Source organism: Anomaloglossus baeobatrachus, chromosome 5, assembly GCF_048569485.1.
Source record: "Anomaloglossus baeobatrachus isolate aAnoBae1 chromosome 5, aAnoBae1.hap1, whole genome shotgun sequence".
NCBI classification, from domain to species: Eukaryota; Metazoa; Chordata; class Amphibia; order Anura; family Aromobatidae; genus Anomaloglossus; species Anomaloglossus baeobatrachus.
In genome coordinates this window covers 308,305,357-308,427,677 of record NC_134357.1, presented here as the reverse complement: position 1 = coordinate 308,427,677, position 122,321 = coordinate 308,305,357, and the positions used below count along the sequence as shown (strand labels likewise).

The window sequence follows — 122,321 nt, the reverse complement described above, 5'->3', positions numbered from 1 at the left end:
CTATTGATTGATCTTGTGTGGTATGGAAATATCCCTATTGTCAGTTTATTTCCTCCCTGTACGTTTTTTTCTTCCGGTGTATGTTTTGTCTCTTCCCTGGGTCTGATTGCAGTGTGTATGCATTTTGGTTCTACCCTATCTGCGTAATTTGTGGGGTTTGTCACGGCCCGCCCCAGGGGTGGGGGAGAGGGGGTGTTCGACCAGGGTTTGGACAGCAGTTAGGGTCACACTGGCATTCCAGACATAGATACCCTTGAGCATACTTCTGGGAAAAGAGACAGCACAGGGCCCCCAGTCTGAGGGCCAATCTAGGTGTCCCTGCTTCAGTTACCCATCTCTGCAGTAACATTTAGAAAATTTATGGACGGAACCAAACCTCGGCGTTCATATAAAGAGCCCATTAAACCTACAGGATTTTAAGAGTATTTCTGTGTAGAAATGTGATAAAAATCACACCTGAGCAGTGCATGAAACTAGTTTCTCCATACAGGAGGGGTCTTGAAGCAGTCATCATCAACAAGGGCTTATGTAAAGTATTAAATACACTTCTGTAAACATGTTCAGTACTTTTTGCCCTGTGCTATTTCTCATTATACACATCATTCAATCTATAGACATCGATGGTTTGATTCCTTTGCCGGTGTTGATTGGATGGGTTGTTACCAACATTTGGTGCGAAATTCATGTCAAGAACTCCTTAAAGAAATATATTTACTTAGAAAATTGTTGACACGTTCAATACTTATTTCACTTGCATCTCATTAATGCAAACCTTCTGGAAACTATGATAGTATGACATGTATATTCTGTACATGAACAAGACTGATAAATTGTTTGGATATCTCTTAATTTAGATGTTACAGGGTTATGTTTCTTTACATCTAAAATATTTTTTTTGTGGAAAAAAAAAAATAAACTTTATTTAAAAGTGACAAGCTCAAGTCTTTAAAAACAATTTTTCAATATGGCACATTTCTGTATTTACACAGTTGTCAGGCGGTATGTTCTTTGTGTTTTACAGAACAGTTCTGTAGAAAGTCATTGATGTATACATCTATTATTTCACAGCAGTCGGGGCTTTGTTCATTTCTTTCCCAACATGTCTTCATTACTTCAGCTCAACAGGATGGAAAGGAATTTTCAGATCCAAGTGAATTTAGATTGGATTAAGATCCTCCACTTTGGTCATGAGCGGTGAATCACGTGTTAGGACTTTCTCACCTCGGATGAAACTTTGGGAGCATTGCTAAGTAAGGGCTGTATGCTTCCATCATCATATAGATCATTTGCTGAGAATATAAGACAAATAAGCATCAACTGCAGAAAATGCATATAAAAGATGTAATTGTGAATTTATAATATGCACAGACAGGGTATATCAATAAGTTCAATAATCACGCAGAACAAATAATCCATTTATTTATGCTTTTAAAGGCAAAATAAAAGAAAAAAAACAAATCTTAACTGGCCAGGTGCTCCCAGATTCTGACCTAGAGCGCAGATACATTAGAACAATATATTGTCATATCTGTTGTATAATCAGTACTGAGAACATGAAATGGTAGCTGCACTGCTTAGATGTGCTATGGATCATTGTAATCAAAGCCCTTATATGAAGATCTACGACTGGAAGGGATACTGGTGGTCACTTAAAGGGGTTGGCCACCACTTTACATGCCCCTTTCATGTGAACTGCCATAGATCATTTCACCAAATACTTTGCTTTGTCAAATCCTTCTGTGGCCTGAGCCGTTCATCTGGTCACATGATTTCTGGACGAAAATCTCCTGGTTCCAGTGAGGTCACCTCAGATTCTCCCACACTTCCATGCTCAGGGAAGTGATGGGTGGGTGTCACTTGTGTGATCGTGCGTGGCTTGTCGCATGGCTGGGCGTTGCAGCATAGCTTACTTGATTTTTGTGCAGATCCAGCTCTCTCATATCTGAATACATACCATAACATGTATATACAGTACATGTACACACTGCTATATGCCCTGTGTAATGTATATACACCTTGCTGTATTACCTTTATAATATGGATACATTCAGATCTCTCCCCATCCATTGATTGATGGATGGATGGACTCTATGTCAGAGGGGGGAGTTGGAGATAGTAATCTTTGTCAGGGCAAGTTCAATACTATTTCTCCAATCACTAACTTGTACAGATTGTGCTGGGCTGTGTGACTCTGGAAGAGTGGGAGGAGTTACAGGACTGTGCTCACTGCTGGCTTGTAGCCCAGAACAAGGGATGATGGGAAATGTAGTAAGAAGGAAGCAGCGGATTCTGAAGGGGAAGGAACAACAAGAGTCTGGTACCAGGGCAGAGGTAGCAAAGGAGAAAGGCAACATGAAACTTTGCAGAAAAAGGTATATGGGGTTGTTTAAGGGCATTATCCTTAAGCATTTATGGCAAAACCGAGTCAGGGGAGTGTACAACTCCTTACAGAGTAACTTAACCTTTTTTTTTATCAATACTATTATTTATTTATTCTTAATTACCTTATTTTTTCTCCCAACCAGTTTGCTTTAGTGTCTAGCTCAAGCTGCTTAAGAAGATCCATTCAACTGCTGCTCAGCAAGAGTCATTCAAACAATCTGCTCTCAGAGAGCCAAATAGTCCTAGGCACAGGGAGGCGCAATCCTGTACACAGATTGTTTCAATACAGTGTACGGATTTTGCTGAGCAGAGGCTGAAAGAAGCATAAACTAGCCATATGAAACATTACTGCAGTATGGTGTTTGGGAGAGAAGGTTAAAAAGAATATTACGGAAATTCAAAACTGTGCAAATACTGATCAATAAACAAAGTTTAGTTACTCTAAAGGGTATTTTACACACTGCGATATCAGTACAGATATCGCTAGCGAGCGTACCCGCCCCCGTCGGTTATGCGTCACGGGCAAATTGATGCACGTAGCGCACAACATCTTTTACACCCAACACACGGACTTACCTTCCCTGCGACATCGCTCTGGCCGGCGAACCGCCTCCTTTCTAAGGGGACGGTTCGTGCGGCGTCATAGTGACGTCACACGGCAGCCGCCCAATAGCAGAGGAGGGGCTGAGATGAGCAACCGTAACATCCCGCCCACTTCCTTCCTTCCTCATTGCCGGTAGACGCAGGTAAGGAGATGTTCGTCGCTCCTGCGCTGTCACACACAGCGATGTGTGATGCTGCAGAAACGAGGAACAACCATCAGCAAGCCCCACCAACGATATTTGGTAAAGGAGCGACGTGTCAACAATCCACGATTTTTGACGTTTTTGCGATCGTTGAACGTCGCTCCTTGATGTCACACGCTGCGATGTCGCTAATGGCGCCGGATGTGAGTCACTAATAACGTGACCCCGACAATATAATTGTTAGCGATGTCGCAGCGTGTAAATGGCCCTTAAGTCTGAGAAACAGTTATCTACTGGAGAGATGTTTGTATATTTTTCCTCAAGAATATTCAGATATAAAGTGGATTTCATTATTGTCTCAATGATTGCATAGGTACTTTGGCAGTAAAACATTCATAAATCATTAGCCAGTAATCACCATGTTTCACAGTTGGAATGAAATGTTTGCAATAACTAATCTCCACTTTAGTCTCTTCAATGAAAAGGATATTGTCCCAAAGCGCTTGTGTTTATCTAAAAGGTGTAAACTTAAAATTAATGGTCTACTAATTTAAATATTAATAACTTCTCCTGGTGCTGCAAACGACTAATTTGTTTGAGGTCTAGGTGATTCACAACATGCCCCAAGGATAGACCTCCCACATTTAGGCTGTGTGCGCATGTTGCATTTTTGCCATGCGTTTCTGCAGCGTCTTGAGCTGCAGCGTTTTAATGCAAAATTGCATGCGTTTTGATTTCCAGGCAAAGTCTATGGGAAATACGGCTTTCTTGTGCACACGATGCTTTTACAAACGCAGCGTTTTAGTTGCTTAAAATTTGTCAAAAACTCTGCATTTGAAAAAGCAACAAGTCAATTGTTTTTGCCATTTTGGCAGCGTTTTAATAACATTGAAGTCAATGTGAAATGTCAAAACGCATATTTTTCTAGAAAGAGTGCATTTCACTTGCTTTTTACTAGCGATTTGCATGTGTTTTTGACATAATAAACGCAGGTCTTTCGTCTCTCTGTCAGTCGGTATGTCGGTCTCTCTATGTCTCTATCTCTCTCTCTGTTCATGTCAGTCTCTCCCTCCCACCCCCTCTCGCATACTCACCGATCCACGATCACCGGCACTGCGCTGCACGGTGTTCACACGGTGGCGGCTTCTCCTCTTTTGAAAATGCCAGCCGCTCATTAATCCATCTAGTATTCACTGCTTCCTCCGCCCACCGCGCCTATGATTGGTTGCAGTCAGACACGCCCCCACGCTGAGTGACAGCTTTCTCACTGCAGCCAGTCACAGCTGCCGGTGGGCGTGTCTATATCAAGCAGAAAAAAAAACCCACAACATGCGGGAAAATGACTAAACATCTCAAGTGGCTAATAAGAAGTAGGGGTATCAGGTAATAGACATTCTTTACAGCAAACATTACCTGTGGCCATGCTCTGCGGATGCTGAAAGTCCTTCAGACTTGCTGCCAATAAGATCTGAAGAATATCAGGCTACAAGGTAGAAAGGAGAGAGAAAAAAAAAAAAAAAAAAAAAAAAGGAAAATCTAAGAACAAGAATACAAGGTATAACGAAACTTTAAATGATGCAGTTACACTCCAAATACCTGCAGTCCTGCAAACAGCAGCGATCTCCCCTGAGAATGGAACTCCTGCTGCAGTTCACGTAGACCCATCACTACAGTGTAATCCAGTACGTTTACATGGGTAAAATCCAGGACTACTGACTGCGGCAGGGAATCTGTACAAGGGTGAAACAATATAAAGTATCATGTATCTAAACAAAGAGAACGTCAGACTCTAGTATCAAAAAGGAACAACGACATCTGTGATAAATCATCATTATAGTAATCCTGATGGATCACAATGACTTGTAATACCATAGTGAGTATTCCAGTACTCGAGAGCAAAAATAATAAAAATGATGAAATGGGAAGAAAAATCCCATCAAAAATAAAATGATTGTATAGTGCACATAGTACATAACTTCACATTGCCATATATGGTAATCTGTCAGCAGATTTTTGCTAAGCAATCTGAGAACAGTATGAGAAAGGGTTGAGACCCAGATTTAAATGATGTGTCACTTATTGGGCTGTGTGTGTGGGGGGGGGGTTGTGTTTTTTTTCCAATGCAATGAGTGTTTTAAACAGCATGTCATCAGAAACCTAGAACAGCAGCAGAGAGGCAGTGCTGGTTGTGCTGTGGTTTGTGAATAAATCTCTGTTTACACAACACTTTATAGCAAGATAACCTTTTGTTAAAAGGTCTATACGTCTTGTAGTCTGCAGTTAGTAAAGGCCCCTTTACACACTGAGACTTTCTAGCGATCCCACCAGCGATCCCAACCTGGCCGGGATCGCTACAAAGTCTCTGGTGAGCTGTCAAACAGGAAAACCTGGCCAACGACGCAACAGCGATCCGGACCTGCAGAACGACCTAGCTAGTCATTGGGGACGTTGTAAAGCAGCTTTTTGAAAGGGAAGTCGCTAACGAAGTCGCTGTAAAGTCCCCTTTACACACTAAAACTTTGCTGCACAGCGGGAAACAAAGGACCAAAGAATGGTCCTGAACGATTTGTAGCGATCACAACTTCACAGCAGGGGCCAGGTCGCTGATGTGTTTCACACACTGCAATGTCGCTGGGGAGGTCGCTATAACGTCACAAAACCGGTAACATTACAGCGATGTCGTTTGCGATGTTGCAGTGTGTAAAGCCACCTTAAGGTCAGCAGTGCCTCCTTGACTACTTCCTTCAATCACAGGGTGGCGCACTCATAAGTGCTGCATCGTTCACTCTCTCCATCTGTGTAATGAATGCTGAGAAGGGCAGATTGTGCTATTAGGTGGAGTAAGGCGGGCTTTTCACACTACGACATCGCAGGTGCGATGTCGGTGGGGTCAAATTGAAAATGACGCACTTCCGGCATCGCATGCGACATCGTAGTGTGTAAAGCCTAGATGATACGATTAACGAGCGCAAAAGCGTCGTAATCGTATCATCGGTGCAGCGTCGGCGTAATCCACGATTACGCTAACGCGATGGTCCGATGTTGTTCCTCGCTCCTGCGGCAGCACACATCGCTGTGTGTGAAGCCGCAGGAGCGAGGAACATCTCCTACCGGCGTCACTGCGGCTTCCGTTGGATATGCGGAAGGAAGGAGATGGGCGGGATGTTTACATCCCACTCATCTCCGCCCCTCCGCTCCGATTGGCCGCCTGGCGTGTGATGTCGCTATGACGCCGCACGACTCGCCCCCTTAACAAGGAGGCGGGTTGCCGGCCAGAGCGACGGTCGCAGGACAGGTGAGTCCATGTGAAGCTGCCGTACCGATAATGTTCGCTACGGCAGCTATCACAAGGAAATCGCTGCTGCGACGGGGGCGGGGACTATCGCGCTCGGCATCGCAGCATCGGCCTGCGATGTCGCAGCGTGCAAAGTACCCCTAAGGCTGTGTGCGCATGTTAACGTTTTTGGCCGCAAAAAAAAAAAAATAATAATGCACAAAAAACGCCCCCGTGGCAAAAACACATCTATAAAAACGCTGCGTTTTTGGCTGCATTTTTCTAATGCATTGTCTATGGTGAAAACGCAAGAATGAACATGTTCATTTTTTTTTTTTAGATGTCAAAAACGCAGCAAAAAAAAAAAAAAAAAAAAAGTGCGGACAGCAAAAATAAAAAAAAAGTATGCTGGGGAAGCAAAGTCATGCAGTTTTTAGCCCAAAAAGGAAGTAAAAAACGCAAAGTGCGCACATAGCCTAAAGGATAATAAAACAGTCACATGTACAGACGTTAATTTACACGTAGTAGGAGAGTCTCGGCCCTCCATACAAATGCTGATCTGCTACATTTCCACATGTTGCGCCATCTGTGCACCATATAAGTTACATATGCGGTGCAGTCCTTGTTTGTAGTCATGAAGTACACAGAAAATCAGAGTAGCACAGGACTACTTATATCTGTAATAGGCATCCTTTATAGTGCGGACATTTAAATATTGTCTACTAAATTGTGTATAAGGAGTTTAAGAGGCCTAAATGAAAGACATTACGCTCTTTTCCTCCCATGGCTCCATCCTTTTCTCCCCTTGATGTGTAACCGCCTGCATGCAGTCTCCACTCCCTGGTCCCAGCCCAGATGGATACGTATTTGGGTTCATCTTGATGTGGGGTGCTATCTTTTACTGATCAAATTTAAATACACGTTTTTCTTTATTGGGTTTATTCATGTATCACTGTGTTGTATAATATGTGCATGCTAGTTTATATTGTCATACATTTCGTATTAGGGGTTTGTTAATAGGTTATTACAAGGGATGATCAAATACCTCAAATATTCGGCTTTGCGAATATTTTCCGAATAGGTCGCCACTATTCGACTATTCGCCAATATTCGATGCGCAATGTAAGTCTACAGGAAACCTGACTAACTATTTGGGCTTCCCATAGACTTACATTGCGCATCGAATATTCGCATAGTAGCGACCGATTCGTACAATATTCACAAAGCCGAATATCTGAGGTATTCGATCAGCCCTAGTTATTACCTTAGCCCCATTATGGGCATACATGAGTAGGGTTTTGCATGTGTTTTTCTACACACATTAGCGGTGTGCTCATATTACAGTTTTTAATAGTGTGTCTTATCAGCGTAGTCACTTCTTAATAAATTTTAATTACACTTTCAGCAGCCTCGGTCCCTGCCTTATTATATTTATTATTTTTGGGTTACTTTGGTGACTTATACGTACCTGTCCCCCTTTTTTTCCAGCGGAGTGTATGGACGCACCCAATTCACAACAGATAGTTGGACAACCCTGGTGGGTTTAGTTGACTTCTGTGCAATATGTACATGGGTTTTAAGAGGTCAACATTACACATATTCTAACCAGGAGGAAGGTTCACCCAAGAAGAAGGGACATAGTGCAAGTAAAAGTGTCACCACTGATCCAGATGTGAAAACATGAACGTAAGGGCAATCATCAGACGTTTTAATGAGATAGTGAGAACTTAACATTTTTTATACTATGGTGTACAGTCATATAGAGCATCATTGGAAGTCTCATTAATGTCCACACTGTGCCCTAAAGTGACCAAATAACCCTTCCATAGAGTTGCCCAAATAAGAACGCAACATGAACTTAAATTTACCTGTACATGCTTTATCGTGAATTGTGTCTCTCAAATATTCCACAGCTGGAAAACTAAGACCACTCATGATCATCAGGGTAAGCCCATTTGGATCAATTACCTTGTAATGAAAAGAGCAAAGTGAGAAACAATTTTATCAGGGATATTCCAGTTTCAGCAAACTATTGCAATAAACTTTTTGTATTCACACTTGAGCTCTTCCAGATCTCCGCTTGCGGTCATTTAATAGAAACCTTCATGATTTACTTCCAGGTGATAGAAAACTGTGCAGGTTATGTGATGGGCATGCAGGACAGGCTGGATTCAAAGATTGCGTCTACGTGGTCCATATCATTCTCAGAAAACAATGAATGTTCTTACTTAATGACAGCAGGCAGAGATCTTTAAAGTACAGAAATGTACTCATGTCCCTTGTAATCCTATACTTTACCTTAATCTTAGGCCTTGCAACTGAAAAGCAAAGGATGATCAGTGAGACAAGGATCCCAAGAAGGATCCCATACTGGATTTCCCAGAATGAAAGAAGGAAGGTGACCAGGAATGGAACCAAGTCAATTTCTGGAAAGAAAGTAAATCACATTAGTAAATGTCATAATTAAGGCCAAGAGAGTGACAGAAACGCGTTGTCCCTACAGACCACCTAGTCCTACAAGGAAGTAGTCATGACTGTCCTGTACGTTTATTTGAAAAGTTTCTAAATAAATTTGGATATTTAATATGAACTACTTCAAGCTGGTTCCTTACAAGCGCCTGATCTATATTCTCAGTTGTCTTCATACAAAGACTCCTATGAGCCAAACTTTCCCTTCATTTGCCTCAAATTTCTCACATGAAAACAACAAAAAAAATACGGTGCCTTACGCACGTAAATGTTGCATTATGCAGTTATCCTGCCCTACACTATAAACCATACAATGCACTATATGATGGTACAAGATATTACAAAGCTGCAGGGACTTGCTGCTTTAGAGCCTCCTGCACACTGGTCAAGCATGTGCACACAGTCTTAAAAAGGGTTTTCGCAATCTGGGTAAATTAAGAAAACTGCTACCGTATTTCCCAAAAATAAGACAACAGCTTATATTCTTTTCTGCTTTAAAACTGTGTAAGGGCTTATGTTCAGGGGCTGTCATATATATATTTGAGCCCCGATGCCTGCTGTAATAGTGCCAGAGGATTACTCCCACAATCCTCGGTATCTCTCCTGAGCTGACAGTGACAGTTGCATAGAAATACAAGCGGTCACTCTCAAATCAGTAGTGCCGGTGAGGACTGCAGTGAGCAGCCGCCAGATAATTAGGCGAATACCCTCCGAGTCCTGCACGGGCATCCACACTCTACCTGCTGTATTACCGATACTGCCAACCCGAGGATCACATCGCAATCCTCAGCGACTCTCCTCAGCTGAGGGTTAGAGCGTGTACGACTATGCTGCTGTTACACTCAGCTGAGGAGAGTCGCTGAGGATTGTGAAGCGACGTGGGGGTATGAAGCTGAATATGCATTCAATTAAATTAGCTGGCACGGTCTCACTGCAAAACGTAGACGACTAATGGCACATCCTACCTTTCTAATGTGAACAGGTGCAAACTGAACATGAAATTAAGTAGCAAAAAGGAGATCGCTGCACTCTGAAGTACTACAGAGTGCAACTGTCTCCTTTTTGTTACTTTGTTTTAATGTTCAGTTTGCACCTGTTCACATTAGAATGGTAGGAGGTGCAATCAGTCTTTTTCTGACATTACAGGGTTATTATGCCTTCTGATTGAGCACTCCTGCACTTTAGCCTCAAGTAATTCTCCATTTGTAGGTTCCTGTCCACCCATAAATTGTAGAGTTTTATGACCCAAAGAGAGGCATTAGAGTAGGCAAGGACCCACCAAAAAGAGGTCGCCTTGCTGTTGGGCTAACATAAAACTGGCCATTTTTGTGTGCCAAGTATCTCACTGTACGGAACTTTGCTGTTCCGGCTGTGTCCAGTATACATCTGGCCACCACTGGAACTGATAACAGTTGATCAGTTGATCAGTTGATCAGTGGGGGTGCAGGGTATCAAACACTCACTGATCTGATATTAATGATCTATCCAAAGCATAAAATCATTAATAGTGTAGAAGTGGAAAACTCCTTTCAATAACTGCATTATAGTGTTAGTTAAGTAACAGTCCTGGATAAGATGACCCAGAAGATTATGTATACAATTCAAAACATGCAGCATTATACACAGATAAGTCATATGTCATCCACAACCAATTCATTTTAAGCTCTATTAATTCATTATACAGAAATGACTTGGGATAGCCACGTACGGTCTATATTTTATAATCATACACAATAAGTGGTTTTCTGGTTTTAGGTTTTCATGGCCATTTACTGTATACACGAAAAGTTGTACAACTTTCTACAAAAACTGTAGCTGTTGTCTTCCTCTGTCACAGACTGATCTACAGAAGGACAAAGGAGCTAAGGTACATGTCATGATATCCTGACATGTAGGTACTGTATGCATTTTAGTATTTTATTTATTTTTTAACCCCTTCAGCCCCCAGCCTGTTTTCACCTTAAAGACCCGGCCATTTTTTGCAATTTTGACCAGTGTCACTTTGACAGGTTATAACTCTGGAACACTTCAACGGATCCTGGCGATTCTGAGATTGTTTTTTCGTGACATATTGTACTTCATGTCAGTGGTAAATTTAGGCCGATATGTTTTGCGTTTATTTGTGAAAATTTCGGAAATTTGGCGAAAATTTTGCAATTTTCAAAATTTGAAATTTTATGCCCATAAATCTGAGAGATATGTCACACAAAAAAGTTACTAAATAACATTTCCCACATGTCTACTTTACACCAGCGCAATTTTTGAAAAAAAAAAAAAAAAATTTCCGTTAGGAAGTTAGAAGGGTTCAAAGTTCATCACCAATTTCTCATTTTTACAACAAAATTTACAAAAAAAATTTTAGGTACCACATCACATTTGGAGTGATTTGAGAAACCTAGGCGACAGAAAATACCCAAAAGTGACCCAATTCTAAAATCTGCACCCCTCACTCTGCTCAAAACCACATCCAAGAAGTTTATTAACCCTTTAGGAGCTTCACAGCAACCAAAGCAATGTAGACGAAAAAATGAAAATTTTACTTTTTTAAACACAAAAATGTTACTTTAGCCATAAAAATTAGTATTTTCACAAGGGCATCAGGAAAAATGCATCATAAAATGTATCGTGCATTTTCTCCTGAGTACGCAGATACCCCATATGTGGTGGTAAGCAAATGTTTGGGCACACGGCAGGACTCGGAAGGCAAGGAGCGCCATTTGAATTTTTGAGTGCAAAATTAGCTGCACTCATTAGCGGACGCCATGTCGGGTTTGAAGACTCCCCGAGGTGCCTAAACAATGGAGCTCCCCCATAAATGACCCCATTTTGGAAACTAGAGCCCTCAAATATTTTTTCTAGATGTTTGATGTGCACTTTGAACCCCTGGGGGCTTCACAGAAGTTTATAACGTTGAGCCGTGAAAAGAAAAAAAAATTTTACCACAAAACTGTTGCTTCAACCAGGTAGCTTTTTTTATCACAAGGGTATCAGGAAAAAATGCACCATAAAATGTATTGTGCATTTTCTCCTGAGTACGCAGATACCCCATATGTGGTGGAAATCAAATGTTTGGGCGCACGGCAGGACTCGGAAGGCAAGGAGCGCCATTTCACAGCAAAATTGGTTGTAATTATTAGCGGACGCCATGTTGCGTTTGGAGACCCCCCTGAAGTGCCTAAACAATGGAGCTCCCCCACAATTGACCCCATTTTGGAAACTAGACCCCTCATGGAATTTATCTAGCTGTTTAGTGAGCACTTTGAACCCCTGGAGGCTTCACAAACGTTTGTAATGTTCAGCCATGAAAATATTTTATTCTTTTTTTTACCACAAAATTGTTTTTTCAAACAGGTAGCTTTTTTTTCCCACAAGGGTATCAGGAAAAAATGCACCATAAAATGTATTGTGCAATTTCTCCTGAGTACAACGATACCTCATATGTGGTGGAAATCAATTGTTTGGGCGTACGGCGGGGCTCAGAAGAGAAGGAGCGCCATTTCACAGTAAAATTGATTGGAATTATTAGCAGACGCCATGTTTCATTTGGAGACCCCCTGAGGTGCCTAAACAATGGAGCTCCCCCACATGTGATCCCATTTTGGAAACTAGACCCCCCCCATACAAAAAAAATTAGTTTGGCGAAATAAAAAAAAAAAAAAAAAAAAAGAGCGCCTGCCACTAAGACCAGTGCCAAACGTGAGAGCAATGCACGAGTCTCGCATCGCATCATCCACTGCAGTCTGGAAGCGAGCAACTGCGCTGGATAATGCGATGCGAGAGGGCGGGGCAGCAGATGAGAAAGGGCGCAGCGGATGGAAGATGAGAAAGGGCGCAGCGGGTGGAGGAGCGGCAGAGGATGGGAAAGGGCGCAGCGGATGGATGATGGGAAATTGCGCAGCGGATGGATGGGAAATGGCGCAGCGGATGGAGGAGCGGCAGAGGATGGGGGGGGGGGGGAGGTGAGATGGGGATACCTACCTTACAGGATGGATCTAGGCAGCAGGATCACAGCAGACAGAAGAGGCAGCAGATGAAGGAGGCAACAGATCGAGGAGGGTGAGAGGGGGCAGTAGATGGAAAATGGGAGAAAGCAGGCAGCAGATCGGGGAGGGGGGGCAGAGTCTGATGGGAGAGAGAGAGATGGCACATGGAGGAGGGGGGGCCCCGGGGGGAGGGTGGCTTGCAGCACATGTGGGGGGGGAGGGTGGCTGGCTTGCAGCACATGTGGGGGGAGGGTGGCTGGCTTGCAGCACCTGTGCTGCAAGCCACCCTCCCCCCACATGTGCTGCAAGCCAGCCACCCTCCCCCCACATGTGCTGCAAGCCAGCCACCCTCCCCCCACATGTGCTGCAAGCCAGCCACCCTCCCCCCACATGTGCTGCAAGCCAGCCACCCTCCCCCCACATGTGCTGCAAGCCAGCCACCCTCCCCCCACATGTGCTGCAAGCCAGCCACCCTCCCCCCACATGGGGGGAGGGTGGCTTGCAGCACATGGAGGGATAGGAGGTGTGGCGATGGAGAAGGGGCAGCCGATGAAGGAGGCGGCGGCCGCCGATCGGGAACAGTGGGGGCCGATTCGGGGGCAGCAGCGGCTGAAAAAGGTGGGTGCGACAGCGGCGGGGACAGTGGCGAGCATGGCGGCGGGGACAGCGGTGGATCGGGAGCGGCGGCGGGGACAGTGGTGGAGCGGGAGCATGGCGCCGGGGACAGCGGTGGATCGGGAGCGGCGGCGGGGACAGCGGTGGAGCGGGAGCATGGCGCCGGGGACAGCGGTGGATCGGGAGCAGTGGCAGGGCGATCGGAGACAGCGGCGGGGACAGCGGTGCATCGGGAGCAGCGGCGGGGACAGCGGTGAAGCGGGGACAGCGGTGAAGCGGGAGCAGCGGCGGGGCGATCAGAGACAGCGGCGGGGACAGCGGTGCATCGGGAGCAGCAGCGGGGACAGCGGTGGAGCGGGAGCATGGCGCCGGGGACAGCGGTGGATCAGGAGCGTGGCGCCGGGGACAGCGGTGGATCGGGAGCAGCGGCGGGGCGATCGGACACAGCGGTGGGGACAGCGGTGGAGCGGGAGAAGCGGCGGGGCGATCGGAGACAGCGGCGGGGACAGCGGTGCATCGGGAGCAGCGGTGGAGCGGGAGCATGGCGGTGGATCAGGAGCGTGGCGCCGGGGACAGCGGTGGATCGGGAGCAGCGGCGGGGCGATCGGAGACAGCGGCGGGGACAGCGGTGGATCGGGAGCAGCGGCGGGGCGATCGGAGACAGCGGCGGGGACAGCGGTGGATCGGGAGCAGCGGCGGGGCGATCGGGGACAGGGGCGGGCGGCGGGGACAGCAACTTACCGCTCTCCTCGGCTTCCAGGGACGGTCACAAGCCGCAGATCCACATTGATTGGAGAGAGCGGTCACAAGACCGGTCTCTCCAATCAGAGCTGGGGGCGGGTGAAGCATCGATCACCCAGCTCCAGCCAATGGCCAGTGCTACAGCAGCACTGATCAGGGCTGGATTTCAATGTTCCAGCCATTTTCAATGGCTGGAACATTACAGTGGCTGTAATTGGCTGAGCGGCGTTCGTCAGCCAATCACAGCCTCTGTAGATTCGGGGAGGAGGCACCACCCCTCCTGAGGTCAGGCAGAGGTCCCCTCCTTCCCGAATCTACCGTTTAATTAAACAAATTTCACTACCCGGGGCTCCGGGACCGCGATTTCGCCATGACGTACTGAGTACGTCATGGGTCGTTTAGCACCATGTCACCATGACGTACTCAGTACGTCAAAGGTCGTTAAGGGGTTAAAGGGAGTTTGCAAGCCTCAATCGACAATATAAACAAAGTACATCACCATGAAGGGGATATAGCCCCTGCATATAATGGCATATTTAGTCATCTAATTGTGGACCTCCATACTACACAAACTGACGTTTAGACAGACAGACTAAATGTCAGTCTGACCTGCTGATATTGCCAAATTTGTCAGTCTAATGTGTATGGGAGCTTAATGGGGGGGGGGTGTATATCAATCGGACATGCTCGGTTTTGGACTGATTGTGTTGTGTCCTGAAGAAATGTCTGGCGATGTTTCCTTCACACAGAACATAGGAGCACTCAACTGAAAGAGCATTTTTATGTATGGGAAAACCACCCAAGCTGGCTGCATGCCGCACCATCATTTGGCCAAAAGCAATCTATTTTGTATGATGGGCCTAAGGGTGAGATATTTATGGGAATATCCCCTACAAGGCTATTTACGTTATTTGTTTGTCTTCCTTTAGTATTATTTTTTTTTAAACGCTCTTTTTCAACCTCTCTCTAGGTGCTGCAATATTGGCGTCCTTCCGGAAGTTGTACGTATGTATAGGCAGTCTAGCAGACGGTGTGTGCCTTATGATATCTACAATGAACAGAAGTAGGGTATGGCTATATGTAGAGACCTCTGGATGAGAGAAGGTAAAAAACACTGTGCAGATGTAAAAACTGATTGCTAATGGCTAGACTATTTTGCAAGTAAACAAATTTTACACGCAAAACCTTCCAAGCAGTAAAATGATGTGAAAACTGCATAGATTGTGGCTTCACTGCACACCACGGCTACTTTCACCCACATCACAGTTCCTTTTCTTAAAATAAGAGGTGTTATAGAGAAGATCTACACAGAGCATTATCCATGTGTAGTCTTCAAATCCTGCTGTAGCTAAGGCTAGGTTCACACACTGCGTTTTTTTGACGCTGCGTTGTTGTGCGTTTTTTGCGGCAAAAACCGCACAAAAACGCACCCGCGTCAAAAAAACGCAGCAAAAAACGCATGCGTTTTGCCGCGATTTGGTGCGTTTTTGCTCACTGTCTTTATGCGTTTTTTATCAGTGAACAAAAAAAAAAAAAGTCTGATGTCATTTCCTTCTTCAATGTGTTCTTCATTCTCCACTAGTGTATGCAGAAGAGCAGACAGCTGCAGAACTACAAGGCTCAGCATACTCCATCCAATAGTGTATGCAGGAGAGCAGACAGCAGCTGCAGAACTACAAGGCTCAGCATGCTCCATCCAGGACTGTATGCTTGAGGGAGAGTCAGGGGGAGCAGACCTACAAGGCTCAGCATCCTCCATCCAATAGTGTATGCAGGAGAGCAGACAGCAGCTGTCGAACTACAAGGCTCAGCATCCTCCATCCAATAGTGTATGCAGGAGAGCAGACAGCAGCTGTCGAACTACAAGGCTCAGCATCCTCCATCCAATAGTGTATGCAGGAGAGCAGACAGCAGCTGTCGAACTACAAGGCTCAGCATCCTCCTTCCAGGACTGTATGCAGGATTTCTTTGCCCCCCCCCAAACAAAAAAAAATGACGTGGGCTTCGCCATATTTTTGTATGCTAGCCGGGTACAGCAGGCAGGTACGGGCTGCCCTCAACCCCCAGCTGCCTATTTGTACCTGGCTGGGAACCAAAAATATAGGGAACCCCTTTTTTTTTTTTTTTTTTTTAATTATTTCATGAAATAATTTAAAAAAAAAAAAAAAAAAAAAAAAGACGTGAGCTTCGCCCAATTTGAGTCCAGCCGGGTACAACTAGGCAGCTGGGGATTGGAATCCACAATGCAGGGTGCCCATGCTTTCTGGGCACCCCCGCTGTGAATTGCAGTCCCGCAGCCACCCCAGAAAATGGCGCTTTCATAGAAGCGAGAATCCGACTCTTCCAGCTGCCCTGATGCCGGGTGGCTCGCTGGGTAATAATGGGGTTAGGGCTAGCTGTATAGCTGGCCCTAAGCCCGAAATTCATGGTGTCACGCCAATATTAGACATGGCCACCATGAATTTCTAGTAAAGATAAAAAAAAAAAAACACACAACACACAGAAAAATATTTTTATTAGAAATAAAACACAACACAATTAGTGACTCCATCTTTATTGAAATAAAGAACCCCCCTCCGCAGTAATCCTGGGTCACGGTCCCGCGCCGTCCAATCCGGATCCAATATCATCTGATCGGTTTGCTGGAAGGCAAAGCGATCAGATGATGTGTCAGGTTCTAGGGGCTGAAGCACATCACACATCAGCTGATTGTATAATCGGCTTTTATACAATCAGCTGATGCATCGGTGCAAAAAAAAAATACTCACTTATGTGCTGATTACCGGCAGCTCCTGCAGCGGAGTCTGATCCCGTCCGATCGCTGCAGCAGCTGCCGGTAATCAGGGATGAAATCTCCTGACGCATCCGCTTATAGGTGAAGCCGGCCGGCCGCTGGCGTCAGCCCGAGACTTACGATCACCTGATGCGTCAGGTGACTGCATCGCCAGGTCCTGCATCTATCGTACTGCCCGGGGAGACTGCACACACCCGGAGCGGCGATACCGTGAGAGGAGATGGGAGCGGGCATGGCACCGGGAGGCTGCAGACAGGCGAGTATAACTTTTTTTTTTTTTTTCTACTGTTCACTTTTGTTTTCGCAGCCGCTTCCACCTCCCGCCCAGACATGGCGTCGCACGGCAGCATACATGCACAGGACGGGAGGTGGACGCGGCGGTGACGGTACCGGGAGGATTCACGCTTCTGTGTTTACTGACAGAAGGAATCCTCTTCCTGTACACGTCACTTTACTACCCACCTCCTGCGTTTATAGCTGCGTTTTTGGTCTTAGAAACGCACCAAAACGCAGCTATTTGCGTTTCTCATTGCGTCTTTCAACATCCCATTGCACTCAATGGATGAAAAGCGCAGTGAAAAACGCGGGAATAATGGACATGCTGCGTTTTTGTGGCACCACAAAAACGCAGCTGAAAAAAAACGCTGTGTGCAGACAGCAAAAATGAAAACTCAGACTTTGCTGGGGAAGCAAAGTCATGCAGTTTTCTGAGCAAAAACGCACCCGAAAACTGCGCAAAAACGCCGCGAAAAACGCACTGTGTGAACTTACCCTAAGCCTCCAGCCTAATAAAACCTCCGAGCAGAGATATCCAATCCCTACTGAAGAAAATATCAGTGCAAAGAAAAAAAAGAGAACACGGTCTCTAGTGTCACTTCTATGCAGATCCCCTGTAAATCAATATCTGACCCATTTGCAATATATTACTTACTTTTAACTTTCCACAATGTTTTGCAGATTCTCAGGTCAAACATGGGAGCAACAGCACAGATGATAACTGCCGCAAGAGCAGCTTTGGGAATGTAGAAGAACAGAGGAGTGAGGTATCCAAGAGAAAATAACACCAACAGCCCTGTAAGGACATGGGACAGGTCAGAAAACACAGTGGAAGCAATCGTTATAAGTATACAGTGTGTCCACCAATACCCTGTCCACCGCCATTAACTTGAGAACGGCGGCAGCTATAGGTATAGAAGTGGTGTCTAGGTATAGTAAAGTAACCATGCGCTACGCAATGACACCACCTATAGCGCCACCTGGTGGAAAACAACGGAGTTAGCATTTTTATCTTGAAAACGGAACGAGATAGAGAAAAAAAAAGTGAATTACAAAGTTGTAGGGAGTCATCAATTCAATACGAATCGACACCTTGCATATAGAAATGCTATGATATAAAACCCATGACCCCCCCAAAACACTGAATGCTGGTCATGCATATGCTCAAAGTGGCCACCTTCAGCTGCAATGCACATCTGGACTCTGGACAGCATACTGTATCTTGCTGCACATTGTGCAATATGGTAGGTGACATGTTTGCATAAGTATCTGATACGTCGTCGTAGGTCCTGCAATGTTGGTGGAGGGGTTACATACACCTGCTGTTTGATGTGACCTCACAGAAAGAAGTCCAATGGGGTCAGGTCAGGTGAGCGTGGAGCCCACCCCACGCAGCCACCATACCCAATGACTTGTAGGAAGGTCTCCATGAGATATCGCTTCACGTCCGCAGCCTTGTGAGTTTTACATGTTCTAAATCATAGCATTTCTGTATGCAAGGTATCGATTCGTATTGAATGGATGATGCCCTACAATTTTTTTTAATTCACCTTTTTTACTATCTCGTTCCGTTTCCGAGATAAAAATGCTAACTGCGTTGTTTTCCACCAGGTGGCGCTATAGGTGGTTTCATTGTGTAGCGCATGGCTACTTTACTACACGTAGACACCACTTCTATTCCTATAGCTGCTGCCATTCTCAGGTTAATGGCGGTGCACAGGATATGGGGGGGGGGGCACACTGTATACCCGTCGGATGGCATACATTTTGGCAAATAACACTGGAATGAGTGAAATGCACACAGAGTACAAACATATCCTGAAGTAACATGGCTGAGCCTTTACACATTTGTGCGAATTCAACTTAAAAGGAACCGGTCAAGTTGTACATGCAGCCCGATCAGTGGATAGCAGGGTATAGAGAAGGAAAAGCTGAGCAGAATGATATATACAGTGACGTCCAGAAATATTTGGGCAGTAACTGAATCTGTATCCTGTAAAACATTTAGAAATTGCAGCCATTTTTCTACAAAGCTTACTCATTTCAGGGGCTCAGAAGTAACTGAAAATAAAATGGTCATTGTTTATACTTTAATCACTTTCATTTTTGATACTTTGTACAGAATCCTTTTCAGACAATGAGTGCCTGAAGTCTGAAAGCCATGGCCATCCCCAAACGCTGGGTTTCCTCCTTTGTGATGCTTTGCCGGTAGAGTTGAGCAAGTACATAACTATTCGTACTCACTATACTCATGCGAATAGTAGTATTTGTTGTATTTGTTCCAAATAGCACGTGCAGTGCAAGTCAGTGGGGAATACTCGCAATATAATGAGTAACCCAAATTCCTCACTATTTGCTACTCACATGAATAGTACGGCATTTGGGTTACTCGTTACTTTGCAACTTTTTTTCCCCCATTGACTTGCATTGCACATACTATTCGGGATGAATATGTGAGTATTAGACTGTACTTATGAGTATAGCGAGTAAGAAGTTAGGTTACTCACGCAACTTTGTTTGCAGGCCTTTACTGCAGCTGACATCACTTATTTCTACTTTGTGGGTTTTTCTACCTTAAGTTTTGTCTTAAACACATGAAATGCAGCTCGATGGGGTTGATATCTGGTGACTGAATTGGCCATTACAGAATATTCCACTTTTTTGCCTTAAACTCCTGGGTTGCTTTTGCAGTATGTTTTAAGTCATTGTCCGTCTGTACTGTGAAAGGCCGTGCAATCAACATTGCTGCATTTCGTTTAATCTTAGCAGAAAGTATAAGTACAGCCCTGTACACTTCAGAATTCATCCGGCTGCTTCTGTCTTCAGTCACATCAACAATCACTAGTGCCCAGGGCCATCAGAAGCCATGCCATCAATCTGCCTCCACCTTGTTTTACAGAGGATGTGGTTCATTTTGGATCAAGAGTCGTTCCAAGCCTTCTCCATACTTTCTTCTTCCCATCATTCTGGTACAAGTTGAGCTTAGTTTCATCTGTCTAAATAATGCTTTTGCCAAACTGGGCTGGTTTGTTTAGATATTTTTTTTTTGGCAAAGTCTAAAGTCAAAGCCACCCTGTGGTGAACTCCCTACATTTGCTTTCATTAAATCTTCTCTTTATGGTAGACTAAAGGGTGCTTTACACGCTGCGACATCGCTAACGATATATCGTTGGGGTCACTGTGTTTATGACGCACATCCGACGTCGTTAGCGACATCGCAGCGTGTGACACCTAGGAGCGACGATCAACGATCGCAAAAACGTCAAAATTGTTGACATGTTGCTCCTTTTCATAATATCATTGGTGGTGCATGCCGCTGGTTGTTCGTCGTTCCTGCGGCATCACATAGCGCTATGTGTGACACCGCAGTAACGACGAACATCTCCTTATCCGAGTCCACCGGCAATGAGGAAGGAAGCAGGTGGGTGGAATATTCCGCTTGCTCATCTCCACCCCTCCTCTGCTATTGGGCGGCCCCTTAGTGATGCCGCTGTGACGCCGAACACACCTCCCCCTTGAAGGAGGGATTGTTCGGTGTCTCCAGCGACGTCGCTAAGCAGGTATATGTGCGTGACGCTGCCGTAGCGATATTGTCCGCTATGGCGGCGAACGCCACATATCACAAGAACGACGGGGGCGGGTACTATCGCTCGTGACATCGCTAGCGATGTCGCAGCGTGTAAAGCACCCTTTAGATAATGAAACACCTACCGCCGGGAGAGTGTTCTTCACTTGGGTGGACGTTGTGAAGAGTTTTTTTAATTCGCTATGGAATGAATTCTGACACCATCCACCACTGTTGTCTTCCTTGGATATCCAGGACTATTTTCAGTTATCAAGCTCAGTGTGCTCTATTTTTGCAGAATTACCAAACTGTTGATTTGGATACTCCTAACATTTCTGCTCTCTGGTAACTTCTCTTTTTTCTTCACCCTAATTATGATCCGTTTCTCATCCAGCAAGAGCTCTTTTGACTACAGATTGTGGGTTCATAGCAAAAGTTTCCAAATGTAATTGACACACCTGTGAATCAGCTTCAGACTAGTGATGAGCGAGTACTACCATGCTTGGGTGGTCACTACACAGGCAGGTTAGATACTTGGACGGGCTCACCTCGAGTAACGAGCATAAAATGGTAAATGGGAACTCAAGCATTTTTCTGAGTTCCCAAACATGGTAGTGCTCGCTCATCACTACTTCAGACCTTTTACCTTCTTAATTGAAGATAGATTAACTAGAGAATAACCATTGCATCCCACCAAAGAGGTTTTGAGATTATTACCTTTCTTTTTTTCATGGGACACATATTAAAGAGAGTTGTAATTCCTCAACCCTGACTCCAATTAGGATGTGCACACCCTTACATTAACGCTGAGAGTCTGCACTTTACACTGATAATGATAAAAAAAAATGGAAAAAAAAAAAAAACAAAAAAAAAAAAAACCACACACACACACACACACACACACACACACACACACACACCACAAAACAACTATCTTTAACATGTTTTGGAAAACAGATAAATTGCCAAAATTTATGTTAGTTTAAATATTTCTGAACCTAACTGTAGGTTTGTTGGAAAAGATCCAATAGAAGTTGTAATTTAGTCACTGGATGCAAGAAAGACTGTCAATCACTGGTAGGGATGCCAATTTGACTAGTGTATGCAAACACCAGGGATTTAAATTATTCAATTACATGTTATTATTGAATCTTTTCCAACAAACGTACAGTTAGGTCCAGAAATATATGCATAGAAACAACAGGGATTTCAATGAAGAAAATACAAGCTTTACTTTATTATGCAAATCTAGCTAAAGTCGTAAAAACCTAAAACAATCTGGCACAGACACCTTTTTAGCAGCGCTTAGCCTTAAAGGACCCTCTAGTAGCATATGCAGCTAAAAAGTAAGATTCATGTGAAATGTGTATTTGTGTTGCGTGCACTCACCTGTGAGGATGCCACCCGCAGGAGTACACGCTCCAGTTTGTGAGTTAAGTGCTGTTCTAAATATAAGAACAAACATCAGGATAAATATCTGTTTAGGATGAAGTTATACCCATTTTATGAATTTCTCACCTCCCAAAGCTTCCTGTTACAGGATATGTGGAGAGGAAGGAGCCTAAAAAATTTGTAAGTCCTATAATGAGATAAAAATAATAAATCAAAATTTACAGCCATCTTAATGAAAGTAGTTATAATCCAAACATTTAGATTGATTCCTCCATATTTATTTTGTGAAGCTGTCTGATCTACGAACATTAACCTATAGAAGATAATATATAATAATTATTATTTTTTTTTTTTTACACTATAGTCATGGTAAAAACGGAGGATCACTTGAATAAGCTATCGATCTGGCACACTCCCTCATGGATATGGATGGCCGTCCGGCTCAGTTCACTAGTTAAGCCAGTCCATTCTCTGCATCTGCTATGATGGATCAGGAGGCTGGCTTGGCTTATGAACTGAAGCAGACATCCAGCTCTTTCTGCCTGTGTTGGAATACATACAGAAGTGGAGCTCCTGGCAACATGACAGGTATCCAATACATCAATACAGATTTATGAATTATAGTACATTAGTAAGTTCTATTATTTTACCTTTAAAAAATATACAAATAGCTTTTCATATTGCTAGACAACCCTCTTGATCCCATCTACCAATTATAACTGGAATTTAGTATACAATGGAACCTTGGTTTACGAGAACAATCCGTTCTGGGAGTGGCTTGTAAACAAAGTTACTCGTCTAGCAAAGCAAAATTTCCCATAGGAAATAATGCAAGCTCAGACAATTCGTTCCACAACTTGTTCAATGTCCCATCCTAGTCCCAGATTGTGCATGTATGGAATGGCACAAAACACACACATATTATACTCACCTTACCTTGCCGACCTCATGGTTCTTGTAGTTCACTGGTACAGGATGTGTATCGCGAGGATGGAGGAACTTCCGCTGCCAGAGCGCTGACGGCAAAGGCATTAGCCGCTTTCCTCTGATTGGCCAGCGCGCTGCCTTTGAGTAGTGGCTGACAGCGGAAGTTCCTCCATCGTCGCCATACACATCCTGTACCTGCGAACTACAAGAGCCATGAGGTCGGCGATGGAACGGGAGGTAAGGTGAGCATAATATGTGTGTGTGTGTACTGCAAAAGTGGGTCAGAGCGCAGTTAAAGTACAGAACCGGAAGTGTGTGTGGTGAGTATTTACTCTTATGGCGAAGATTGCTCGTAAACTGAGTTACAAATTTACAGCAAGCTTTGCTCGTATAGCGAAATACTGGCACACCAAGTTACTCGTAAACCGAGGTTCCACTGTACATATGCACCATGAATTATGGAGGTTACCTATTGCAAGTAGCTCCTGGTTGGTGTTGATTCTGTAGTTATTCTGAGATGCTGCACAAACAAAAGATAAATTTTAACACCATGCAATATATATATATAAAAAAAAAAAAAAAAAAGTGTATATACATAGCGTTGAAAAAATATGTAGACTTACTTTGGCTTTATTTATTTCAGAATAATAAATAAATAAATAAATAAAACTAACAAAGGGAAACTGAAGAGAGAAAGGAGGGAAGCAGCAGATAATTCTGCTAGCTGTCATGGTGCACCTTTAAAGAGGTGGGGGCTCCAAAATCAGTAGGGCAGAAACAAGGGATGGAGGTCCTCAGTATACATTTTCAAAATCCAGTGAAAGGTCCCCTTTATAAAAGATATCTGCAGTACAGCAATGAAGGGTGGGCACCAAAATGTAAATCATGTCAGACACATATTTGGAATGCAAGCCATCCATCAACTGACCCCAACTCCATAAACAAAAGCGAAGAAGATAAGGAATGTGTACAGGCACTTGTGGAATGCTGAACCAAATTTTAGCACCATCTTTCAAAATTCACTACCGTAGTAGGTTTAACCATGTATTTGAAGGGGATGCCCCAGATTATAAAATCCATTTTCCAATAACTAATTGGGGAATTTTGCATCAATATTGGGGGGTCCTGATTAGCTGAAGAGAACAGCCAAAGAGTGTGCCTCACTGCAGAGAACCGTTTCATATAGTTATAGTTCGGTATATTAAGTATTAGATACGGTTTGCAATATGTTAGGATATTAAACCAATTCCAATAAGCATTTTGCAGCTTCTCTTTTACAGTTAGGATTTGGTGCAGAAATCTTTGCATCTCTTGGTACAAAACAAAGTGACAAAAACGTGCGTTTTTTTCTGGTGCAGATTTTTCCTATTCATTTGAATGGGTGTAATCTGCAGCAAAACCGCTGAAAGAATTGACATGCTGCAGCTTTATTCGTGCATCAAATCTGCAAGGAGAAAATACTCAGTGTGCATGACAAAAGATTCTCATTGCCTTTGCTGGCATCAGGATTCCCTTCACATTTTGTGACAAATCTGCACTCAAAAAAGGCACAGACGAAATGCTGCAGAAACACAATGTGAGCACACCTCCTTAAAGGGAATCTGTCAGCAGTTTTTTGCTATGTAATCTACAAGGGTTAAAACTTAGAATTAAGGGATGTCTGTCTTGTCAGGCTCAGATTTTTTGATTATTTGCTATATTTATTTAAGCAGCAGGACTTCTCATTGCTTGGACTACAAGGTCACGCGCACAGCAGTCAGACATGCCCCCTTGTCTGATTGACACCTCACTGTCAATGTACAATCTCTATTGAGAGCCTGATGTGGGTGGGGACAGCTTCTTCAGCTCTGCTACATGGCTAAATCTAAAAATTCTGATTGTGTCAGAATGGCTGCACCCAATAATCTATGTAATACATTGTTTAAGTCAAGATCTCTTTGCCTACATCATGCTGCTCTCAGATGAAGTAGCAAAAAAACAGCTGGCAGATTCCCTTTAAGTGATTGAAAAATTCTATGACTTACCAAATGCTCGTGCAATGGCCACACTTTCCAATAATCCCATCAGTGGAATGATAAAAAGTCCAGGTCCAATATCCTGTTAGAGAAATTATGTATACATGTAAGAGGAGAACACACAACATACTCATTCATATTTTTGCTATATTAATATATTGTGGCTATATTGTCCTCAATGCAACAAGGTAGGCATTTTGTGCACCACTCTTGATCAAGTGCGCACAGGAGTCATTTGTACCCAATGTCTTAATGAGTTTGAAGATTCTTGTAGTTGTCCTATACCACTGCAAGAAATGTATCCCTGTCATAGACTGGAGTACATTTATACTGTAATTTATGCAACTTTTGGGGCATAAATAATGATGAACTTGTCAGCTGCACATCGCCACCGCAACTCCCAGCTAAGTACTGCTCACTAGTCAAAACGTTGAGTGCTAGCCAGGACTGGTATACAAACAACAAAATGTCACAAATATCTTGTGCAATCTAACATTCTCCCCCCCCCCCCAAAAAAAAAAAAAAAAAAAAAACACACAACAAACCAAAAAACAAACAAAAAAAGCAGTAAGTTTTACCAGAATGTTGTCAAAAACAGTGATGAATCAGCCACAAGGACATTTCTTCATGTAGAAAAAAAAAAATCACTGGTCACCTACCTGAACCATTTCATTGAATGAGACGGTGCGGTTGTCAGTCTTCTCTGAGAATGGAGGCAGCTGGAATTGCGGGAGGCCTTCTGCAGTCTTTCCAGTCAGGATGAAAGGCTGTAAACCCATAACATGGAAGGAGTAGGCCACCAGACCTGCAGCCACTACCACAATTGCATTTCGAGCTGTAACATACAAGAACTTAGTAATGTAGAGAGCCATGTTCAGACGTCTGGTCAGTGTTCTCCACTCATAATATACCTGTTGTAGTCACCCACACAATGATGTAGCAGACCCGATAACATCTTGGCATTCCTCTATACACCCTTGGAAAATGTTCCTTCATGAATTTCAATGCCAGGAGAAAACCAATGCAAAGAAAACCAAGAACAGCATCACCAAGTCTATATAGGAGAAACACAATATTTGTAGAAAAAAAACCACAAAGCAATGCAGAAACTGTGGTATAAAGTGATGGAGCTAACCTGACGGTGGGGAGCTTGTGAAAGGTTTCATACACTTGGAAGATGAACTGACGAGGAATATCCTTTAAACCTAGAAGATTCTGAAAGAAACCAGAATAATGCCACTAATCTCTTTGTAAGGCTATGAAACCTGGCAGTCACCTGACTCAAATTCGCCCTTCATGGGGTACTCTGGGGATGTAAAATAGTATCCTAATGGTCATGCCTCCATGATCTATAAAGATAGCATGAATAGTGCCATTTCTACTGCTGACATTACCTGCAATTCAGTGACGTTGGAGCTGCTCCTTTGTGCTCCCACTCCCTTCTGGGATGTCATGGCACAGATCATAGGGCATGGTCTGCTCCTGGCTGACCGTCACCACCTGATAATATTTCCTTCTCTGCAGTCTGAGATCAGGGGGCATGGTCAGTCCATACTAAGCAGCAGTTAGTGTATCTGTGCTTCCTCTCCCTTCTGGGACATTGTGTCATAGAAAAAAAAAAAAAAAAAAAAGGGTGTGGCCTCCTCCTCAGTGCAAGTGACAGCCAACCCCCTGATAACATCTCAGTTCATGCAGTCTAAAATCAAGGGGTGCGGTGAGGACGTGGACAGCTCCTGCTCCTCCTCTTCCCCCTTCCACTTTGGATCTGTGTGCAGATCTATATAAAATCACAATGCCAATCAGCACATCATCACGTGCAGCTTATGTGTGACAGATCAAGAGTGGAGGAGGCGAGCAGGCAAAGCACAGAGACTGACTGATGCTTGACAGGAGCAGGCCACGCCACCTGATCTGTGACGAATTGTTCCAGAAGGAAGGTGGAGCACTGAGGAGCAGCTCCAGCAACACATGGAATTGCAGGTACTGTTACCAGTAGAACCAGCCTATCTTTATAGTTCATGAAGGCATGCCCATTAGAATACTCTTATCTCCCCAGAGTACCCCCTTTAACCTGTAGACATTTTACAAATTTATACAGCCCCAAGTCAACTTGAATAGGTACCATAAAAGACCACATAAATAAATGATCACTCTGATGTCTATGGCTAGCTTATAACAGGCCCATGGTCCAGCTAGTATTTGAAGTAGCTCACTAAATTGAAAAAAGGCCCAAAAATGATGTCATATTGCTTAAATACAAGTGTGGGAATGAATGAGAGCAGATCTATCACTCCTCAGCACTAGAGGCAAATTCATGTTTAAAATATGGGGTAACAGAAAGCAATATACTTGATGTCATCATTGCAGGATTGATAAAGACCACAAGAGAAGAAACTCTGAAGCAGCAGTGGATTGTATTTGTAAACTTATTTTAACTAAATTGGCATCTCCTTTCCGAAAATCCCTTTGAGCAGTAGGGGTTCCTTCTCAGTTCTCATTCACAAGCTGATGAGATTGCCTCCTTAACCGTGGGCGGAACACTACTCAGACAACATAGGGTGAGGGAATCACAAGATTAAGACTTTATTGGATCCCCAAACAATTAATGGCACATAGCACATAACCAGGAAAATCAGAGAATGTAACTGGCAACAGTTTCTCACCCTTCCGCTGGCTCACCAGGGATTAGAATGTCCGTGCCTAAGAGCTTCCAGGGCTACTTACTCCTAACCAGCAGCACCCTGCTTTCGGTGGGCACCCACCGAGAATGGAATAACGCCGGATTTAGGAAGCTGGCTGAGGGCCGCAAAGCCTGTAGTCAGGCGACGGGATTGTCCCAAGCTGGATTCCTTCCTTAGATAGTCCTTGATATCTCAGCCAAATCCTTGCATTCAATGCTAAAGTCCATGTATTATAATCCAGGTTTGATTATAGCTTGTCAATCAGATCTGCAGATCCTAGATTGGTATGATGTATCAAGAGTCTACCAGGGCAATGGAGAGTCCTTCTTATACCCCTGAGCTCTCCATTCAGGCCATTGGGGTCTTCACAATTGGTGGATAAGACTGGGCTCTTAATGGCTAGATTTCAAGCCGTATAAAAAATATCCCTAGTAGTAATGGTCTCTGGCAGAGACAGCCAAGTTACATCGTATCTAGCAATACAATGGGAGGTTCACATAATTGATTTGTCTGGGTATCTGACCTTCACTGGCCAAGGCAATTACATGAGTCAACAAGAACTTTAACACTAGACTCCTAAGAGTCTTGTAGAAATGAACTATCATCATGTCTGACTGAATTTTAAGAAATTTAACCCATGCTAGGCACTGACAGAGTCCATGTCGTCACACAGAGTACTAGTGGTCAGACAGTAATATGTAATAATAATATGCCATAAGATTTTAAAATGAAAATACACAATTAAAATGCCATGTACAGTTATGTAAAGCTCATATGGACAGACATACATACATACACTATACATATATACACACACACAGTGCCTTGCGAAAGTATTCGGCCCCCTTGAATTTGTCAGCCTCTACCCACATTCAGGCTTCAAACATAAAAAGATACCAATTTTAATGTTATGGTGAAGAATCAACAACAAGTGGGACCCAATTGTGAAGTTGAACGAAATGTATTGCTTATTTTAAATTTTTGTAAAAATAAATAACTGAAAATTGGGGCGTGCAATATTATTCGGCTCCTTTACTTTCAGTGCAGCAAACTCACTCCAGAAGTTTGAGGATCTCTGAATGATCCAATGTTGTCCTAAATGACTGATGATGATAAATATAAGCCCCTGTGTGTAATGAAGTCTCCGTATAAATGCACCTGCTCTAGTCTCAGTGTTCTGTTTAAAGCACAGAGAGCAACATGAAGACCAAGGAACACAACAGGCAGGTCCATGATACTGTTGGAGAAGATTAAAACAGGATTTGGTTACAAAAAGATTTCCACAACTTTAAAAATATCCCAAGAAGCACTGTGCAAGCGATCATATTGAAAGGAAGGAGTATCATACCACTGAAAATCTACCATGACCCGGCCGTCCCTCAAAAGTTTCATGTCAAACAAGGAGAAGACTGATCAGAGATGCAGCCAAGAGGCCCATGATCACTCTGGATTAACTGCAGAGATCTACAGCTGAGATGGAAGAGTCGGTCCACAGGATAACAATCAGTTGTACACTGCATAAATCTGGCCTTTATGGAAGAGTGGCAAGAAGAAAGCCATTTCTCAAAGATATCCATAAAAAGTGTCATTTAATGTTTGCCACAAGCCACCTGGGAGACACACCAAACATGTAGAAGAAGGTGCTCTGGTCAGATGAAACAAAAAAAAAAACAAAAAAAAACCCACGAACTTTCTGGGCACAATGCCAAACAATATGTTTGGCATAAAAGCAACATCTCATCACCTTGAACACACCATCCCCACTGGAAAACATGGTGGTGGCAGCATCATGGTTTTAGCCTGCTTTGCTTCACCAGGGACAGGGAAGATGGTTAAAATTGATGGGAAGATGGATGGAGCCAAATACAGGACCATTCTTGAAGAAAACCTGTTGGAGTCTGCAAAAGACCTGAGACTGGGACGGAGATGGTGTTCCAACAAGACAATGATCCAAAACAAAAGCAAAATCTACAATGGAATGGTTCACAAATAAACATATCCAGGTGTTAGAATGGCCAAGTCAAAGTCCAGACCTGAATCCAATCGAGAATCTGTGGAAAGAGCTGAAAACTGCTGTTCACAAACGCTCTTCATCCAACCTCACTCAGCTCCAGCTGTTTGCAAAGGAAGAATGGGCAATAATTTCAGTCTCTCGATGTGCAAAACTGATAAAGACATAACACAAGCGATTTGTAATGTAATCGCAGCAAAAAGGTGGCGCTACAAAGTATTAACTTAAAAGGGGACTAATAATATTGCACGCCCCAATTTTCAGTTATTTATTTTTTACATAAATTTAAAAACAAATATTCACCTTCACAATTGTGTCCCACTTGTTGTTGATTCTTCACCATAAAATTTAAAAATTTTTATCTTTATGTTTGAAGCCTGAAATGTGGGAAAAAGGTTTAAAAATTTAAGGGGGACGAGTACTTTTGCAAGGCACTGTATGTAATAAAATTTGTATAATGTATAGCAGAAGATGGGGCAGATGACAGAAAGTAACACATGACTTCAGGTTTAGACTACACATAGGTTTTATTTGTGGTCGGTTACCATAGAGACGAGTGTGAATAAAGCTGTATAAAAAAAAAAAATATATATTAAAAAAAAAAAAAAAAAAAAAAAAAAAAAAAATAGTAGGATAGTCAGTCAGACTATTTGGCATGCAGATAAGAGCTTCTCCAGCTGATTGAAAATGTATTTCTTTGAAAATGTATTTCTTTGAAAATGTATTTCTAAGAGAGATTAGACTGGTTAAAAAAAAAATATATATATTATCTCCTCTTCCCACAATCGCGTACAAGATTTCTCCTGTGCATCCCCCATACTCTGGAACGCTCTACCTCAGCACATCAGACTCTCCCCTACCGTGGAAAGCTTCAAGAGGAACCTCAAGACCCACCTCTTCCAACAAGCCTACAACCTACAACAGCCCTCAGTCCAGTAGACCACTGCGCAACCAGCTCTGTCCTCACCTATTGTACCATCACCCATTCCCTGTAGACTGTAAGCCCTCGCGGGCAGGGTCCTCTCTCCTCCTGTACCAGTCTGTTATGTACTGTTAATGATTGTTGTACATATACCCTTTCACTTGTAAAGCGCCATGGAATAAATGGCGCTATAATAATAAATAATAATAATAAATAATAATAATAATAATATATATTATATGAAAAGATAGTCACCCTTACCCATCTCCAGCTTTTCTTTTGCCCACAAGGTCTCTGGTGATCTCCATTTACTGTTCCTTGAAATATCAGGAAATGCGGCTACTCAGCCAATCACTGACTGAGGTGGTCCAGGAAATGTATAGCAGTTGGCGGAGTGGACCTTTCCTGCCATTTCTAGTGTCTCAAGACAGGATCAAAAAAGACCAGGGAGCACTTACGAAGCAAAGTAACAGAGCCCAAAGCGGAACTAGGTGAAAAGTGTACAGTTTTTGCTTTTATTTTCACTCCTCCCTTGAGTATTTTGTGGTTTAAATCCACCATTCAGTTCCAAAGATTTTTTACGTCTTCTTTTTTTTTTTTTTTTTTTTTTTTTAAAAAAAAAAGACTGTCAGCAGGTTGCTGCAAAATAATCTGAAGACAGTATGCTGCAATAGTTAAAACAGAGACTTCAGCCCCCTGTCTGTTATCTCACAGTTTACCTGCAATGCTAGCTTAAGCCTGTTATCTTTATCATTAGCGGGTCTCAGCTGCTCATGAGCTCTAATCCAACTCCACCCCCTTCTGTGATTAGGAGCTTCTGTCTATGGAAATGTACACTGAAAGCCTGGTGTGGGTAGGGGCAGCCCCCAGAGCTCTGCTACATACAAAATCTAAAATCTAATCACTGTCAGAACGGCTGCAAACAGTAATACAAGTGATCCATCGTTGAATGCATGGCCTCTTTACCTACATGATGCTACTCTCAAACTAGGTAGCAAAAACCTGCTGGCAGATTTCTTTTAAGCCTTAGGCCCTGTGCGCACTTGCCGTTTTTTTGCCACGGATTTCCTGCATGTTATGTTCATAACATCTCTGCAGTGATTCACCAGCAAAACTTATGGGAAAATAAAAAATCCTGTGCGCACTATGTGGATTTTGACAGCTGCATGTTTTGCTGCGAGATTCCCGCAGCAAAAACAATTGCATGTCACTTCTTTTCCGCACGTCGCTACGGGATTTCACTCCATTGACTGCCATGTAATCGTGAAATCCCGTAAGGAATAACGCAGGCAGCAAATTCTGTGCTGTTCATTGCGTTTTCCTGCGTTATTCCCTTTCAGTTTGCAGGGAAGTGATGTCATTATGGACAGGAAGAGGAAGCGGAGCAGAGTGTAAAAAAGAGAATTTTGTTTACTTACCGTAAATTCTTTTTCTTATAGTTCCGTCATGGGAGACCCAGACCATGGGTGTATAGCTACTGCCCCCGGAGGACACACAAAGTTACTACACTCAAAACGTGTAGCTCCTCCCTCCTAGCATATACACCCCCTGCTAGCCAGTTCTAGCCAGTTTAGTGCAAAAGCTGAAGGAGGACATCCACCCACAAGAAGAGAGAGTAAAATCCGGAAGAGCCGGAACCTCTGTCTACAATAATAACAGCCGGTGAAGACACACGGAACAAGAAACCTGCCAACAGGCAATAGGGAGGGTGCTGGGTCTCCCATGACGGAACTATAAGAAAAAGAATTTACGGTAAGTAAACAAAATTCTCTTTTTCTTTATCGTTCCTATGGGAGACCCAGACCATGGGACGTTCAAAAGCAGTCCATGGGTGGGAATAAACAGACAACTGAGAAGCAGGCAAACCTAACTTCACAAATGGGCGACAGACGCCGGAAAGATGCGTCTGCCCAAGCCCGCGTCTGCCAAAGCATGAGCATGCCTTGGGTAGTGCTTCGAAAAAGTATGCAGACTAATTCGAGCTGCAGTCTGACAGACCTACTGAGCCGTAACCTGGTGCCTGAAAGCCCAAAAAGGCGCCGACAGGTCTGATCAAATGTGCTCTGATCCCCGGCGGGGAAGGCACTTGAGTACACTTGTAGGTCTCCGAAATGGCCGACCTAAGCCAACGAACCAGGGTCGGCTTAGATGCCGAGAGACCGCTACGCTGACTAGCAGTCAGCACCAGAGAGAGGTGCACCGCCTAATAACGGCGGTGCGAGACACATAGATCCGGAGCGCCCGCACCAGTACCAGGATATGCAACGCTTCCTCAAGCGATGAACAGGAGCCGGACAAAAGGAAGGCAGGAAAATTGCCCCGGATAAGGTGGAAGCAGTAACCACCTTAGGGAAAAAAGTCCGGAGTCGGACGGAGACCACCTTGTCTTGATGCAAAAGACCAAAAAAAGGGGGTGACTCCGAGAGAGTGCAGCCAGAACTCTCTGGCGGGAAAATATAGCCACTAGAAAGACTACTTTCTGTGAAAGATGAAACAAAGAAACCTCCCCAAGAGGCGCAAAGGGAGGTTTCCGGGAACCGGGAGGACCGGATTAAGGTCCCAGGGCTCCATAGGCCGCCGGAAAGGCGGAATGATGTGAGATGCGCCCTTAAAAGGAGCGCACCGGAGCCAGCCGGACGATACGCCGCTGGCACATACTGACAGAGCCGAGACCTGTCCCTTAATGAGGGATAGTCCTAGCTGTAGACCGGACTGTGGAAGGGACAGGAGGGTCGGCAAGGCCAAAAAGGTCAAAGGACACTTTGGAGCTCGAGTCATAGCGGAGATGACTTCAGGAAGGATACCAGAAGTCGCCAAGATCCGGGACTCAAGAGCTACGCCGTCAATCTGAGAATCCAGAATTCTGACGGAAAAAACGGACCTTTTGAGAAAAGGTCTGGACGGTCCGGAAGATGCCATGGCAACCCAACGGACAGAAGGAGCAGGTCAGAGTACCAAGCCTGCCTGGGTCAGTCTGGAGTATGAGAATGACCCGACGGCCCTCTTTACTGATCTTGCGCAGGACTCTGGACAAGAGGTAGAGGGTAAAATACGTAAAGAGACGAAGCTGGGGTCAAACATGAACCAGTGTGTCTACCGCAAAACCTGAGGATTGTGGACCACGGTTGGACAGCTGAAATAGTCTGCCTCGCAGTTTTCACATCTAGGATGTGGGCTGCGGATACGGTGGACTAGGAGTCCCTTGTCCACTGAAGAATGTTGAGCCGCCAAGATTGCCAGGCGGCTGAGTGTCCCGCCCTGGAAGCTGATCCGACTGGACTCGAATGTGCCTAGCCGCCAACAGATGGTGAAGGCTTAGAGAGCTAGAATACAGCTCTGATTTCCAGCACATTGATCCAGAGGGCTGATTCGGACAGAGTCCAAGCGCCCTGCGCTCCACGGTGGAGATATACTGCTCCCAAGGCGGATAGACTAGCATCCTGGTGAGGCTCACCCGGGACGGGGCCAGGAAGGAGCGCTCCTGAGACAGAGTGGCCGAAGCCACCACTGAAACGAGCCTCTGGTCAGTGGCGAAGCCACCACCCCGTGGGAGGAGGGAGTTCGCTTGTACAGCGGAAAACATCCAATCTCAGAGGACGCAGGAGAAACTGGGCAAGGAATCGCTTCCATTGATGCCACCGTCTGACCAGCACCTGTATATGGTGTCTGATAGAACGACGCCGACCGCCAGCGGAGGGACTACTGATCGACTAAGAGCAGCTTCACAAGTGCCGATAGAGTCTCGAATTGCGTCCCTGAGAACCTCTGGTTCGAAGTCAGAATGGACTTGGGCAGAAAGACAAGCCACCCGAATAGGTTAGAGTGGCGAGAGTGAGCGAAGCACTCTGCTAAGAGTCAGCACTGGATGAAGCCCCGACAAGAAGGCCGTCCAGGGCAAAAGATCACTGCCAATCCCTAGGGGTGCAGGACCCTAATCACAGCTGCCCCAATGAGAATACTCGAGGGGCCGTGGCTAACCCCAAAGGAAGAGCCACGAATTGGACCACTCCGATTGTCAAAACGTAGTCAACGCTGGTGTGAAACTGCGATTGACCCTTGCAGATAGACATCTCTGATGCCGATGGCTGCTAGGGAATCTCCTTGGGTTCTTGATTGATCCGGTGAAAAACACACGGAACAAGACCGAGACTCCATGTGAAAACGCCACACCTGACTATGCTTGAAAAGCTAAAGATCCAGGTCGGAAGGCACCGCCCTCTTCGGGGACTAGGAATAGATTTAAGCAAAAATCTCAGAACCGTTCCCAGTCGGGAACCGGTACAATTACTCCATTGGTCTGCAAGAAATGCCACGGCCTGTGAGAAGGCGGCGGCCTTGGAGCCGGGAGGAGTTGACAGAAAAAATCTGTTTGGCGGGTGGACAGAATTCCATCCTGTAGCCATGGGAGATATAATCCCGCCCCCACTGAACGGAGACGTGTTAGAACCATACGTCGCCAAGTGGAGAGAGCCTGCCACCGACCAAGGAGGTTGTTGGCGTGGCTAGATAGCTCGGAGGAAGCTGGCTCAGTGGCAGCATCTCCTGCGGTCTTCTGAAGACGCAGCTTCGAGCCATTTGGTTCTATGAACCTAGGCCGAGCTAGAGGACGATCAGATGGTCAACTGATTCCTGCCCTGGACAGGTTCCCTGGTTTAGGATTGTGGCGAGGAAGCACACTCCCCGCCAATAGCTTCCTTAATTTCACCCAGCTTGGTTCCGGGGAAACTGGGCCCACCAAGGGGGAGCCCAGCCAGGAACCTCCATAGAGGCATCTGCCTTCCAATTTCGAAGCCACAGGAGCCTGCGGATAGCGAGGAAGGTAGCCCAGACCACCGCCGTGCGGCGTCTAGCATGGCAGACCTGGCAGAGGATGAAAAGACTGAAGTCTGGAGTTCAGGCAACCGTTTTGGGCATAGAGTCCCTGTGAGAGAATGCATCTCCTCCAGAGAAGCAGAGAAGTTACAAAAAACCGCACTGCTGTAAGCTGAGGAGAACAAGCTCCTGCCGTTCCCATACCGACTTGGCCCAAAGGACAACCGGGCGGACCGCAGAACCTTAAGTGAGGAGCCCTCAGCCACTGACATAACGGTCCGGGCTGAGCCACCTGAAGTGAATGAGCCCACTTCTTGACCACCATGGGTGGACAGGGGAAACAGTCCTCAGAAACACGCTTCATCTCAGAGCGGAGTGAGGTCCAGTACAAAAATTAATGTACGGTAGAATCCTATAGAGGTGCCGTCAGCCACTGATACAACTAACCGGGCAGTCTAGACCGGAGTGGCTACCCTCTCTGAAGGGAGGGGGAGACAGGCAGCAGAACCCCGCTGTGGGGTCTGCAGGATAGGCTGTGGGCTTGGACGCAGCGGCCTGAAAACTGGAGTGGTTAAGTAACACACTCCTTGACCTGCTAAAGGTAAACTGTGCCTTTCTGCCAGCGGGGAATACTCCCCTGATCAGGCGGACACAAGAATAATGGACGCAAGCCAATCATTCGCATCTGCGTCACCTACGGACGGATCAATGTACATAAAGTAGCGTCCGTGTCCGCGGTAGAGACATCTTCCTCGTCCGGTGAATCAGCTCGTAATCGGAGCTGCGGGACGGGGAGGACAGGGGACCCTGCGTCTCCCTGTCAGGAGAACGGGGTCTGAGCCCAGAAGGAGAGTCCCTTGTGAGCTTGGCCGAGCGAGCAGAAAACGCCCTGAGAGGGGAACTGCATGCTCAGCAGATGCCGGGACAGCCGACCCCTGGAAATAGGAATCCTATGGGGGTCAGCCACCAAAACCGGAGCAGCTTGAGGGACCATTAATGAGCCCCCATGCTGAGGGGCCACAGTGGTTAGGAGCTCGGTATAGCCGTACGAGACTACCTGCAGTGGATAATAAAGAAACAGCCTGCAGCCTCGCTCTGTGAGACATGCTGCAGAGGTGGGGGCTCTGTCCAGCATGGGTAGAATACCCAAGACAGGGGTTCAGCCTGGGGGGACTCCCACCTAAGAACCATTACAGTGTGCCGGTTCAGGCAATATGAGGTTACATGCAGCACATGTAGAACCTTGTAGCTTAGCTGCTAGAGTGAGACATGCTGCTGAGGGGGAGATTCTATGATAAAGAATTAACTCCTTCAGCATGCCTGAGAGTGTCATGCTGCTGAGGAGGAGATTCTATGATAAAGAATTAACTCCTTCAGAATGCCTGAGAGTGTATAAAAAGTGCACAACCAGGGGTTGTGACTTATCAGGCCATATTATGAGTGCCCTCCGGATTCCAAGCCTGGACCCTCAGCCAGTATTCCCTCCCTGTGCTGCAGGGCAGCCAGCGCCGACCAGTGTACTAAGACGCTGGAAAATGGCGCCAGAGTGAGGGGGGGAGGCGGGGGTTAACCCAGGAGCGGGAATCGGAGGGCGAAGGAGATGTACAGGGGAGGGAATCATCACCTCAAAACGGAGCGTCCTCCCCTGTGCAGAGCGGCCGGCGGGCGGCTCTGCAGTGTCCCCCTGCATGCCTGACATGCAGGGGAATGAAACGAAACTAGGCCGCGGCTGAAGCCGGGGCCTAAAGTTATGCATGCGGCCGAAAATCAGGCCTCATCGGCGCGGTTCTCAGTAAAAACTGTGGAACCGGCCGGAAACACAGTAAACAAAGCAGCATTATTCAGCAATCACTGTCCCCCCCAATAAAAGTGCCCCACATGCAGAAAGACCCTCTGAATAAACGTCTCTATACTTAGCTTTGAGACGCAGGGTCCAGTCCTGTGGGGTGGGGGTCAGTGCTCCGTCCAGCAGGGTCCTGCACAAGGGCTGCGGATGGAGGCCGGTCTCCTGCAAGGCAGTGAGAACCGTGTTGGCTCCCACTTCAAATCAGAGCCCCTAAGGGATGTTGAAGGAGCGCGGCATGAAGGGCTCCTGCCCTGAAGTCAACCTTAACAGCACTGCCGCCAGGGGAGTGTGAAGGGACATGCCGGGGGTCCAGTGGACCCGCTTTTCTTCCAAATCTTTGTAAAAAATGAAAAATCAAAAAGGGATGCATGTGTGTGTGTGGATCCTCCTGACACAAAGCAAGAAACTGGCTAGAACTGGCTAGCAGGGGGTGTATATGCTAGGAGGGAGGAGCTACACGTTTTGAGTGTAGTAACTTTGTGTGTCCTCCGGGGGCAGTAGCTATACACCCATGGTCTGGGTCTCCCATAGGAACGATAAAGAAAACACACACACACACACACACATCACAGACACAGAATACACACACATTGCACTCAGACACAGACAGACAGACACACACACACACGCTTAGCATTTGCCCTTCCAACCTACCTTAACTTGGCTAAAGCCGATAGTGACCGCTGCAGCTGAAGTAAAGGCTTTTATTACAGGGTATGAAATAAATTCCAAAAGGAAACCTAAAGCAAAACATTGCACAGTTACTGCAAACATATGTACGTATGCATGCATATCGTTAGTATATTAATCAAGGCCAAAACTTTACCAAACTTCAACAGTCCCATTGCCAATTGTATGCAACCAGACAGGAAAGCCAAGAGGATGGCCAGCGACACATCTCCGGAGGTGTAGATAGACACGAGGAGGGACATAATGGCAGTGGGGCCTAATGTTACATCTTTGGATGTCCCAAACAGGCAATATATAAAGCAGCCGACATAAGAAGAATACAGTCCAAACTGCAAAGAGTAAGAAAAGAGGAGATTTATGCATTGTTCAATCACTCAGATTCCCTAAAATTATTCTGATTGCACCCATTACTGTTGCGTTAATATTGAATGGTTCATACCCCAACAAAACGTTTTTTCCTACGGTCTCAAAGTTAGAAAATATACAGCGGGTGAAATAGGTATTTAACACATTACCAATTTTATAAGTAAATATAATTGTAAGTGAGATATTGACATTACATTTCTCACCAGATGTTGGTAACAACCCATCCAATCCACGCAGTCAAAGAAATCAAACCACAGATGTCCATAAATTAAGTGAGATATATATATATATATATATATATATATATATATAGAAAAAAGTAACTATACCACCTAAAGAAAGTAATGCATAAGCTGAAGCAAAGACATGACACCAGCTGAAATAGATCAATATTTAGAAAGCAAACTTGCCTCTTAGTGAAAAATATGAGCTAGTTCAACTGATAGCCTATAAAAAGGTGTTTCATTACCAAGGTGCCACACAAGAAACATCTCATTATGGCTAAAACCAGTGAGCTGTCTCAAGACCTTTGCAACCTTATTGTTGCCAAACATACTGATGACATTGGTTACAGAAGAATTTATAAACTACTGAAGGTTCCAATGAGCAAGATTGGGGCCAAAATCTGGTATTGGCAAGAACATAATATCCCTATGATCAGTTGCGCTAAAAAATATTTAAGACAAAGTGAAAAGAAGAAAAGTTGTCGAAGAGCCAAGAAGCACCTGTGGAGAGCTACAGAAAGATCTGGGAATCATCAGGTACAATTGTTTAAAAGAATACAATAAGTAATGCACTCAACCTCGATGGCCTGTATGCTTACTCACCTCACAAGACTCCATTGCTGAACAAAAAGCATGTTCAAGCAACATTTAGACAAGTCCATGAAATACTGGGAGAATATAGTGTGGTCAGATGAGACCAAAATTGAACTCTTTGGATGCCATAATACACACCATGTTTGGAGGCCTTTAACTCAGCAACAACAGTGAAGTTTGGAGGTGGGAACATCATGGTGTGGGGCTGTTTTTCAGTACATGACACTGGCAAACCTCATATATTTGAAGGAAGGATGAAGGTACAAATGTACCGAGACATTTTTGATAAAATAACCTGCCGTCATCTATCAGGCTGATGAAGTGAAGCGAGGGTGGACAGAGTAAGAATGATCCCACACACAGCCAGGAAAACTCTCAATTTGTTTCAGAGAAAGAAGATAAAAGCTGCTAGAATGGACCAGCCAATCACCGGACCTGAATCCAATAGTAAATTTATGAAAGGAACTAAAGCTCAGAGTTCATAGAGGAAGCCCATGGAACTTTCAGGATTTGAAGAGTGTTTGTGTGGAAGAAGTGGACAAAATAACACCATCAGCAATGCATGCGACTATTTCCTCCACACAGGTGGCATCTTGAAACTGTCATCATCAACAAAAGGCACAAAGTTTTACGTTTGTTTCAGTAAAGTATGTTTAATACTTTTTCTCCTGTATAATTTCTCATCATTACACATCACTAAATTTATGGACAACTATGGTTTGCTTTCTTTGCCCGTGTAAATTGGATGGGTGGTTCCGGACATCTAGTATTCAATCATTAGCACCTTTAGAAATATATTAACTTAGAAAGTTGGTGTAATGTTCAATACTTGTTTCATCCACTGTATATAGGCAAATTAAAATATCCTTTCAGGAGCTGTTGTCAATGTGGTCCTTCTTCTCCTTCCAACGGTCATCCAGTCAATCATGGTCCACTGCAGTGATGGACCAGAGTCAGGTCATATCTATGGCCAGAGAGTAGCTGGTCATGTGTCACGGACACGCACTCTATAAACTATGGCAGGGACATGGTCATGTAATTCTACAACCACTAGTGAGACTGCCTTAATGTAAATGAGCATCTGAAATTCTCCCAGCAAAAAATCAGCTGGGATTGGAGGGAGGCGTTTTTCCATAAGATACCTTGCTCTGTAAGAATGCATTTCTGAATTACTTCAAACGTTAAAGAGGTATTCCGGTTAGAAGTTACCCGTCTACATGAAAGGCGATAAGTTTTAGATCGATGGGCGTGCAACCACCTCCAATGATCACCAGAGCTGGTCTCTATCCCCATCACGACAGGCCCGCAGTACATATACTCAACCACCGCTTCATTTATTCCTGCCGGACTGCTGTATTTCACCTTCTCAGACAGTCCATAGGCAATAAATAGAGCAGTGTGTGTGTGTGTGTGTGTGTGTGTGTGTGTGTGTGTGTGTGTGTGTGTGTGTGTGTGTGTGTGTGTGTGTGTGTGTGTGTGTGTGTACTGGAGATAAAAGTGCCTTGTCAGGCAACAGATTGGTATCTTGTAGATGGTTCTCTTACCCTGTGGGAAGGTGAGAACTTCTAGCTACCAGAAGTTCCACGTAACGGGGTAGTCTGGTCTCCTGACAAATGTCTACTATCACTATATGTAACTGGACATTGCCGAATCGTGACATTGTGCAGTGCTGTTAGTATCCCCCTGTATCGCCTGCGAGAGCAGGTGGTCATGTCACTGAAAGTATGCAATTTGATTGGGCGAGCTCGATTTCGCTCAATTCGCTTATATTGAGAGAAGCTGAGCACTTTTAATTGGAATGTGACTTGAACTATAAAAATCATACTTGCGGTCACAGTGAATCTTGACCGTGTGCACACTGAACACTGCCAGGAGTCATAAGTCTACAGTCACTCTATATTATTGATGGCTTTTATCAGATCGTACAACCGCTTTAACCAATTTTCACGCCAGGATGCCGAGAAAGAACTACTTCTTCAGAACATAGATTACTTACCTCTACAGGTAACCCAGCCACCTCCGCATAAGCGAGAGCCTGGGGAACCACCGTCAGTCCGACAGTAAATCCAGCAATCATGTCAAGCTGCATCCATTGTAGAGAATACTGTGGTAACCAGCACAGAAATGGGAAGGTCGTCTTTAATGCTGCCCAGGAGCAGCACCTGGATAATATTCTAGTGCCAGCGCTCCTCTCCTGCCGGTGACCCGGCCACTCCATGGCTGCGGATGCCAGTCACATCATCTACATCTTCCTACTGAGAAAAGAAGAGAATAGACATGGATGTGGCAGATAAAGGCAGATTTCTACTGCAGATTGTCATTTTCATGCACTTTTAAAACTACAGGGACACACCGACTGCCCTATGCCCAAGGGATGCAATACAATAAGAGAATAGGGGCTGTTCTGCAGTACCCAACAGTGGCCACTATACATTGAATGAATGCTGGTAACAGCTGACTGGTGGGGGTGCAGATCTGATATTGATGACCTAACCTAAGCAGAGGTTGTGAATATTTTCTGATCGGACTTCACCACCCTCATCACGTCACTAGTGGACAATACAAAACAACTCTTTGAAACCATCCACTCCCTAAAGTACAAGCCCCGGTCCCAACCTCAGAGCTGATAATCTGGCCACTTATTTCCTAAAAACAATCAACCATATCTGTCAGAACATTCTTTGCACAAGCCACTCAGAGCCTGGATCCCCTTACCACCCACAGCTCAAGTTCACTTTCCACCTTTGAGCCTGTCACAGAAGAAGTTACAAGGCTCCTTGATTCACTTCTCACCCTTGAAACTACAGAAAACCCTTATGACATCACTTCCCTGCAAACCGCAGGCAGCGATGTACATTACCGCAGGTAAACCGCGAAATACCGCAGGGAATAACGCAGGAAAACGCAATGAACCGGACAGAATTTGCTGCCTGCATTATTCCCTGTAGGATTTCACGATTACATGGCAGTCAATGGAGTGAAATCCCGCAGCGACGTGCGGAAAAGAAGTGACATGCAATTGTTTTTGCTTCGGGAATCCCACAGCAAAACAAGCAGCTGGTGAATCACTGCAGAGATGTTATGAACATTTTCTGCAGCGAAACATGCAGCAAAACCGCAGGAAATCCGTGGCAAAAAAACGGCAAGTGTGCACAGGGCCTTACTGTCGCTTTTACTCATTCTCATCTAGATTACTACAACTCTACTGATTCTTCTCCCACTAACCAAACTTTCACCTCTCCAATCCATCCTGAATGCGGAAGCCAGGGTCATATCTTTATCCAGTCCCTTCACCAATGCCTACACTGTTTGCTCATTCGCTACAGAACACAATACAAACCTATCACTCTCACCCACAAAGCCCTCCACAGTTCTGCACTACCCTACATCTCCTCCCTCATCTCTATCACCATACATATGCTCTCCCTTCTCAAACTGATCTAATAACACTAATATCCTCCATAATCCGAACCTCCAACTTACGTCTCCAAGACTTCACTCATGCTGCACCAGATTTTTGGAATGCACTACCCCAGACGATCGGACCAATATCTGGCGTCATGTTTTTTTAAGTGAACTTTAAAAACAAAACAAAAAAAAAAAAACCAAAAAAAAAACCCACACATCTTTTTAGACAAGTCTATCTCTCCCCTGTTACTTCTTTCTAAATCTGGTGCCACCTACCGTATCATGTCTCCACATCCTAGTCTATACACCCCATAGCAAGTGGCAATTGCACTTGGCCAGATACTGGCTCATGAAGCTTTATATAAAGCTATTATAGTGATGGCTGGACCCTATCTGACAAGCACATCTTACCTATTGTGCCCCCCATCCCAGCTTCCATTTCCTTATAGATTGTAATCTTGTGAGTGGGTTCCTCTCTCTTCCCGTAACAGTTGAGTTATATGTTACTTTGTAATGTCTTTGTCTTAACATGTTCCCGTCTAATTGTAAAGTGCTGCAGAATATGTTGGCGCTGTGTAAATAAAATTGTTATAAATAATAATAATAAAAACTAAAAACATAAAACACCAGAGGAGATTGGGACAGCGGTTTCATAGCACAGCATAGGGGTATATGATAGTGTATCAGTCACCAATGCAAAAAGGAACTAGGCGGCCATCTGACAGCAGTAAAGAGATAATATCTGTGGCTTCCCTCCTGTAGCACACAGCGGTAGTATCAGCGCTCATTGCCTTATGAATAGGACAGTACTGGAGATGGAGCAACAGCTACGGCTGATAACATCTGACCACAGGACGTAGAAAACCACTCCGTGCAACAGATTTTGAAAAACCTCACTTGGCACTTTATTGCTAGTCTCAATATCTCTGATGTACCTTCCTGTTACACTGGTCTGTATTGATTTCTTATTTCATCATTTCACAGCACTTGTAGTTGCCCCCATTCATCTTTGGTTTTTTTACGTCTGTGCATTTGTATGGTGTCTCTTCTCTTTTAATACAAGCAGTTTTAGGCCCTGTGCGCACACTGCGTTTTTACCCGGGTTTTGCTGCAGAAATTTCTTGAGAAATTCTTGTAACCTTTCTGCAGACATTTCCCAGCAAAACCTATGGGGGGAAAAAAAAAACAAAAAAAAAAAAAACTGTGCGCACACAGTGATTTTTCAGAGGTTATATGGACTGATGAAATGAGAGTGACTTGACTCTTGATGGGCCAGAGGCTGATCAGTAAAGGGCAGAGAGCTCCACTCAGACGCCAGCAAGGTGGAGGTGGGGTACTGGTATGGGCTGGTATCAGCAAAGATGAACTTGTGGGACCTTTTCGGGTTGAGGATGGAGTGAAGCTCAACTCCCAGACCTACTGCCAGTTTCTGGAAGAAAAGTTCTTCAAGCAGTGGTACAGGAAGAAGTCGGTATCGTTCAGGAAAAACATGATTTTCATGCAGGACAATGCTCCATCACATGCATCCAACTACTCCACAGCGTGGCTGGCCAGTAAAGGTCTAAAAGATGAAAAAATAATGACATGGCCCCCTTGTTCACCTGATCTGAACCCTATAGAGAACCTGTGGTCCCTCATAAAATGTAAGATCTACAGGGAAGGAAAACAGTACACCTCTCGGAACAGTGTCTGGGAGGCTGTGGTGGCTGCTGCACCCAATGTTGATTGTAAACAGATCAAGCAACTGACAGACTCTATGGATGGTAGGCTGGTGAGTGTCATCATAAAGAAAGGTGGCTATATTGGTCACAAATTTTTTGGGTTTTGTTTTTGCATGTCAGAAATGTTTATTTCTAAATTTTGTGCAGTTATATTGGTTTGCCTGGTGAAAATAAACAAGTGAGATGGGAAAATATTTGTTTTTTTATTAAGTTGCCTAATAACTCTGCACAGTAATAGTTACCTGCAGATAGAGAGATATATAAGTGTCGTATGCTCCACCAATATAAAGAAAGACAGCCGAGCAAGGTGTGAATGTGGTAACAATTTAAAATGTGACCTTTAATATACTGATTAAAAAAGTAACAAACCACACAACATAAATGGTTGTAAAACCAACCTATTAAAAAGGAGCAATTTTTTGCAGGCTCCAAATATTACCCATTCAGGACAAAACTCCACATTTAAGCGGGAAAGAACCACTGATTTCCTCCCTCTGTGGTGATGAAAAGTAAAGACAACACTAGAAGGGTTGTCATTCACAATAACCAGTGTTCAGCAGGGTCATATAGACAACACTTGCTAAGGCTAAGTTCACACATCCTGTGTTTTGCATCAGTCACAATCCGTAGCCTTGAGGAATTACGGAATCCTGCAAAATATTTTGCAGGAATCCTGTATTTCCCCATAGACTTCTATTAGTGACGGATTGCGACTGATGACCCTGCGTTGCATCCGCTGCGTCGCGGTCCGTCGTTTTTGACTGACCGCCGAGCGGGGAGCAACGCAGAATGTAACGTTTTTCGGGCCGTCAAAATTAACGCGCCGCGCAGGAATCCGTCGCCATCCGTCAAGCTTGTAATGCATGTCTATGGTGCTGGATTCCGTCGTAATCCGTCTTACAACGGAATCCAGCGCAGGATTCCGTCATGCTCTACTGAGCATGCCCAGCATGCTTGGCACGCCCACTGGGCTGTCCCAAACACAGACGGATCATGACTGATCCGTCAAAAAACGGACGCACAGCGGATGTAACGGACGCAACTGATCCGTTTTTTCACAGGATTCCTGTGAAAGGAATCCTGTGAAAAACACATCAGTTGCATCAGTTGACATCTTGAAAATGACTGATCCGTTGCTGACGGACCTGACGGATTGAAAACACAGGATGTGTGAACTTAGCCTTACTCTTAATATAACAAAGAAAAACAGGGTGGTCCAATGTAAAGAGGGGGGAGCCAATTTTTTGCCTCACATTACCCCACAATTGGCCACCATCTGACCCTTTATGCTCCAGGACCTCCCAAAGGTCTTTACTTTACTAGACTAAAGGTCTAGTGTTGTCTTTACTTTTCATCACCACAGAGGGAGGAAATCAGTGGTTCTTTCCCGCTTAAAATGTGGAGTTTTGTCCTGAATGGGTAATATTTGGAGCCTGAAAAAATTGCTCCTTTTTAATAGGTTGGTTTTACAACCATTTATGTTGTGTGGTTTGTTACTTTTTTAATCAGTATATTAAAGGTCACATTTTAAATTGTTACCACATTCACACCTTGCTCGGCTGTTTTTCTATCTAAAAAAAACCACTCCAACTTCCAAAAATATTAAGCTTTGATATTTATGAGTCTTTTGGGTAGATTGCTCAATAATAATAATCCTCTAAAATACAACTTTCCTAATAATTCTGCACATAGTGTAATATATACAGACACACACAGACACTTTTATTATATATTTTTATGTGGGCCATTCACTTGCAGTGGCCCGGGTGCTATATGGGCAGAAATAATGCGTGTCTGAACAGGCCCTTATATTGAGTCCCAATAAAGGGGCCTGAAATACTACCATAATCCCTAAAATAAAAAGACAGCAGGTACTTTCCTTCCCTGGGTCCAGCAACAGCTGTCCGTAGCTGCGCTTGATGTTTTGTTGCAGCGGTGACGTTACGTTGACAGCTGCAGCCAATCACTGAGCTCAGCAGCTGAGGCAAGGTTGACAGAATGAGCCAGTGAGCTCAGTGATCATCGCTAGCGATGTCGCAGCGTGTTAAGCACCCTTAAGACCTGAGGAGTGGTGGACACCTGTACCTGGACCTAGAGAGGGAGAGTACCTGCTGTGGTTGTTATTTTACAGAATTTGGGGTCTACTTTCCCGAAAATGAAGAACAATTTAATAGAAAACTGAGCGGCTGGCAGCAGTCAGAGATGCTAACGTCTTCAGTCGTCACTACAAGACTGACCGGTTTTCTCTACAAACAAGCAGTGACGTCACCTGCCTGTTTACGTCTTGGAAACACAGTGCCAGAGAGAAAATACCAAGAGGAGGCGCAGATCAGCTGGCACCAGAGGGCACTGCAGCAATAGAGCCTTGTATACCCCCCACCCTCCCCGATTCCTCATCATATATAGGGCGAGCAGTGTCTCCAGCCCAGCACACAATTGGTTTTTATTACTCCAAATCATCTCAAATAAAACCTAAAATAAATAATTTTCGTACATGCCCGGCTGGCGGGTAGAAATGAAGGGAGGCCTGCAAGATACCTGACACCTCAGCACAGACTCACCTCCCAATGCTGATGTGACTGATGCTGGGGAACAATGTTAGAACTTCATAAAAAGTGGGTGACCGGGTGAGATACTTACATGGTGACTCCTCTCCTCCAGAGAAGTTGCTCCTATGCATCCTGCTGATCTTTGTGGACTTAACACTAGCTACTGTATATGCCTTATACCTCTGTGGCTAAGCACAAGTCTTGTGCTGTTGAGACCAGTGATTGGCTGCAGCGGTCACATGTGGACACAACACCTCATCAGAGTATAGAAAAATTGGGAGGAGAGCACAGAAGTGACATCGCTGGAAGACAGGGAGGTTTCCTCATTACTCACTTCTCAGGCCTCGGTTCTGTGCCTATATCTATTCCACCCCTTCCCTTCCATCTTTATTACCTACCAAATGTAAGTTACTAAGAATCAGTGGTCAGATAGATGGATGTTTGCCGGATTAAAATAACTAAGTCTGCAACCATGGAAACACATAGGTATGCCCAAGAGCTGTAGACGTAAGAAATTAAAGGGATTGTCCAGACATTGATAAGTTATCCTTAGGAAAAATTATCAATATCAGACTAATGGGGGGGGGGGTGTTGACAGCCAGGCAGGTCCATCGCTCAGCTGTCAGGCTCGGCGGTGAATGGGGTTGGGCAGTCCCGAGTAGTAGCGGATCTGCAGTAACTGGCAGCGGATGCTACACTCACCGGTGTGATGAGGATGCCAAGAGGGTGTCAGACGCCCCCCAAACTGATACTGATAAGGAAAGGACCCTGATATTACATGGATCATGCTATAGGAGGGGTATTTGTCATTTCTTTTGAATGTGAAGACATCACTGGAGGAGAAGGATAAAGTGCTAGCAGTTTATTATTACTCACTATGGGGGACAGAAGACCACTATACCCCATCAGTAGGGAAAACATATAGTGTGAACTCCACCGTACAGCATTACAGCACCGTCCTAAGAAATAAGCCAGCATCCTTACAACATAGGGGGAATTAGAGCGGTGACACATTGTATGGCGGTATATATATAACATATTATATATGTAAATAGATATAATACAGGACATAATGCACTGATGGGTAGTGTGAGACCACTTCTGTAGAGCCCCGCAGAACAGGTTGGCGCTATAGAGATACATACAATAAGTAGGGGTAGTCTATACAGGGACAGGGTGAGAAGCACGGAAGGAGCTGAGGGGTCACCACTGGTGGAGGTGCAGGGACAACACCGGACTATTACCATATAATAACCGGGTCAGCACTGCTACATACAGGCAGGGAAGGAGCTGAGGGGTCACCACTGGTGGAGGTGCAGGGACAACACAGGACTATTACCATATAATAACCGGGTCAGCTCTGCTACATACAGGCAGGGAAGGAGCTGAGGGGTCACCACTGGTGGAGGTGCAGGGACAACACAGGACTATTACCATATAATAACCGGGTCAGCTCTGCTACATACAGGCACGGAAGGAGCTGAGGGGTCACCACTGGTGGAGGTGCAGGGACAACACAGGACTATTACCATATAATAACCGGGTCAGCTCTGCTACATACAGGCACGGAAGGAGCTGAGGGGTCACCACTGGTGGAGGTGCAGGGACAACACACAGGACTAATGCCATACAATAACCTGGTCAGCTCTGCTACATACAGACAGGGAAGGAGCTGAGGGGTCACCACTGGTGGAGGTGCAGGGACAACACAGGACTAATGCCATATAATAACCGGGTCAGCTCTGCTACATACAGGCACGGAAGGAGCTGAGGGGTCACCACTGGTGGAGGTGCAGGGACAACACAGGACTATTACCATATAATAACCGGGTCAGCACTGCTACATACAGGCACGGAAGGAGCTGAGGGGTCACCACTGGTGGAGGTGCAGGGACAACACAGGACTAATGCCATATAATAACCGGGTCAGCTCTGCTACATACAGGCACGGAAGGAGCTGAGGGGTCACCACTGGTGGAGGTGCAGGGACAACACAGGACTATTACCATATAATAACCGGGTCAGCTCTGCTACATACAGACAGGGAAGGAGCTGAGGGGTCACCACTGGTGGAGGTGCAGGGACAACACAGGACTATTACCATATAATAACCGGGTCAGCTCTGCTACATACAGGCAGGGAAGGAGCTGAGGGGTCACCACTGGTGGAGGTGCAGGGACAACACACAGGACTAATGCCATACAATAACCGGGTCAGCTCTGCTACATACAGGCAGGGAAGGAGCTGAGGGGTCACCACTGGTGGAGGTGCAGGGACAACACAGGACTAATGCCATATAATAACCGGGTCAGCTCTGCTACATACAGGCAGGGAAGGAGCTGAGGGGTCACCACTGGTGGAGGTGCAGGGACAACACAGGACTATTACCATATAATAACCGGGTCAGCTCTGCTACATACAGACAGGGAAGGAGCTGAGGGGTCACCACTGGTGGAGGTGCAGGGACAACACACAGGACTAATGCCATACAATAACCGGGTCAGCTCTGCTACATACAGGCAGGGAAGGAGCTGAGGGGTCACCACTGGTGGAGGTGCAGGGACAACACAGGACTAATGCCATATAATAACTGAGTCAGCTCTGCTACATACAGGCAGGGAAGGAGCTGAGGGGTCACCACACAGGACTAATGCCATATAATAACTGAGTCAGCTCTGCTACATACAGGCACACCGTATACATATAACGTACCAGGCACAGACGGGGCACCGCACAGACCCGGCACCTCTTCTCCCTCTGGCAGGGGGCGTGTCCTGTCTCCGGTCACATGACCGCTATCCGGGAGGGTTTCAGGACGAAGCAGCACAACATGGTGCGGTCCCGGGATCTCCCGGTGTGTCTGTGGCTGCTCTGCTCCGTGCTAGTGGCAGACAGCAAGAACGTGCTGCTGATCATCGGTGAGTGACGGCCGCCCCCGGCACAGCAGCCCACCGCACTATGTGCAGTACGGAGAGAGGGGGGATAACATAGGAGGAGAGCGCAGGACCTGTGATGACGTCATGAGCATGTGATCAGACTGCGGGCTGTGCTGGGGTTTATATGTGGGTCTGTGAAAGTGTCACCTATGACCAGGTGAGAGATGTATTGTGGGTATTAATAATGTCTGTGCTGCCCCCTGAGCTCTGCCTTGTATACTATACACTCACAGCTCTGCACTGTATACATTACACACACAGCTCTGCACTGTATACATTACACACACAGCTCTGCACTGTATACTATACACACACAGCTCTGCACTGTATACATTACACACACAACTCTGCACTGTATACATTACACACACAGCTCTGCACTGTATACATTACACACACAGCTCTGCACTGTATACATTACACACACAGCTCTGCACTGTATACTATACACACACAGCTCTGCACTGTATACTATACACACACAGCTCTGCACTGTATACATTACACACACAGCTCTGCACTGTATACATTACACACACAGCTCTGCACTGTATACATTACACACACAGCTCTGCACTGTATACATTACACACACAGCTCTGCACTGTATACATTACACACACAGCTCTGCACTGTATACATTACACACACAGCTCTGCACTGTATACATTACACACACAGCTCTGCACTGTATACATTACACACACAGCTCTGCACTGTATACATTACACACACCGCTCTGCACTGTATACATTACACACACCGCTCTGCACTGTATACATTACACACACAGCTCTGCACTGTATACATTACACACACAGCTCTGCACTGTATACATTACACACACAGCTCTGCACTGTATACATTACACACACAGCTCTGCACTGTATACATTACACACACAGCTCTGCACTGTATACATTACACACACCGCTCTGCACTGTATACATTACACACACAGCTCTGCACTGTATACATTACACACACAGCTCTGCACTGTATACATTACTCACACAGCTCTGCACTGTATACATTACACACACAGCTCTGCACTGTATACATTACACTCACAGCTCTGCACTGTATACATTACACACACAGCTCTGCACAGTATACATTACACACACAGCTCTGCACAGTATACATTACACACACAGCTCTGCACTGTATACATTACACACACAGCTCTGCACTGTATACATTACACACACAGCTCTGCACTGTATACATTACACACACAGCTCTGCACTGTATACATTACACACACAGCTCTGCACTGTATACATTACACACACAGCTCTGCACTGTATACATTACACACACAGCTCTGCACTGTATACATTACACACACAGCTCTGCACTGTATAGATTACACACAGCTGTGCACTGTATACATTACACACACAGCTCTGCACTGTATAGATTACACACAGCTGTGCACTGTATACATTACACACACAGCACTGCACTGTATACATTACACACACAGCTCTGCACTGTATACAATACACACACAGCTCTGCACTGTATACATTACACACACAGCTCTGCACTGTATACATTACACACACACAGCTCTGCCCTGTATACATTACACACACAGCTCTGCACTGTATACATTACACACACAGCTCTGCACTGTATACATTACACACACAGCTCTGCACTGTATACATTACACACGCAGCTCTGCACTGTATACATTACACACGCAGCTCTGCACTGTATACATTACACACGCAGCTCTGCACTGTATACATTACACACGCAGCTCTGCACTGTATACATTGCACACACAGCTCTGCACTGTATACATTGCACACACAGCTCTGGCCTGTATACATTGCACACACAGCTCTGCCCTGTATACATTACACACACAGCTCTGCACTGTATACATTACACACACAGCTCTGCACTGTATACATTACACACACAGCTCTGCACTGTATACATTGCACACACAGTGTGTGAGGAGGGCTGTCAGGACCATCGTACAATGTGTGAGGAGGGCTGTCAGGACCATCGTACAATGTGTGGGGAGGGCTGTCAGGACCATCGTACAATGTGTGGGGAGGGCTGTCAGGACCATCGTACAATGTGTGGGGAGGGCTGTCAGGACCATCGTACAATGTGTGGGGAGGGCTGTCAGGACCATCGTACAATGTGTGGGTGGCCTGTCAGGACCATCGTACAATGTGTGAGGAGGGCTGTCAGGACCATCGTACAATGTGTGAGGAGGGCTGTCAGGACCATCGTACAATGTGTGAGGAGGGCTGTCAGGACCATCGTACAGTGTGTGGGGTGGGCTGTCAGGACCATCGTACAATGTGTGGGGTGGGCTGTCAGGACCATCGTACAATGTGTGGGGTGGGCTGTCAGGACCATCGTACAATGTGTGGGGTGGGCTGTCAGGACCATCGTACAATGTGTGGGGAGGGCTGTCAGGACCATCGTACAATGTGTGAGGAGGGCTGTCAGGACCATCGTACAATGTGTGGGGAGGGCTGTCAGGACCATCGTACAATGTGTGGGGAGGGCTGTCAGGACCATCGTACAATGTGTGGGGAGGGCTGTCAGGACCATCGTACAATGTGTGGGGAGGGCTGTCAGGACCATCGTACAATGTGTGGGGAGGGCTGTCAGGACCATCGTACAATGTGTGGGGAGGGCTGTCAGGACCATCGTACAATGTGTGGGGAGGGCTGTCAGGACCATCGTACAATGTGTGGGGAGGGCTGTCAGGACCATCGTACAATGTGTGGGGAGGGCTGTCAGAACCATCGTACAATGTGTGAGGAGGGCTGTCAGGACCATCGTACAATGTGTGGGGAGGGCTGTCAGGACCATCGTACAATGTGTGGGGAGGGCTGTCAGGACCATCGTACAATGTGTGGGGAGGGCTGTCAGGACCATCGTACAATGTGTGGGGAGGGCTGTCAGGACCATCGTACAATGTGTGAGGAGGGCTGTCAGGACCATCGTACAATGTGTGGGGAGGGCTGTCAGGACCATCGTACAATGTGTGGGGAGGGCTGTCAGGACCATCGTACAATGTGTGGGGAGGGCTGTCAGGACCATCGTACAATGTGTGGGGAGGGCTGTCAGGACCATCGTACAATGTGTGGGGAGGGCTGTCAGAACCATCGTACAATGTGTGAGGAGGGCTGTCAGGACCATCGTACAATGTGTGGGGAGGGCTGTCAGGACCATCGTACAATGTGTGGGGTGGGCTGTCAGGACCATCGTACAATGTGTGGGGAGGGCTGTCAGGACCATCGTACAATGTGTGGGGAGGGCTGTCAGGACCACCGTACAATGTGTGGGGTGGGCTGTCAGGACCATCGTACAATGTGTGGGGAGGGCTGTCAGGACCATCGTACAATGTGTGAGGAGGGCTGTCAGGACCATCGTACAATGTGTGGGGTGGGCTGTCAGGACCATCGTACAATGTGTGAGGTGGGCTGTCAGGACCATCGTACAATGTGTGGGGTGGGCTGTCAGGACCATCGTACAATTTTTCCCTATTAAACTAAAAGTATCCCCTTCTGCAGCTCCTGGGCTGCATTCTATAAAGGTGCACCTTGGCCCTGACTCCCCTTCCAGACCCCAAAAATAACTTTATAAAACCTGGCCGTTGGGTATGCTAATTACCTGTGTTGGCCATATGGGCGGGCTCATTTCCTCCTGCCGCTGATCGCTGTCCTCCTTTCTCGATTGACGTGATGACGCTGCCGTCATCATCCTCGTCGCATTTTCAAATCTTGCGCCTGTGCAGTTCTGTCGGCTCGCGCAGGCGCAGTTGGCCCCCCTGCCATATCACGGGCAGAGCAGAAAACATAGCTGCCTTCGCGCGCCGGTGAGCTAAATGCGCAGGCGCGAGATTATGGTAGGGTACAAGGATAACACTGGTGAGGTCATGCACAGCGCTGACCATAATCTCGTGCCTGCAGGTCACTGACGAGTGAGGGCAGCTGTTTTCTGCTCTGCCCGCGATATGGCAGAGCGAACTGCGCCTGCGCGAGCAGACATTACTGCACAGGCGCGAGATTTGAAAATGCGACGAGGATGATGACGGCAGCGTCATCACGTCAATCAAGAAAGGAGGACGGCGAACAGCGGCAGGAGGAAATGAGCCCGCCCATCTGGCCAACACCGGTAATTAGCATACCTAACGGCCAGGTTTTATAAAGTTATTTTTGGGGTCTGGAAGGGGAGTCAGGGCCAAGGTGCACCTTCATAGAATGCAGCCCAGGAGCTGCAGAAGGGGATTCTTTTAGTTTAATAGGGAAAAATCTGGTGACAGGTTCCCTTTAAAAGTGACAAACGTGCCCCTCTACTGCCCTCTAGAGGACCAGCACTAATGGAATTCCTTTGGTCGTCTGTGACTTCTAAGAACACTCCTTTTTAAAGGGGTGGTTCACCCATTTTTTTTATTTTCTGTAGGAGTTCTACTTACCATTCTAGGTGTTTTCTCCATTGGCTTGTATTTCCATTTCTGACACTGAGCGGCGCTATCCTTCACGCTCGGTGCCTGTCACATGACCCCCTGGAGCTGTGGCCGCCAGCATCCTCTTACGTCCCGGCAATTCCGGGCTCTCAAACTTGTCAGGTACGTCAGAGGAGGCTGGCACCACTCAGATTGAGTGACAGGGCTGTGGGTGGTGACTACTGCACATCACAGCCCAGCATCGAGGGGAGGAGACGGAGGACGTCAGTGTGGAGCCGGCTGGGCGTCCTGCAGATGGTGAGGCACGGGGCACCAGGGTGGAATACAGGGGGGTTCTTCAGCTGAAATCCCCCCCTGCACGTAAGTATCTGATCACACTCTTCACCCGCCCGCTGTGCTGCGATGTCAGGAGAGCGGCCGGTGTCGGGCAGTGTGATCATGTGCTCCTCCCAGCAGCACTGCAGGACGGAGCAACCAGCAAGACACTGACAGGCATGTCACCGCTGTGCTCTGCCACCTGTCCTACTGCATGGGACCAACTGTTTCCACTCTGTCACTGTTACGGGGGGCTGTCTGATAACCTAAAGGAGTATCAGACAGTCAGGGTCCACCGTGCAAAGACTCTGCTGCAGACTATGGCAGAGTGCAATACCTCTGTTAACTCACAGAAGGATATAATAAGTAAGTAAAGCAATTCCTCCCTTACTTGGAGGGTGTGTGGAATGATCTCTGTTAATAATCACAGAGACAAAGGCAATGTGTGCGAAATGGCACCTACCTAGGTCCGCTCTTCTAGTGGTGCAAAAGAGACGAACAGCAGCGTAAGCCGCACAAAGCTCCTACCTGCGTTCGCTCCACTAGTGTGCGAGGACACGAACCACTAGATATGGCACCTGCCTAGGTCCGCTCTTCTAGTGGTGCAAAAGAGACGAACAGCAGCGTAAGCCGCACAAAGCTCCTACCTCTGTTCGCTCCCCTAGTGTGCGAGGATACGAACAACTGCCAGACGCAGTATAAGGAACGTTACCCTAGCGGCAACGTCCACCTACGAGTCGAACCACAAGGCCCAGCCAGACCATGTGCCTCAGGCACCTGCCTATGTCCGCTCCCCTAAGAGGTAAGGATACGGACAGCAGCCGAAGCTGTAAGGTATAAGAACGCTACCCTGCCGGTAGCGCTCACCTAGCATAGACAGAGGAATGCCTAGAGGAACGCGCACAGAGCGTCTACTCTTATGCATGAACCAAGAGGACTGAGCGCCATGCGGCGTGTGTCAGGGTCTTATATAGACTCTGTGCCTCATCCAAGATGGAGGACACCAGAGCCAATCCGCTGCCAGAACGACAGGAGTGACGTCATGCTGGCCTATCACCGAGCAAGGCATCACAAGCACATGACCAGCGACCAATCAGCATAGAAGGTGTCAGAGACATGTGACCTCGTGTCAGCGATGATGTCACCCGCACATGTGCAATGGCTCCAAGATAGGACTTAGTCTCCAGCGCTCGCACAGGTGCAGTAGCAAGAAATCTGGACTTAGTCTCCAGCGCTCGCACATGTGCAGTAGCAAGAAATCTGGACTTAGTCTCCAGTGCTCGCAGCAACCATAACAGTCACCTGCACCACAAGTCACAGAGTGGAGACAGTTGGTGACAGAGCACCTCTGCCCCCCCTTTCTTCTTCCCCCCCTTGCTCTCTTCCCCCCCTTGCTCTCTTCCCCCCCCTCGCTCTCTTCCCCCCCTCGCTCTCTCCCCCCCCTCGCTCTCTTCCCCCCCTCGCTCTCTTCCCCCCCTCGCTCTCTTCCCCCCCTCGCTCTCTTTCCCCCCCTCGCTCTCTTTCCCCCCCTCGCTCTCTTCCCCCCCTCGCTCTCTTCCCCCCCTCGCTCTCTTCCCCCCCTCGCTCTCTTCCCCCCCCTCGCTCTCTCCCCCCTCGCTCTCTCCCCCCCTCGCTCTCTTCCCCCCCCGCTCTCTTTCCCCCCCTCGCTCTCTTTCCCCCCCTCGCTCTCTTTCCCCCCCCGCTCTCTTCCCCCCCCTCGCTCTCTTTCCCCCCCTCGCTCTCTTCCCCCCCCTCGCTCTCTTTCCCCCCCCTCGCTCTCTTTCCCCCCCCTCGCTCTCTTCCCCCCCCCCTCGCTCTCTTTCCCCCCCCCTCGCTCTCTTTCCCCCCCCCTCGCTCTCTTTTCCTCCCCCCCTCGCTCTCTTTTCCTCCCCCCCTCGCTCTCTTTTCCTCCCCCCCTCGCTCTCTTTTCCTCCCCCCCCTCGCTCTCTTATCCCCCCCCTCGCTCTCTCTCTTTTCCCTCGCTCTCTCCTGGCATGGTCAGTACAGAAATCTCTCCATCGTGGAGGGGTGAGAGGGAGTAATAAACATGGAGTCCCTACTGTGTCTGTGTATTTATTTCTAATAAAGTATTTTTCTTTGTGTGATGTCTTTTTTTTTTTTTTTTAAACCCTTTGTTGGAGATTCTTAATGGCCAGGTCAAATTTGTCCTGACATTAAGAATCTCGGGCTTTATACCAGCTGGTAAAACATAGCTGGTATTAACCCCTTATTACGCAGCGTGCAACCTGCCACCAGGGCCACTGGAAGAGTTGGATACAGCGCCTGAAGATGGCACTTCTATGAAAGCGCCATTTTCTGGGGCAGCTGTGGACTGCAATTCGCAGTGGGGGCCCAGAAAGTTTGGGCACCCTGCACTGTGGATTCCAATCCCCAGCTGCCTAGTTGTACCTGGCTGGACTCAAAAATTCGGTGAAGCCCACATCATTTTTTTTTTTTTAAATTATTTCATGAAATTCATGAAAAAAAAGGACTTCTCTATATTTTTGGTTCCCAGTCGGGTACAACTAGGCAGCTGGGGGTTGGGGGCAGCCCGTAGCTGCCTGCTGTACCTGGCTAGCATACAAAAAGATGGCGAAGCCCACGTCATTTTCTTAAAAAAGTTTTCAGGAAAAAACCTTTATAAAAAAAAAAAAAAAATGCTTCCCTGGATTTCTATTGCCAGTGAAAGTAACACCAAGCAGCGGGGGTTAGCAGCCAGTAGCTGCTTTGGTTACCCTTAGCAATAGAAAATGCAGCGGGAGCCCACAAACAATGTAATTTTTTGTGTTTTTTTTTATTTTTAATGAATTTTTTTTTAAAAAAAAAATTGGCATGGGCTTCGCCCATCGAGCACCAGAGCATTTTACTGCTCATTCATCCCAAGTAATCAGATGACTCCAGTGTCTGCCGATTACTTGTTCTGTGTCCCCCTGCATCCATCGCAGCGTGTACGGGCTGTGAGGTCACCTGAGTTCAGTCCAGCACTGGAGTCAGATGATCTGAACTCAGCTGAACTCCAGCCTGCACACGCTGCGATGGAGGCAGGGGGACACAGAACAAGTAAGGTCTAAGCCACACGGCGAGAAAAACAGTGCGAGTGGAGTGCGATAAAACATCGCATTCCACTCGGACCAATATTAGCCTGTGTGTCAGCGCACATGAGTGATTATTTTCTCAGCCCTAATTGGCCTGAGAAAACAATAGCAGCATGCTGCGACTGTAATGCAAGACTCTCTCTTTTAGGGTGGAAACACATCTATGCGAGTAAAATCGGTCCGACTGGGCTGAAAAAAACTCGGCTGATTTTAGTTCACGTTAGGTCCGAGTGCAACGCAAGTGCGATGCTTTTTCTGAATAAATTAATAATTTTACTAGCGTGTGTAATGCGTGTGTAATGCGTATTTTTTACTATGTCATCTGCCATTCAGCGCTGCTACATGGCCGCTGACAGCAGACACAGACAGCCATGTAGCAGAGCTGAATGGCAGATGACAGCAGACACAGACAGAGCCGCACAATCAGAATGAACTCGGGTGAACTTCACCCGACTTCATTGTCATGCTGCGGCTCTGTCTGTGCCGCGTCCTGATTAGCGGTCACCTGTGAAGGACTCACCGGTGACCGCTAATCTCCTGAGTGACTGAAGTTAGCAGCCCTCTGTCATACTCACCGATCCCCGGCGCGGCGCTGCACGGCGTTCACACTGCTCCGGCGGCTTTTACTATTTTGAAAAAGCCGGCCGCTCATTAAACAATCTCGTATTCCCTGCTTTACCCGCCCACAGGCACCTATGATTGGTTGCAGTGAGACACGCCCCCACGCTGAGTGACAGGTGTCTCACTGCAACCAATCACAGCAGCCGGTGGGCGTGTCTATACTGTGCAGTGAAATAAATAAATAAATAATTTAAAAAAATGGCGTGCGGTTCCCCCCAATTTTAATACCAGCCAGATAAAGCCATACGGCTGAAGGCTGGTATTCTCAGGATGGGGAGCTCCACGTTATGGGGAGCCCCCCAGCCTAACAATATCAGTCAGCAGCCGCCCAGAATTGCCGCATACATTAGATGCGACAGTTCTGGGACTGTACCCGGCTCTTCCCGATTTACCCTGGTGCGTTGGCAAATCGGGGTAATAAGGAGTTAATGGCAGCCCATAGCTGCCACTAAATCCTAGATTAATCATGTCAGGCGTCTATGAGACACCCTCCATGATTAATCTGTAAGTTACAGTAAATAAACACACACACACACATGAAAAAATCATTTATTAGAAATAAAAAACAAACAAATTCCCTCATTACCAATTTAATAAACCCCAAAAAGCCCTCCATGTCCGGCGTAATCCACGGACCTCCAGCGTCGCTTCCAGCATGAAGGTGACAGGAGCTGCAGCAGACACCGCCGCTCCGGTCACCTTCACGCAGCAACTGAGGTGAGTATCGCGATCAGCTGAGCTGTCACTGAGGTTACCCGCTGTCACTGGATCCACCGGTGGCCGCGATTAACCTCAGTGACACCTCAGCAGATCGCGCTACTCACCTCAGTTGCTGCGTGGAGGTGACCGGAGCGGCGGTGTCTGCTGCAGCTCCTGTCACCTTCATGCTGGAAGCGACGCTGGAGGTCCGTGGATTACGCCGGACATGGAGTGCTTTTTGGGGCTTATTAAATTGGTAATGAGGGAATTTGTTTGTTTTTTATTTCTAATAAATGATTTTTTCATGTGTGTGTGTGTGTGTTTATTTACTATAACTTACAGATTAATCATGGAGGGTGTCTCATAGACGCCTGACATGATTAATCTAGGATTTAGTGGCAGCTATGGGCTGCCATTAACTCCTTATTACCCCGATTTGCCAACGCACCAGGGTAAATCGGGAAGAGCCGGGTACAGTCCCAGAACTGTCGCATCTAATGTATGCGGCAATTCTGGGCGGCTGCTGGCTGATATTGTTAGGCTGGGGGGCTCCCCATAATGTGGAGCTCCCCATCCTGAGAATACCAGCCTTCAGCCGTATGGCTTTATCTGGCTGGTATTAAAATTGGGGGGGGACCGCACGCCATTTTTTCAAATTATTTATTTATTTCACTGCACAGTATAGACCCGCCCACCGGCTGCTGTGATTGGGTGCAGTGAGACACCTGTCACTCAGCGTGGGGGCGTGTCTCACTGCAACCAATCATAGGCGCCTGTGGGCGGGAAAAGCAGGGAATACGAGATTGTTTAATGAGCGGCCGGCTTTTTCAAAATAGTAAAAGCCGCCGCAGCAGTGTGAATGCCGTGCAGCGCCGCGCCGGTGATCGGGGAACGGTGAGTATGAAAGAGGAGGGGAAAATGACCGACAGACTGTGAGAGAGGGACAGAGATAGTGACGGACCGACAGAGAGAGAATAGAGACCGAGAGGGAGAGACCGACTGACAGAGAATAGTGATTGACAGACATTGGGAGACATCACTCGTTTCCAGTGTTTTAGGACACATGCGAGAAATGTATTTAGAAAATCAAATGTCACTAGGATGGTGTGAGTGCCGTCCCGTGACATCCGATTTTTTACACGCTCCCATAGACTTGCATTGGAGAGACTCGCAGTAGAAACTAGCAAAAAAGCAGCATGCTGCGATTTTTTTCTCAGTCCGATTTGGAGTGAGAAAAAAATCGCAGATGAGAGCTGAATCATTCACTAACATGTGTCCGATTCCAATGCGAGATTTTCTCGCATTGCTCTACTGCGAGAAACTCGCAAGTGAGAAGCAGCCCTTACCCATTCAAGTGTATGAGGTGAGAGAAAAATCGCACTGCACTTGCGGTACATCGGTGGACTACGGAGGAGAGAGGGAGAGAAATCCCTCCCACCCCTCAGTGCTGGCCCACCCCTCGAGTGCTAGACCGCCCACCGCAGCTGAGGTCTGCTCGCACAGTCGGACATCAGTCGCAGGGACACACGCATAACACTCAGCTCTCCTGTACTGAGCGTGAGCCGAGTGTAATGCGAGGGGATCGCAGTAATCCCCGTGTGGCCCCAGCCTAGAGAGATGAATGAATGAATAGAGGGCTGGATAGATAGATAGATGAGAAAGACATATATAATGTCCCACCCCCCTGCATATTCTAAGCTGGCACCCTTTTGTGACTTTCATGTGGCACTAAGGTGCTTAGTCTTGTATTTAGCCAAAAATAAATAATTAAAAAAAATGACATGCGGTCCCCCTATCTTTTGTAGCCAGCTAGGGTAAAGCAAACTGCTGCAGCCTGCAAACCACAGCTGGCAGCTTCACCTTGGCTGGTAATCCAAAACAGAGGACACCCCACGCTGTTATTTTAAATTAAATAAATAATTTAAAACAAAAAACACGGGGTCCCTCGAAATTGGATCACCAGCCAAGGTAAAGCGGACAGCTGTGGTCTGGTATTCTCAGACTAGGGAGGTTCACCGTTATTGGACACTCCCCAGCCTAAAAATAGCAGGCTGCAGCCGCCCCAGAAGTAGCGCATCCATTAGATGCACCAGTCCTGGTGCTTTTCCCAGCTCATCCCGTTGCCCTGGTGCAGTGGCAAACGGGGTAATATATGGGGTTACTACCAGATGTGTAATGTCACCTGGCATCAAGCCCTAGAGTTAGTGATGTCAGGCGTGTATCAGATAGCCGACATCACCAACCCAGGCAGTAATAAAAAAAAAAAAAAAAAATAGACAACAAACACATTTTTATTTGAAAAAACACTCCCCAACACATTCCCTCTTTCACCAATTTATTAGAAAGAAAAACGAATCCAGGTCTGGTGTAATACAAGGGAGTCCCACGACGATCCATACCATAGTCAATGTCCCACTCAATGAAGGAGAGAATGTTTCCTATTTGCTGGGAGAGCTGTGCAGTGACCTGAGCTAACATCAATAGGTCAGCCCAGGTCACTGTAGGGCATGACGAGTGCTGCTATCAGGAGGTTAGCGAGGTATATTACCTGCGATGATCGCTGAACTCCTGACAGCAGCGCTGTCACCGAGTTCAATGACCGCCGCCTTCACAAAGCAAGTATTGCGAGCGGCCCGTGACGTCACCACTAGTCACAGTCTCGGGTCGACAGCGAGAGGTGATGTGACAAGCGGCGGGCATAGAAGGCAGTGACAACCGCTGATGTCAGGAGGGCAGGACTTCATCACCGTAGGTAATGAACTTACTAACCTCCTGACGGTAGCGCTTGTCATCCCCGTGGCTGCTGACACTGCTGAGCGGGCAGCCGCGGGGCTGGAGCGGGACACTGACTGCACGGGCACCCGACGGAAGTCACACGGAAGTGTTTCCGCGTTGCTTCCGGGAATTTTGTGGACCCATTGACTTGTATTGAGTCACGGTTCGTTATTACGGAATAGAATAGGACATGTTCCATAATAACGGAGCGGACATACGGCATCCGATGTTTTTTTTTTGTAGGATCGGATGCACATGGAAGTGCTACCGCGTGCCATCCGATCCTACACAAAAGACATTGAAAAGATGGTCCTGTCTGTGTGTCCGCAAAAAAACAGGAACTGACCAGGACAAACGGAACGGTCATGTGAATGAGCCCACCTGCAGCCATTGCAGCGTGTGCGGGCTGTGAGATCAGGAGTCAGCGGACTCCAGCGCCGGCCGATAAATTCTGTGTCCCGCTGCAGAAGGATCCGGTAAAATAACGGTTGCATGCGCTGCACATTTAATCCACAGGATCCGGTCATATGGATGATACTGACAACACACAGACTAGGCAAGAGGGAAAAAAAGCAATCTCATGACCCCTTCACTTTTTTTTCCCCAATTATTTTTTTCACATGTAGCGCAGGCTAATAATCATAATTTCTGTACACACACACACACACACACACACACTCACGCACAAACACTCACAAAAACACACACACACACACACACTCACACACACTTTCTTCCCCTGGTTGTGCAGAGCTTGGAGCTGCTGCTGTCTCTGTGTGATTGCTCTCAGTGCATCCACACAGGGAAGAGGCAGGGAGGAGGCTTTGGGTGGAGAGCTGAGGGTGCTGTTACACACAGTGGGTGTGTTAGATAAGCTAGACACCGCCCTAGAGCCACAAAGAATTCTGGGACTTGTAGGAACTGAACACAGGAAGTCAGAGGAGAGATTAACCCCATCAGAGCTGGAGCCAGCAATGAGCATGTGCTGCTAGTGCACAATAAAAGGTAATTTTGCTGAAAAAACATAATATCAGATTTATCAGAAAACAAAAATCAGTTTTGGTAACTGGACAACTTCTTTAATCCTCCATGCATTAGTAGAGATTTTTGCCTTTTAATGAAGTGCAAATTTATGTGGACTTTACCAAGGGGGTGGGTCTCACAGGTTGATACAGAACAGCCTAAAGTCACTCCCTGTGAGCCCCACCCCCTTGTAAAGTACATATAAATTTGCACCTATCAGAAAGGGCAATATTTCTGGAGCTATATGGTGGATTTACAATAACAACTGCTCATTAAAGGGAGTAGTGGAATAAGGTCATGCAATAACTGGCCACTTCTGAAGTGGTGATAGGTCTTCTTTAAATTATCATCTTAAAATAAAAGGTTGCTTTAATACAGACTAGACATATACTTTATGTATTATGGGCTGTAGTATTTTTCATATTTTTATTTATTTTTTTTTATTATTATTATTAGTTGTATTTTCTCAGATTTCGGCAGCTATTGATACAAACATTGGTCACAAGTACAATTATCACATAGATGTGATATACTGATGTATATTATGGAACCATTTTTTTTTAGGGTCCATCAACTTTTGCTGGGAATGCAAAGCTTCTATATGGCATTCAATGGAGCTGGTATTGAGTTGTATTAGATTTTTTTTCTTTAAAAAAGTTACATTGATGGCCTCTCCTTAGGACAGGTCATCAATGTCAGATCGGCCAGGGTCTGACACCCAGCACCCCATCGATTAGCTGTTCTCTGTGCCACCAGCGGCACCAGGTATCTGCAAGTGCCCCATCAACTAATAATGGCACATCCGCCTCCTATTCAAATCAATAGGAAACGGATGTGCAGTACCGACATTGGCCGCTATCGGAAGACGGGGCAGCTCCGGAACTGAACACTTCTGGCCACCTGCTGCTGCCACCACCAGCATCGAGAACAACTGTTCGGTGGGGGTGTCTGACCCCGGCCAATCAGACATTGATGACTTATCCTAAGGACAGGCCATCAATGTTCAAGTAATGGACAACCCCTTTAAGGCATACCAGAATAAAAGCATGGTCATACTGCCCCCATTAAGAAGACAAAACTGCAGTCTAATACAGTCATATGGAAAAGTTTGGGCACCCCTATTAATGTTAACCTTTTTTGTTTATAACAATTTTGGTTTTTGCAACAGCTATTTCAGTTTCATATATCTAATAACTGATGGACTGAGTAATATTTCTAGATTGAAATGAGGTTTATTGTACTAACAGAAAATGTGCAATCCATATTTAAACTAAATTTGACTGATGCAAAAGTATGGGCACCTCAACATAAAAGTGACATTAATATTTTGTAGATGCTCCTTTTGCAAAAATAATAGCCTCTAGTCGCTTCTTGTAGCTTTTAATGAGTTCCTGGATCCTGGATGAAGGTATATTTGACCATTCCTGTTTACAAAACAATTCCAGTTCAGTTAAGTTTGATGGTCGCCGAGCATGGACAGCACGCTTCAAATCATCCCACAGATGTTCAATGATATTCAGGTCTGGGGACTGGGATGGCCATTCCAGAACATTGTAATTGTTCCTCTGCATGAATGCCTGAGTAGATTTGGAGCGGTGTTTTGGATCATTGTCTTGCTGAAATATCCATCCCCTGCGTAACTTCAACTTCGTCACTGATTCTTGCACATTATTGTCAAGAATCTGCTGATACTGAGTTGAATCCATGCGACCCTCAACTTTAACAAGATTCCCGGTGCCGGCATTGGCCACACAGCCCCAAAGCATGATGGAACCTCCACCAAATTTTACTGTGGGTAGCAAGTGCTTTTCTTGGAATGCCGTGTTTTTTTGCCTCAATTCATACCGCCTTTTTGTATGACCAAACAACTCAATCTTTGTTTCATCAGTCCACAGGACCTTCTTCCAAAATGTAATTGGCTTGTCCAAATGTGCTTTTGCATACATCAGGCGACTCTGTTTGTGGCGTGTTGCAGAAACGGCTTCTTTCGCATCACTCTCCCATACAGCTTCTCCTTGTGCAATGTGCGCTGTATTGTTGACCGATGCACAGTGACACTATCTGCAGCAAGATGATGCTGCAGGTCTTTGGAGGTGTTCTGTGGATTGTCCTTGACTGTTCTCACCATTCTTCTTCTCTGCTTTTCTGATATTTTTCTTGGCCTGACACTTCTGGGCTTAACAAGAACTGTACCTGTGTTCTTCCATTTCCTTACTATGTTCCTCACAGTGGAAACTGACAGTTTAAATCTCTGAGACAACTTTTTGTATCCTTACCCTGAACAACTACGTTGAATAATCTTTGTTTTCAGATCATTTGAGAGTTGTTTTGAGGAGCCCATGATGCCACTCTTCATAGGAGATTCAAATAGGAGAACAACTTGCAAGTGGCCACCTTAAATACCTTTTCTCATGATTGCATACACCTGCCTATGAAGTTCAAAGCTCAATGAGGTTACAAAACCAATTTAGTGCTTTAGTAAGCCAGTAAAAAGTAGTTAGGAGTGTTTAAATCAAGAAATTGATAAGGGTGCCCATACTTTTGCACCTGTCAAATTTTGTTTAAATGCGGATTGCACATTTTCCGTTAGTACAATAAACCTCATTTCAATCCAGAAATATTACTCAGTCCATCAAGTTATTAGATATATGAAACTGAAATAGCTGTTGCAAAAACCCAAATTGTTATAAAGAAAAAAGGTTAACATTAATAGGGGTGCCCAAACTTTTTCATATGACTGTATGTCCAGGAACTGTCAAAGTATTTATGCTCTGTTACTTGTCATGAACTTTTTTTGAGTGCTTAGCTCCTCTTCTCAGAATTCTGCTAGCACTCTAGGTGCTGGGACATCTATCACTTTACATCCCTGCATGCTGTGTGTTTTTTTTGGGAGAGGTGGGGGTGGGACAATAAAATCTGTGAGTTAAAGTTGTCTGAATATATAGTGAGTGTTTTAATTTTTTCTTCTTTTTATCCATATTAGGGGATGACGCCGGGTTTGAGAGTGATGTTTATAACAACACGGCCATACAGACGCCACACCTCAGAGAGCTAGCGAGGAGGAGTGTGATCTTCAAGAATGCCTTCACTTCTGTCAGCAGCTGTTCCCCCAGTAGGGGAGCAATCCTCACCGGTCTGCCTCAGGTGACGGCTTTATTAAGTATCTAATGTGTAGCGCTGTACAAAATGTCGGAGAATTTAGTACGGAATGGTCCATGTTCCTCTAGTACTAAAATTAGTCTCAGAGCCCCTGACTTAGGCTGGGTGTTCTCACTGCATCTTACCCACGTGGTGGACACCACACCCGCATGCGTTGGCTAACGGCCCCTCTATTTTTAGGGTTTGACTTTCAAAATATATTGCTTTGCTCCACTTTGTTCTGTTTTTCTTCTGACCTTTGTTTGGATGACATCTGGGCATGACTCTAGGGAACTAAAGGACAGGTGACCACAACTTCTAAAAAAAAATATAAATGTTTAGACTTGAAACTAGAAGAAATGACCATGTGATTGAATGACATACGCTGATGTTCTTTAAAGCTGTTCTACCGGTACTTAATTATTAATCAAGGTTTCCAAGAGAGTGTTTTCCTGTATTCTGATTGGTTAGTTACATATTTCTATGTTCTTAATTATGATATAAAATCTGCCGTACTTCCTGAATACATTTAGATTAGAAGATCATGACCTCCTTGCTGAAGTTAAGGAACAGTATACCTTAGGCCCCCTTCACACGTCAGTGATTCTGGTACGTTTGTGTTTTTTTTTCTACATACCAGAATCACTGACATACGCAGACCCATTATAATCAATGGGTCTGCTCACACATCAGTGATTTTTCACTGAACGTGTCTCCGTGCAGCGTGCAACCTTGGCCGTGATTCTGCACGGAGACATGTCAGTTTTTGTCTGGCATCACTGATGACCCACGGACCACACTATGGTGTGATCCGTGTGTGATCAGTGAAACACGTACCAGAAAGTCACGGGCATATTAAAAATTTTCAACTTACCTTGCCTGCGATTCGCTCTGCAGCCTCTGCTTTCGGCAGCTCCTGCCTGGCTCATGAATATTCATGAAAGCAGGAACTGCCGACCAGTAAGTAGGTGCTGAGAGCGGTGGGCGGACGCTGCAGAGCCAGAGACTTCAGCACCATGGACAGCAGTAATGAAGGCAGGTGAGTAATGTCCATATGCAATCATGGGATCACGGATCACGGATTGCACATGAACAACCCACGTGTGCCGTGAATCACGGAACACGGAGGGACATGTGCGTGTTTTACATGTCAGTGAAGAACGTCAGTGTTTTTCACTGACGTGTGAAACGGGCCTTAAAGGGGTTGTTGTTTACTAGGACCACCCCTTCTTAATCATCATGTTTACCCCTTATAAAATAATAACACTTATACTCAGCGGTTGCTTCGCTCTCCCTTCCTTCGGAGAAAGTGAAAGTTGCGGCGGCTCTCTCTCTTCTTGGCGTCTAATTTGTCTGAATGATAGGGCAATTTCTATAAATTGTAAGATGTTGAATTTTTACATACGTTACATAGGTTGAAAGAATACCTAGGTCCATCTAGTTCAACCTCCTCCACCAGTTCTACATTTTGTCCCTAAGTCACTTATAATCAACAATGTTGTGTGTAGTGAGGAAATCATCCAGCCCTTTTTTAAAAGCTGTTCTAGTATCTGCCATTACTACCTCTTGTGGTAGGGCATTCCACAGTCTGACTGCTCTAACTGTAAAGAACCCTTTCCTATTTAGCTGTCAGAATCACTTTTTCTCCACTCGCAGTGAATGCCCCCTGGTCCTTAGTATTGTCTTTGTAAGAAATAAGTCATATGCCAGTCCTTTATATTGACCACACATGTATTTATACATAGAAATGAGATCTCCTCTGAGACATCTTTTTTCTAAGCTAAACATATCTAACTTTTTGAACCTGTCATCATATGTGAGGCCTTCCATTCCTTGCAGTAGTCTATTTAGCCGCCTTTGAACTGACTCTAAGGCGGGCTTTGCACATTATGACATCGCAAGCCGATGTTGCGATGTCGAGTGCGATAGTCCCCGCCCCATCGCAGGTGCGATATCTTGTGATAGGTGGCGTAGCGAAAATTATTGCTACGCCAGCTTCACACGCACTTACCTGCCCTGCGACCGTCACTCTGGCCAGCAAACCGCCTCCTTCCTAAGGGGGCGGGTCGTGCGGCGTTATAGCGACGACACACGGCAGGCGACCAATAGCGGCGGAGGGGCGGAGATGAGCAGGATGTAAACATCCCGCCCACCTCCTTCCTTCCGTATAGCCGCCGGCGGCGGGTAAGGAGATGTTCCTCGCTCCTGCGGCTTCATACACAGCGATGTGTGCTGCCGCAGGAACGAGGAACTACATCGTACCTGTCGCGGCATCGGCATTATGGAATTGTCGGAGAATACACCGATGATACGATAACGACGCTTTTGCGCTCGTTCATCGTATCATCTAGGATTTACATACTACGATATCAAAAGTGACGCCGGATATGCGTCACTTTCGATTTGATCCTTCCGGCATCGCACGTGCGATGTTGCAACGTGCAAAGCTGCCCTTACTTCTGAATGTCCTTTTTAAAATTTTGATGCAGCGAAATACGCAGAGTCAAAAGCTCATCCAGGGATGTAGCCTTATTATTCTATTATTGTTCAAAAAAATAGAAACCTTATGATTGAGAAGGGGTTGTACCGAATAGTGGAAAATACCTTTAATCATCTCAATAATTTAACATCAGATAAATTCTATGACATTACACATTCTCAGGGGAACTGAAAAAAATTGGTCTTTTGTACCTTATATACAGTATCTAACAGCTGGGTTCTTTACCTGGCATCAAATGGCAAACTTAGATTGTGCATGTTGCTTTTCAGCATGCCCGTGCCTGTGTTCTGCCGAGAAATAAGTAGAGGTTCAAGTGAAAGTTATGGTTTTGTGACGCGCTACCAGGAAAGCTAGTGGTGTTTCTAAACAGAAGGAAAGTATGCAATTTTCTTTATTGGACAATGTTTTTCCAAGTACAGATCATTCTCTTCCTTGGGTTACTAGACCTGGGAAAGAAAGCATTCTGTTTTTGAAACACGTTAGTCTTGCTACTTTACTTAAAGCATGACTGTTGTTTTAATTTTTATTTCAATAGTTCACATGAAGAGATGGCAGTTGGAGATGGCAGTTGGTGCCGATGAGATTCTAGGTAGGAGAGGCAGAGCTCTGCCTCTAGCTCCTCTCCTCTCCCGTCATCATAGCATCTCATCGGCACCAACTGCCATCTCCTCTCGGTAATGGGAGAGTCTTCACTGAATACAGATTTTACCTCCGAATTGAGACTTTTGATAATGACTGATCAATACTGGCAGGGAAAGAAGCACATTTGTCTGATAAGATACATTACAAAGTTGCTTATTTTCACTTGCACTGTTGATTCATGAAATAAAAATGAAAACGACAAATACACTTTAACTCAAGGGGGTTCACCTACTAAAAAAAAAATAAAAAAGAAACATCAAACAGCTGGGATGGTTTTAAAATAATATAAGGATACTTGCAGACACTAACCTTCGTGGGTCCTGTGCTGGCCTATAAGATGTGAATTGGTCACTTGAGGCCTGTGATTGCCTGCAGTGGTCATTTAAATGGAACAGGACATTTTCACAGCTGAAATAGACAATGGCAATTGAAAACACATACATACTCGGCTGAAATGAATATGCATGTATATGTGGGGTAGGAAGAAATGGTTGACTGTTTAATGAGCATTCAGCTGACCGTATAATTGAGTAAATGAGTCCAGGCCAGACATATTATCTAATGAGTATACAATTTTCAGAATATTCATCTCTGATCATAGAGCACGCTCTCCAATAGAAAAAGGTTTTTTATCTCCAATGAAGGAACATCTTCTTTACTGTAGGCCAGGTACACATATCCGGCTTTTCACCGGTTTGACGGATGCGGCGCACGCCAGTACAGTGTATACAGTACACTGGCAGCGCAACAAGCGCTGGTCACATGCTGTCATGTGACTGGAGCATGTGACCATTGTACTGTTTCATACTGTACTGGTGTGCGCCGCATTCATCAAACCGGCGAAAAGCCGGATATGTGTACCCAGCCTCAGGGATGCGACTTTTTAAAATAGTCAACTATAGAATATTGTGTTAGGAGTATAAGGGGTACTTTGCACGCTACGACATTGCTACTGCGATATTGTCGGGGTCAAATCAAAAGTGACGCACATCCGGCGCCGGTAATGACGTCGCAACGTGTAAAGCCTACATGCACCGATAATCGCAAAAGCGTCAAAAATCGGTTATCTGTGTAGCATCAGTCATTTTCATAATGTTGCACCTATAGGAGATACGATGTTGATCCCCGTCCCTGCAGCAGCACACATCGCTATGTGTGACACTGCAGGAGCGAGGAACGCCTCCTTACCTGCCTCCACTGGCTATGCGGAAGGAAGGAGGTGGGCGGGATGTTTACGTCCCGCTCATCTGCGCCCCTCCGCTTCTATTGGCCGCCTGCCTTGTGACATCGCTGTGATGCTGCACGACCCGCCCACTTAGGAAGGAGGCGGGTCGCCGGCCAGAGTGACGTCGCAGGGCAGGTGAGTGCGTGTGAACCTGCCGTAGCGATAATATTCGCTACGGCAGCTATCACAAGATATCGCATGTGCGACGGGGGCGGGGACTATCGCACTCGGCATCGCTATCATCGGCTAGCAATGTCGCAGCGTGCAAAGTACCCCGAAGGCACAGCCGATCTCTTCAAGAAAGGCTACATAAGTAAATGCTTCTGTAATTTTTAAGCAGGCGTTATTTTTGTGATTTATGTCCTTTCATGAAACCTGCAGAAAACTGTGCTGTTCAGTGCTATTTTTTCTTAGCTTGCCAGCGTCACACATGAGAAGTTTACTTGAAAAACAGGATATGAAAGCGTCACGAGTAAGAATTGTGCAATCACTCGCTTGCCTAATCTTAATTTGTATGGCAGCAAACTCCTGAGAATGTGGAAAGCTTCACAGCATGGCTTTTAGATATTTTTCATGCAAAATCAAACAAAAAATTATACAGAAAATATAATTAACATTCCTTGGGAGGGTATAAATCACACACTTTGTCCCTAGGCAGAGGTGATGAAACCCTCTTTGTAAAGTGGTCTGCTGCGTGTGACTTCTCTTTCGCAGCTGGTGGCTTCACGTCCAGAAAGTTATCTAATAATTCAGTTTAGGAACTTGACTAGAACAGAAATATAAATAGTTCTAATAAACAACTTTATAAAGGACCTGTCACCAGGTAAAGAAAAGGGTCCAGATTCTGCTCTCATGTTCTTCCCACTGATCTCCTGAATATTCCATGTTTTGTTGTTTTTTGTTTTTTTTTAATTTAGTGCAAATTTTTCTCGTTTTCATCAAAGTAGCGTTCCTCACAAGGTAATGATGCAGTCTAAAGGCTACTTTACACACTGCGATATCGGTCCCGATATCGCTAGTGTGGGTACCCGCTCCCATCTGTTGCGCGACACGGGCATATCGCTGCCCGTGCCGCACAACATCGCCCACAGCCGTCATACATACTTACCTGTCCGGCGACGTCGCTGTGACTGGCGAACCGCCTCCTTTCTAAGGGGGCAGTCCGTGCGGCGTCACAGCGACGTCACTGAAACGTCACTGAACCGCCGCCCAATAGCAGCGGAGGGGCGGAGATGAGCGGGACGTAACATACCGCCCACCTCCTTCCTTCCGCATAGCGGCCGGGAGGCAGGTAAGGGGAGCTTCCTCGTTCCTGCGGCGTCACACGCAGCGATGTGTGCTGCCGCAGGAACGAGGAACAACCTCGTTACTGCTGCAGTAACGAGATTTGAGAATGGACCCCCGTGTCACCGATTAGCGATTTTGCACGTTTTTGCAACGATGCAAAATCGCTTATCGATGTCACACGCAACGGCATCGCTAATGCGGCCGGATGTGCGTCACGAATTCCGTGACCCCAACGACTCCGCATTAGCGATGTCGTAGCGTGTAAAGCCCGCTTTAGGCTATGTGCCCACGCTGCGGATTTACCGCGGATTTTGCTGCGGATTTGCCGCGGATTTACCGCGGATTTTCCGAAAATCTGCAGCAGCGGCACTTCCAAGCCATTTCAATGGCATTTTGGAAATGCTGTGTCCATGCTGCGGATTTTTCCGCGGCGGATTTGCCGCGGATTTTGATCCGGAAAAATCTGCAGCATGTCAATTATTGTTGCGAATTTTGGTGCGGATTTTGGGTATAGAATGGGGGGAAAAAAAAAAATCCGCATCAAAATCCGCGGCAAATTCGCGGTAAATCCGCGGCAAAAATAAGGTGCGGATTTGCCGCGAAAGTCGCGGATTTTCATGCAGAAAAATCCGCAGGTACATTCTACCGTGGACACATAGCCTAAAGATACGACCCAAGAGGACCTAAAGATCTACATCTCTGGAACGGCATGGAAGAATAAAAAAAAAAAAGAAGAATAATCTAGGCCAGATCTATGAATACTTGATAGACAGAATTTGTCGCATACAGCCTCCTGAAGATTTTTGGAGATCCCATCAGTCATCTTGTGGATTTTTTCCATCATTGTCTATCTCTTTCGCATTGCCATTGGGTCCTGCAATTGAAGAAAAAAAAAAATCATATATTTTTATTATTTAATTCACCATTCATCCATTTTTCTTGTTATTTTATTTCATTATTTTTATATTTATTTAGTTTTTATTTTTCAGTTTACATGGTCTTTACTCATATATTTAAAAAAAAAAAAATTATTTCACATATTAATTATTTTTTCCCTTTTTTCACTTTTTTTTTTATTCAATATATTACACTACAAGTTATGAATATTTGGCTTTCGGGTGAAATTTCAAGGTGATCCTAACCTGTAAACGTTTGAATACACATGTCCAACTGTTCAATGTTTCAGTACTTTTTGCACAACTTGATGTTCTTTAACAATGAGCTTAATGGCAGAAATCACAACAGGTGTTTGATCCATGAATCACCCAATAAATTTTGGGGTTCAATTAGAATTGGTATTTAAAAAGTCATCCTCATCATGCTGTTCAGATTTTGACATCATGACACCAAAACGACACCTAGCAATTGCTCAGCAGTACCTCGCCATTGTGAGGCTTCAAGCAGGATGTTCTCAGACGAAAGTGGTTACTGAGCTTGAAGTGTCACAGAGTGTCATCAGCAGGTTGCAACAGAGATACAAAGAGACTAGAAGAGTCACAGAAAGGCATAGAAGTGAAAGTCCTTTGGCCTTATCCCACACTGATGACTGCTTCATTATGCACAATGTCCTTCGGAACCAGATGATGAATACCACACAACTCCAGGCTCATTTAAGGGAGATGAAAGACACCCAAATGTCACATCAGACCATTCAAAAACTTTTATATCAGTGTGGTCTGCATGCTAGACGACCTGCAAGGGTACCTGACCACAACTCAAAGCACAGATGTCATAGTTTTGCTGGATGAGGGACCAGTGGGCCTCAGTGCCGTTCCCTGATGAAAGTCAATTCATGCTGAACAGAAATAATGGCCACCAATGATATTAGAGATGTCAACAAGAGCGCTGTGGATCAGCCATTGTTATTACCAGACATGATTTTGGTGGTGATGTTAGTGTGGCCAGGTGTGTCTAGTCCATGCAGAACTGCCCTATAATTTGTAAATGCTACAGTGACAATTCCCTGCTACTTGAATAACATTATAAATACAGTCATTGTGCCTCATCTTCATGGATGATAATGCTCCAGATCATCGAGGTTGCATGATTAGGGAACGACTGCTGGAGACTGGGGTGCCTCAAATGGAGTTGCCTGCACTTGCTTCAGACTTAAATCCCATAGAAAACCTATGAAATCAGCTGAGCTGATGTGTAGAGGCTTGTAATGCTATACTCCAGAACCTCAATAATTTGAGAGCTGCCCTTCAAGAAGAGTGGGATGCCATGCCTCAGCAGACGATAACTCGACTTGTGAACAGCATGAGAAGTCGTTGTCAAGCTGTAATTGATTCTGAAGGCCGCATGACAAGTTATTGAGACATTGATTTTTTTTGGGGTGGTGCACCCAACACTGTTGTTGGCTTTTATTTCAATAAATTGTTTTGAGATGAGGAAACCGCCATTGCATGCTTCTACTTAAATGCCCTACTTCCATGATAAAATATGACTGTAACGTGAACTTATGGTTTCCATAAATTTCACCGGAAAGCCAAATATCCCATTTACTTTTACTTTTTTCATTTTTATATCTTTAGTTTTATTTTACTATTATTTTTTGCATATTGTGAGGCTATGCTCACTAACTGTACTGGGGATAATCGTTTGGCTGCTAGATTAAGGCACACAGGAATGGTTTTCTATTTTAACAGTCCAGATGGTTTATTCACACACACAAACCAGCACTGCAGCAATATAACAAAGACCTTCTTGCAGCTTCAAAGTAACACAAACATGAGCCTTCCTTCGGCTTTACAGAAACGTATGACATACAGTCCGTTTCATCTGTGTGTACGCCCGCACAGCTTCGGATACAATCCATCGCATGAGTATCCCAGTGGAGGTATAGCACTTTTGTGAGGTTACCTTTCTGTAGCATGAGCAAGGCTCCAGCAGACACTTAGAAAGACTGCTTCACTGGGATCACCAACCAGAAACTGTAATTTGTTCTAGACACTGACTTCTGCCACTGTAGATCCTCAGAAGGACTCCAGCTTCCTAAGCACAGAGTGACCACAGGCTCCATACACCTGGCCTCCCAGCTAGTGTGTCTTCAGGGACGTCTGCAGCCAGCTGTAAACACACATGGACTCCTTACAGGGTGCCTCCAGGAAGTAAACTGCTTCCAAGCAAAGAGACCATGTGACCAAACAACCATTTTTACATATCAGACTAGACAAACCCATGGGTGGAGGTATGTGAACAGCCAGAGCCACCGAGCACACTGACAATTTGTACACCTGGCCCATAATATATTTGACAAGACTTGTGGAGCTACAAGTACCATAGTAAACATTTCAGGTTTTACATTGCAGAGAACCTCTGCCACTGCGATACATAGCGGCCATTTACAACATCTGTTGTCGCTATCTCACAATATATATAGAAATATTTGTAAATACACAATACCAAAAGACATGGTCGATCCCGTGCCATATTTACAATATGGATACAGCCATATACAGAATATTTTGTAAACAAAAAAGGAAAAATCTGTACAACGACTGAGTTGCAAAAGGCTTAAATTTTATTAGTACAAAAGCATCATAGCAAATAGACAATGTATAAAAAAGTAGAGACAAGTGGTATATGCCAGCAGGTGGCGCCCTCACCACACACAAGGCACATAGGAGCGCATAGTAAATGAATCCATGAGTACACAGCTAGGGCATACCTATAAAGCAGGCAGCCTAAAGCTGGACTAATTATAAACAGACAAACAGTGCTCCTATGCAGTTAATCCAAGACATAGTAAAATCAGTAATACATGATAAATATGAACATAACCCTGAATCAAATGCAGTATATAAATATGACGTACCTATGAGTGTAGTGAGAGCCCAAAACCCCGACCTATAGGTTTCGGTGTTAATCCTTCTTCCGGGGGTGGTCTCTAATTAAAACAGCTGTCCTTTTAAATGGTAGCTACCCAATCACGTCTATGTTAGTCTCAACCAATCCCATCCCACATATATGGAGGTTCCTCATGATATAATACAACAAACATCCAGATTGGAGGGTAATTCCAAATGCCGGTATTATCCACGCCTCATATCAGAGACGCCACACCGGAAACACAGGTGACGCGAACATCGCGTCACTCCCATAAGGGCATCCCCATCAAATGACTCATAGGGTGGTGCGTGTGTGTAACTGTGACGTCCGCATTACAGCCACGCCTCCAAGAAACATGGTGTGTAGTCAATGTTAAGGTGCGCCCTATTCACTAACACCACACCGGAAGTGTGGTGACGTGGGCATCGTATCGCTCCCATGGAGACGTCTATATCGCGTCACTCGGGGAGACGCGGCTGTCAGACCCACATAGAGCGGTATATCCAGAAGCCGTGGCGTAAGTGCCAGTGTTTACATACGTGTCATGGCAACTGGATAAGCGTCACCACACGCCTAAGTGTCTATTACGTCGCGGCCCTGTACTTCCAGGCACGCGAATAAGGGTAAGTGCATTTAACCGGAGGAACCACTGGAAAATGACAATAACTATAAGGAGGGACAAGATGTGAAACACAACATCCACTCGCAGTTAACCACTATGGCGCACAAGTGAACGCCCAGAAAGCACCGAGCCGCAGCGGGCACGTCCAGGCCACAATCATGGGAACACGGTTGCCACGAGAGTAGCCCAAACGGACGCGCCAGCAGCCGCACAGCGTGATCGGGGCGAACGCATGCGCGCACCGGTACTGCGAGGGATAAAATAGAAGGGGGAAGTGTGTCAAACGACCATACATCTCATATATCTATCAGATGAAAAACCTTAACTTAGACTTGCTGTATACATATGTACACACTTCCTGTCCAACCAGATAAAACAGTATATCATACTCCGTTTGGCGCCTAAAAAGTTGTGTCCATGTATAATGCATAGACTCCGTGCAATTTCCAGAAATGCAAACGAGCAATAAACTTCTCCAGTTCCATACAGGGATAACACAGGGATCAAGGTGCAACATGGGTGAAAGGACAAAGCTAAAAAAAGGAGAAAAAATTAAAAAACAATTAAAATCAAGACCAATATGGTACCGAGCAAATGGGACAGAAGATACAAAATTACGAGTTGTGCCATACTCCCAATACTGAAGGCCAAAGAGGCTGTTATCTAAAGTATTCTTATAAAAAGGACACAAAACTTAGACATTCATTCAGCCCCTCGGGCTGCAAAGTTTTTAAGGTCCATATCCACTCTGTTTCACGCTGTGCGAGGAGTCGGCTAATATTGCCGCCCCGAACCCCTGTTATTATCTGATCAATCCCTCGTATCCTCAATAAAGTGTGGTTACAATGATGATGCCTTTTGAAGTGTCTGGGTATTGTTTTAAGGCCCTCAACATCCACTTCATCCATGGCAGCCTGAATGTCACGTACGTGCTCTCTCACACGGACCTTTAATGCCCGTGTGGTCAGGCCGACATAGATGAGCGGACAGGGGCAAACGGCATAATAAACAACAGCCTTGGACAGGCAATTGATTTTTCTCTTAATAGGGAAAACTTTCCCATCCGACGAGGTAAAGTCAGTTGCTGTATCAATATTGGGGCACGCGACACACGAGCCACAGGGTGAACAGCCAAATCTGGACCTCCGAGGGAGGGTAGAGGACGGCAAAAAGGGAAGGACACTTTTATCTTTTTTGTCGTAATGACTAGAAGTCAGGATGTCTTTCAAATTTTTGGCCTTGCGAGCCGCAACTGCCGGTCTATCAGGCAAAGTAGTTCCTTAGAATGGGGTCAACAGTGAGACTGGACCAAAAATCAAAAATAAGACATCACATCCACCATCCTACCCCAGTGTGAGTTATACTGGGTGATCATTCTCACATCGTTCGAAGTTTTCTTCATTTGACCACCAAATAGTAGCTCAACACGTGGGGAGTTCCTGGCTCTATTATAGGCCTTTTTGATGGACCTATTACTATATCCGCGTTTACGGAATCTATCTTTGAGCTCAAGGGCTCTTGATTCAAATGCGGAATCCGAGGAGCAGATCTGCCGTAAACGGAGGAACTGCCCCACGGGAACCGCACGTATGACGTGGGCGGGATGGGCTGATGTGGCGTACAGGACCGAATTAACTGCGGTATCTTTACGATATAGATCAGTCTGTAACTGGCCCGATCTGTCCCGCATGACCAGCACGTCCAGGAATTCGAGGGATACTTCACTGAACCTATGTGTTAGCCTTAAATTAATCTCATTCATATTCAAATTCTGAATGAATAAATTAAGCTCTTGGACATCCCCCTGCCAGATAAAAAAGATGTCATCGATGTACCGCGTCCAAAAGGGGATGCGGTCCACCGATGACAACGTATCTGACAGGAGGAGGTCCCTCTCCCACAGCCCCAGGAATAAATTAGCATATGAGGGCGCGAAAGCCGCCCCCATCGCTGTACCCTGGAGCTGTAGGTACAGGGACCCCCCAAAAAAGAAAAAATTATGCGTTAGGGCAAAACTCAAAAGGTTCATGACAAATTCCCTCTCCATCCCGGACATGCTGGTCATAGACAAAAAAATATGAGGTCGCCCGTAGCCCATCGCGATGTCGAATGCTCGTGTAGAGCGGCTCGGTGCTTTCTGGGCGTTCACTTGCGCGCCATAGTGGTTAACTGCGAGTGGATGTTGTGTTTCACATCTTGTCCCTCCTTATAGTTATTGTCATTTTCCAGTGGTTCCTCCGGTTAAATGCACTTACCCTTATTCGCGTGCCTGGAAGTACAGGGCCGCGACGTAATAGACACTTAGGCGTGTGGTGACGCTTATTCAGTTGCCATGACACGTATGTAAACACTGGCACTTACGCCATGGCTTCTGGATATACCGCTCTATGTGGGTCTGACAGCCGCGCCTCCCCGAGTGACACGATATAGACATCTCCATGGGAGCGATACGATGCCCACGTCACCACACTTCCGGTGTGGTGTTAGTGAATAGGGCGCGCCTTAACATTGACTACACACCATGTTTCTTGGAGGCGTGGCTGTAATGCGGACATCACAGTTACACACACACGCACCCCCCCTATGAGTCATTTGATGGGGATGCCCTTATGGGAGTGACTCGATGTTCGCGTCACCTGTGTTTCCGGTGTGGCATCTCTGACATGAGGCGTGGATAATACCGGCATTTGGAATTACCCTCCAATCTGGATGTTTGTTGTATTATATCATGAGGAACCTCCATATAATGTGGGATGGGATTGGTTGAGACTAACATAGACGTGATTGGGTAGCTACCATTTAAAAGGACAGCTGTTTTAATTAGAGACCACCCCCGGAAGAAGGATTAACACCGAAACCTATAGGTCGGGGTTTTGGGCTCTCACTACACTCATAGGTACGTCATATTTATATACTGCATTTGATTCAGGGTTATGTTCATGTTTATCATGTATTACTGATTTTACTATGTCTTGGATTAACTGCATAGGAGCACTGTTTGTCTGTTTTATAATTAGTCCAGCTTTGGGCTGCCTGCTTTATAGGTATGCCCTAGCTGTGTACTCATGGATTCATTTACTATGCGCTCCTATGTGCCTTGTGTGTGGTGAGGGCGCCACCTGCTGGCATATACCACTTGTCTCTACTTTTTTATACATTGTCTATTTGCTATGATGCTTTTGTACTAATAAAATTTAAGCCTTTTGCAACTCAGTCTTCTTTTTTTGTTTATAGAAATATTTGTGCACAACTATTTGTCATGTATCCATTCACTTTTATTTCATATTCCTTTTTCACTTTATTACTATATCACTCCTCTATATCAGAGTTATTGAGCAAATCTATTTCTCCAATTCTATGCACTAGCACTTTATCACTCTTATTTTGCCATTTTTTGCAGTCATGTATCCTTATACAGTGCCTACAAGTAGTATTCAACCCCCTGCAGGTTTAGCAGGTTTGATAAGATGCAAATAAGTTAGAGCCTGCAAACTTCAAACAAGAGCAGGATTTATTAACAGATGCATAAATCTTACAAACCAACAAGTTATGTTGCTCAGTTAAATTTTAATACATTTTCAACATAAAAGTGTGGGTCAATTATTATTCAACCCCTAGGTTTAATATTTTGTGGAATAACCCTTGTTTGCAATTACAGCTAATAATCGTCTTTTATAAGACCTGATCAGGCCGGCACAGGTCTCTGGAGTTATCTTGGCCCACTCCTCCATTCAGATCTTCTCCAAGTTATCTAGGTTCTTTGGGTGTCTCATGTGGACTTTAATCTTGAGCTCCTTCCACAAGTTTTCAATTGGGTTAAGGTAAGGAGACTGACTAGGCCACTGCAACACCTTGATTTTTTCACTCTTTAACCAGGCCTTGGTTTTCTTGGCTGTGTGCTTTGGGTCGTTGTCTTGTTGGAAGATGAAATGACGACCCATCTTAAGATCCTTGATGGAGGAGCAGAGGTTCTTGGCCAAAATCTCCAGGTAGGCCGTGCTATCCATCTTCCCATGGATGCGGACCAGATGGCCAGGCCCCTTGGCTGAGAAACAGCCCCACAGCATGATGCTGCCACCACCATGCTTGACTGTAGGGATGGTATTCTTGGGGTCGTATGCAGTGCCATCCAGTCTCCAAACGTCACGTGTGTGGGTGGCACCAAAGATCTCGATCTTGGTCTCATCAGACCAGAGAACCTTGAACCAGTCTGTCTCAGAGTCCTCCAAGTGATCATGAGCAAACTGTAGACGAGCCTTGACATGACGCTTTGAAAGTAAAGGTACCTTACGGGCTCGTCTGGAACGGAGACCATTGCGGTGGAGTACGTTACTTATGGTATTGACTGAAACCAATGTCCCCACTGCCATTAGATCTTCCTGGAGCTCCTTCCTTGTTGTCCTTGAGTTAGCCTTGACTCTTCGGACAAGCCTGGCCTCGGCACGGGTGGAAACTTTCAAAGGCTGTCCAGGCCGTGGAAGGCTAACAGTAGTTCCATAAACCTTCCACTTCCGGATGATGCTCCCAACAGTGGAGACAGGTAGGCCCAACTCCTTGGAAAGGGTTTTGTACCCCTTGCCAGCCTTGTGACCCTCCACGATCTTGTCTCTGATGGCCTTGGAATGCTCCTTTGTCTTTCCCATGTTGACCAAGTATGAGTGCTGTTCACAAGTTTGGGGAGGGTCTTACTTAGTCAGAAAAGGCTGGAAAAAGAGATAATTAATCCAAACATATGAAGCTCATTGTTCTTTGTGCCTGAAATACTTCTTAATACTTTAGGGGAACCAAACAGAATTCTTGTGGTTTGAGGGGTTGAATAATAAATGACCCTCTGAATAAACTTTTCACAATTTAAAAAAAAAATAAAAAAAGAAATAACATTCTTTTTTGCTGCAGTGCATTTCACACTTCCAGGCTGATCTACAGTCCAAATGTCACTATGCCAAGTTAATTCCGAATATGTAAACCTGCTAAATCTGCAGGGGGTTGAATACTACTTGTAGGCACTGTATAGTTAGAATAAACGTGCACTCTGCACCTTATTCCTTTTCTCTATGAGCACTTCAATATGTATTTATCTGTCTCTGCGCTCATGCTTCCCGCTATGCATCTCGCTGACGTGCTGCTCTTCTCCCACACCTTGACGTGTCTGGTGTGGGCAGGTGGTAGTGACAGCAGACGCCGACCCTTGAGCTTCCAGTCCGGGATGTGGATAGTGTGAGCCCCGCTGTCACGGTTTCCCCTCCCCGTCCACATGGCTAGGGGGTGGAGCCTTCTCCAGGGCCTCACTTCCGGAGCTGGGATGCTATAAATACTGTCATCTCCAGTGAACCAGCGCCGGCTATAAGCTTAGCGCTGCTTTGCCTGTGAGTGCTGGTCCCTGTAAGTGTGATCCTAATCTGTTCCCTCTCTGTGTCCTAAGCCTCTGTCTGTGTTCTGTCCCCTAGTCGTTCTGCCATTCCTCTGTCCCACCTCCTTCCTTCCCACAATAGCCCCGGTTGTTTCCTCCTCTCCTACCTACCCACTCGGTTGTTTCCTCTGGTACTGACCTCGGCCTGATTTCGACTCCTCCTCTGCTAGTTCCTCCAGTCTTCCTGCTGCCTGTACTGTGTATGACCCGGACCCGTCTGACCATCCCCCACATGCCCCACAGCTTCAGCTGTCCGGCTGATGCTGGTAGACACTGCATTAGCACACACTGGGAGTTCCCCTCCTTGCTCATTCAGCTCCGTGTGGTGTCTTTCCCTGCAGGACTCCAGCTCCCCCTGCTGGCAGCCTGACACCCGTACATAACTGGCGCACAGCTATAGGTGGGCTCTTAGATAAATACTGGCCTTATATACCAAATAACAACCCCCTAGAAAAAAGCACTATGCAAAACGCCTATAGGGGTGCCTCCTGACCCACAAGGTTTCTTGCCTTACTCTTATAATTGCATTTTTTGCTCTAGCCTTCAATGGTCTTTGGTTTTCATTTACTGTACTTATATTTACTTATATGCAGGTTTTCATGCTGCTTCATGTGTAGGCTTTAATGCAAATTTCTTTGTCTATATTTGCATTGTTTCTACAGGCAGTTTTCCATACTGGGCTTTACATTTCTTACCTACCTGCTGTATCTATTTTCTCACTGTATCTACTTGGTGCTCATCAGTTTGACACTTTGCAAATACTTATGTGACATATCCCTTGTCCTATTTATTTCTGACATATGAAGTCCACCTGAATATTTTCCATTCATTAAGGCTGCTTCCACACTACGTTTTTTTAACATGCGTTATGAACGGTTTTTTGCTGTAAACGTAGATCTTGTTTTTACAAAGAAAAACGCATGTGTTATTTTGCAGGATCCTGCCACTTGAAGTTTATGGGCGGGCATTGAAGTCATGTGATCGGGAGTGAGGGGAACTGAACGTGATAGACTGGGAGCCGGCATCTGACAGCTGCAGACGCTGGTAACCAAGGTAAACATCGGGTAACTAAGCGAAGTGCTTTGCTTGGATACCCGATATTTACCTTGGTTACGAGCGTCCGTAGCTGCTAGGAGCCGGGATGCCTGCTCCCTGCACACGTAACCAAGGTAAACATCGGGTAACTAAGCGAAGCGCTTTGCTTGGTTACCCGATATTTACCTTGGTTATGAGCGTCCGCCACTCTCAGGCGGGGGAGAGAGAGAGGAGAGAGAGAAAGGGAGGGGGAGAGAGAGAGGGAGGGCGGGAGAGAGAGACTGATCACGCCAGGCTGGTTTGTGGGCATGCTCAGTAGAGCAAGCAGGATCCTGTCTATCAGCATGCCAGCGTTCACATGCGTTTGCGTGCAGTATAGTCAGGATCCAGTGAAAAACAGTATTTGGACGCAGCTCAAAAACGCTACAAGTAGCGTTTTTGAATAACGTTAAAAAACTGCAAGTCGCTGGATCCTCAGTATAACGCACGCAAACGCATGTTGACGCGAGTCCATTGCAAATGCATTGACATCAAAACGCATTTGCACTGGATCCGTTTTTGTGTTAAAAAACGTTCATGACGCATGTTAAAAAAACGTAGTGTGAAAGCAGCCTTACCTATATCTGCAAGGAGTTTGCATGTTCTTCCCGTGTTTGTGTGGGTTTCCTCTGGGTTCTACGGTTTCCTCCCACACACCAAAGACATACGGATAGGGAATGTAAATTGTGAGCCTCAATGGGGACAGTGATGATGATGTATATATAGCGCTGTGGAATTAATGGCGGTCTGTAAGTGAATAAAATAAATAAAGATATCTTTCTTCCACACTTTGGTCCACTGAGGCCATCTTGTGGTGGATCTACCGAATCTATGTGACATTTTTGTTGTCCCATGTATTTTCAATTGATGATTTATACCTGTACATCTTCTCTATTTTTGTAGCCATCTTGCTTCCATCCATTGACGCCATTGTAGATTTTTTCAGGCATAATATCACAATATTTTTGTTCGCTACAATTTGGATGCTTAATGGTTATATCTTGAATGTGTGTGTGTGTGTGTGTGTGTTTGTGTGTGAGTGTGTGTGGGAATATATATATATATATATATATATATATATATACAGTACATATATAATTATGTGTTTTTTATTTTTATTTTTCTAACGGTGAAATCCTTCTTGTGTATTTTTATCATGTTCTTTTAACTTTTTTTCAGTAAAGATTTTTCATTTTATCATAATCCGGACATTTCCTCTTGAAACTTGAAATTTATTTATTTTTTTGGAGTTGAGCCTTATATTGTGTAGTCATTTTCTAGGTTTTCTTCAGCTGTTAATACGGCTTCCATGGACAGGCTTAGTGCTAGGCACTCTCATTGGTTGCCCTTGCCTTCATCTTTTAAGGCGGGCTTTGCACGTTACGACATCGCAAGCCGATGCTGCGATGCCGAGCGCGATAGTCCCCGCCCCCGTCGCAGGTACGATATCTTGTGATAGCTGGCGTAGCGAACATTATCACTACGCCAGCTTCACATGCACTTACCTGCCCTGCGACCGTCGCTCTGGCCGGTAACCAGCCTCCTTCCTAAGGGGGCGGGTCGTGCGACGTCATAGTGACGTCACACGGCAGGCGGCCAATAGCGGCGGAGGGGCAGAGATGAGCAGGATGTAAACATCCCGCCCACCTCCTTCCTTCTCATTGCAGCCGGGAGACAGGTAGGAGATGTTCCTCGCTCCTGCGGCTTTACACACAGCGATGTGTGCTGCCACAGGAACGAGGAACAACATTGTACCTGTCGCTGCAGCGGCATTATGGAAATGTCGGAGAATACACCAATGATACGACAACGACGCTTTTGCGCTCGTTCATCGTATCAAAAAAGGTTTTACACACAACGACATCGCAAGTGACGCCGGATGTGCGTCACTTTCAATTTGACCCCACCGACATCGCACCTGCGATGTCGTAGTGTGCAAAGCCGCCCTAACACCTGTACAGGGATCTGTACTTATGCAGGCACCTCAAGGCAGTATAATAAAGTAAGCTGCTGACGTTTCGAGCAATCTGGCTGAAAGGGTTGTCATACAGGGTCGATACCAAGAGGTCACGTCAGGGACAAAATCAGACAGCAAGCGGGTGGTCCAAATACAAGTCAAGGTCAGACAACTGGATGTACAGAGTTGCACAACTGGCACAAGAGATCAGAATGACCAGGTCTACCAAAACTATATAACTGACAGCCAGAAACTGTCTGCTGGGGTTTATATATAAAGTAGCCTGCCCATGGCTCCCAGCAGAGAGCTAATGACATACCAGCTTACTGCAACAAAAGGAAAGGGACAAAGAGTGTCATCAATCTAAAAGCTAAACTGCTTACACGCTGTGATCCATCAGGAGCCATGGTATTAGAGCATCACCGGCTAGCGACCAGTGCAGAGGTCGTGCAGTATGTTCAGACACTGAAGTGACACTACCCGTCATCATTACCGTATTTGTATTTCTTTAGAAAATCAGCTTCTTGCCTATTTCGCCATTATTCTTTTCCCTAATGAATGGGAGGGTCTATTTTTATGGAAAATAGACTGTTGGGAATTGTACTTGTCAGTTTTGATTCGGGATCAGTACGGCAAAATACAATTTTATTTGGGACGGCAGAAAAAGATGGAACCCTAGAACGTTAATGCCTTGTGAGACATAAGTCTGATTACTCTGAAATTAACTGACTGTATTATGGGCGAGCAATGGAGCAATGTCATGGAATATTCATTGGACAGTATTGTTTTGTAATGTTTGCATTATATCTGCAGCACCAGAATGGTATTTATGGGCTCCATCAAGACGTGCATCACTTCAACTCTTTCGATGATGTCCGGAGTCTGCCATTACTGCTCCATCAGGCTGGCATACGGACAGGTAAAGGAAATGCAGTAAAGTATCGGGCTTTCTTAATGAAAATGATAACTCTACTGCTAATATTTTTTTTTCTTTTGTTAAAGGTATTATTGGAAAAAAACATGTGGGACCAGAGACGGTTTATCCATTTGACTTTGCCTACACAGAAGAGAACAGCTCGGTGCTACAGGTTGGGCGCAACATAACCCGGATTAAATTGTTGGTCAGAAAGTTTTTGCAAAGCAAAGATCAGAGGTGAAAATGAACATTGGTAATGTTATATCTGTAAACTGGACCCACAAGTAGGGGTCACGGCCTGTGAACTGCAGCAAAGTCCAGCATTGCCCCAATGTAAGCCCAGACCATGCACCAGAACTAGAAGACCATAAATAATAATCTTTATTTTTTTATAGCGCTAACATATTCAGCAGCACTTTACATACATCAGTAACACTGTCCCCATTGGGGATCACAATCTAAATTCCCAATTAGTATATCTTTGGAGTGTGGGAGGAAACCGGAGAACATGGAGAAAACCCACACATGGGGAGAACATACAAACTCTTTGCAGATGTTGTCCTTGGTGGGATTTAAACCCAGGACCCCAGCGCTGCAAGTCTGCAGTGCTAACCACTGAGCCACCGTGCTGCCCAGGCAGATGTGTAGATATCAGTTGGGCATGGGATAAAGTATCCTGTTTTCAGGAACGTCAATCAAGCCATGTTACATGTGTTTAGGGCAAAGCCAGCTTGATTCTCCTCCCTGGCTTCTCCACCTTTTTGACTTTTATCAGGGTAACTAACCTATGACAAGGATTAAAGAGTAGCTTACATTTTTCTAGAATACATTTTTTCCATCACGAAAAGTTGTGAAACTTAACAAATCAGTTTATTAGGTGATTTGCCTTTTTTCCTGTAAAAATTGCATGGAAAAAGTTTCCAAACCCCTGCTATTCCCCAGTGACTGCCTTTATTGCTGTATTGATGTCATAATGTACTCATTTGGAGTACAGATGATGACAGTGAAAGGGTCAGTTCAGCTCTGATATGCACAACACTCAGAGGAAGAAACACGTGCTGACTAGTGATGAGCGAGCACTACCATGCTCAGGTGCTCGGCACACACAACGAGCAAATGGATGCTCCCATGGGCATGACTCAAGTATAATGGAAGTCAATGGGGTACTCAAGCATTTTTCTGGAAGATCTTCCCATGCTCAAGTTCCCCATTGACTTCTATGATTCTCGATACACAAGTTGAGCCCTTTCGAGCGTCGGATTGCTCTTCATCTGGCTGCTCGCTCATCACCAGTATTGATCCTTTCACTGCAATCATCTGTACTCCTCATGAATACATTCTTATATTAATGGAGCTAAAGGCAGGCAAATAAACTGAACTGAAGAAGGCGTTTGGATGACACTTACAAACATTTTTGTGTACAGGAATGACGACAAGTCCTTTAATAAAGTGACATGCAAAGTTACATAATTTTCCATGTTGGACAAAATGATTAAAACAAAATAAAAGTTTAGATATTTTTTGTAATAAAAAAACATTAAAATAGTCCTTCCATGATTGCTAATATACTATAATATATATTTATTTCCTTGCTTCAAGGACAACACCTAAATTACTTTCATTTAATGGGAATAAGAATGTATGATACTATGAGTAGCTGTAATATATAGGAGCAGTACTGGTTTTAATATATGTTGCATACTCTCCGCTTCCTCACAGACCGTTCTTTCTTTATGTTGCCTTCCATGATCCTCACCGCTGTGGGCACTCCCAACCTCAATACGGCAATTTTTGTGAGAAGTTTGGAAATGGTGACCCCGGTATGGGAAGGATTCCAGACTGGACACCCCAGTATTATATACCGGAACAAGTCCAGGTCAGCCCTATCAGTTTATTTTCCTTCTGCTAAATAACTTTTAAATATCTTTAGTGCACGTGTTATCTAAATGTGTAGATTACATTAGAATATAAGGGGTAATTCTCACATAGCGAAATCGCTAGCGAGATCGCTGCTGAGTCTCAGGTTTTGTGACGTACCAGTGACCTCATCAGCGATCTCGCTGTGTGTGACACTAAGCAGTGACCTGGAGAAAAAAGATTTCCAGCATCGGAGAGACGGAGGGATGCATTAAAACTTAAGATGTTTATTTAGTCCATTAAAATCAGAGTATCACACACGAGGGCATTGGGGCACACAGTGAGATACGCGGGTATGGACCTTGTCCTACGCGTTTCAACCTATTCGGTCTTAATCGGTCTTATTCGGTCTTATTCACTCCATGATTAAGACCGAATAGGTTGAAACGCGTAGGACAAGGTCCATACCCGCGTCTCTCACTGTGTGCCCCGATGCCCTCGTGTGTGATACTGATTTTAATGGACTAAATAAACGTCTTAAGTTTTAATACATCCCTCCGTCTCTCCGATGCTGGAAATCTTTTTTCTCCATGCACGTGTCCTTCCGCCCGGGCCAGGGCGTTCCGTGCATCGGTGGTGGATCCTAGGGTGAAAAGAGGTGAGCTGAACTCATTTACTTTTCTTTCAAAGCAGTGACCTGGCCCCTGCTGTGAAATCGCTGATCATTGCACACTGTTCTGGTTCATTTTTTGCTCGTTGGTCTCCCGCTGTGCAGCACACATCGGCGTGTTTGACGGCGGGAGACCAACGAGCACCAACTCTGTGTAAGCAGTGTATGCTGGTAACCAGCGTACACTGGTAACCAGGGTAAATATCGGGTAAGTAAGCAAAGCGCTTTGCTTGGTTACCCAATATTTACCCTGGTTACCAGTGTACACCGCTTAGTGCTGGCTCCCTGCATACGTAGCCAGGGTAAATATCGGGTAACTAAGCAAAGCGCTTTGCTTAGTAACCCGATATGTACCCCATCCCTACCCTAAGGGATGGGCTGTTTTTAGTTATATAAAGAATAGTGAACCTTGATTTATATAGTATCTTGATGATGCCATGATCTGGTATGACTATAATGTGTCTAATGTGAGGTAGCACGGTCGGCTGCGCAGCAGAAGACACGGGATCCAGGCATTAAGGTTCACAGCACACGGTTTAATCCAAAACAAAAGTCCACAACAATATACATGTGCCTCTCCAGCAGAGCTCAGGGAGTTCTGTTCACTCCCTCACACCCGGCACACCTGCTCTCGTTCCTGTTTCCATTTAACCCTTCCTTCAGCCTGTAGGGAAACAGCATTAACCCTGGAGTGGATTTACTTTCTATCATGGAGGGAGCACAGCCGGGGCGAGACATACCGGCCGTCATAGATAACCCCGGTCACAGTCTCACATACCCCCCCCCCTCAGTTCAATCGTGCGGGGTTGAACTCTCGCCATCAAACACGGGCCGCGGGACAAGGCATCGGCGTTGCCCTGCAACCCACCGGCCCTATGTTCAACCGTAAACCGGAAGTTCTGCAGAGAAAGGAACCACCGGGTAACCCGGGCATTCCGTTCCTTGGCGGACCTCATCCAGACCAGTGGAGAATGATCCGTCACCAAGCGAAACTGCCGTCCCAGCAGGTAATAGCGTAGGGACTCCAAGGCCCACTTGATCGCCAGGCACTCCTTCTCCACTACGCTATAATTCCGCTCGGGAGGGGTGAGCTTCCTACTTAAGAAGGTGACGGGGTGTTCCTCCCCCTGAACCACCTGAGACAACACTGCCCCCAGGCCGACCTCTGAGGCGTCAGTCTGTACTATGAACTCCTTCCGGAAATCAGGGTGTACAAGAACGGGCTGTCTGCACAGGACCCCCTTCAGGGCCCGGAAGGAGTCCTCGGCCTGCGGAGTCCAGCGCACCATGACGGACTTCTTGCCTTTGAGAAGGTCCGTCAAGGGGGCTGATAGTCCCGCAAAATCCTTTACAAACCTCCTGTAGTACCCCACGATACCCAGGAAGGCCCTAACCTGCTTCGTGGTCAGGGGTCTAGGCCACTTCTGGATCGCCTCAACCTTGTTAATTTGGGGCTTAATCACTCCTTGGCCTATCACGTAGCCCAAGTAGCGGGCTTCCGTGAGTCCCAATGCACATTTCTTGGGATTGGCTGTCAATCCGGCTGTTCGAAGCGCGTCCACCACCGCTTGTACCTGTTCCAAGTGGGTCTGCCAATCGGAAGTGTAAATAATGATGTCATCCAGGTACGCTGATGCATACGCCTGGTGGGGTTCCAGCACTAAGTCCATCAACCTCTGGAACGTGGCCGGAGCGCCATGTAACCCAAAAGGCAAGACAACATAGTGGAAGAGACCCTCCGGCGTAACAAAAGCGGTTTTCTCCTTGGCGGACTCCGTCAGTGGCACCTGCCAGTACCCCTTGGTCAGGTCGAGCGTGGTAAAATATCGCGCCTGTCCCAACCTATCAATCAGCTCATCCACCCGGGGCATGGGGTAGAGATCGAACTTGGATATTTCGTTCAATCTCCTAAAGTCATTGCAGAACCTTAAGGAGCCATCGGGTTTTGGTATTAGGACAATCGGACTAGCCCATTCACTCCGGGATTTTTCGATGACCCCCAGGCGTAACATTGTCTTTACTTCCTCCGATATGGCTTGTCGTCGAGCCTCCGGTACCCGGTATGACTTCAGGCGTACCTTCAGGTGGGGCTCGGTGACAATATCATGTCGTATCAGACTGGTCCTACCGGGCAGCTCGGAGAAGACATCGGGGTTCTGCTGAACCAACCGTCTGGCCTCTCGCCTCTGAGTCTTGGTGAGGGCTTCTCCAATCCTTACTTCCGGTTCATCCTCTCCGGAGGTCGCTGGAGCCGGAGGTGAACGACCCGAAGAAGAGGGAGATGGGGAAAAAACAGCCATCAGGCTTTCCCGTTCCTGCCAAGGTTTTAATAGGTTGACATGGTATATTTGTTCAGGTTTCCGCCTACCGGGCTGCAATACTTTATAGTTAACCACCCCTACTCTTTCCTTTATCTCGTAGGGGCCTTGCCACTGAGCCAGGAATTTACTCTCCGCCGTGGGGATTAATACCAACACCCGATCCCCGGGTTTAAAGGTCCGCACGGTGGCTTGTCTATTGTAGCGGCCGCTTTGCGCGGCCTGAGCCTCCTGTAAATGCTCCTTCACAATTGGCATGACCGCGCTTATGCGGTTCTGCATACCCAAAATGTGTTCAATCACACTTTTATGGGGGGTGGGCTCTTGCTCCCATGTTTCCTTTGCCAGGTCCAACAATCCCCGGGGATGTCGCCCGTATAACAATTCAAAAGGCGAAAACCCCGTGGATGCCTGTGGCACCTCACGGATGGCAAACATCAAATAGGGAAGCATCATATCCCAGTCTTTCCCGTCTTTTGAAATCACCCTTTTGAGCATGGTTTTCAGGGTTTTATTGAAACCCTCGACTAAACCGTCCGTTTGAGGATGATACACAGACGTACGCAACTGCTTGATCTGGAGTAGCCGGCATAGCTCTTTGGTCACTTTAGACATGAATGGGGTCCCCTGATCTGTAAGGATCTCCTTGGGCAACCCCACCCGGCAGAACACAGCAAACAACTCCCGAGCTATAAGCTTTGCTGCAGTATGTCTGAGAGGTATCGCCTCGGGGTACCGGGTGGCATAGTCAACGATCACTAGGATGTGTTGGTGCCCTCGAGCGGACTTTACGAGGGGCCCCACCAGATCCATCCCTATCCGATCAAAAGGGACTTCTATAATGGGAAATGGTACCAACGGACTGCGAAATGGGTCAGGGGTGCGGTAAGCTGACACTCCGGGCAGGTTTCGCAGAACCGTTTTACCTCCCAAAGACCCCGGGCCAATAGAACCTTTGCAATATTCGCTCCTGCGTTTTCTTGACCCCTAGGTGGCCACTCATCAGGTGTTTATGAGCCAAGTCAAGGACCCGCCGGCGATGCGGCTGGGGCACCACCAACTGCTCTACCCCCACGCCCCGTATTTCATCAACCCGGTAGAGTAAATCCTGCTTAAGAGCGAAATGGGGGTACCTTACCTGGGCACCGGGCAGCTGTGCCACCCCGTCAATTACTGTCACCCGACTCCGGGCATGTATTAATGTAGGGTCCTGGAGTTGGGCTGTCCCAAACGTATCCGGGGACGCCTCCAACTCCGGGATGGGTTCGACCGTCTCAGCCTCTCCTGCCAATACCTCTAGGGGCGACCTATCGGGTTCACATTCTGTCCCTATCATGGGGACCCCTATGGCAGGTGTCCCGGATTCAGGATTGTAGGGCTCAAGTCCCGGACTGACCAATATCTGAGGAGACTTAGGGGGTCCCTTCCATAAAGTCCAAAAATAGGGCAGATCCCTTCCTAGGATCACGTCATAGGGAAGAGTGTTAAGAAGTCCCACCTCATGTTGCACCTGACCGCAAGGTGCTGTGATGGTGACAATCCCCGTGGGATAGTCTCGGCGGTCCCCATGTATGCAAACCACCCCCACGGTACGTCCTGTGGCCTTTACTTTAGCCCTCAAGGTGGATCGCACCAGGGTCACTAAGCTTCCGGAATCCAACAATCCTGTAACCGGACATCCATTCACCTGTATTTGGCACAAGTGGGGCTCAGTCTCTGGGGAGACCAGGTCACACACCACCTGAGCATACATTGAACCCCGCCGGGTAACCCCACAATCCATGGGCTCCGTGGTGAGTGGACACTGGGCTTCCATATGTCCCACCCGCTGGCACCGCCAACATCTAATGGGGACGGAAACCCCCTTGACGGGTTGTCGTTTAGGGTACAGAACCTTCCGGACCTCAGGAATGGTGGGCGCGGCCTCAGACGGGACGGTAGGGGACTCCTGCACCGTTGTCAGCGGTGGGTCCTTGGCCCTAGGCTTGGAGGGGCCGGACCGACGAGCGGTACGCAAAGTCTCAGTGTCCCGTATCAAGTCCTGCGTAGCCACATGCCGCTCTACCAGGGACACTAATTGGTCCAGGGTACTCGGGTCACCCTGTCCTACCCACCGTTGAACGGTGACGGGTAGAGTGCGCACAAAACGATCCACTACTACCCTTTCCACCATTTGTGCCGGGCTCAGAGTGTCAGGCTGCAACCACTTTTTTTACAAGATGCAACAAGTCATAGGCCTGGGAGCGTACGGGTTTGGCTTCCTCATAGAACCACTGATTTACCCGCTGAGCCCGTACATAGGTATTCACCCCCAACCGAGCCAGTATTTCGGCTTTCAGGGTCACATAGTCAATGGCGTCCTCGGTACAGAGGTCCAGGTACGCTTTTTGGGGTTCCCCCGTCAGATAGGGCGACAATACCTCAGCCCACTGGGGGGTCGGCAGCTTTTCCCGCTCGGCCACCCGCTCAAACACCGCCAGGAACGCTTCCACATCATCCCCCGGGGTCATCTTTTGCAACGCTTGTCTCACCGCTTTCCGGACGCTGCCGTCGTCACCCGGTCCCGGGGTTGTTGCTGCCGGTCCGGCACGGATCGACTTGGCCAGGAGAACCATCTGTTCTTGGTGCCTTTTTTCCTGCGCTTGTAAGGATTGCTGCTGACGTTCCAACGCCCGGAGCAGGTGTGCATTGGTCTGTTGCTGCTGTGCATTAGCCTCTTGTTGCCGTGCATTAGCCTCTTGCAGCTGTGCATTAGTCTGTTGCTGCTGCCTTAGTATGTCCTCCATGGCGTCGCCGGGTTTGGGCTGTAGTATAGCCGCTCGAATCCAGGACATGTGCTGCTGGGTCACCAGGGATGGATGCTACACGTCACCGGCTGTCATGCCCGCCGATTCTCCACCATATGTGAGGTAGCACGGTCGGCTGCGCAGCAGAAGACACGGGATCCAGGCATTAAGGTTCACAGCACACGGTTTAATCCAAAACAAAAGTCCACAACAATATACATGTGCCTCTCCAGCAGAGCTCAGGGAGTTCTGTTCACTCCCTCACACCCGGCACACCTGCTCTCGTTCCTGTTTCCATTTAACCCTTCCTTCAGCCTGTAGGGAAACAGCATTAACCCTGGAGTGGATTTACTTTCTATCATGGAGGGAGCACAGCCGGGGCGAGACATACCGGCTGTCATAGATAACCCCGGTCACAGTCTCACACTAATAAAATTTGTTTGATTTAAAAAAAAAAACAAAAAAAAAACGGAGGCAGATAGAGCGGTTGGAAATCACAGGAAGCGTATTTCTTCACTAAACGTAGGCAGAGCTGAAGACCCTACCCACAGTCCTATCCCAATGCACCAACAGGTTATTACACCCAAACTTTAAATGTGGATTAAACAATAATCAGGATGTAGATTTCTTCACTAAAGGTATCTATTGTATCTGTAGAACAGCACCATTATGACCATACCTTTACTTTTACCATGCTAAATTTTGTTGACCGGTTCTCTTTAAATGAAATACATCGCAAAGGTAACATCAGGATTATAAGTAATCTATATATATAATTGCTTTATTCTGTCTGTCTGTCTTGCTCCAAAATTGTGTCACCGTGACCGTGTCATTTCAGTGACAACTGTCGGATTGGCCGCTGGGCTCGGCCTGGCCCAGCCCCCCCCCCACGGATTGGCTGCTCGCCTCGGCCTGGCCCCGCCCCCCGCATGGATTAGCCGCTCGCCCCGGCCCTCCGCACGCATCGCCCGCTCCAGCATACACCGGCTCCCAATACACATGTGCAGGGAGCCGGCATACGCTGACGCCTCATCCGCTCAGCCCCGCTCCAGCGTACATCGGCTCCCGGTACACATGTGCAGGGAGCCGGCACCCGGCCCTCCGCACGCATCGCCCGCTCCAGCGTACACTGGCTCCCGGTACACATGTGCAGGGAGCCGGCACCCGGCCCTCCGCACGCATCACCCGCTCCAGCGTACACCGCCTCCCGGTACATATGTGCAGGGAGCCGGCATACATACGCCCGCTCGGCCCCGCCACACGTTGGCACACTCGGCCCCGCCCCCGGCGGACATAACCTTGCGATGCTGGGATCGTGACGGAGCCGGTGTACGCTGGTAACCATGATACACATCTCGTAACTATAGGAACCGCTTCCCTTAGTTACCGGATGTGTATCATGGTTACCAGCGTACATCGGCTCCCGGTACACATGTGCAGGGAGCCGGCATACGCTGACGCCTCGCCCGCTCAGCCCCGCCCCCGGCACACGTTGCCACACTCGGACCCACCCCCGGCGGCCCCAGCATGGGGGATGGAGCACGATGGGGGGGTGTAGCATGGAGGATGGAGCAAGATGGGGGGGTGCAGCATGGAGGATGGAGCACGATCGGGGGTGCGCAGCATGGGAGATGTAGCACGATGGGGGGTGCGCAGCATGGGGGAGGGAGCACGATGGGGGGTGTGCAGCATGGGAGATGGAGCACGATGGGGGTGCGCAGCATGGGGGATGGAGCACGATGGGGGGTGCGCAGCATGGGGGATGGAGCACGATGGGGGGTGCGCAGCATGTCGGATGGAGCACGATGGGGAGTGCGCAGCATGGGGGATGGAGCACGATAGGGGGTGCGCAGCATGGGGGTTGGAGTACAATAGGGGGTGCGCAGCATGGGGGATGAAGCACGATGGGGGGTGCGCAGCATGGGGGATGGAGCACAATGAGGGGTGCGCAGCACGGGGGATGGAGCACGATGAGGGGTGCGCAGCATGGGGGATGGTGCACGATGGGGGGTGAGCAGCATGTGGGATGGAGCACAATGGGGGATGCGTAGCATGGGGGATGGAGCACGATAGGGGGTGCGCAGCATGGGGGTTGGAGTACAATAGGGGGTGCGCAGCATGGGGGATGAAGCACGATGGGGGGTGCGCAGCATGGGGGATGACACACGATGGGGGGTGCGATGCATGGGGGATGACGCACGTTGGGGGGTGCGCAGCATGGGGGATGGAGCACAATGAGGGGTGCGCAGCATGGGGGATGGAGCACGATGAGGGGTGCGCAGCATGGGGGATGGAGCACGATGAGGGGTGCGCAGCATGCGGGATGGAGCACGATGGGGGTGCGCAGCATGGGGGATGGAGCACGATGGGGATGCGCAGCATGGGGGAAGGAGCACGATGGGGGGTGCGCAGCATGGGGGATGGAGCACGATGGGGGTGCACACCTCCCCCCAAAACAGACACACACACCGCCACACGCCCACCGCACAACACACTACACACACACTAGGAACCACAAACACTGCCCTACACAGACACCCACACACACACAGACAATGCCGCACACACACAACACCCAACACACAAACACCGCGGCATACATAAATATACGCACATACCGCACAACACACACACTGCACAAAACATACCTTCCCCCAAAACACACACACGCACTCCACACCCACACAAACCGCGCAACACACACAGCACCACACACACAGAACGCTGCAGACACACAGCGCTCCACAAACAACGCAACACACACAACGCAACACACAAACAACACCGCTCTCACCCCCCCACACCCAGACAACACCCAGAACATTTACAGCGCCCTACACAAACACTTGGTAACTACACACAACAACATCTATATATCTATATATCTATATATCTATATATATATATATATATATATATATATATATAACAAAAATCATACATTAAGTACACAATACGTAAATTCTAGAGTACCCAATGCGTTAGAATCGGGCCACCTTCTAGTGTTCTATAAACACAGAAGCTAATCTATCACTAGTAAAAAGGATTACTCCCCTAAACCTAATGCTGAAAAAGTTTTCTAGAAATGAAGTGTCATGTTAAATATAGCTTTGACCAGAAGTCACTTCAATCATAGGCAAACCCATGAGAAGGCAGTATATTCATGTAGAAATGAGATATTTTTATCTTGTTACATAAAATCTCTATAAGAATAATATAAAGAAAAAACATAACTAATAACCTATTAACTTTATTTTAGGTTCCCTATTTTATTCCAGACACACCAAGTGCAAGGGCTGATCTGGCTGCACAGTATACAACAATTGGCCGGATGGACCAAGGTTAGTTATGTGCCCAATGTTCTGACATTTATTTGTGTTTTACTTGTATAGGGTTGTATATAAATGGGGGGGAAGGGATATAAAAACAACGTCCAAACCAATATGTATGTGCACACTGTTTAGTTGTGTATGTCTGGCTTATGGCATAGGGTAGCAAGGCAGAAGTTTTTTCTTACAAAGAAAAGCAGCCAAGCCTGACTGTGTTTTGCCAAACACGGCATTAAGTCTGCCAAACGTTTGTGAAAAAACATGTTATTATCTGATGAGACCAAGGTTGAACTTTTTAGCCATAATTCCAAAAGGTATGTATGGCACAAAGCTAGCACTGTGCATCACCCAAAAAAAAATCATACCCACAGTGCAGCATGGTGGATGCAGCATTATGCTTTGGGGCTGTTTCAGCAGCTGGAACTGGGGTTTTAGTCAAGGTTGAGCAAATTATGAGCAGTTTCATTTATTTTGCATGAAAATCTTCAGGCCTCTGCTAACAAGCTGAAGGTAAATAGAAATTTCTTTGTCGCTCCATTGGGAGACCCAGACAATTGGGGTGTATAGGCTATGCCTCCGGAGGCCGCACAAAGTATTACACTAAAAGTGTAAAGCCCCTCCCCTTCTGCCTATACACCCCCCGTGCTCCCACGGGCTCCTCAGTTTTTTTTGCTTTGTGCGAAGGAGGCAGACATGCACGCACAGCTCCACAGATTAGTCAGCAGCAGCTGCTGACTATGTCGGATGGAAGAAAAGTGGGCCCATATAGGGCCCCCAGCATGCTCCCTTCTCACCCCACTCTTGTCGGCGGTGTTGTTAAGGTTGAGGTATCCATTGCGGGTACGGAGGCTGGAGCCCACATGCTGCTTTCCTTCCCCATCCCCCTTAGGGCTCTGGGTGAAGTGGGATCCCATCGGTCTCCAGGCACTGAGACCGTGCTTCATCCACAACTCCTGAGGAGCCTGCTGGATAGGAGCCGGGTATCGTTCAGGGACATGGCCCTGCTACTTTAAGGTACTCTGTGTCCCCGTGGGGACCGCGCACAGCAACACTCCAGCATTGCTGGGTGTGCTAGTGCACCGGGGACCGCGGCGCTGACCGCGTTTGTGCCATTATACACTGCAGCGTCGCTGAGTGTATTTGTGTATGGGGACTACCGCGCTGACCGCCGCTGCCATTGTTTTTACTGAGGCGCGGCTGGGACTGTTAGTGCGCCGGGGACTCTGCGCCGGCCGCGCTTATACGGCGGCCGCGCTTATAACTCGAGTCCCCGGCTTTTGGGCCTAGTCTCTTTTTCTTCCCGCCCTCAGCCCTGCCAGTCAGGGGAAGGGCGGGACGCTGTACAGCACGGCAGCACTGAGGGCCGGAGCATGCTTTGCATACTCCACCCCCCTCACTGTGCACAGTGAGGCACCAGCTCCCGCACTTTCTGGGTCACGCCCACGGCTCCCTCCTCTCCTCAGGACGCCGGCAGCCATTCCTGTCAGCTCCTAGAACGCTGCAGAGGGGAGACAAACTCTGGGGGACCCAGGCAGGGATTCTGGTGGCCACACAACCGCTTTAAGCGGGCAGTAAGCAGCACCTGTGGTGCTGGCCCCACTTGTGCAGAAGTGTGATTATAGTTTATATGTTTACAGGCTATACTTTCCACTGTATGGTGCACAGTTGATTTCTGGCTATATACCCTGTTGTGTTGCTCAAAGGAGACAACAATATGGCGCCCACAAGAAGCAGGGGTGCCAAAACACAGGCTTACTATGCTGCCTGCGCCGCATGTACAACCTCGCTACCGGCAGGTTCCACTGACCCTCATTGTGTGCACTGCTCGGCCCCTGTGGCACTTACTCAGCCGGAGCCTCTGCTAAGGGGGGCCCAGGGGGAACAACCAGCTAACACTGTCCAGGTGACAGGGACGGAGTTTGCAGTTTTTACTGACAGACTTTCTGAGACTATGGCTAAAATACTAGAAGCTTTGCAGTCCAGACCGGTATCTCAGACCATGGGCACTGTGGAATCACTGCCCCCTAGTTCCCCTCAGTTGGAACAACAATGTTCCCCCGGGGTGTCTCATAGATCCCAGGGTGAGGTCTCTGACACGGACCGCAGTCCCAGACCGCCTAAGCGAGCTCGCTTGGAAATCCCCTCGACCTCATCACATTGTTCAGGGTCTCAGAGAGATGACTCTCTGTATGATGAAGCGGAGGTAGCTGATCAGGATTCTGATCCTGAGGCCGCTCTCAACCTTGATACTCCTGATGGGGACGCCATAGTGAATGATCTTATTGCGTCCATAAATAAGATGCTGGATATTTCTCCCTCAGCTCCTCCAGCAGAGGAGTCACCTTCTCAGCAGGAGAAGTTCCGTTTCAGGTTCCCCAAGCGTACAGCGAGTATGTTTCTGGATCACTCCGACTTCAGAGAGGCAGTCCAGAAACACCGAGTTGTCCAGATGAGCGTTTTTCCAAGCGCCTTAAGGATACACGTTATCCCTTCCCCCCTGACGTGGTCAAGGGCTGGACTCAGTGTCCCAAGGTGGATCCTCCAATCTCCAGACTGGCGGCTAGATCCATAGTTGCAGTTGAAGATGGGGCTTCACTCAAGGATGCCACTGCCAGGCAGATGGAGCTCTGGTTGAAATCCATCTATGAGGCTATCGGCGCGTCTTTCGCTCCAGCATTCACAGCAGTATGGGCACTCCAAGCTATCTCAGCGGGTCAAGCCCAAATTGACGCACTCACACGTACGTCTGCGCCGCAAGTGGCTTCCATAACCTCTCAAACGTCGGCATTTGCGTCCTACGCTATTAATGCTATCCTGGACTCTGCGAGCCGTATGGCGGTTGCAGCCGACAATTCGGTGGCATTACGCAGGGCCTTGTGGCTACGGGAACCGCCGGAGGTGCCGCTACCAAGGCGGCTTCCTCATGACTTACGGCCGCCTCACACCGCATCCTCGGTCGGTGGCAGGCTCTCCCTCTTCTGCGACACCTGGCTGCCACAGGTAAAAGACCGATGGGTGAGAGACATTCTGTCTCACGGTTACAGGATAGAGTTCAGCTCTCGTCCTCCGACTCGATTCTTCAGAACATCTCCGCCTCCCGAGCGAGCCGATGCTCTTCTGCAGGCGTTGGACACTCTGAAGGTAGAAGGAGTGGTGATCCCTGTTCCTCTTCAGCAACAGGGTCACGGTTTTTACTCCAACCTGTTTGTGGTTCCAAAGAATGACGGGTCTTTCCGTCCTGTCCTGGACCTAAAACTGCTCAACAAACACGTAAAGACCAGGCGGTTCCGGATGGAATCCCTCCGCTCCGTCATCGCCTCAAGGTCCCAAGGAGATTTCCTTGCATCGATCGATATCAAAGATGCTTATCTTCACGTTCCGATTGCTCCAGAGCATCAGCGCTTCCTGCGCTTCGCCATAGGAGACGAACACCTCCAGTTCGTGGCACTGCCGTTCGGCCGGGCGACAGCCCCCCGGGTTTTCACCAAGGTCATGGCTACAGTAGTCGCGGTCCTCCACTGCCAGGGTCACTCGGTGATCCCTTACTTAGACGATCTGCTGGTCAAGGCTCCCTCCCAAGAGGCATGCCAGCACAGCCTCAACGCTACTCTGGAGACTCTCCAGAGTTTCGGGGGGATCATCAATTTTCCAAAGTCAAATCTGACACCGGCCCAATCGCTGACATATCTTGGCATGGAGTTTCATACCCTCTCAGCGATAGTGAAGCTTCCGCTGAACAAGCAGCGTTCACTACAGACGGGGGTGCAATCTCTCCTTCAAGGTCAGTCACACCCCTTGAGGCGCCTCATGCACTTCCTGGGGAAGATGGTGGCAGCAATGGAGGCAGTCCCTTTCGCGCAGTTTCACCTGCGTCCTCTTCAATGGGACATCCTACGCAAATGGGACAGGAAACCGACGTCCCTCGACAGGAACGTCCCCCTCTCTCAGGCAACCAAAGCGTCCCTTCGGTGGTGGCTTCTTCCCACTTCATTATCGAAGGAGAAATCCTTCCTACCCCCATCCTGGGTGGTGGTCACGACGGACGCGAGTCTGTCAGGGTGGGGAGCAGTTTTTCTCCACCACAGGGCTCAGGGTACGTGGACTCAGCAAGAGTCCTCGCTTCAGATCAATGTTCTGGAGATCAGGGCAGTGTATCTGGCCCTAAAAGCGTTCCAGCAGTGGCTGGAAGGCAAGCAGATCCGAATTCAGTCGGACAACTCCACAGCGGTGGCATACATCAACCACCAAGGCGGGACACGCAGTCGGCAAGCCTTCCAGGAAGTCCGGCGGATTCTACTGTGGGTGGAAGCCACAGCCTCCACCATATCCGCAGTTCACATCCCAGGCGTAGAAAACTGGGAAGCAGACTTTCTCGGTCGCCAGGGCATGGACGCAGGGGAATGGTCCCTTCACCCGGACGTGTTTCAGGAGATATGTTGCCGCTGGGGCATGCCGGACGTCGACCTAATGGCGGACCGGCACAACAACAATGTACCGACGTTCATGGCACGGTCTCAAGATCCCAGAGCTATGGCGGCAGACGCCTTAGTTCAGGATTGGTCGCAGTTTCAGCTCCCTTATGTGTTTCCTCCGTTGGCACTGTTGCCCAGAGTGTTACGCAAGATCAGGGCCGACTGCCGCCGCGTCATCCTCGTCGCTCCAGACTGGCCGAGGAGGTCGTGGTACCCGGATCTGTTGCATCTCACGGTCGGCCAACCGTGGGCACTACCAGACCGACCAGACTTGCTGTCTCAAGGGCCGTTTTTCCATCTGAATTCTGCGGCCCTCAACCTGACTGTGTGGCCATTGAGTCCTGGATCCTAGCGTCTTCAGGATATTCTCAAGAGGTCATTGCCACTATGAGACAGGCTAGGAAACCAACGTCCGCCAAGATCTACCACAGGACGTGGAAAATTTTCCTGTCGTGGTGCTCTGCTCAGGGTTTTTCTCCCTGGCCATTTGCCTTGCCCACTTTTCTGTCCTTCCTTCAATCTGGACTGGAAAAGGGTTTGTCGCTCGGCTCCCTTAAGGGACAAGTCTCAGCGCTCTCTGTGTTTTTCCAGAAGCGCCTAGCCAGACTTCCACAGGTACGCACGTTCCTGCAGGGGGTTTGTCACATCGTTCCTCCTTACAAGCGGCCGTTAGAACCCTGGGATCTGAACAGGGTGCTGATGGTTCTTCAGAAACCACCATTCGAGCCAATGAGGGATATTTCTCTCTCACGCCTTTCGCAGAAAGTGGTTTTCCTAGTAGCAGTCACTTCACTTCGGAGAGTGTCTGAGCTAGCAGCGTTGTTGTGCAAAGCCCCTTTCCCGGTGTATCACCAGGACAAGGTGGTTCTGCGTCCGGTTCCGGAATTTCTCCCTAAGGTGGTATCCCCCTTTCATCTCAATCAGGATATCTCCTTACCCTCTTTTTGTCCTCATCCAGTTCACCAATGTGAAAAGGATTTGCACTTGTTAGATCTGGTGAGAGCACTCAGACTCCACATTTCTCGTACGGCGCCCCTGCGCCGCTCGGATGCACTCTTTGTCCTTGTCGCTGGCCAGCGTAAAGGGTCACAGGCTTCCAAATCAACCCTGGCTCGGTGGATCAAGGAACCAATTCTCGAAGCTTACCGTTCTGCTGGGCTTCCGGTTCCCTCAGGGCTGAAGGCCCATTCTACCAGAGCCGTGGGTGCGTCCTGGGCTTTGAGGCACCAGGCTACGGCTCAGCAGGTGTGTCAGGCGGCAACCTGGTCGAGCCTGCACACTTTCACGAAACACTATCAGGTGCATACCTATGCTTCGGCGGATGCCAGCATAGGTAGACGAGTCCTTCAGGCGGCGGTTGCCCACCTGTAGGAAGGGGCCGTTTTACGGCTCTATTACGAGGTATTATTTTACCCACCCAGGGACTGCTTTTGGACGTCCCAATTGTCTGGGTCTCCCAATGGAGCGACAAAGAAGAAGGGAATTTTGTTTACTTACCGTAAATTCCTTTTCTTCTAGCTCCAATTGGGAGACCCAGCACCCGCCCCTGTTTTTTTGTGTACACATGTTGTTCATGTTGAATGGTTTCAGTTCTCCGATATTCCTTCGGATTGAATTTACTTTAAACCAGTTTATAATTTTTTCCTCCTTCTTGCTTTTGCACCAAAACTGAGGAGCCCGTGGGAGCACGGGGGGTGTATAGGCAGAAGGGGAGGGGCTTTACACTTTTAGTGTAATACTTTGTGCGGCCTCCGGAGGCATAGCCTATACACCCCAATTGTCTGGGTCTCCCAATTGGAGCTAGAAGAAAAGGAATTTACGGTAAGTAAACAAAATTCCCTTCTTCACCTTTCAGCATGACAGAAACCCTAAGCATTCCTCAAAATCAACAAAAGAGAGGTAGATGAAGAAGATCAAAGTTTGGAATGGCCCAGCCAGAGTACAGACCTGAATCCAGTTGAATATCTGTAGTGACCTGTACACAGGAGATTAGCTTGCAAACTGACAGATTTGGAGCACTACTGAAAAGAAAAGTGGGCAAAGGTCGCCAATTCTAGATGTGCTATGGTGATAGACTTTTACCCAAAAATAGTGAATGTGGTCATAAAGTCAATGATTACTTCAAGAAAGTATAACTTTCAGGGCCGGCGTCAGCACGCGGCATACCCGGGCAAATGCCGGGGCCCTGGAGAGCTGGGGGGCCCACTCGGCCTCGTCAGTTCTGCTGCCCCCGGGCCGAGTTCCGGGGACAGCAGTCCTTGGCACTGGAAACTGTGGCTGCCGGCCCTTTAAGGCCCGCAGACCACAGCGTTCACTGTGTTCTCCTGCATTGAGCATCATCTGTGGGCGGAGCTACCGCCCGGCGTCCTGCTCGGTCGCACAGATGAAGGAGTCACAGTGCCAGCCAGCGACCCCCAGCACATCGCTTCCCTCCAGCGCTGTGTGGGCCCCAGCCATCTGCACCGTGACCTGATCAGTATGTGGGACATCATTCCCTCCCCACCCCTCCCTGCCCCCCCGTGCGTGTGTGGGCCCCGCAGAGCCGCTTGTGTAGGCCCCGCAGAGCCGCGTGTGTGGCCCCCGGAGCCGCGTGTGTGGGCCCCGCAGAGCCGCGTGTGTGGGCCCCGCAGAGCAAGGTGTGTGTTTGTATGTATGTATGCATGCAGCAGAGCAGTATGCGTGTCTATATGTATGTATGTATGTATGTATATATGCAGCAGAGCAGTATGCGTGTCTATATGTATGTATGTATGTATGTATATATGCAGCAGAGCAGTATGCGTGTCTGTATGTATGTATGTATATATGCAGCAGAGCAGTATGCGTGTCTATATGTATGTATATATGCAGCAGAGCAGTATGCGTGTCTATATGTATGTATATATGCAGCAGAGCAGTATGCGTGTCTGTATGTATGTATATATGCAGCAGAGCAGTATGCGTGTCTGTCTGTATGTATGTATATATGCAGCAGAGCAGTATGCGTGTCTGTATGTATGTATGTATATATGCAGCAGAGCAGTATTCGTGTCTGTATTTATGTATGTATATATGCAGCAGAGCAATATGCGTGTCTGTCTGTATGTATGTATATATGCAGCAGAGCAGTATGCGTGTCTGTATGTATGTATATATGCAGCAGAGCAGTATGCGTGTCTGTATGTATGTATGTATATATGCAGCAGAGCAGTATGCGTGTCTGTATGTATGTATATATATATGCAGCAGAGCAATATGCGTGTCTGTCTGTATGTATGCATGTATGTATAAAGCAGAGCAGTATGCGTGTCTGTATGCATGCAGAGCAGTATGCGTGTCTGTATGTATGCATGCTAAGCAGTATGCGTGTATGCATGTATGTATGCAGCAGAGCAGTATACGTGTCTGTATGTATGCATGTATGTATGCAGCAGAGCAGTATGCGTGTCTGTATGTATGCATGCAGAGCAGTATGCGTGTCTGTCTGTATGTATGCATGTATGTATGCAGCAGAGCAGTATGCGTGTCTGTATGTATGTATGTATGTATATATGCAGCAGAGCAGTATGCGTGTCTGTATGTATGTATGTATATATGCAGCAGAGCAGTATGCGTGTCTATATGTATGTATATATGCAGCAGAGCAGTATGCGTGTCTATATGTATGTATATATGCAGCAGAGCAGTATGCGTGTCTGTATGTATGTATGTATGTATATATGCAGCAGAGCAGTATGCGTGTCTATATGTATGTATATATGCAGCAGAGCAGTATGTGTGTCTGTATGTATGTATATATATATGCAGCAGAGCAATATGCGTGTCTGTCTGTATGTATGTATATATGCAGCAGAGCAGTATGCGTGTCTGTATGTATGTATATATATGCAGCAGAGCAGTATGCGTGTCTGTATGTATGTATGTATATATGCAGCAGAGCAATATGCGTGTCTGTCTGTATGTATGTATATATGCAGCAGAGCAGTATGCGTGTCTGTATGTATGTATGTATGTATATATACAGCAGAGCAGTATGCATGTCTGTATGTATGTATGTATATATGCAGCAGAGCAGTATGCGTGTCTGTATGTATATATGCAGCAGAGCAGTATGCGTGTCTGTATGTATATATATATGCAGCAGGGCAATATGCGTGTCTGTCTGTATGCATGTATGTATGCAGCAGAGCAGTATGCGTGTCTGTATGCATGCAGAGCAGTATGCGTGTCTGTATGTATGCATGCTAAGCAGTATGCGTGTATGCATGTATGTATGCAGCAGAGCAGTATACGTGTCTGTATGTATGCATGTATGTATGCAGCAGAGCAGTATGCGTGTCTGTATGTATGCATGTATGTATGCAGCAGAGCAGTATGCGTGTCTGTATGTATGCATGCAGAGCAGTATGCGTGTCTGTCTGTATGTATGCATGTATGTATGCAGCAGAGCAGTATGCGTGTCTGTCTGTATGTATGCATGCAGAGCAGTATGTGTCTATGTATGTATGCATGCAGAGCAGTATATGTGTGTCTGTCTGTATGTATGTATGCAGCAGAGCAGTGTGTGTGTGTGTGTGTGTGTGTCTGTCTATATGTATGTCTGCAGCAGAGCAGTGTGTGTGTGTGTGTGTCTGTATGTATGTATGCATGCAGCAGAGCAGTATATGTGTGTCTGTCTGTATGTATGTATGCAGCAGAGCAGTGTGTGTGTGTGTGTGTGTGTCTGTCTATATGTATGTCTGCAGCAGAGCAGTGTGTGTGTGTGTGTTTGTATGTATGTATGCATGCAGCAGAGCAGTATGTGTGTGTCTGTCTATATGTATGTATGTAGCAGAGCAGTGTGTGTGTGTCTGTCTATATGTATATATGTATGCATGCAGAGCAGTATGTGTGTGTCTGTATGTATGTATGTATGTATGTATGTAGCAGAGCAGTATGTGTGTGTCTGTCTATATGTATGTATGCAGCATAGCAGTGTGTGTCTCTGTATGTATGCATGTATGATGTGTATATATGTATGTCAGTGTATATGACTGTATAGATTTGTCTGTTTATATGTATTTTTGTGAGTTTGTCTTTAAATATGTATATGTACGTGTATGTATCTGTGTATGTGTGTGTGTCTGCGTGTTTATGGGGCCCACTGGGACTCTTCCGCCCGGGGCCCACAAAAACCTGGAGCCGGCCCTGATAACTTTCATGGTGTATTTTTTCTACCCAAAAAGATATCAATTTGTTTTTTGTTGGGTTTTTTTTTCAATTGAATTGTACAGACTATGGTCAACAATAAAGGTGGAAAAAGTTCTGAAATGATTCTTCGTGATTTTTTTTTTTTTGCATGACAAAAATGTCATGCGCTGTCCGGGTCCACACATTTGGATTACTATTGCAGCATCAGACTCCGTTCACATTGCAGAGTCCGACAGGCAACCTAGTGTCCCTTAAGTGCTCAGCTTTGCTGGGCGTCGCTGAGTTGTTTCACTGCTCCCAGCCGTGCAGGAGTTATTCCTTTTTGGAGCAGTGTGCAATTCTTCTGAGAGCCGGGTTGCTAATTACCATCCACAGCTGGTCTCTTCCTATTTAAAGGCCACGTCTCACTACGCAACATCGCTAGCAACATCGCTGCTGAGGGACGACTTTTGTGACGTAGCAGCGATGTTGCTAGTGATGTTGCTGTATGTGACATCAAGCAACAACCTGGCCCCTGCTGTGAGGTCTCTGGTTGCTGCTGAATGTCCTGGACCATTTTTTAGTTGTTGCTCTCCCGCTGTGAAGCACACATTGCTGTGTGTGACAGCAACAGAGCAACAACTAAATGTGCAGACAGCAGGAGCCGGCTTCTGCGGACGCTGGTAACCACAGTAAATATCGGGTAAGCAAGAAGCCCTTTCCTTGGTTACCCGATATTTACCTTCGTTACCAGCGTCTGCCGCTCTCACGCTGTCAGTGCCGGCTCCCTGCACACATAGCCAGACTACACATTGGGTAATTAACCCGATGTGTACTGTGGCTAGGAGTGCAGGGAGCCAGCGCTAAGCGGTGTGCGCTGGTAACCAAGGTAAATATCGGGTTGGTTACCCGATATTTACCTTAGTTACCAAGCGCAGCATCGCTTCCACGCGTCGCTGCTGGCAGGGGGCTGGTCACTGGTCGCTGGTGAGATCTGCCTGTTTGACCGCTCACCAGCAACCCGTGTAGCGAGCTCCAGTGATCCCTGCCAGGTCAGGTTGCTGGTGGGATCGCTGGAGCGTCGCTTAGTGTGATGGTACCTTAAGGCTCAGGAGTGTAATAGATCGTCAAAGATTGCTTCAGCTTAAAGGAGTTGTCCGACATAAACTCAAACATTTTTGTTAAGCTAATCTGTGCTGTATTGTCATAAAACACCTCTACATTGTTATTTTTTGTTTTCTAACTTTTGTTCCTCTTGAATTATCCCTTTATTCTCTGCAGCTCCTTGTTTACATTCAGCTCTAGCAAACTGACCACTTCCTGTGCAAAACCTCAGTCAGAGCTGGCACCGCCCGACCTCAGTGTCCAGCCCCTCCCCAGTGTCCAGCCTCACCCCCTGCCCGCCCCCTGCACACACATTCCCTGTCAGTATTCTGCCCAGCACTGACCTGTTATCACTACAGCATTGCAAATAACAGCCCCACATCGGGCTCTGCACCACACACCACATCGGGCTCTGCACCGCACACCACTTCGGGCTCTGCACCGCACACCACTTCGGGCTCTGCACCGCACACCACTTCGGGCTCTGCACCGCACACCACATCGGGCTCTGCACACGCACACCGGGCTCTGCACCGCACACGCACACCGGGCTCTGCACCCCACACCACATCGGGCTCTGCACCCCACACCACATCGGGCTCTGCACCGCACACCGGGCTCTGCACCCCACACCACATCGGGTGCTGAAGAGAGCACAGACATTGGGACAGTGATGAGAAGCAGCGCTGCGCTGCTTCTCATCAGCGCTTTCAAATGTACCGGCATCACAGATGCCGGTACATTTGAATGTGTGATCCTGAGCAGGGGCCCGCTGCTGGCGCTGACACCGCTGCAGCCGCCGCCAGGCCCCTCCCCCAGGTCACGGACCCCACAGCAATGCAGGGGGAGATTGCGGGGAGAGTAAGGGGTGTGGGGGAATGTGTGGGAGGGTGCAGGGAAGGGGGGCGGGGCTCATCGCACTGTACCCGCCCAGCAGGGAGGTGACATGCTGTTCCAGATTTGCATGCCAACATGGCCCTGCCCAGGTTGACATGAAATGACCGGAAGCAGCAAAATCGCGGCAGGAGCGGTCACATGACCACTCTGAGCCGGGGAAGAGGGGCTGACAGCAGGGCAGGTAAGTGCTCTCTATCTACTTACCTGCCCCAATGTAGCCCAATAGGGTAATAAAAAAAAAAAAAAGTCAAAAGAAGCCGGATAACCCCTTTAACTCCAGCGATCCCAGTCTCAATGGTTATTCTGTTCATGGTGAACTACAGTTGCTGTTCTGCGTGGTGTAAATGTTCCCCTGTTGAGAGTTTATTCCCTACCCATTTCTTTATTCCCCTATACTAATATTGTCTCCCCTTTGTGTTTGAGTGCAGCGTGTACGAAGGCTTCATTCTCCCTTATCTGTGTCTTAACTGTGGGGTTTTGTTACTGGGTTTAGCCCGCTCCCAGGGTGGGGGAGTAAGATCATGGCTCAGACAGGAGTCAGGGTCATGCTAGGGGCTCAGACCTGGCTACCATCAAACTTATTTCCAAGATAAGGGACAGCACAGGGTCTCAAGTCTGAGGGCCAAGCCTAGGTGCCCCTGTTCAGTCAGTACATACCCCGTGATAAAAAAAAAAACCCTGGAACTTTAACAGGGGTGTGTAGACTTTTTATATCCACTGTGTATGTATGTATATATATATATATATATGATTATAGTGTGTAATCACTGGAGCTGAGAATCGATTCACAAGACTCCGATCCATTGGCCAGGTGAGCTTTCTGTGACCTAATGACTGGAGGCTTATGAATCTTTTTACAGCCCCACATTCTTGGCTATTGTTTTGATTTGCCAGACAATCTGTGTGCATAAGGCGATTCAGAGACTTTCCGTCCAGTAGGCACAGATTACTGACCTGGCTAATGGGCTGGAGTGCTGCAAATTGATTCTCCCATCTCTAGTAATCACCAATCTGCTTTCCTGGGTTTTTTTTTTTTCCTTCTGAAATTTAGGATTTCTTTCCCACGGGTCAGGAAAACTAGCTTCATTCGCATGGGTCATAAGACTTCTTAATATCAAAGATTACATTTATAATTCAGACTTTGGTTTTCTGTTTCTTGTTTTCTGCCTTGGGAACATGCCTTTTCAAAGACTAAAACCATGTAGATGAAATTATGGTAAATGGGACTAGTGCGCAGATTTATTTTCTTTATTAGAGAAATTTTCAACACATGACCAATATCTACCACCTTCCCAGCCTGCCAAGTTTTAAGTTTTCCTCCCTGTCAGGGAAGAGGAATAACTTTTTTATTCCTATAACATAGCTATATGACGTTTTTCCCAGGGAAGTTGCAGTTTTGAATGACTATATATACTTCTCAAATAATGTACTGAAAAATTCATGTAAATCATGGGGTAATTTTGACTTTCTTTTTTAATTTTTTTTTTGTAAGTGAGAGGTGACCCAAAAACACCAATTCGACTTTTTTCTTTTATATGTTCACTATGGATATGGCAGTATCAAATATGCTTTTTTTTTAGTCTCCTCAGGGGACTTGAAGCCATGACTGCTTAAAGACTTGTACAAAACACTACACTTTAATATTACTGCAAAAGGTCCTTAGATATGAATCATCATAACAGACAGCACTTCTAAAATGGAAGAAATTATCTTATAATAACCCACGTGTTTCACCCAAGCTTCCTCAGAGGACGGGGAAAGTCAAAACTTCTTGCTGGGCATATGTTCATTATTTCTTTTTCGCTCCTAATTGGGAGACCCAGACAGTGGGTGTATAGCTACTGCCTCTGGAGGCCGCACAAAGAACTACACTTAAAAGTGTAAGGCCCCTCCCCTTCTGGCTATACACCCTCCCGTAGGAGTACGGATTCCTCAGTTTTAGCTTTGTGCGCAGGAGGTCAGACACGCACGCATAGCTCCATTGTTTTTAGTCAGCAGCAGCTGCTGACTATGTCGGATGGAAGAAAAGAGGGCCCATACAGGGCTCCCAGCATGCTCCCTTCTCACCCCACTGTATGTCGGAGGTGTTTGTAAGGTTGAGGTACCCATTGCGGGTACGGCGGCAGGAGCCCACATGCTGATTCCTTCCCCATCCCTTTTTACAGGGCTCTGGGTGAAGTGGGATTTACTGGTCTCCAGGCACTGAGACCGTGCTCCATCTACAGCCCCTGGAGAAGATGCTGGATGGAGCGGAGTACATCAGGGACATGGCCCTGCTTCCTCAAGGTACTCTGTGTCCCCGTGCATTTGGCGCTCACACCGCAGCATGCTGGGTGTTGTAGTGCGCCGGGGACATCAGCGCTGCGGCGCTTGTGCCATGGCCTCATTCAGCTTCGCTGAAGCAGGCACACTTCTGGGAATCGGTCGCGCCGGCCGCTGGGACTGCGGCGCGGCTGGCACTTGTGGTGCGCCGGGGACTTCAGCGCGGGCCGCGCTTTTACGGCGGCCGCGCTGATAACTCGAGTCCCCGGCTTTTGCGGCCTGCTTCCGTTCGTTCCCGCCCCCAGACCTGCCAGTCAGGAGAGGGGCGGGACGCTGGTCAGTGCATCAGCGCCGAGGGCTGGAGTCGTTTTTACATACTCCAGCCCTCACAATCGGCACAGAGGGGACACTGTTTCCCGCACTTTTGTTTAGGAACTCCCACGGACCGCCCCTCTCCACAGACGCCGGCAGCCATTCCTGCTGACACGCTGAGCTGCAGAGGGGAGCCGGGGAGACCCAGACAAGGAATTCTGCGCCTCTTACCCGCTATTCAGCGGGCGGTAAGCAGCCCTCAGGGCTCACCCCCTCTTGTGCCAGTAGTATTCTTAGTATTTTGTTTCTACAAATACTTTGTACTGCATAGCGCTGGTCGCCCTTTGGCTATAGACTCTCTCACATTGCAGAGAGCCAGCAGCATGTCGTCCGTAAAACGCAAGGGTGCCAAGGCACAGACATTATATGCTTCCTGCACCGCATGTGGGACTTTTCTACCGGCAGGCTCCACGGACCCCCATTGTGTGCAGTGCTCGGCCCCTGCGGCGCTTACACAGTCGGGACCTCTGCTGGACGTGACCCAGGGTGTACCACCTGTGAATGCTGTCCAGGTGACAGGAACTGAGTTTGCAGCTTTTGCTGACAGAATGTCTCTCACTATGTCACAAATTCTTGACACATTGCGAGCTAGGCCTGTACTTCAGGCCACGGACACTGTGCAATCATTGCCCCCTGGTCCACCTCAGCTGAATTACCTCCAAGCTCCGGGACGGGCACATACACCTCAGGGTGAAGACTCTGACTCGGACGATGGCCCCGGGCAGCCTAAGCGGGCTCGCTATGACGGGCCTTCACATTCATCTCAATGGTCAGGATCCCAGCGAGATGAATCTATGGGTGATGAGGCGGACGTAACTGATCAGGATTCTGATCCTGGGACCGCTCTCAATCTAGATACACCAGATGGTGACGCCATAGTTAATGATCTTATATTTAACATCAATAAGATGTTAAATATTTCCCCACCAGCTCCTCTTGTAGAGGAGTCAGCTTCGCAACACGAGAGAATCCATTTCAGATACCCTAAGCGTACATTAAGCACTTTTCTGGACCACGCTGACTTTAGAGACGCAATCCAGAAACCCCACGCTTATCCTGAAAGGCGTTTTTCTAAACGGCTTAAAGATACACGCTATCCTTTTCCCCCTGAGGTGGTCAAGGGTTGGACCCAGTGTCCAAAAGTGGATCCTCCAATTTCCAGGCTTGCAGCTAGATCCTTGGTTGCAGTTGAAGATGGAGCGGCACTTAAAGATGCCACTGACAGGCAGATGGAGCTCTGGCTGAAATCCATCTATGAAGCGATTGGAGCGTCGTTAGCGCCATCTTTTGCGGCCGTATGGGCACTCCAAGCTATCTCAGCCGGGCTTGCGCAAGTCGACTCAGTCACACGTGCATTTGCCCCGCAGGTAGCACCATTGACCTCGCAAATGGCGGCATTCGCGTCGTACGCGATTAATGCTGTTCTTGACGCTACAAGCCGCACAGCAGTGGCGTCAGCCAACTCCGTTGTTTTGCGTAGGGCCCTGTGGTTAAGACATTGGAAAGCAGATTCTCATTCCAAGAAGTGCTTAACCAATTTGCCTTTTTCTCGTGACCGATTGTTTGGAGAGCGTTTGGATGAAATCATCAAACACTCCAAGGGTAAGGACTCATCCTTACCGCAACACAGACAAAACAAACCCCAACAGAGGAAGGGTCAGTCTGGTTATCGGTCCTTTCGAGGACCGGGCAGGTCCCAATTCGCCTCGTCAAAAAAGACTCAAAAAGACCAGAGACGCTCAGATTCTTGGAGGTCTCAGTCACGCCCAAAAAGGACAGCCGGAGGAACCGTTGCCAAGACGGCGTCCTCCTGACTTGCAGTCTCCGATTCCCAGACCCGCGGTCGGTGGGAGGCTTTCCCACTTTGGCGACATTTGGCTGTCACGCGTCAAAGACCGTTGGGTGAGGGATATTCTGTCTCACGGGTACAGGATAGAGTTCAGTTCTCGTCCGCCAACTCGTTTCTTCAGAACTTCTCCACCACCAGACCGAGCCGATGCTCTGTTGCAGGCGGTGGCCGCTCTAAAGGCGGAAGGAGTGGTGACCTCCGTCCCTCTTCAGGAACAAGGTCACGGTTTTTACTCCAATCTGTTTGTGGTCCCAAAAAAGGACGGATCGTATCGACCCGTCCTGGATCTAAAGTTGCTCAACAGACACGTAAAAGTCAGGAGGTTCCGGATGGAATCCCTACGCTCCGTCATAGCCTCAATGTCTCAAGGAGATTTTCTAGCATCAATAGATATCAAAGATGCGTATCTCCACGTGCCGATTGCACCAGAGCATCAGCGTTTCCTACGCTTCGTCATACACGACGAACACCTGCAGTTCGTAGCGTTACCTTTCGGTCTGGCAACAGCCCCCCGGGTCTTCACCAAAGTCATGGCAGCAGTAGTAGCTGTTCTGCACTCGCAGGGTCACTCGGTCATCCCGTATCGAGACGACCTGCTTATAAAGGCACCCTCTCAAGAGGCATGCCAGCACAGTCTGAAGGTGGCACTAGACACTCTCCAGAGTTTCGGGTGGATTATCAACTTTCCAAAGTCTCATCTAACCCCGACCCAATCTCTGACTTATCTTGGCATGGAGTTTCATACTCTCTCAGCGATAGTGAAGCTTCCACTGGACAAGCAGTGCTCGCTACGGACTGGAGTGCAATCTCTCCTTCAGAGCCAGTCGCACTCACTGAGGCGCCTCATGCATTTCCTAGGAAAGATGGTAGCAGCAATGGAGGCAGTCCCGTTCGCGCAGTTTGATCTGCGCCCTCTACAATGGGACATTCTACGCCAATGGGATGGGAAATCGACGTCCCTCGACAGGACTGTCTCCCTCTCTCAGACTGCCAAGGACTCTCTGCGTTGGTGGCTTCTCCCCACCTCATTGTCACAGGGAAAGTCGTTCCTTCCCCCGTCCTGGGCAGTGGTCACGACGGATGCGAGCCTATCAGGGTGGGGAGCGGTGTTTCTCCACCACAGGGCTCAGGGGACGTGGACTCAGGAAGAGTCCACCCTGCAGATCAATGTTCTGGAAATCAGAGCAATCTATCTTGCCCTGCGAGCCTTCCAACAATGGCTGGAAGGCAAGCAGATTCGGATCCAGTCGGACAATTCCACGGCGGTGGCGTACATCAACCACCAAGGGGGAACACGCAGTCGCCAAGCTTTTCAAGAAGTCCAGCGGATTTTGACGTGGGTGGAAAGCAGAGCGTCCACCATATCCGCAGTTCACATCCCAGGCGTGGAAAACTGGGAAGCAGACTTTCTCAGTCGCCAGGGCATGGACGCAGGAGAATGGTCCCTTCACCCGGACGTGTTTCAGCAGATCTGTTGCCGCTGGGGGACGCCGGACGTCGATCTGATGGCGTCACGGCACAACAACAAGGTCCCAGTTTTCATGGCACGGTCTCACGATCACCGAGCACTGGCGGCAGACGCCTTGGTTCAGGATTGGTCGCAATTCCGACTCCCCTATGTGTTCCCACCTCTAGCATTGTTACCCAGAGTTCTCCGGAAAATCAGGTCCGACTGCCATCGAGCCATACTCGTCGCTCCAGATTGGCCAAGAAGGTCGTGGTACCCGGATCTGTGGCATCTCACGGTAGGCCAACCGTGGACACTACCAGACCGTCCAGATTTGCTGTCTCAAGGGCCGTTTTTCCATCGGAATTCTGCGGCCCTGAACCTGACTGTGTGGCCATTGAGTCCTGGATCCTAGCGGCCTCAGGTTTATCTCGTGAAGTTGTTGCCACAATGAGACAGGCTAGAAAACCATCCTCAGCTAAGATCTATCACAGGACGTGGAAGATATTCTTAGCGTGGTGCTTGGCTCAAGGGTTTTCTCCCTGGCCATTTGCATTGCCAATTTTTCTTTCCTTCCTGCAGTCTGGGTTGGAAAAAGGTTTGTCGCTTAGCTCTCTTAAGGGTCAAGTCTCCGCGCTATCCGTATTCTTTCAGAAGCGCTTGGCACGGCTTTCTAAAGTACGCACGTTTCTCCAAGGAGTTTCTCATATCGTTCCTCCTTACAGACGGCCATTGGAACCCTGGGATTTGAACAAGGTTCTCATTGCTCTCCAGAAGCCGCCTTTCGAGCCTTTGAAAGAGGTTTCCCTTTCTCGGCTTTCACAAAAGGTAGTTTTTCTTGTGGCGGTCACGTCTCTTCGAAGAGTGTCCGAGCTAGCGGCGTTATCTTGCAAATCTCCCTTCCTGGTGTTTCACCAAGACAAGGTAGTACTGCGTCCAATTCCAGAGTTTTCTCCCAAGGTGGTTTCTTCCTTTCATCTCAATCAGGATATCACTTTGCCATCTTTGTGTCCGCATCCAGTTCACCAATTTGAAAAGGGTTTACATCTGTTGGACCTGGTGAGAGCACTCAGGATTTACATTTCTCGCACGGCGTCTCTACGCCGTTCTGATGCGCTCTTTGTCCTAGTCGCTGGTCAGCATAAGGGATCGCAAGCTTCCAAATCCACCCTGGCGCGGTGGATCAAGGAACCAATTCTTCACACATACCGTTCTGCTGGGCTTCCGATTCCATCTGGACTGAAGGCCCATTCTACCAGAGCCGTGGGTGCGTCCTGGGCATTGCAGCATCAGGCTACGGCTCAGCAAGTGTGCCAGGCGGCTACCTGGTCGAGTCTGCACACGTTTACCAAACACTATCAAGTGCATACCTACGCTTCGGCAGATGCCAGCCTAGGTAGACAGGTCCTTCAGGCGGCGGTGGCCCACCTGTAGGAAGAGGCTGTCTGACAGCCCGTTCATGTGGTATCTTTTTACCCACCCAGGGACTGCTTTTGGACGTCCCACTGTCTGGGTCTCCCAATTAGGAGCGAAAAAGAAGAAGGGAATTTTGTTTACTTACCGTAAATTCCTTTTCTTCTAGCTCCAATTGGGAGACCCAGCACCCGCCCTATTTGTTCTTAGGGTTTCGTTTTTTCGGGTGCACATGTTGTTCATGTTGTTTCTTAAGTTCTCCGATCTTGTTATCGGATTGAATTTGTTTTTGAAACTGTTATTGGCTTTCCTCCTTCTTGCTTTGGTACTAAAACTGAGGAATCCGTACTCCTACGGGAGGGTGTATAGCCAGAAGGGGAGGGGCCTTACACTTTTAAGTGTAGTTCTTTGTGCGGCCTCCAGAGGCAGTAGCTATACACCCACTGTCTGGGTCTCCCAATTGGAGCTAGAAGAAAAGGAATTTACGGTAAGTAAACAAAATTCCCTTCTTTTACGTTTATTGAGCCCTTATTCAGTGGAGTTTTAGGTAGCATCTGCCTGAAAAAGACGCCATATACACATATCGTAAAGGTGGCCATACTGAGCAATCATCTGACAGCTATCTCTCCCTACTTCCCCCATACATTTGCATGCTCAACTTACCCAACTGTGTATTTTATTCTCTATGGAGGGTAGAGAGTCACTTGCAGACACTTCAACCAGTGGCTTGTTTTTCCAAGAGAAAAAAAAAGGATTTGGCCAAGAACTTCAACATGTCCATGCATTAGGAGATTCGGAAACTCAATTCCTCCGAAATTGAGTTCAGGCTTTGTGTACACAGAATGTCAGAAATTCACAGCACATTCTTTATATAGATTTGTACAGCCTGGAGATGATTGACAAGTGGCTGTGCCGATGTCATCCACATGTGTCAACTGCTGTATATTACCTAATAACTCCAATATTGATGTTTTAACTCTTCAGATGCTCTGGAGAAGGGATCTTTGATGTGTGAATAAATTGGTCAGCGATATGACATTGTAAAAATATCATCCAGAATTTACTGTGTTAGTTATAATATTAAAACTGCTTATTCTAATAACTATATCATCTTTTCTTGATTGTGATTTACAGGTATTGGCCTAATTCTCAGTGAACTGCGCACTGCAGGACATGAAAATGACACTCTTGTGATGTTTTCCTCTGACAATGGCATTCCTTTCCCCAATGGACGCACAAATCTGTACTGGTCAGGAAGAGCTGAGCCCCTGCTTGTTTCTTCTCCTGGTCATCCAAGGTGCACTGGAGAAGTCAGTCAGTCCTTCACAAGTCTACTTGGTGAGACATTAGCCATGGAACTGTTCATTACAGCCAATTATCTATCTATTTAGAGGTATAGATAGAGAAATATACTCGTTTCAATATTAAAATTGCAACACCAAGAAGGAAAAGTCTTGTTAATATTTTATTAACACAACGAAAATATCAACAATAGCAACCTTTTAGAATCCATGCGTACCATTAATGTCCATTGTAGCCAGTTCAGTATTGGGCTCTAGATTAATAGGTACTTGCATAGGAAATAATTAACAACTAAATAATGATATCCATACACTCACTACATGCAACAAACAATCATACATTAACCAACGTCCCTATTAAATTTGTAACCACATCTCCTATTCATAGAATGGAATATATCAGTTGACGAATTGCAGCCAGTGCAGCATACAGGGAACATCCATGGATTTCCATAAAATGATTATTTTTCAAGCACAGAAAAACAAAACAAAAAAAAAAGGGTTTGTTGTAGAACCCATCAATACACTCATAATACCCAGCAAACACACTTATTGGACAAGACTCTAAGGAATTCAAAGTGTTCTTGAAGAAACAGAAATAGCTTAGACAAGAATAGAAGAATTTTTGGACAAAACAAAATTGAGTGCAGAAAGGAGCCCATGACCACTTGATATTGAAAGCTCAAATTACTCGGGACTTTTCCAAACCTCCTCAACCTTTGAGCTACAATAAACTCTATTTGGAAAATTAGTTTGGCTCAAACAGTCCTTAGCACTCAGTACTGATGATTAAAAAGTATCTTCCACCTCTACCCTTTCCTCCACCGTCAAGTCTAGTATATCCGCCACCTATTTCACCTACTCCTTATCATAATGCTTGATGAGAGATGACTGGAGCAGAGAATATGTTTTTGATAGAAGTTTAGGTAAATCAGAGGTCCCTTTGAGCTTCTCCAATTTTGAAAAGGCTAGGCGCACTAGCACTGCTCCAAACTGTGCATGACGAAGTTGTGTGTATAGGAACTTAGCAGTATCAGGAACCCCATATCTAACTTGGAAACCCTCAAAGTAAGCAATTCGGAGGTATCTGAGATAGTGTGAAAAGCAAATTTGAGACCATTTTTCTCCAAGAGGACCACATCAGGCAGAGTATGAATGTGGAGGGTGACGATTAAACCAGAGCAGTACCCTAGGTGAGACTAGTGGTGTATTTTAGCCCCTCAATATATACTGTGCTATTGCATTATTTGCATATCTTTAACATGTCTTTTATTACTGTGATTCATATACCGTATTTTTTGGATTATAAGACGCATTTTTCCTCTCAAAAATTTGGGAGGAAAATGAGGAGTGCGTCTTATAATGCGAATGTAGCTGATGGGGAAGTGGAGAATGGGGGCTGTGTGGAGAGCATCTGTGATACCCGCCACACCATCCTGCACCACACAGCAAGGACAGCGCCCGCAGCCAGCACAGCATGCAGCATTGCCTTACTTCAGCACTGCCCTTGCCTCCTGTGACCCCACTGTCGCCCCGCTCCGGTAAGACACCGCCAGAGTATGAAACAGACCCCCCTTTTTTTTTTTTTTACCTTTTTCTCTCTAAATTTGGGGTGCATCTTATAAAATATATGGTAATTCCCCTACTTTTCCTTCTTTGTGTTGTAATTTATATATTATATTATATTGCCTATATTTTTAAGGGTTGTTAATCCTAGGAACCTTTTGGGCTTTTTGCACAGCTCTTATACACTAGCACTTGGGAAATAATATTATTTCTTATTGTTCTTTTGATTAGATATCACACCAACGGTTTTAGACTGGTTCTCCATTCCATATCCTGATTACAAGCTATTTGGTAAGGGAGTAAAACTTACCGGAAAGTCACTTCTTCCTGCTTTGGAGGTTGAACAACCATGGACCACCGTGTTTGGCAGCCAGTCTCATCATGAAATCACTATGTACTATCCTATGAGATCAGTCCAGCACATGCAGTATTTACTCATACACAATCTGAATTTCAAGATGCCTTTCCCCATTGATCAAGATTTTTATGTGTCTCCTACATTTCAAGATTTAATGAATAGAACCACTTCTGGCGAGCCCACAAACTGGTTTAAGACTCTTCATAACTATTATTATAGAGCTCGGTGGGAGCTATATGACCGGTCAAATGATCTTAATGAAGTAAGAAACATTGCTAGAGACCCGGATTACCATAATGTTTTGCAAGCTATGCAAGAAATGCTGTGGAAATGGCAGTGGGAGACATCGGATCCTTGGGTTTGTGCACCTGATAGAGTTCTGGAAGAGAAATTAGACCCACAGTGTAGACCACTTCATAATGAATTGTAATGGAATATGACTTAAGCTTTCTGAGCGACATAGGGTTGCCAACAGTCTACCAATTCCAGAACAGTACGTAAAAATAAGACACTTTTTCTCCCTGTCCAGAAAAGAAAATGAAGGCGTCTGTGATTTTAGTTTTTTTTTGAAGCTGAAGAAACATCTACAGATTAGGTTGATTGTAATTGTCATCATTTTATATTACAAAGAATGCAGCTGATGTCTTCATATCAGGATTATGTGTTGAAGTCATGGAGCACTGATAATAATACTGATTTATTATGGTTTTACAATGTGGCCTTCAAAAATATTGTCTGTTCTTGATTTTTTTTTTTTTTTCTTTTTCATAAACTGTCCAGGAAAAAAATAGAAATTCAAGATGGCAACCCTGGTGAGATATAAAGGGATTACAAAAAATAAAAAGCTAAAAAGTGAGCCATAGTATGAGATGGTATACATGCAGCTTGTAAGCTCATGTGAACACTGGCCATAAGACAAAGAAAAGCCAAAGATATAAATCATATGGACATGTGCCCTAACTGTAACTTAATAAAAGCATAGTGGATATAAATAAACATAGGATACTTAGTAAACACTGTTTTTTGATAAAAAAAAAATAGCATAAAAGCTTTCCTACCGCGACAAGGTGTACCCAGTCGGGACAGTACCTACACTCTGTAATATTAAAACCTCACCGTGGGTTAAAAATAGTCCTCAATGTGAATAAGGGCAGAGAGTGGCTAGGTCCCAACTGGACACACAGCCATGGGAAGCACTAGATGACATGCCTGGCTAATAAAGTGATGTCTGTAATTCCTATCTATGCAAATCAGGGAAAAGAAAGCTCTCAATTTTATATATTATGTTCTGTCTATGAATCTTTTTTATTTATGCATTTATGTTTTAATGCTTACTGAGAAGTAAACTATATGTAGCCGTTCTTAAGCCAACCCATTCACTTGTTCAGTTCAGTTATATCCTATTTGTAAATGCAAACATATTTTGTAATTTGTTTTTACTTAATCCAGTAAAAGGTAGTTTTTGGATTTTCTTATGTCGCTTCATTGTTGTTGCATCCCTGGCCTTTAAACACTGTAGATTATTTTTAAAGGACTTACATTTTGAAAAGAATCTACACTGCAATAGTACAGCACAGAAAGGAGAGGTCAAAGGACTGTTTGTCATACACAATCCGTATATCTTGTGGGGGAAGGGGTATTGTTTCTTTTTATGCATACCAGTAATTTGAAGAAAGAAGAAGAAAAGAAGAAAAGAAAAAAAAAAAGATACATGAAAAGACCTATTGACTTTTTAAATGTGTTTGTACACTACAGTTCAAACGTTTAGGGTCATTTAGATATTTCCTTATTAAGGATGATCGAATACTTCGATTATTCGGCTTCACGTATATTTTCCGAATACCTCGCTGCTATTCGACTATTCGCGAATATTCAATGCGCAATGTAAGTCTATGGGAAACCCAAATAACAACTATTCGGGCTTCCCATAGACTTACATTGCATATCGAATAGTCGAATAGCGGCGAGGTATCGGAAAATATTTGCGAAGCCGAATATTTGAGGTATTCGATCATCCCTATTCCTTATTTTTGAAAGGAAAGCACATTTTTTTTTTCAATTAAGCTAACATTAAATGAAACATAAATACACCTCTATACATTATTAATGTGGTAAATGACTATTCTAGCTGCAAACATCTGGATTTGAATGCAATATCTACATAGGTGTATAGAGGCCCATTTCCAACAACCACCACTCCAGAGTTCTAATAGTACATTGTGTTTACTAACTGTGTTAGAAGGCTAATAGATGTATAGAAATCCCTTGAAAACCCTTGTGAAAGTATGATAGCACAGATGAAAACAGTTTTGCTGATTAGAGAAGCTATAAAACTGACCTTCCTTTGAGCTAGTTGAGAATCTGGAGCATTACATTTGTTGATTCCATTAAACTCTCAAAATGGCCAGAAAGAGAGAACTTTCATGTGAAACTCGCCTATTCTTGATCTTAGAAATTAAGGATATTCCATACGAGAAACTGTTAAGAAACTGAAGATTGCCTACAGCGGTGTGTATTACTCCCTTCAGAGGAGAGCACAAACAGGCTCAACCAGAGTATAAAGAGAAGTGAGAGGCCCCGCTGCACAACTGAGCAACAAGACTATTCATTAAATAGTACCCACAAAATGCGCGTGTTTCAGCGTGTACAGTAAAGAGGCGACTCCGGGACGCTGGCCTTCAGGGCAGAGTGGCAAAGAAAAAGCCATATCTGAGACTGGCTAATAAAAGGAAAAGATTAATATGGGCAAAAGAACACAGACAATGGACAGAGGAAGATTGGAAAACAAAAAGTGTTCTGGACAGACGAATCGAAATTTGAGGTGTTTGGATCACACAAAAGAACATTTGTGAGATGCAAAACAACTGAAAAGATGCTGGAAGAGTGCCTGACGACATCTGTCAAGCATGGTGGAGGTAATGTGATGGTCTTGAGTTGCTTTGATGCTGGTAAAGTGGGAGATTTGTACAAGGTAAAAGGGATTTTGAATAAGGAAGGCTATCACTCCATTTTGTAACACCATGCCATACCCTGTGGACAGCGCTTGATTGGAGCCAATGTCATCCTACAAAAGACAATAACCCAAAGCACACCTCCAAATTATACATGAACTATTGAGGGAAGAAGCAGGCAGCTGGTATTCTATCTGTAATGGAGTGGCCAGCCCAGTCACCAGATCTCAACCCTATTGAGCTGTCTTGGGAACAGCTTGACCGTATGTGGGAGGGGGGAATGGGGTGAAATATTTCCTCATCAAATTAACAGCTAGAATGCCAATGGTCTGCAAAGCTGCAATTGCTGCAAAGGGAGGATTCTGTGACAAAGAAGGGAATTTTGTTTACTTACCATAAATTCCTTTTCTTCTAGCTCCAATTGGGAGACCCAGACAATTGGGGTGTATAGCTACTGCCTCCGGAGGCCGCACAAAGTACTACACTTAAAAGTGTAAGGCCCCTCCCCTTCTGGCTATACACCCCCCCGTGGGAGCACGGGTCCTTCAGTTTTAGTGCAAAAGCAAGAAGGAGGAAAGCCAATAACTGTTTCAAAAACAAATTCAATCCGATAAACAATATCGGAGAACGTAAGTTATTAACATGAACAACATGTGCACCCGAAAAACAAATACCCTCAGAAAAACAGGGCGGGTGCTGGGT

The 122,321-nt window shown here is 46.7% G+C and overlaps 2 protein-coding genes across 4 annotated transcripts; one reads left to right on the top strand and one right to left on the bottom strand.

Moving 5' to 3' along the window:
• Positions 1-788: 788 nt before the first annotated feature.
• On the bottom strand, positions 789-49,992 carry SLC26A11 (solute carrier family 26 member 11). Of its 2 annotated transcripts, none has more exons than XM_075349699.1 (17): positions 49,716-49,992; positions 41,322-41,580; positions 38,278-38,470; positions 38,106-38,191; positions 26,315-26,394; positions 26,091-26,233; positions 25,839-26,014; positions 25,189-25,261; positions 23,634-23,684; positions 22,364-22,424; positions 22,235-22,290; positions 17,936-18,076; positions 8,701-8,828; positions 8,271-8,370; positions 4,725-4,858; positions 4,542-4,611; positions 789-1,289 (listed from the first exon to the last, which is right to left on the bottom strand). In XM_075349699.1, the coding sequence occupies exons 2-17, from the start codon at positions 41,541-41,543 to the stop codon at positions 1,207-1,209; spliced, it is 1,797 nt and encodes a 598-aa protein (XP_075205814.1). In that variant the 5' UTR covers positions 41,544-41,580; positions 49,716-49,992; the 3' UTR covers positions 789-1,206. The 2 variants fall into 2 exon arrangements, with proteins under 2 accessions (XP_075205814.1, XP_075205815.1); XM_075349700.1 differs by lacking the exon at positions 49,716-49,992 and adding an exon at positions 47,095-47,178.
• Positions 49,799-120,140, top strand: SGSH (N-sulfoglucosamine sulfohydrolase). Of its 2 annotated transcripts, XM_075349701.1 has the most exons (8): positions 49,799-49,921; positions 65,901-66,061; positions 85,417-85,522; positions 85,606-85,756; positions 87,239-87,395; positions 96,410-96,491; positions 116,578-116,781; positions 118,542-120,140. In XM_075349701.1, the coding sequence occupies exons 1-8, from the start codon at positions 49,834-49,836 to the stop codon at positions 119,096-119,098; spliced, it is 1,506 nt and encodes a 501-aa protein (XP_075205816.1). In that variant the 5' UTR covers positions 49,799-49,833; the 3' UTR covers positions 119,099-120,140. The 2 variants fall into 2 exon arrangements, with proteins under 2 accessions (XP_075205816.1, XP_075205817.1); XM_075349702.1 differs by lacking the exon at positions 49,799-49,921 and having other exon boundaries at positions 65,907-66,061; positions 85,606-85,691.
• The last annotated feature ends 2,181 nt before the right edge of the window (positions 120,141-122,321 follow it).

Bases quoted from the DNA above. Each gene is read 5' to 3' on its own strand.
- SLC26A11 (XM_075349699.1), bottom strand. From the start codon at position 41,543: ATGGAGTGGCCGGGTCACCGGCAGGAGAGGAGCGCTGGCACTAGAATA. The intron at 38,192-38,277 runs GTAAAGTTTTGG...GTTTTGCTTTAG, and splicing joins AATGGGACTGTTGAAGTTTG to GTTTCCTTTTGGAATTTATT. The intron at 26,395-38,105 runs GTAGGTTGGAAG...GGTTTCTTTCAG, and splicing joins TCGGCTTTAGCCAAGTTAAG to AATCTTCTAGGTTTAAAGGA.
- SGSH (XM_075349701.1), top strand. From the start codon at position 49,834: ATGGTGCGGTCCCGGGATCTCCCGGTGTGTCTGTGGCTGCTCTGCTCC. The intron at 66,062-85,416 runs GTGACGGCTTTA...TTATATCTGCAG, and splicing joins TCCTCACCGGTCTGCCTCAG to CACCAGAATGGTATTTATGG. The intron at 85,757-87,238 runs GTGAAAATGAAC...GCTTCCTCACAG, and splicing joins TTGCAAAGCAAAGATCAGAG to ACCGTTCTTTCTTTATGTTG.